At 54.8% G+C, this 139,079-nt stretch overlaps 5 protein-coding genes across 7 annotated transcripts in view; 2 read left to right on the top strand and 3 right to left on the bottom strand.

The window, feature by feature from the left end:
• The window catches only part of LOC142004367 (uncharacterized), a 29,181-nt gene extending 19,278 nt beyond the window's left edge, over positions 1-9,903 (top strand). Inside the window, exon 4 of one of the 2 annotated variants that reach the window (XM_074981980.1) lies at positions 1,358-9,903. The gene's annotated coding sequence lies outside the window, so the exon portion shown is untranslated. Of the gene's footprint in view, positions 1,009-1,357 lie in introns of those variants that run through there. The other variant, XM_074981981.1, reaches the window with a different exon arrangement.
• Positions 9,904-16,044: 6,141 nt separating this feature from the next.
• Positions 16,045-52,631, bottom strand: STARD7 (StAR related lipid transfer domain containing 7). The gene is made up of 8 exons (XM_074981991.1): positions 52,276-52,631; positions 34,240-34,442; positions 33,822-33,871; positions 25,766-25,876; positions 25,593-25,675; positions 22,663-22,762; positions 19,713-19,797; positions 16,045-17,108 (listed from the first exon to the last, which is right to left on the bottom strand). The coding sequence occupies exons 1-8, from the start codon at positions 52,596-52,598 to the stop codon at positions 16,909-16,911; spliced, it is 1,155 nt and encodes a 384-aa protein (XP_074838092.1). The 5' UTR covers positions 52,599-52,631; the 3' UTR covers positions 16,045-16,908.
• Positions 52,632-56,143: 3,512 nt separating this feature from the next.
• Positions 56,144-76,287, bottom strand: TMEM127 (transmembrane protein 127). 2 transcript variants are annotated; one of them, XM_074982004.1, is made up of 4 exons: positions 75,653-76,287; positions 59,980-60,144; positions 58,997-59,312; positions 56,144-57,309 (listed from the first exon to the last, which is right to left on the bottom strand). In XM_074982004.1, exons 1-3 carry the CDS (start codon positions 75,894-75,896, stop codon positions 59,005-59,007), a joined length of 717 nt encoding a protein of 238 aa, XP_074838105.1. In that variant the 5' UTR covers positions 75,897-76,287; the 3' UTR covers positions 56,144-57,309; positions 58,997-59,004. The 2 variants fall into 2 exon arrangements, with proteins under 2 accessions (XP_074838105.1, XP_074838104.1); XM_074982003.1 differs by having other exon boundaries at positions 56,144-59,312.
• An 833-nt stretch (positions 76,288-77,120) lies between these two features.
• CIAO1 (cytosolic iron-sulfur assembly component 1) lies at positions 77,121-91,489 on the top strand. The gene is made up of 8 exons (XM_074981998.1): positions 77,121-77,157; positions 77,714-77,881; positions 78,022-78,170; positions 79,853-79,964; positions 88,444-88,532; positions 88,762-88,963; positions 89,576-89,663; positions 90,997-91,489. Exons 2-8 carry the CDS (start codon positions 77,743-77,745, stop codon positions 91,235-91,237), a joined length of 1,020 nt encoding a protein of 339 aa, XP_074838099.1. The 5' UTR covers positions 77,121-77,157; positions 77,714-77,742; the 3' UTR covers positions 91,238-91,489.
• An 11,200-nt stretch (positions 91,490-102,689) lies between these two features.
• SNRNP200 (small nuclear ribonucleoprotein U5 subunit 200) lies at positions 102,690-138,522 on the bottom strand. Its single transcript, XM_074981946.1, has 45 exons — positions 138,385-138,522; positions 137,279-137,442; positions 135,807-135,978; positions 135,120-135,312; positions 133,693-133,748; positions 131,367-131,465; positions 128,567-128,719; positions 127,254-127,353; positions 126,762-126,898; positions 126,350-126,433; positions 125,910-126,083; positions 124,832-124,969; positions 121,495-121,650; positions 120,957-121,127; positions 120,384-120,577; positions 119,418-119,541; positions 118,865-119,014; positions 118,472-118,582; positions 116,796-116,927; positions 116,343-116,531; positions 115,118-115,315; positions 114,665-114,817; positions 114,496-114,576; positions 114,249-114,332; positions 113,754-113,860; positions 113,184-113,302; positions 112,541-112,695; positions 112,165-112,354; positions 111,575-111,748; positions 110,565-110,725; positions 110,235-110,462; positions 109,758-109,949; positions 109,497-109,675; positions 108,776-108,927; positions 108,423-108,531; positions 108,224-108,332; positions 107,709-107,898; positions 107,464-107,628; positions 104,892-105,013; positions 104,550-104,693; positions 104,283-104,459; positions 103,910-104,070; positions 103,751-103,832; positions 103,518-103,610; positions 102,690-103,181 (listed from the first exon to the last, which is right to left on the bottom strand). Exons 1-45 carry the CDS (start codon positions 138,427-138,429, stop codon positions 103,038-103,040), a joined length of 6,411 nt encoding a protein of 2,136 aa, XP_074838047.1. The 5' UTR covers positions 138,430-138,522; the 3' UTR covers positions 102,690-103,037.
• Between the last annotated feature and the right edge of the window lie 557 nt (positions 138,523-139,079).

Genomic DNA, 139,079 nt, shown 5'->3' with positions numbered 1-139,079 from the left:
ACCTTAGATAGGGCAGTTCTGGGTGGGCAAAGGGGTCTTGGGGAAGGTTCCAGCTTGATGCCTGGCAGACTGAGGGATGTGAGCTAGAGGCCCAGAATGTGTAAGGGACCACAGGGGACATGGTCCCGGGAGTAAAGCAATGAAGAGGAAGGCAGGAAAAGGCTGGTGCTAGAGGGTTCCTGGGCCAAGACTTGGAGTAGTGGGCAGGCTTGAGTCCCTCCCCTCCCCTCTTGCACCACACTGTGACCAATACAGGCTGCAGTCGCCTCTGAGGTAAAGAGCTAGATAGAGGCTGCAGCTGGCCACTTGTGATGAGTACCCTGAAGAAGGGTTGCTGGGGCTGCTGGAAGGAAGTAAGGGATGGCAGTGAGCACTGCTGGAGGGGAGTGTCCAGAAGAAGACCTGGTGATCGTAGCAGTGACATGGGTCCTGAGCAGGGCACAGACTAGAGTGGGGAGCTGCAGTGGATGAGCCACTGGCCACAGTGATGCACCTTGCTGAAGACCAAACTAATTCCTTTAGCAACTGGCAAGAGGGGCCATGTTGGTGAGATCACCCCAGGACAAGTCCATGTCCCCATGGGGAGAATTCCACAGTGTTTATCATCAACTTCTGCGTTCCACGTTCTGGAAGTGTGTGTTCTTGAAATCAGAATCTAAGCTCAAGGTGGGGGAAGCTGGTGTGACCTCAGGAGGTATGTGAAAGTTAAATGTAGTTGAGCTTCGATTCCATTAGGATTTAGCTGTAACAACTGGTTTTTAATTTTAAAAACTAGCCCATGTTTTGAAGACTTGACATAAGCTCCATCTCTTTTCCTAGTGTAAACAAATTTGGAGAAGCTCATTTATTCTTTTCCTCTCACTACAACTCAAGTGTGGGTCACCAGGCTCCTTTAGTTTGGAGCAATTGTCTAATTCCGTGGTTCTTTCAACACTGCACTGGGTTCTGTTGAACATTTTTGTACCATTTTCTCAATTTAAATTTCAATTAAAAACAAAAGGTGCAGGATTAGAGATATGAAAAGTTTGACTTCTGTGCTACCTGAAGAAGTGGTGAGTCAGAGGAATTCCCACCTTCTGTATTATTCAAACAGTGTTTCTATCTTCGTGCCACGTAGAATTTACGTTCCCCACTTTCTACACGTCCATCTATTAATTTGTTGTTACTCAATGATCTCAGCTGTCTGCTTGGCAATTATACTCTATTTTAATTGATCCTAAAACATAGTAACTTAGTGCTTGAGAAGAAATTGTTACAGGGCTGGGCGTTTGGTTCTTAAATAAAGCATACTCTGGAGTTCAGATCTCATTTTCCAGCGATTGGCAATAATAGCTCTTCTGTGATTTTTCCGATTAAGGTGGTTTCTTTGAAGATGGAAAAGCTGGGGTAGTGAGGGCGTTCCAACTACAATGATGCTTGAAGTTTTCATGATAATACAACTCAATAGTAAGGAGTGGAGCGATTTGAATGAATCAGAAAAGACTGTCATGGGTAAATTTCTTGTCATAGTTGCGAATTATGCATATGCTGTACAACTTCTAGCTCTATGAAACTGGATGTAGCTTATCCATTTTTGCAGTTGGGGCTTTTCCTTTTTTTCCCGACTTTAAAGGGGTATTAATTTGACTTACCTGACTATGGGTATGTGTAAACTAGTGTTGAATTTGTAATACTGGATTTTAAAGTTGAAGTTGAGAATCTCTGCCTGCCCATAAAGTCAATTGAGTGTTGACAAATTGCCAGAGTTCAACTGTTGCAGCAGTGAATTGTGGGAACCTATCCTCCTGAGCCTCATTCTGGTTTCTTTTTCTGCTGCATTATGGGGAAAAAAATTCCTCGCAAGTCGTTGTGTGGGGGGGGGTGATGTCATCTTCCCACTCTCAGGGAGCTGCCAGCGCCATCTATTCGGGTGTCTGTTCTCCAGGTGTCTGTGGCATGGTAACGGGAACCCCAGTGGTCCCCTCTGGTGAAAGAACACTTTCACAGGGCAGGGCAGCAGGCCGGGGAGCTCTCTCCCCATCTTCCGGTGAAAATGCACAAACAGGACTCTGCAGAGTGTGGGGGAAGAACTGCTCTAAGGGTTAAATGTCTGTGGGGGAAAAAACTGCTCTAAGGGTTAAGAGTTTTTTTTGCCCCACACTAACCAGACTTTACTCTGTAATGGAAATTAGGGGGTCATCTGCACTTCTTTGAAGTCCCTACCTTGTAACCTACAGATAATTTATCCTGCAGGCTCCTCTCTCTGGGTTATCACGTACCTTTGTAGTGTAAACTGGCCTCAAGCACAGCTGGTGTTTGCAGACACATCTCAGGACAATTCTACTGAGACTTTCATGGGTTAAAGAGGACAATTAACGACAAAACTGTCTAAACAAACTGGATAAAGAGTCCTGAGAACTGATTCTCAGGGCTCCCACTTCTTTGGAAGCTGGCAGCCTGTATGCATGCGAATGAAGTTTCCTTTTAGATCTCACTCTTGCCTCAAGGCTTTGACCTCCAGCCTCGGACCTTTGGGGGACACTGTACCCCAGGGGAAAGTGGCTTCCCCGACAACTGGCGCAGCGAGCAGGATGGCTTGGAACTCTAGCTGGAGAAGCTGATGATGGGGAACGGGCTCGGGCCACAGCGCGCATCTGAAGGGTAAGAGATCCATTTGACATCCCCTGCTCCGCCTCCCTGTTCTCGTCACCGGCTGAACCGGCTGGCGGTAAGAGTCATCTTTTCTTCCTAAATTTTCTCCAGGAGCCTTGGAAGAGATTTAAAACGCTGGGTGTAGCCGAATAGGTATTGGGTTGTTGCTGACTGGCTGGTGGCGAGTCCAAGCACATGGTTTGAGTGAGCGATGTCCGGAACAGAACTGCAGCCGCACCGGCGCTGTCAGTGCTACTGAACAGCTGCCGAAAGCAAGGGCGGTTTCTCCCCAGCGCATAACAAGTGCGAGTGAAGCTGACAGTGTCTCTGGGCTCCCACACTATCCTTGGAGAGGGTAATGTTGCTGGCCGCCTGTGCTGTCCTTAGGAAGGGTAGTGCTAACCTGGGTGGGAAAGCTCCCCTCGAGTTTGTCACCAACTGAGGGGAACGGCATTTCACAGCCTGGGACTCCCTTGTCTCAGATGTTAAGACTTTAAAGACAGCTAGGGAGATTGCCAGCAGGTTTGAAACTTAGGAGACTTAAGAAATTGATGGACATTTGGAATGGCTATACTTATGGGGATCCCTGGAAACCGTGGCCACTAGAGGGCAGTTTGGATTTGGAAAAGCTTGCCCACCTTAGAGGTTTCCTGGAGGAAACACATCCTACCCAGATGGAATATTGGTACCTCTGGGAGGATGTGGCAGAAAAGAAAAAGAACCGAAGCATAATGGCTCGCCAGAAGGACTCTGTTGAAAAGCTGCAGCAACAATTGGCTGCTCTAAAGAAACAGCCCGATTCCCCAGAATCGCTGTCTGCACCCCCACTCTACCCAGCAATGACACAATTATATCCTCAATTGGCTGAGAATAGGGCTAACCCAGCCCCAGTCTCTGACCCTCCAGAGGACCTTCTGGACCTGTGGACAGGCTGGCTGCCGCCACCCCTGCCTCTCACACACCCACCACCTCCGCCAAATCAGGCTTCTTCTGCACAAATAAACCAGACACTGTCTAATCAATCAGAACAGGCCCCATCTCTGCGCCAGGTAGAAGCACCCTTCACCCCACTTGAATCGGATCGCCCTGATCTGATTTGTGTACCCAGTAAGCCTCTTAAGGAACATACTCTTCAGGAGTTGATTGATAACTTTAACCCTGAGTTGCTTAAAGCTGGTTGGAAGCCAACCGGGATTTGCACTGACACAAACATTGTTACAGTTGTGAAGGGTGCTCACCCATCTAAAGTTTCCTTTGAGTGACGCTGTTTCCCGACTTTATTTAAGAACTTGCAACAGTTGTCACCAGCCATCAATATTTCTAATCAGGGAAACTCATCACAAGTCATAGCAGCTCCCCTTAGAATGTTTCCAGGGGCTTCAGGAGAAGCTGCACAGCAGATCCACGTACCATGGACTGCTGCTGACATTTTAAACTTGAAGAGCATTTTGCCTCCTTTCCGAGAGGGCCCCCAAGGATTCCGTGAGGAAATACAAAGGCTGATTAACATTTATAACCCCACTCATTGGGACGTGGACTGGCTCTCGAGGTAATCTGCCTCCACATGATTATGCAGCTTTAATTTGGCAAGCTCGGTTAGCAGCCCCACACCGTGAGGGTGGTCATTGGCCAAATGATCCTCTCTGGCCCCCCCACTAATGATAATAAACAAAATAATTTAAACAATAACTTAAAGGGTCTCCTTAATGCAATCACTGAGGTTGTCCCAGTGCGGCAGAACTGGTCAAAAATACAAGCTGTTGGGCAAAAGCCAAATAAACCTCCTCTCTCATACATGGAACGCCTCCTGTCTGCCTTTCGAAAATTTTCCCAAATTAACCCAAAAGTCCCATTATTATCGCAGTTATAGTGGACAATCTCCTCCCTGAAATCAGAGACAGGATTAAAAATAACATTGTAGGCTTAAAAAAAAAAAACACAATCTGTCAAATTCAGGGGGCAGCTACGCAGTTTTAAAAACACTTGCAAGCTAACAAAGCAAAAAAAAAAATTAAAAACAACTCTCATGGCCATGCAAATAGCAAGTCTGCAAAAAAAGCAGAACCCAACTAGTGCACCACCACCACCTAAAAGTCAAAACTTTATTCCATTTTCTGGCCAGCCTAACTTTCCCCAACAACAACAGCAACGCTCACTATCTCAGCCCCGGGGACCCCTAAGAACTGGGCAGTGTCATTACTGCAGCAAAAATGGCCACTTGAAAAATGAATGCTGCAAGCGCCAGCAGGACATTTGTTAACCTTCCTCGTTATCAGACTCCAAATTTGATGGCATGACTACTCTCAGCGGAATGTGATGAGGCCTCAGGACATACACCCCTCCTGGACCTCTCAGATATCCCAGAGACATTGTGGGCAGCCCATGCAAATGAAGCTGGGTTGCTAGCCTCTGCACCACCAGTGCAAATAACATACAAACACAACAAGCCTTTCCCCAGGGTACCCCAGTATCCGTTGTCTAGGGAGGCAGAAGAGGGCATTAAGCCTGTCATCTCTTCCCTTCTTGGACAAGGGATACTTGTTTACACAACCTCACCATGCAACACACCTGTACTACCTGTGAAAAAGGAAGGAAAATTTGATAACCAGGGTAAACAAATCTATAGGTTTGTGCAAAACCTAAAAGCCATCAACAAGTTTGTAATCCCCCGGTTTCCAGTAGTACCTAACCCTGCTACTATTCTTTCCTCTATTCCACCCACAGCTAAATGGTTCTCTGTAATAGATTTGTGTTCTGCCTTCTTCTCTATTCCAGTGCATGAGGATTCCCAATTCCTCTTTGCCTTTTCTTTTCAGGGTCGTCAGTTAACCTGGACACGTCTTCCCCAAGGTTATTGTAAAAGCCCTACCCTGTTTGCTCAGTTTCTGAAAGCTGACCTTGATTCCATATCTCTCTCCTGTGGATCTGTACTTGTTCAATATGCTAATAATGTGTTAATTGCCAGTAAAAATAAAAAAAAATGTAAAACTAATACTCTGCATGTGTTTAAAATGCCGAGCTAAAAAAGGTCACAAGGCCTCCAAAGCCAAATTGCAATTTGTAAAACAACAGGTTCAGTACTGGGGACATTTACTTTCAGGAGATGGCTGCCAGTTAACACCTAAGCAAATCACACAAGTGCTTTCCATTCCTCGCCCATTAGTCAGGTGCGCAAATTTCTGGGTGCTGCAAAATATTGCAAACAATGGATTCCTAATTTCTCTGGACTCACCAGACCCCTTACTGTGCTAATCTTAAACTCAGCACCTAATCCTGTAAACTGGTCTCCAAATTGTAAATCTGCTTTCCTTTCCCTTAAAACCCTTCTCTCGCAGCCCCCAGCTCTTGGTTTACCCGACTATAGTAAACCCTTTACCTTATTTTGTCATAAGCAGAATAAAATTGCATCAAAGGTTCTCTGTCAACCCTTTGGGCCCACACCCCACCCAGTAGCTTATTTTTCAGCAACCCTGAACTCAGTAGCCTGTGGGTTTCCACCCTGCCTACAAGCCGTTGCAGCTGCTGCTGAATTACTTAAAAAAGCTTAACCTATCCCATTAGGTCACAGTGTTATCCAATAGGTCCCCCATGGTGTCTCCGCTCTCTTGCAGCGACATCACACCCAGCATCTGTCTGTTCAGAGACAGAGCCGGTATGAGAACGTTATCCTTTCTTCCCCGAATGTTGTCGTTCAAACATGTAATGTACTTAACCCAGCAACTCTTTTTCTTTTACTGTCTAACGGTGAACCTCATACCCATAACTGTAAAAAATTGCTTCAACACTGTGTCAAGCCTTGCCAAAATTTGTCTAATCAGCCCCCTAAAAATGCAAATCTGGTATTGTACACTGATGGGTCATGTAAAAAAAATTGATTTGGTAAACTGAAGGCTAAATATGCCGTGGTTTCAGATAAGGATGTTTTAGAAGCCTTTTTTCTTCCAGGTATCAGATCAGCTCAAGCAGCTGAACTTATCGCTTTAACGCGGGCGTGTCTCTTGGCTTCCGGACAGTCTGCTGCTATTTACACTGACTCAAAATATGCTTTCTGTGTCTGTCATGCTACAGGACAAATTTTAAAAACAATGAGGTTTCCTTACCTCCTCTGGCTCTGCTATCTCCCACGGTCCCCTTATCTCCCAACTCCTTGATGCCATTCAGCTCCCCACATCCCTCTCTATTACCCATTGCCCGGCTCACACAGGTGCCACAGATCCTGTTTCTATGGTAATGCAAGTGCTGATCCTGAGGCCAGACATGCAGCTGCACAGGGACCTCCAGCTCCCTTTCAGATTCTGGTCTCTCTCTCCCTGTTTCTTTGCAGAACCTAATAAAGCTACAAAAGGCCGCTCAACCTGCAATAAAAAAAAAGCAGGCTGCTCCTTATCCCCAGCAAAAATCATGGTTGCACCGAATGGCCTCCCTGTCACCCCAAAATCTCTTACAGGACAGCTTGCTTGGGTGTCTCTTCAGATGACACACATGAGCAAAAGGGGGGTGGCCTCACAGATCCTAAAACAATGGTATGCTCCAGGCATGCACAGAGAAGCTGCGAGGATATCTGATTCATGTATGACTTGTAAGTAGTTTAATGTTGCAGGAGAAACTACAGCTCCAAGCGCCACCCCGTGACCAGAAGGACTAGTTCAGTATTTGCAAGTAGACTTTATTGAACTTCCGAAATGTAGGACCTATTAGTATTGTCTTGTTATAGTGCGTTTGTTTAGTGGCTGGATTGAATGTTTCCCTTTCAGAAAAGCAGATGCCGTGACTGTAGCTAAGAAGTTATTGACTGAGCTCATTCCTAGATTTGCTGTGCCCTTATGAACTGATTCTGACCGAGGGAGTCACTTCACTGCGTCCCTTATGACTGCCATCTGCAAGGCTTTGATTGTCTCTCAGCAGTTCCATACCCCATACCACCCACAGGCCAGCAGCCACACAGAAAGAAGGAACCTTGACATAAAACAACGGTTGGAAAAAAATCTTTGCTGACACCGGACTGAAGTGGCCAGAAGCCCTACCCTTAGCGCTAATGCATCTTAGAAGTACACCTCATAGAAAACACAACTTCACGCCCCATGAAATAGTCTTTGGCCGACCCATGGCAGTGGGACTATCACCCCTGAGAGTTGTAAAAAGTTTAAGTGAGGAGATTGACTCTCTGACTAAATTTGTTATCCAGCTAACTAAGCTTGCTTCCAGCTTACGTTTGCAGGTGAGAGAAGCCCTCCCAGTACCTACTGATGTACCGTGCCACAACATCCAACCAGGTGACTTCGTGCTTGGGAAGGAACATCGCAGAAAGAACTGCCTGGCAGCCCGGTGGGAAGGACCGTTCCAAGTGCTGCTCGTCACCCACACAGCAGTGAAGGTGAAGGAGCGCCCCTCGTGGATCCATGCAAGTCACTTACGCCAAACTGTAGACCCAGAAGAGCTGATTGACCCCGTCACCCAGGACCCCTGCCTGGAGGAATCGCCTGAGGATGAGGTTCAGCGGACCGAGGAGGCAGACTCCCAAGCCAGACTGCTACCAGACAGGCCTCCACCGGGAGCTTCACGATATAACCTGAGAAGTAGGACTGTGCCACCAAAGACCTACAGGTGAGCCGAGCGCCCTGTAACTCTCACAAAAAGGAAACTCCCTGCAGTATTGAGTGAATTAAGAGACTACGAAATCTCAGGGTGCCTGCAGAGGCAAGCCAAACAATACTGAATGACTGAGCTTAACTCAGGAGACTGTTGCGCTATTCGCTTATGGGTTACTGGGCTATTACTATCCTTTCTATTTGAGAGATTTAAGATACTATAATAAGATGGGGATTGTTGTACTTCTCCTAACAGTAAGACAAGCCTTAGCATACAACTTTCCCCACCCTTATCGGGAGGCCCCGCAGGAAATTGTGTCCCTCACCAATGCAAGTGACTGTTGGATGTGTGAACAGCTTATTAGAGGCTCAGAAGGCCTCCTACCATTACAGTTTGTCCCAACTCCTGCCTCCCTTTGGGCAAAACCCCTAAATTTCAGAATTACTGGTAATCAGTATTCCAGAGGGGAAATGCCCAACATAAAACTACACAGCAAGGAGTACGTAGGCCCTGGGGAACCAGGCAGATCTGGCATAAAAATCTAATTGCGTCAGGGACACCCCTAACTCAAGCACTACGTCCGTCCGGGACGGTGTATCCATTGCATTTTAAAAATAAAATTGGCACTGGTAAGGATCTGGGGTGGGTCCCAGAAAATATAGGTGGTCATAGAGTATGGCTGGAGTCAGATGATGGACAGTGGGTCACCAACCCAGCTGCTAAAGGAAATTTCTCTTGGATGCAAATCACCCATCACTTTCCACATTACTCCAAGATATACTTATTCTCTGAGCGGCATTACTATCAAACCCATGAGGTTTAACTCCCCCTTATGGGTCAATGAGCCCGAGATTGGTATAACCATTCCCTGTTTCTAATCATGGATAATGGAATCTTATTTAATAGCTCCTGGAAAGCACCCGATTGCCCAAATAAGTCCCTAGTCTCTGGCACAGCCCTGGAAAAAAACCACCATGTCACCTGTTGTGCATATAACCTCATACAGGGCCATAATGGCTCTGGATGGCCCCAGTTCCATAGGCAATGTGAGCCTTTCTTCGTAAAACAGGGCAAAAGAATTAAAGGCACATGGTATTAGGATAACCTCTTTAGTCCTCAGCAAGCCTGGTGTGTTTTTCATATGTGGAAACTTTGCTTATAAGGCCTTACCACCTGGGTGGAAGGGCAGGTGCACCATAGCCTACGTGACCCCAGTAGCAGGATTAGTTAAGCATCTCCAGGCAGGTACTATTACAAACTTGGGCAGTTTCGTACACAGAACACGGCGTGATGCACCTAATGATATTAACCCATTAGTAAAACGGCCCACTGGTTTTCATTCCCTTGTGCGTGCGATATTACCAGGCTTGGGGGTTAATAAATTAGAATGAGCAGTTTGCAACATCCCTAGCGTATTAGAACAGAGCTCGAATGCCACCGCTGAGGATGTACAGTCCTTAGAAAAGGAAATAGATTCTGTAGTGTGAGTAGCCCTTCAAAATCGATGAGCACAGGACTTGCTCCGAGCTCAGCAAGGAGGAGTTTTTGCTGCTGTTAACACTTCTTGCTGTTGCTATGTAAATAAATCAGGTATTATAGAACAAGAGCTCTGAAAAATAAAATCAGCAATCTATGGCTGTGTCTACACGTGCCCCAAACTTCGAAATGGCCATGCAAATGGCCATTTCGAAGTTTACTAATGAAGCGCTGACATGCATATTCAGCGCTTCATTAGCATGCGGGCGGCAGCGGCGCTTCGAAATTGACGAGCCTTGCCGCCGCGCGGCGCGTCCAGACGGGGCTCCTTTTCGAAAGCACGCCACCTACTTCGAAGTCCCCTTATTCCCATGAGCTCATGGGAATAAGGGGACTTCGAAGAAGGTGGCATCCTTTCGAAAAGGAGCCCCGTCTGGACGCGCCGTGCGGCGGCAAGGCTCGTCAATTTCGAAGCGCCGCTGCCGCCCGCATGCTAATGAAGCGCTGAATATGCATGTCAGCGCTTCATTAGTAAACTTCGAAATGGCCATTTGCATGGCCATTTCGAAGTTTGGGGCACGTGTAGACGTAGCCAAGGTGTTTAAAAGGGCCAGTAAGGTCCAAACATGGAACCCATAAAATGGGCTCCCAAACATTAAAAAATGGTTTAAAAAAATCTTAAAAACCTTCCTCACATACCTAATAATCATTGTTGCTATAGGGTATGTGCTCATTAACTGCTGCCTTACCTGTACTAAGTGCACTATAAAACAATGCAATAAAAAAACCCAAAAATTTGCTCAAAACAAAAGCAAAAAGTATTAATAGTAAATTTAAAAAACAAAAATGGGTTAAACATCTTAGCAAAAAAAAACAAAACCTAAAAATGTCCAAAATAAAATTAAAGTAATGCTCAAAATGAGTATAAAAAAAGTGTAAAAAAATGCTCTAAAAAGTAAAGGTCTGTTTAAAAAAAAACTGCTATAAGGGTTAAAATTTTTCTTTTCCACAATAACCAAACCCCACTCTGTATTAAAAAAAAAAAAAAAATACTAGGGAGCCATTGGGACTTCTTTGAAGTCCCTACCTTGTCTCCTAAAAACAATTTATCCTGCAGGCTCCTCTGTCTGGGTTATCCTGTACCTTTGTCCTGCAAACTGGCCTCAAGCACAGCTGGTGTTTGCAGACACGTCTCAGGACAATTCTGCTGAGACTTTTGTATGTTAAATAGGACAATTAGCGACTAAATTGTCCAAACAAACTGGATGAAGAGTCCTGAGAACTGATTCTCAGGGCTCCCACTTCTTTGGAAGCTGGCAGCCTGTATGCATGCAAATAAAGTTTCCTTTTAGATCTCACTCTTGCCTCACTGCTTTGACCTCCAGCTTCAAACCTTTGGAAAACACTGTACCCCCCCCAAAAAGTGGCTTCCCCCACAATTACTGCCCAGCATTCTCCAGCTGTATGTTTGTACTCCTTCTTAGTCACCTGTCCACATTTCCACTTCTTATATGCATCCTTTTTTGAGTTTAAGCTGACCAAGTTTTTCCCAGATGCATTCAAGGTGTCATGAGATGATCCCAACTACAGGCCTTGCTGGAGCCCTCGACATAGCTAGGATTGTGAGCCAAGGGCTGGGACCAGAGCAGGCCAGGCCTTGGCAGAACAGCAACAGAAGTGGCTAACCAAGGAGGCTCTGCCCTAATGGGAGAAGATGGCCCAAGAACACCCAGAGCTTTAACATAACAGCAGAAATAAATTCTGCACAGGCTTATGCAAGCGCCCGCTCCTGTTAAGGCAGGACTGTGGCCTTGTGACGCTCGGTGGGATGTGGGTGGCAGCTCACAATACTGAGGCACACGTTACTGAATTGCCATCAGTCTGACAGGAGGTGCCATCTAAGGCAGCAGTGAGGCCAGTCTGACTGGCCGGGTGCACTAACTGGAGTTATGTCTTTGTATCATCATTGTGCGGTGAGTTACGGACACCGGTGTATGCTGGGACCTCGGAGCTGCGCTGTGCATTTGAGTGACACCTCAGAGAGTGGCATCAACAGTAGCTGGCCTGCGTAATGGCCCGCCCAGGGCAAACAGCTGTACAATTAGCCCTTTGTGGAAGCCCAGTGCCCTGCCTAGGAGTCAGCCGGCTGTGTGGGGACATGCCTGGGGCCAGGGGGATTCTCAGAGCTTTTCCGTGCCCATGTGCCGCGAGCTCGTCTTTGGGCTGAAGGATGAACAAGCTACATGGCAAAGGCTATAACAGGCAGCTGCATCTCCAGTTCGTCTTCGATCTGCTTCCCATGGCTGGAGCAATGGCTCTGCAACCCCCAGGCTCTGGCCAAGCCCCCCCCACCCCCCACCACCACCAACACACACCCACCCACCTGGCTGAGCTTTGGGTGGCTCCCAGTGGGACTGTGCAAGCTGGCAAAATGACACATGCTGCCCACCTGCGGTGGGCACTGGGTGGTCGTGTGTGACACCCTGAGTGTGTCAGCTCACAACCATGGTCTGTGAGGGGGGTGTACCAACCCTGCACAGAGTGGGGGGGGTGGGGGGGTAATGGGGCATACCAACCCCAGACTGAGCGGGGGGGGGGGGGGGGGGGAAGGAGGTGATGGGGTGTCCCAACCCTGCTATGGGCCGGGGGGTGGGGTGATTGGGTGTACCAACCCCACATTGATTGGGGGGGGGTGTGCCAACCCTGCACTGAGCAGGGGGGGTTAATGGGATGTACCAACCCCACAATGGCGGGGGGAGGCGGGTAACAGAGTGTACCAACCCCACATTGAGCAGGGGGTGTGATGTGGTGTACCCCCCCCGCCCCACAGAGCAGGGGGTTGATGGTTGTACCAACCCTGCACAGAGCCGGGGGGGGGGGAATGGGGTGTACCAACCCCCCACTGAGCAGGGGGGTCGAGAGCTTGGACCTGTTGGCCAGAAAAGGCCCTGCCGGGCATGCTCCAGCTGCAGGCCAGGTATAAAGGCCGGGGCAGCCTGGCCGCTGGGGCTGGCCAGCAAGGGAAGGAGCTGCCAGGGAAGCCCGGTGGCCATGGCTGGGAGTCACGGTCGCCTGAGGAACAGCCCGAGCAAGTGACTAGGCGGCGACGGCAGCAGCAACAACAGCCACGGCGGCTCGAGGTGCAGGGCGCCCGTAGGGGCAGCCCCTGCTGGAGCAGCTGGAGGGAGTGAGACGCGAGCGGCAGCGACGGACCACACCGGAAGGGGAAGGAAGTAGCCGGGGGTGGGGAACTGGGATGGTTTCCAGGGAGCTGAGCATGTTGTGGTGGGATCCCAGCTGGCTGGGGTCTCCCCCACCACCCCCAGGGCCCTGGGCTGGAGCTTGGTGGAACAGGTGGGCCCAATTTCCCCTACCCCACTGCCCTGTGAGCCGAAGGCAGGGAGCACCCAGGCCACAGAGACCTGATGGGGCCATGGAGCCCTAGGGGTGATTCTGGCACCCTTGGCGCAAGACAGGGCAGGAGACCCCACCACATGGTCCCTATAATGTCCCTGTGGCTGCGGCGGCCGAAGAAATGGCTGCAGTGGGCTCGTCTGGGTATGAGCCAAATGAGCTCTGGTGGTGGGGTGCGGCTCATGGGAGAGCTGTGCTGGCTGGTACAGGGGGCTCCTTTATTTGTTAGCTTCCTGGTAACCAGCGTGGGGGCAGCAGCACCGCTCGTGGCTGCCTGAGGCATGTGCCTCCCACGTTGCTCACCAGACTTTGGCAGTGTCTCTGTGGCCACCTGCTGCTCACAAGGGTAATGGAGCAAACGCCTTTTCTTCCCCGGCAGGCACAAGGCGGCAGCGCTGGGAGTGTCACACAGAGCTCCAGAGCTGAAGGGGGGCTGCCCGTGACCGCTCGTCACCCATGAGCGATTGCCTGGGTGTGAAAGGTGCTCCGGTGCTGCCGGCTGGTTTTGTGACCATACAGACGAACTCGGCCTCCACTCCGGGATGCAGTGACAAGGTGTAGCAGGGGCTGTCTTAAGAGGGGCAGCTTTGGTCACCAAGGGACCAGCATCCTGGGCTGCTGAGCTGGTACCCATGTTACTGTCCCTTTAAGCAGAGCCAGGTACTAGGCCCAGCCTGAGTCAATAGCCCCGTCCTAGTGCCTCCACGGCTCCCTGAGCCACAGGGAAATTGCTGACCTACCTGCTGCATCTCTGCTGGTGCAGCTGACGCCAGGTCTGCGGACACAGCAGCACTAGCCCCTCCCTCCCCAACAGCCTACGGCACACACGCAATGTCCTGTCTGGCCCCAGGGCTGTGCGAAGGACCCAGGCCCACCGCGTGCAGAGAAGAGCACAGCAGAGGGCTTGGGTTGTAACCTCGGACTCGGGCAGGGTAGTGGCGAGGGTGGGGGTTGTGTGGGTGCAGAGGGTTTGGGCTCTGACCTGGGACCAGGGTGTGGGAATGGGTGTGGACACTGGAGCAGCAGGTGCCAAACTTCTCAGCATCACCCAGCACCCCCCTTTCAACCAAAACTTCAATTCACAACTTAAAATAAAGGCAAACGATGTAAAATGTTTCCTAAAAGTCAGCACGAAGTTTTCCTTGCCCAAAAATTTAATAAAAATGGAATTTAACGTCAGAAATAAAATGAACGTACCGTGAAGGATGATGCTGCATTTCCTTCCCACGCTGGGAAATCCTCGGTTCGAAGGATGAAAGGGCACAAGTCATTTTGACAACCAGTCCTTTTTGTTTAATTTTTCGGGCGAGTAACTTAAAGCTTTATTCGCAGGGGTGTAGTTACCCAAATGGAAGAATAACGCGTAGCACTTCTCCCCCAGCTTTCGAGTATGCTGGGAAATATTTTATCCAAAATTCCTCCAAGCTTGAGTTTTCAAAATCCTTTTGCACTCGATTCATGTTTTATTTGAGTGCTTGTTCTTGCAGTACATCTGGCAATGTATTGACATCAACACTCAATGGGTGGCCTATGAATTTATGAAAGGGGGGGGGGGGGCGCGCGCATGCCAAAAAAGGTGTCTGGAAAATTGCAGACAGCAGTAACACGGAAGCTGTGAGCTGACTGCCAAAGCCTTAGTGTCCCCCCTCCTTGCCCCCAGGGCTCCTTTGCCCCCTGCAGGGCTGACACCAGCCCAGCCAGTCTGCAACAGCTGGTTCCAGCTCCGCGCCGGACCTGGTCTGGGCCCCATGGGCACCAGCTCCACGTGGAACAGGCTGCTGGCAGCCCCAGAGCTGCAGGTGTGGCCTGGACCCCTGCAGAGAGCAGCTGCAGCCCTGGCTGGGGTGCTGGACCCTATACCAGCCCTGTCCCAGCCCAGAGGCCAACAGCAAGCTCCACCTTGCGGCTGCCTGAGCCCTGTGCCAGCTGCCAGAGCCGCCCACCTGCCTGATCCCTGCGCTGCCAGAGCCACCTGCCCACCCAACAGCTGCCAGGGCCAGCTGCCCGAGCCCCACAAGCCACCCACCTGAGCCCCTCCCCCAGAGCCAGGCACCACCAGCCCCCTGCGCTTACCCCATCTCCCTCCCCCTGAGCCAGGCTTCCCCAGCCCCCCCATTGAACCCCATCCTCCTCCTCACCCCTCCCCCCAAACCCACACTCCTTTGCAGGAAGCAGCTAGCTCCATGTGGGCCTGCAGCAGCTGGGCTGGGTCACCTACATAAAAGAGCAGGGGCTGAGAGCTGGAAGCAAAGACCAGCTCTTTCTTGGGGTGGGGGTAATGAAGTGGGGGAGGATGGGTCACCCCCATGACCCCCTGGAATTTCTTCACACCTCCCGGGGGGCACAACCCCCCATTTGGGAAACCAGGCTGCAGAGGCTTTGGGCTGTGACCTGGGACTAGGCGGCAGGGTGGGGGGCGAGTGGGTGCAGGAGATGGGGCAGAGGGGAGTTCCAGGTGCAGGCTCTGCCCGAGCGCTGTTTGCCTTGTGTGGCTTCTGGGCCACAGCCCAGCAGGTGCCTCCCTGCTGTGCCCCCCACATGCCATTCACAGCCACTCGCTGGAGGGCCCCTCTGTGCGCTGCCCGAGCCACAAGCACTGGCGTCAATCAGCGCCGGGGGGAATTATGCGATGCATGGGGGCTGCCCAACCCCCACTGCACAGCACGGGGAGGAGACAGCGCCTGCGGGGGTGGGAGGGGCAGGGTAGAGGCCTCTGCACATCAGCAAGAGGGAACAGACGTGCTGTTGTCCTGAATGGATGGCACCCACCCAGCTCCCTGCCCCAGAGGGCCTATTCCCTCCCTGCAGCCAGCCCTGTGCTGCTTGCAGAAGCAGCTGGCAAGAGCCTGAGGCCAGGGAGGCCTTGCCAGGACCTGCGGAGGCCCCGGGAGAGCACTGCCTCCCCCACCCCCCGCTAAGGACGCTGGGACTCTCTTCAGCTTTGTACCAGTCCAAGTTTATTCACACATCTGTACAAATGTGGAGTGGCTGTTCCCGGGCCCCCAAATCAGCCCTGAGGGGCAGAGCACCCCCCCACCCCCCCGCAGCAGCCCTCCACCACACTCAGCCCAGGGGGGAGTCCCGCGCACTGTCACGGTGCTGTGCAGTAGCCAGGCCTCGGGGGGGAGGGGAGGGGAAGAGGTGCCTGCTGGTAGCACACCTGGCCCGTGCCGTCTGTCCTGGTGGGACTTCACCCCGCACGGTGGAACAGGAAGGCTGAGGCAGCGCGCGGTCTGTTCTCTGGGTAGCGCCAGGTATGCCCTCACTGGGAGGGGTCAAAGCGTGGCCAGGACCCCCGCTCCCTGCACCAGGCTCGTGCCATGAGCAGCAGCAGCCCACGGCACAACCGGATTCGTGGCTGGTGCAGGTAGCCAGAGCATCGGGCCCGTCTGCTGCCCTTTCTCCCGAACTCTGCCCCTCAGGAGGAGAATCCATCCGAGACCTCCTCACTAGTGCACGCACGGGGGAGCGCGGGAAATAGCCAGCACAGGGCGGCAGCTCAAGGGGGCAGACGCGGTGTGCTCGCCCCGTCGCAGAGGCCAGGCGTTGCTCTAGGACATGCACTCCCCAGGGACAAAACACCGGCACAGAAAGGCTATTCCAGGACATTGTGTTTCAATGGCCAGACTGTGCAAGAACCAGGCTCAGGCAGGGGAGCCGCTGCAGAGGACAGGTGAGGAGGGGCTTGGAGACAAACGCAGAACAGTTGAGTACAGCTGCAGCGGCTACACTGATGTTAATCCCTTGTCCGCCCTGCTGTGGGGAGCCAGGTGCTGGCTGGAGAGGCTGGGCCAGCCCCTAGGCATACTCGAGCTGAGCGGGGCTCTGGTTCTCTTTGCTCTTGCGCTCTGCTCTGGGCATGCTGGCCTTCTCCTCGCTGCCGCCACCGCCGCCACCGCCCTCTATGGGCTTTGCAGAGATGTAGTCCTGCACTTCAAGCTTCATCCCCTTGGCTTTCAGGGCTGCTGCGTGCAGCTTCTCCAGGAAGGCCGGCATACCTGGCAGGACAGGCAGGGACACAGTGAGTATCCCGCAAGTGCAGGGAGGGGACATCTGGACTTCTCCACACACAGGTTCATAGCTCAACCCAGGGTCTTGTACACCAAGTGAGCACCTGCAAGTCCTCGGCCACTCCCTGCCCCACCCCTCGAGAGACTGAGCCACTGAAACAAAGGCAGGACTGAGCATCGGAGCCCAGAACTCCCAAGTCAGTGGCTGACTCACTCTGACCTCAGGGAGGTGACCTGCTCACTCTCCTTGTCTACAGCAGGGCCAATGGAGCCGCGGGGGACAGAACTCCTAGGAGAAGTAAATGCGGGTGGCAACCTGGGCAGCAGTGACCACGAGTGGCCAAGTTCCGGATGCTGACTGAAACGAAGAAAGGAGAGCAGCAGAATATGGACCCTGGACTGACTCCCTCAGAGAACTGAAAGGCAGAGCCCTCCGAGACACTAATGTGAGTGAGGAAGGGGTCCAGGAGAGCTGGCTGTGCTTTAAAGAAACCCTACAGAAGGTGCAGGAACAAACCATCCCAACATGCAGCAAGCAGAGCAAACGTGGTAGGCGACCAGCTTAGCTTGATAGAGAGATTTTTGGTGAGCTTAAACACAAAGCGGAAGCTAACCAGACACGGAAACTCAGACAGACGACCAGAGGAGTATAAAAATATTGCTTGAGCATGCAGGGATATAATCAGGAAGGCCGGAGTGCCTGGAGTTGCAGCGAGTAAAGGATGCAAAAGGTAACAAGAAAAGGCACATAAGCAATAAAAAGGTAGTCATGGAAGGGAGCCCAGTGACAGATGACGGGCAAAAGGATGAAGTACTCAATGCTTTTTCGCCTTTATCTTCACAATCAGCTCCCAGACTGCTGAACTGGGCAGCACAGCATGTGGAGGAGGTAGGCAGCCCTCAGGAGAAAGAGTAGGTTGAGAACTGTTTAGAAGAGCTGGACATACACAAATCCCTGGGGTCGGACCCTACGCATCCGAGCATGATGTGATTGCAGAGCCATTGGCCACTATCTCTGAAAACGCCTGGTGAATGGGGGAGGTTCCACATGAGAGACACTAAATTAAAAGACGACTGGCGCTCCCACTGCATAAAATAATCCCAGCTATGGAAACACTGATGCCAGTTCAAGATTCCAGTCCAGTGTTAAAAAAGGGCCCTTATCTCAAGGGACTGACGTGCTATAATGAAAGCCGGAAGGGAGCTACAATGCTGACCACCCATTCATCAACCAGGAAACCCCTGACCATTGGAACACGGAGCATCAGAACAATGCATGAAACAGGAAGGACAGTGGAAGTGGCTGCAGAAACGCAATGCCGTAAGCTTGCGGTGCTTGGCCATGTGAGACCGGATGTTACGCTTAGGACAACAAAGACTGCCAACAGAAGAGATCATCCTGTACTCAGGGTGTGAAGAGGACAACATTCCAGCACACAGAACACATGGCGCTTTGTTATATAAAGAAGTGCAGAAAACATTGATTGGATGGGGAGCTCTCAGACCAAGAATGATAACAGCCTCATTCAGAACTAAAGACCACCAAGACAAACATCATCCAGTGCTATGTACCACACGATCACAATGAAGAAGCCAAAGGACAACTTCTCCGGTAGACTGCAAGATGTATTTGACAAGCTATATGACAGGGAAGTGAACATTGTGATGGGAGACTTCAATGCTAAAACTGGAGTGGACAACGCCGGCTACGAAGCGGTGATGGACCCCCATGATTAGGAGAGAGGAACGAAAATGGAGCAATGTTTGCAGACATCTGTGCCCTTAACAACCACATCATTGGAGGCAGTGTGTCCCTCACACAGGAATTCACAAAGCAAAATGGGTCTTTCCAGATCAATTTATGGAGAACCAGCTTGACCACCTTTGTACATCAACAACTTCAGAAGACCACTGAACGTAAACAGCTTCTAGGATTGCTCACTGGCCTGGGCCTTTTGCAAGTCTCACCAGCTTGAAGCCCAATGAAGGGGGTGTGCTTAACCTGGGGCAGAGTCCCAGGCGGGAGATGAACCGCCTGTTACTTGGTGGTGCTACTTATAATGGGGAAACTGTGTGAAAAGGGAAAGTTCTGAAAGAACGATAGCCTTAGCTGCAGCAAGAAGTGTTCCAGCAGCGTCACTGGCAGCAGAAGAGCACACTGCACCATGGAGAGTCCACTCCAGGGGCTGCCAGAGGCGCTCCCCGAGGAGTACTGCTGTGGGAAAACGCCTGGCGCTGGGGCATGTGGGAGGACGCACACTTTGGAATGGACATGAGGCAGCACTTGGGGAGAATTAACAGCCAAGGCCAGAGCTCCCTCACCAAGCATTCCCCAGATCACCCCACGTGTACTGACATCTCTGCGCTCCCCAAAGTGGAGGCCCCCCAACCAACACAGGCCAGGCTCTCCACAAATACCCCAAGCCTGCACCCGCTGCTTGCACTCCTGAGCCAGCGAGGCCGAAGGGCTCTTCCTGCTCAAAGCAGACGGGCCCCAGCACCACGTCTAGCGTGAACTCACACACGCGCACACACACGCCGCCCATCAGAGAGCTTTCATCTGTCCCCGAGGGGTCAGCCCCTGCAGCTTACCGTCAGAGACCATCCAGCTGACACAGTGACGGGGGAACACGGTCTGTGGGTTGTCGCTGTACGTCAGCATGTAGTCAAAGCCGTTCTGCAAGAAAAGTAAGTTGAGTGATGCCTGACCTGTCAAAGCACTCTCTTACAAAGAGCCAGGGACGACCATCCAGTCTCCAATGCCAGATATACTTTAGTTGCACAATGCTATAGCAGACAGGGAACTTTCTTCCTGGAAGCCACTAATAACCAGGCAACAGGAGGGATGAAAGCAAATGTACCAGAATCCTGACTAGCTTCTCTGTAGATCTACTGCATTACATGCTTTAAGTCTGATCTATCTTCCTCCTACAGTATCTTGTCTCCTGAGGCAGGCAAAGGCCGACACCCAAGGCCGTAACGGACATCCACAAAAACTCTAAGACAGAACCAATGTGGAGGAAGAACGGAGAGCACTAAACGGAGAGCAAGGAGATCTTCAGCTTCACCACAGCTTCAAATGCACTGAGGACATTTCTTCACTGTCTGCTCCATTCTTCCCATACGAGGACTCTGTTTACCCTGCTCCTCCTCGGCAGAGCTAAGGTTAGTTTGTGAAGAGCTAAAAGGGTCATTACCCTGCCCATGCTCCAAAACCCTGCCGGGAAGATCCATGTGAAGCAGCAAATCGAGGCTTTTGGAACAAGGCACTGAAGCAATAAAATTAGAGTCACTGGGTGCAGAAGTAAGAGCATAAATGCAAACAGGAGGGAATTGCTCTGAAATCTTCGTTCCAACCAGTTGGCTGCTGGGCAGGCAAGCAGAGTATCAAGTGGCAGATCTTGGCTGCTGTGCATTAGGCTTAAACTGCATAAAAGCTCCTCCCAAATGGATGAAACACAAGGGCCATGATTTCTGAGCGACTTGTGACTGAGCGCCTGGGACTCCTGAAAAGGGCCTGATCTTCAGAGGGCAGGTACTGAGCACTTGGGAGAAGACTCCAGCTGGACACCCAAACTGAGTCACTTGCAAGAGTAAGAGAACACTGAAAAGTGCCTGTGCTGTGCAGGTCAGCAGACCCCGAATATCCACGGAAATCCACGGACCGTTTCTGCAGACAGGGGAATGGACCCTCTCCTCCCTGCCCCCCTCCCGCACAATTCTACAGCTCCTTGCATCAGTCCAGTCCCTGCCTGCACGCGGACGCGGCCAACGTTGATGTGCGAGAGCTGCAGCCCTGGTCTGGCTTGGGGGAAGAGGCTGCCCACCCCATGTGCTGTACTGTGCTGCCAGCTAGCGAAGCTGGGAGCATGCACGGGGAGGCAAAAAGCTCTCAGCTCCACAGGGTAGGGCCCAGCTCGGGAGAAGGTGCTGGATGGAGCTGATGCTGCAGGGGGAGCACCCTGGGCACAAGGATCCACCCCTTGCAGCGGGTTTTGGGCGCAGGTGGGGCCCCCCAGCGCTGCACTCTCTACCCTGCTGTGATTTGACAGAAGCTGCTTATGCTGGGTCCATCACTCACAAGTCTCCGGTGGCAGCAGCAAACGGTACAAACTATTCACTTCCCTCCGCCTCCCACCCCCTCCCTGCCCCCGTGCTGCCTCTAACCCCATCCCTGCTCTCACGCTGCCAGCCTCTTCCTTTACCCCACAGCCTCTTCTCATTCATCTGTTCTCCCTCACACCTCCCCTCAGGATGGTTTGCTGCACAGATGTGGATAAAAGTAAAATCCAGATCATGGGTTGCAGATCAGATGAGGCGTTGAGCCTGGTGGATGTGGGTCTGCAGCTCTGGGTCAACACAGGGCTCTGGAGGTCACAGTGGTCTCTTCTGGCCTTGGAATCCAAGACAATCTGGGCTAAGCCACCAGCTTCGTTTTTCAGTACTTAGCCTACATAGCAAAACCAAGGTGACACCAATGTCACAGTCACAGCTTGGGACCCAGGAATTTCTTAAGTGCCCACTGAAAAGGGGCACAGAGCTTACAGAAATCTCGAGTTTGCTGATAGCACATGTCACGTCATCACTCTGGTCCTCAACACAATTGGAAAAACGTAGGTAGAGATGCTATGCAAGGAGTCACAGATACGTACGCCAGACATGTGTTCTCTGAGCCCTGCAAGTCCATGGATAGCCACAGCTCACTTTTGCAGATGCAGATATCGGCGCAGGGCCCTGCTTAAAGTCCGTCTACGCACCAGTCACCAGCAAACGTGAGCAAGTTCTCCGTCAGAGATGTTTAACTCTGTGGCTGCTTATGTACAAAATTAAGAACAACAGTGAGTGAGAGCGAGAATGCATCCTTGAGAGGCGCACACACAGGTTTGTTCTCCTACATTTGGGGGACAAAAGATGACGGAACCTCTCGCCTAGGAAGCGAACCTGCTCCACGGAAGTGTGATCTTGGCTAAGCTTGGATGAAAAAGTTGGACACATCTGAATGAAAAATTTCTTTACACAAGAGAGCGACTTGCTCAGTCTTCAGAAAGCACTGCAATCTTTCACACTTGGCTCTGTTCTTTAGTCTTGTTTTCCCATTATAAATAGCTCAGTGCTGTGGTGTCTAGCTAAGAACTGGCCGTACTTAAGTTAAACCTGACAAGCTGCTGTTTCCTGTTCCTTTGGTAACTACAGGCCTGGTAATTCTGTACTGCCAGACTGGTGGGTTGAGGAAGCTGATCCTCAGCAGATAGACACAAGACTTCCCCACACTTAAAGGCAGGGGATTGTGTGGGACCTCTCGATTTTGGGCCTCATCGGAATTGTTTCTTGTCCTTGGGGGAAGCCGCACAGATGTCCCTTTCGTACTTAGAGCTACAAGGCATCTCTAATGCGCAAAAGCAGCTGCAGACCCCTGGGCTTTAGTCAGCACGTTCAGTTACGGCCTTTCTGAAGAGCTACAACCCTGACTCGCTCTCCACCTGAGGTGGCCTTAACAACAGGTAACTGTTCCACTGGTTTTCCAGCCTGGCCACAGACTCACCTCATCAAACGTCTTGTGTGGTCGGATAACCATCTGGGATTCGTAGGTTCGGACCCGCACAAACTTAGGATCTTCTGGGACGCTTGGATGCTCCACTGCTCTGAAATACATGCGAGAAGGTAAAGGGCATTTACAGCCCTGGCTAATCCCTCCTGAGGATGGCGTAAAACTCGAGTCTACATCTGGAGTGGGGAGTCTCCAGCCCCCCTTTAATTTCATCTGGCCCACAGCTGAACCTTGGTTCCTCCCACTGATCTGGAGCTACAAGTGCAGTCAGGGAATCAGTGTGTGCTGTCCCCACACAGCTCCCACTGGAGGGGACCTGACCAGTAAGAGCTGTGGGGGTAGCACCTGCAGGTAAGGACAACATGCAGAGCCTCCTACCCCCTGCAGGGACATGACAGCCCTGTCCAGGAACGGTGCAGGGCTGGGGCAGGAACAGATCTGCCACACAGCCCACTCCTGCATAGACCCTCACCCCTACCCCAGGGTACTCCTAGCACCATCCCTCCCCTCCAGATCCCCACCCCCAATCCACTCCTGCACCCTACCTCCCACAGGTGCCACAACCCCATCTGCTGCCTGCTTCTCATTTGCATGTGACCCTGACCCAAAAAACATTCCCCACCCCTGCCCTAGGGAAAGCCTCAGTCCCCAGCCCCAGCTCCATGGGGCTGCGTGTGGCCCATAACTGATTTTTCCCAGTGCTCCGTGGCCTCCGATAGGAAAAAGGTTCCCCATGCCGGTTCGAAACAGTGATCACATATGGCTCCATCCACAATGGGGAGAACTAAAGGTACCCCCAGAGTCTTTTAAAGAAGCTCCAACAGCCCATACGGTAATAGTAACTCTCAGCGTTTTACAAGAGGACAATGTCATCCACTACCAAGGGGGCAAGTGCAGCAAATGCAGGAAGCGACTTGCCCAAGCTCTCTCAGGTGGGCGGTAAAACAGGAAAACGACCTGCTCCATCATCCACCCGGCCGCGGACAAGGCACCTTTAGCAGCGTGCGCCTCGCTCCACGTGCGATCAGACACACAAGGCGGTCCTCTCCAGTGCACTCTCCTTGCTTGCTGCTGAGCAGACACTGGGCTCCTCCTCACCCAGCTAGACATGGCAGAATGGCTTCTGCGGCCCTTCCAGTTTTGGAGCCATGAGCCTTTCAAAGCTCTCCCCCATCCCCCCACTAAGAGCACAGCTCATCCTTCAGCCAGCTGAGCAGAGGCACTCACAGCCCCAGCAGAGTCCGAGTGCCACCGCTTATGCCCCCAGCCCAATCGGCTCCAGCTTCCTTCGTGCCCTCCCCACAGAGGCATCTCTCCTTTCTCTCTCCTGGGACTGGAAGGATCTTCACACCCTTCAATTGTCCCCTCCAAGCCCCCTGCCTCTAACCCTCCCACACAACCCTACACAGCAAAGTCTACCACCATGTACACATAGCACAGCGATCAACCGCTGGGCCTTTTACCGCCCAAACGTCCCCCTCGCTGCCATGCCCTTCTCGGCCATCAAACCTAGGCTGGAAGCGCCTCAAGGCAGGACCACGTTTGCCTGTCTGCTCAGCAGAACACCAACCACTGCACACAAGGATCGGTGGGAAAAATTCCACGTACCCACGTAGTTAGACACTGTAGGACAGGCAAAGGCCCAGGAGACCGAATTCAGGTTGCACTGAGGTGCTGGTGGAACCACTCTTCTGCCCATTCCCTGCCATGCGCCCAAGTCTGAACTGCTCTGCCTCATCTCCACCCCAGTCCTGTCCTCAGCCCTGGCTCCTTGTCCCAGTCTATTCTCTTTACCTAGTCAGTCCCATTCCGGCTCCTGGCCCAGCTCTTCCCAATTCTCCAGCATGACAGGCAGTGAAAGCACAGGATAGGCACCCTGCTCTCAGCTCAGGTGCCCAGCCCAACCTCAGCACAAAGCTGCCAATACCGGGGGTGGGGGAATCCATCTTCCCTCTCTCAAGTCCAGCACTATGGGGTATTACCTCGCCATATGGTGGGGATGGAACATGCAGACCCCGGTCGGCACTATGAGACAGAGATGCTGAAGCATGCTCAGGGCACATGAATGCTCTGTGACTTTAGCTTACCAAAAATCCAAGGCTCTCTACTGAGCATGTGTGAACTGATACTTTTCAAAGGGTTATAATTTGGCCAAGTTAGGGCACATTTTCCCAGGGTAAGTAAAAGGCACAACCCTGATGGAACCCTTCTTGTCAGATTTCAAGTCCCTCCTCCAAGTTGCAGGAGGACTAGAGCTTTTCCAAAGGACAGGCCATCAGAATTTCATACTACAAAATGCTTTCTGTAACCTCAGTCTCAAACAGCTACACTATGGGTTGTACCAGCTGGGTCTGGCACCCCCAGGACCTACACAGTCCCAAACGAGGGAGTATGCTGGACCAGAGGAGGTCGGGCCTCCAGGCTCACTGGAGGAAGGGCACTCTCCTGAATGCCCCCAGCTTCCTCCCCCCAGGGCTCCCTGCAGCTGCGAGGCTTCTGGGCAGGGATTCCCAGCCCCAGGTCAGCTCCCCCTCAGAAGGGCCACCAGCAGAGGCACCTGCCAGCCAGACTGGCTCTGGGCAAATGGGGCTCTAGTTCAGGTACTCACTGGTCCAGCAACATCCATGGTCATGCCAGAGCATAGATGGTGCCTGGCCAGACCATTTCAACCTACAGCATGGTTTCTGAGGCAAATATCCAGAATGATGCATTTGAAAATATGGTCTTATAATGGGAAATGTTAGATAATCATTTATAGTCACGGCTAGTAGCACCTATAACAACCACTGACCCAGGTAAAGCTCGACAAAGCAGCAAGGCCTAGACATGAAACAATACCAGGGCTATCTTTACCAGAGTGACAGTGGATCTAAGGACAATCCCACTTCACGCTATGGCACTAAGGCTGCCTCAGCGACACCTACCGTGACACCAGCACCATCAGGTTGTTTTCCTGGTCTACGTTGTACCGCCGAACATACACGTAGTCCCGCGAATACATTGGGTACTAATGAAACAAAGACACGCAAATCATTTCCCTCCCAATACCAGACAGGCCATAAGACACAAGGCAGAGGGAAGGAGAAGGGACACTCACCGGGAAGTGAGTTACCCAGTGAACTACCTCCGAGCCTGTGGTCACATCTCTTTCAATCACATCCAGTTTGATAACCAGCGAATCCCACTTCTTCCTGTATTCAGTGTCCAACTGGGGGAGCAAGTGAAGAACTTGTAATTGTGTCAGAGGCTGAAGGTGCAGCAGATTTCTTGTGCAGTCAAGGCTATGCCTGGAGGACACACCCTTCTTCCCAGGGACAGACACATGAGCAGTTCCTTATACTGTGGAAAAGCCAAGCTCGACTTGCCAAAAATAAACACTGCTGAGCAGTATTACAGGCCATTGATGAGCCCAGGATAACTCTCTCTGGGAAGAAGCACCTAGTAGCAGGGGTAGCCACAGCACCAGAGGTCTCGACAGCCTCTCTCTTCTATAAGGCTGCTCTAGGAAGCTGATGTTATACTGAGGAGGAGCTGGAGTCAGACTCTACAGCCCTATAACAGATCACACAGAGAGAGCTGTCAGCACTAGAATCTTCTTGGTGAGCTACGTTCCCTCTGTATTGTTCCCTCTATTAACTGTTGTGTACTTCATGTGCCTCCCTCCCCACCCCCGTGCTGCTCCTGCCCTCGGCCTGGGAGCTGCTCCCTGGAGCCTGCTGCTTGCTATGCAGAGCTGGGATGGGATGGTGGGGGCACTGATGTCAGGATACCCTCCTCCCCTGTTCCCCAGCTCTGCAGAGCTGGGGGACGGGAGGCCACAGATCTTAGAAGTGGGACAAAAGGAGCTTGTTTGTAGCTTCTGTTGTGTCTGCTGTGAGTGCAGATCTACTTAAAAGGTACAGCAGCAGACCACAGGGCTGAAAGAAACAATAGTGATGCTCAGGATTTCAGTGAGGTGCCATCATTAGTGCTGCATTTTGCAATCAACTGAAATTTTGCACCTGAATTAAAGCAATTCCTGAGTTTCCTAGTCCACTGTGAATACAGTCAGAATACTGTCAACTGATGTGTAAACACCAGAACAAAAGTAACCTCCACAGAGCTGGGCCTCTCATGGCAGCAGAGGGCTACGTCCTCCATCAAACGAAGGAAAAAGGGCGCCGGGCAATGTGAGGAATGCAGCCTGGAAGGTGTGTTCACCCTCCATAAATCCATGCTGCCTAGGACTGAGGCAGCTGCCTAAGAGCGGGGTCAGCCAGGATACCATGCTTTGGGCATACAGAAAGTGAGTTTTGTCTTCTCCTGACTGATTGAAAATGGAAGAAAACCACTCCACTGCTCCCAGAACTCAGGGGATGCTGAAAATACAAAGGGTGTAAATTATTCACAGATTTAGTCACAGTTAAACAGAATACCAACTGAAATGTATCAACAATTTTGGAGGGGGGGGTTTCTTCATTTTCATAAGTACTGCACTGTATGTTGTCACTGAAATCAAAGTATATATTTTTCATTATATAAATTCTGTAGTGTAAGCTTTGCTCTGAAAGTACAATTTACAAATATAGATTTTTTGTTACATAGCTGCATTCAAAAAACTCCAGCACCTACAAGTCTACTCAGTTCTACTTCTCATTCACCAAATCACCAAAACAAAAGTTTGTTCATGTTTCCAAGAGAAACACTGCCTTTTTCTTTATGTCACCAGAAACTGGGAAGAGGCATTCCACGGCATTTTTGTAGCTGACATTCTAAAGGTATTTATGTGCCAGATATGCTAAACGCTCATACGCTCCTACAAAAGAAGAAATCAGAAAAGCCATTGCCCAACTGAAAAGCAGAAAAGCTCCTGGTCCAGACATCCTCCCCGACAGAAGCAATTAAGGCAGGTAGCGAGACATCAGTCAACATGATGTATAATCTACTTGGGAATATCTGGGACATGGAAGAGATCCTACAAGACTGGAAATACGGTTAACTTATCAAGCTTCCAAAGAAAGGCAACCTGAAGGCATGCAAGAACTGCAGGGGCATCGCATTACTGTCTATTCCAGGAAAGGTGTTCAATAGAATTCTCTTGGAGAGAATGAAGATAGAGCGGTAGCGTCTATACTATGAGATAATCGAATTTAAAGGAGCTTGATATTAAAACGTCACCGTCTTCACCATAAATACCATTAGCTCAATTTATTGAGCCCTAATACTGATAACAAAATGTTATCACAGGATGTGTATTGTGCAAATTTCAAATTTCGAATACAGGCTACTGTGGAAGTGCCATGTCCTTAACTTGAATTTCCTGGCCTCCAGAAGAGTCCCACATGTATCCCACAAAAGCTACACAGTGACCCTCCATGTGTGGCCGCTTCCCTCTCCGCTGCTCTCCATCTAGCTGTGCTGGAAGGTCACAGGAAACCCAGGAAGTTTCGATTGAATCAGAATTTGAATTCAGCAGCACCCAGGCCTGCAAATATAAAGGGCGCCCATAATGAAAAAAAAATTCCTTTGCCCACCACACTGCACCACATCGCTAATTGGTTCGTTAACTATCTACTGCAATCAAGAGCATTCAGGGTAGTGATCTGCCTAGTACTTCTCAGGCTCGCAAGAGAGCCCCAGCGTGGATCCACCATGAGATTCTGGATCTTCTTGCAATTTAGGGAGACCAGTCAGTGGCAAAGTGACTTCAGGTGGCCAAGAGAAATGCGGCACCCTATGATCAGATGTCCAACGAGATGACTGCCAGAGGTTACTGCCGGGACTCCATGCAATGCTGGGTGAAAATGAAAGAACTCCGGTAGGCCTATCAGAAAGTCTGGGAAGCCAACCAGAGGTCAGGGCAGTTCCACAAACGTGTCATTATTATGAATAGCTGCACATGTTTATGGTAAGTGACCCCCGCCTACGGAACCCAGTCTGAATTATGACTTCTGGAGGCCCTGGTCTGGAGTTCGGGGTGAGCCCAGAGGAGCTGGGTACCTTGGAGGAAGGGGCCAACGGAAAGGAGAAAGGGGGCAACAAGCAGAGGACTCAGGAAATTCTTCCCGACAGCCCAGCGCTCTTCACCACAGACCTGGAACTGGTCCCCTCCATGCTGGTGCCCGAGCCCCCTGGACCAAGCTTTCAGTTGAGTATTTATTTTTCATACTAGAAGCGGGTTGGGGGTGGGTATAGGTATTGGGTGGCGGGGGGTGTGCAGGTTTGCTGGGGTACTGTGCCCCTCAGAGTAGCGTGTTAATGTTTCTTGGGATGCAGCGCTTCTCCTTCGAGGACCTCTCCTCAAAGGCCTCATCCAGGCACTTTTGTATTTTTTTCCCCACAAGGTTCTTGGGCAGGCCTGACTTGTTGCAGTTTCCACGGTAGCACACCTTGCCATGCCAGGCAACCAGATAGCGATCTGGTGTTATGGCGCAACACAGCATTTTAGCAAATTTTCCAGGCTTGTGGTCACACAGCTTGAGCTGGTGTTCTTTGTCCATACCCGTTAGTTTTAGGAGAGCGATGTCTTCTTTGGCAACCTATAGAAACACATGAATTTGCACTTTTTTTTTTTTAAACCACGCTTCCTGCCCCTTTCTATCTGCCTGCAGCAGCTGGCAGGCGCTCCGTAATCTAACCCCTCCCCACCATCCCCTCCCACCACGCAGCTTGCTCACTGGGGAAGACTGCTCCAGGAAGAGCTGAAAAAATTTCTCCCCTGCCCCAGGACACTTGACAGCTTCCCCTGCTTTGCAGCCCTCCCCTACCCCTGAAAAGGGGACAACTGCTTATAGGTTACCATGTCCATAAAGAAACCTGCTGGATAAGTGATGGTAAATGATGTATGGTGCAATTCACGCTTAGAATCCCATCCTTAATAAGCCTTCAGTGGCCTTCAATAAAGAAGCTCTCCCTGACAGTAGACACAGAGACCCAGTCATGCCCTTTGAAAGCACATTATGTGAATTGTACCTTAATTTTGATCTTCACTTTCCAGCTGCCATGCCCAGGGGAGGAGAGAGGTCCAGAAGGAGAAAGAGGTGCAAGCTGGATGTCATCCTGCAGCACATGGAGTGGAATGAAGCAGAACACACCAAGCTGAAAAAGGACTCTGCTCAGGGGCATCAGCGAAAGCTTGACGTCCACCGAGAGCAAGTGGCAAAGCAGAGTGAGGCCGCAGCAAGGCTTGCAGAAGCAGCGACCGAGCAAACGGAGGTCCTGTACTCCCCTGCTGCAGCTGCAGAGGGACCACCAACACAGCACTGCAGGAGCCAATACCTGCTGCCCGGAGTCCCCTGAAGAGAGGTCGCCCAACCCCCTTGTTGCGGTTCCTGAAAGCGGGGAGGGAGGGCAGGGGCAGCCTGCTGCTCCAGCCCTCAGGGCCGCTGCAAAAGGCTGTTCAAGCATCCTTGACAACGCTTCTTTTCTCCTCCCCCAAAATCACACCATCCTTCCAGCTTGCTGCGATTTTGTGGCGTCCAGGTGCGTTAGGGAACCCAGCGCATTGTGGGGGGTTGGGGCACGGCTGAAGGCACCGCTGTCCACCAATACGCCTAGGTGTGCAGCAGACGCGGGGCGGGCGGAACCCAGGTGGGCTGGGAGAGGGCTGAAGGCATCTCCAAAGTTGCCAACTGTGATTTTCTAGTCTGCAAAAAAAGTCCCATCCAGGAGCTCTCTGTACAGCCCAGAACTTCAGACAAGGCATGTGCTGTGAACCCCCCTGACCATCCAACACTGACGTGGGTGAAACAACCTTTGTGACCTACCCAGCCCTGCAACACCATGGAGAAGTACCCCTTTCGGTTCACACACTCAGGGGCCATGAGGGGGATGTACATGTCATCTATTGCCCCACTGCTGTTAGGAAACACCAGGTCAGGAAAACCATCAACTATGGCCTGTACATATCCCAGGATCACCATCTTCCTGAGGAGATGCTGACAGATTGCATGGGCCACCTGCGTCACCACGGACCCCACTGTACATCTGCCCATCATGAACTGATTTGCCACTGAGAGGTCACCATCGGGCGCTGCATACTCCACAGAGCGATTACCACTCGCTTGTGAACTGTTCAAGCTGGCCTCATTCTTGTGTTGCTGCATTTCAGGGCAGCGGCCAGCACATCACAAAGTTCCATGAAAGCAGAATTACGCCTGCAAAAGTTCTGCACCCGCTGCTGGTCGCCCCAGGACTCCAAAATGATGCGGTCCCACTGGCGTGTGTTGGTCTCACGAGTCCAAAACCGCTGCTCCCCTGTCACCAATGCATGCAGGGCAGCCACCAGCTGTGAGTTCTTGGTCCGTTGTTGAAAGATTTGCTCTTCAAAAACCATTGTCGTCGTCATCATGATACTGAACCACCACCAAGCTTTGTAACTGAAGGCAAAATTGCACAACTGCCTGTGTGGTTGCTGAAACGTGTGCTACGAGTTGAAGCATTTGGGGATCCATGCTTGAGCTGGCAGAGAAAATGCTGCAGGAAATGGCATGAGCGCCAGTTCCTTTTCACGTGGTTACTGTGTGCTCTGAATTCTGGGACAGTGTGTTGCACTCTGGGATTCAAACATGAAACACCCACAAACAACTGGGGCTAAGGCACTGTGGGATAGGTACCCACAAAGCACTGCTCATACTGTCGAACCTGCACAGGGCAATGGGGACATGGAAATAACACGGCAAAAGGGTGGATTGCATTTTAAGAAGTTTTGTGGACGCAATTCAAATGCATAAGAACGAGGTTAAAACACTGAATTTATTAATAATTGAATTTATCTTGTAGTGCAGATGCAGACAAATTTATAGACAGCTCAAGGAAGAACAGGCCGGGTTCCGAAGTGAGAGGTCTCGTACTGACCAAACAGAAAATCTCAGAGCGATCACGAAACAGTTGCTTGAGCGGAATACTCCCCTATATATAACCTTCATAGACTTTGAAAAAACTTAGAGAGTCGATAGAGACACTTTGTGGAAACTGCTGCAACACTCTGACATCCCATCCAAAATTATTAACCTGATCCAGTCAACATACAAATCCTCAACATGCCAAGTTGTTCACAAAGGTGTCTTGACAGAATCCTTCAGCATACTGTCGGGAGTGCGACAAGCGTGCCTACCATCGCCTTTCCTGTTCTTGATCACCATGGACTAGATTATGAGAGGACAACAGATGTCCATCAACGAGGCATTCAGTGGACACTTTTCAAACAGCTAAAGGACACCGATTTTGCTGATGTCGCTCTCCTTTCACACTGACATGGAAGCGTGAAAGAAAAGGTCACAACGCTAGACAAAACTGCCTCAATGACTGGACTAAGTATTAACAAGGGAATAAGCAAGACAATGAGCATCAATCAGTCCAACAAAAACACGGTCACACTGGGAGGGAATGACCTGGAAGATGTGGAGCAGTTCTCCTACTTGGGGAGTATTATGGGCAGAGGAGATGGAGCAGACAAGGATATCAACGCCAAGAGAGGGAAAGCAACAGCTGCAGTCAAGACACTCCATCTCATATGGAGTTCACAAATAATATCTGAAAAGACTAAACTGCAGATTTTCAACACAAGTGTGAAGAGTTTGATCTTGCACAGATGCAAGATCTAGTGTATTAAAATCTTCAAATCACAAGCGACAGACACTCAAACAGATGCATGATCCTTCACATCAAATGGCAAGACTGTCACAAATGAGGAGCTTTGGAACAGAGCAGGACAAGAACCACTTGACATTCAAATCAAGAGAAGAAAGTGGGGATCTCTGGGCCACACTCTCAGAAAACCACCATCCAGCATTGTCTGTCAAGCTCTCCAATGGAACCCGCAGGGAAAATGCACAAGAGGAAGACCTTAGACAACATAGAGAAGATCTGAGATTGAAGGACAACTGTGATTCTCCTGGAGTCAGTAAGAAGTTATGTCCCAAGACAGAGCCAAGTGGAGGGGACGTGCAGATGACCTATGCTCCACATGGAATACAAGGTTTTTAGTAGTAGCACTTTTATCAATATCGAACTTCACCTGCCATTTTGTTGCCCAGTCACCTAGTTTTGTGTGAGATCCTTTTGAAGCTCTTCACGATCTGCTTTGGACTTAACTATCTTGGGTAGTTTTGTATCTGCAATTTTTGCCACCTCACAGTTTACATCCTCATTCCCAGAGGACACCAGGAGTTACCTCTCTCCATTCTGAAAACTGACCATTTATTCCTAGCCTTTGTTTCAGTCTTAATCAGTCATCGCTCCATTAGAGAACCTTCTCTCTTACCCCTCGACAGCTTACTTTGTTTAAGAGCCTTTATGATGGACCTTGTCAAAGGCTTTCTGGAAATCTAAGTCCACTGGATCCCCTTGTTCACAAGCTTGACTGCCTCAGACAATTCTAGTAGATTGGTGAGGCATGGTTTCCCTTCACAAAAACCATGCTGATTCTTCCCCAACAAATTATGTTTGTCTACATGTCTGACAGTTCTGTTCTTCACTATAATTTCAACCAGTGGCAAAGTCAGACTTAGCCTATAAATTGCCAGAATCACCTCTAGAGCCTTTTTTTAAAATTTGGTGTCACACTAGCTATCCTCCAGTCATTTGGCACAGAAGCGGATTTAAAGAATTTGTTAAAACCAGCTAGTAGTTCAGAAAATTCACATTTGGAGTTCTTTCAGAACTCTCCTGGGGGAATGGCATGTGGTGCTGATGACTTACTACTGTGTATTTCAGGGGTCAGCAACCTCTCCAAGGTGGAGTGCTGAAATTTGAACTTTTGACCTCTACGTACTGTCTGAGAGCCAGTGATACTTTATAAAGTCACTAGAAGTCCTACTTACAACAGCTTCAATCAAGCAATCAAGATGCACAGCTTTATCGTTTAGGCAGTAGTTGGTCGTATTAACTGGTCTTTTGTTAATCCACAGGCAGCAGGGCTTTCAGCAAGCTCCCAGATGCATGGGGAGGATGGGCAGGGCTTATCGACTGCCTCGCATACCAGTGAAAATTGGCTCACGCGCCACTCTTGGCACCCGTGCCAGGGGTAGCTGAACCCTGGTTTAGTTTATCAATTTGCTCCAAAACCTCCTCTAATGATGCTTCAATCTCAAATGGTGTGGGTGGAGAGTTGTATTTTATTTCCAACACATCACGTATTCTGGACTTAGAGATATGGATCCAGAAACACTCACCTGCACATTGAAGAACTGCCTGGGAGTCACATCTGTGTATGTCCCAAAGACTGCAGTAAAGGGAAACAAAGAGTCTTGAGACCACAGGTACAAACCAGCTTGTATCTCAGGACAGTGGGATCACCTAGGAAAGGTGTTTTCCAGAAGCAGCTATCAGGGCTGGAATCATACCGCAGAGGGGAGGAGAGAAGGTGAGCAGACAGAAGGGCAATGGGGGAGGAGTCAGAAGTCCAGTGAGGAGTTAGAAGAGGGAGAAGTGTGACACTGGGAGAGGAGGAAGAACATGGGTTTTAGGACAGAACATGCTGAACTTTTGCTCAGAATCTGAGAACCAGGCACACCACACGCAGCATTTCAGCAGCCATCATACTGTGATTGACAACACAGATGGTCAGACAACTGGGAGTGGGGGAATTACCTCGGTACTGATACAGGTGGGTCCCCTCTATTGGGCGTCTCCACAGTTTGAAATGTTTTTTGTCCATCACTATCTCCCAGGGCTGCTCCTCATGAGCAGTTGTTATATCCACCTGGGGTTTGGGAGCCAGCTTCTGTTGCTCTCCCCCACTGCCATGGAACAGCCTAGAGACTTCCTCCATGTGCTTCATCTCCTCGGCAGACCTGGGAAGGGTAGAGAGCAAAGGGCCTGGTCAGTGCCGAGGCCAGGACCACTGAGCATTCTGCTACTGACAGCCTATGAGGCCAGACAAGCTCTTGCAGACTTAAATTTACCCCTGTGGCGAGCAGGCGGCAACAGGATTCCCCAAAGGTGCCAGCAACGAGCCCCACGCTCCTCGTACAAAACTCAAGAGAAGCCAGGCCTGAAATGGGACAGTAGAGTCAGGGCACCTCCCCACCCAGTCACAACTCTTCCTGCCGCCTACCAGACCTGGCAGGATTCCAAGTGTAAACCTCCTCCAGCACTAATGGAGACTACACACATCTTTTCTCACAGAGAAGAGAAGGCAACACAGGGCACAGCGGGGCAATGATAAATGCCAGCACGGCTCCTTAGGAAGTCAAATGGCCTGTGGAAGGGAGAGGCACCTGCTCCTCATAGACAGGCAGACTGAAGCTTTGCAAGGTCAGGAGTATTTCCGTTTGAGAAGGACAGACTCAGCAGTGTCTCCTGAAATTCCAGGCATTTTCAGCCCCTCAAGCAAGGTCGGAACCGCCTACCACTTAGAGACAAGACAACTGGCAATCCTATCACACAAACCCAAATAGCCTTGTCCCTCGCCCCACATTCCTTGCAGCCACCTCCCTGCTCACTCCACCCCTTTCTCATTTGTTTGCTCGCCTCACCCTCATTCCCTTTCACAGGGATGGAGCAAAGGGCTGAAGTGCAAGCTCTGGGGTGGGATCAAGGGGTTTGAAGTGTGAGATGGTGCTCTGGGACTAAGCCTGAGACAGCAGGTTGGGAGTGCAGGCTCGGGAGGGAGTCAGTGCAGGAGGGGCTGTGGCAGAAGTTGGGGTGCAGGATGCTGGCTGCAATAGGGGCTTAGGACAGGGGGTACAGATGCAGGAGAGATGCTGGTTCTGGCTGAGAAGCACCAGTCAGCAGTGCAGTGAGGCTGAGGCGGGCTCTCTGTCTGCCCTGGTCCCACACCACATCCAGAAGTGGCCAACATATCTGTGTCCCCAGGCTTGCACGGCTCTGCACATCTCCCACTGGCGGGGAACTGCTGCTAGTGGGAGATGCAGGGCCAGAGACCATCTCCATGGGATGAGTCGCTATTTCTGGGGGTGGCACAGGGCCAGAGCAGACAGGCAGCCTGCCTTAACCCCACTGCACTGCTGGATTTTTAGCAGTACAAAGTCTCCTGGATTGGCATCAGTAGTCTATGGGAGGGTAACCCTGCATCCAGAAAACTGGCAAAACTAAGGAGGTTCAGAAGGTTACTGGTGGAACTCAGACTTCACTAGGGGCTCAAATGGCTCACTAAACTCTTACAAATGAAGCTTCCAGTAAAATGGTGCAGAAGCTAACAACTATCCCTTGTAAAATGTATGGAAAGAGATAGCTCATGTGCAAGGGATGAACTGCCATGAAGAGAATTCACCCAGGGCAAGAACCTCTTTGGAACACATTGCTAGAAGTGATACATGAAGTATTAAATGGAGGTGTCGTGAATGAGTGCAGGGAAGGGGTTAATCTTTCTGACGTAACCTGAATCTGAGGTCAGCCAATGGGAGTGAAGCAATTCTGTTTAAACTGAGAACAACTGCAGTTCCCTAGGCTTATGTCTCTGAAACAGGGAGAAAGACCCAGAGGGGAGATGGCTCCCAGGGAACTGGAATAAAATCAAACATCCTGACCATCCCAAAGTCAACCACAGAGAGTACGTACACAGAAAATGCACAGTTAGACGCATTCAGGTTCCTGGTTATTTTAAATTAGGATGGACAGTTGGCTTGTTACCTTGTTTTGTTTTTTCTTCTGTTGTGTTGTTGTTTGACTTGAGATTTTCCCCCTGAAACTTTTAAGATGAATCCCAGGGAAGTATTTTTCTCTGCATACAACCCATGATTTACTTTTCTCTTTGTTAGTGAATAAATCACTGTTGTAAGTAACTCATCTACTTTCTATGTCCTAAGAAGAATCTGTGCCTCAGGCCAAATGGTCAACTACCGAATCACAGGTTTCTGTGTCTAAGCTCTCCCCAGAAGAGGGACTAGAGCCTGGGGTACCCCCACAGGAAGACATCTGTGTGTGTCTTTGTAGGGTGAAAATCTAAAATTCTTAATGCATATTATGGTTTCTGTTAAGACCCCCTATCCTTATGTCCAAATTTCAGAGTCTGGTATGAGACCTAACTATCTCATAACATGTATCACGGTTCACAAATACAGCTAGTGTGAGAAGGAACTTGCAAGCAAGGCCAGAGCTCTTTATCGTCTGGAGAAAGGCACAATCACCACAGCAACTGTGCTCCAAGGCCAAGTCTAGAGGCTTTGAGACAAGCCTGAGCTACCAGGGATGAGCCACCCTCCTCCCTTTCAGAACTCTATACCAGACATTTCCCTAGTTCACTAACCCAGGCCCCACATACAAGAACAATGTGTTACAAATAAGTGACGGTTGTTATGCCCTCAGTTTCATTTCAACTCCTTCAGATGTGAACCTGTGGATCATACCCAATTGAGCAAAGGCAGCATTGCTCTCATGGATATGTTGTTGAAACAGATGACTAAAGAAAAACCACCTCTGTATTGTATAAAATGTTGCATGGAAACTATGGGCAGAGTCATTGGGCGAGCTTTTAGATTACCAGCTAGTTGTGCTCTTCATGTCTTGCTGCCAGCACCTACGTAGGGGCTTGGGACCTCTCACCCCATCACTTCTCACTGCCCATTAATATTCCATATAATCATTTGTAACCTATTGCTTGAGAGTGCTTCACTGAGCCTTGCCTGATATCAAATTGCATGGCTAAATGCGTTGTTGTGTCGGTGGTGTCATAGAGAAGGATCTGGTTTCTCTGACCATGGGATTCTCTTTTGTAAACAAGGATTGCGGAGACGAGATGGGATCCACCTAACGAAGAGAGGAAAGAACATCTTTGTGAGCTGGCTTGCAAACCTAGCAAGGAGGGCTTTAAACTAGGTTCGTTGGGGGGAAGGCGACAAGCCCAGAGGTAAGTGCGGAAGGAGGAAGGAGCAATCAAGTAGGTTTCCTGAGTGAAGAGGAGAAAGTGGGCCAATCAGCCACCTCTCTAAAGTGCTTGTACAAGAATGCAAGCAGCCTGGGGAACAAACAGGAAGAATTAGAGGCCCTGGTACAGTCAAAGTGGTACGAGGTGGTTGGAATAACGGAGACTTGGTGGGATGATTCATATAACTGGAGCACGGTCATGGAAGGGTATAAACTGTTCAGGAAGAACAGGCAGGGGAGAAGAGGAGGAGGAGTTGCACTTCTGTGAGGGAGCAGTATGATTGCTCAGAGCTCCAGTACAAGGAGGGAGAAAAGCCAGTTGAGTGTCTTTGGGTTAAGCTTACAGGTGGAAATAACAGAGTTGACGATGTAGTTGGTGTCTGCTATAGACCGCCAGACCAGGGAGATGAGGACTTCTTCAGACAACTAAGAGAAACTTCCATATCACAGGCCCTGGTTCTCATGGGAGACTTTAATCACCCAGACATTTGTTGGGAGACCAATACAGCAGCACACAGACAATCCAGGAAGTTTTTCAAGTATGTTGGAGATAACTTCTTGGAACAAGTGCTGAAGGAACTGACCAGGGGCCATGCACAACTTGACCTGCTGCTCACAAACAGGGAAGAACTAGTAGGAGAAACAGAATTGGGTGGAAACCGGGGCTGCAGCAAACATGAGATGGTAGATTTCAGGATCCTGACAAAAGGAAGAAAGGTGAGCAGTAATATACAGCCTTTTGACTTCAAAAGAGCAGACTTCGACTCCCTGAGAGAACTAATGCGCAGGATCCCTTGGGAAACAAAGATGAAGGGGGAAGGAAAAAAAAGTTCAAGAGGACTGGCAGTATTTTAAAGACGTCGTACTGAAGGCACAGGAAAAAACCATCTCGCTGCATAGTAAGAAATGCAAACATGGTAGGCAACCAGCTTGGCTAAAACAGGGAAATCCTTAGCCAGCTTAAACTAAAAAAGGATGCATGTAAGTGTGTGGTGTTGTAGCCAAGAAGGCTAATGGCATATTAGGGTGCATTAGAAAGAGCACTGTGAGCAGATCTAGAGAAGTAGTTGTTCCATTCTACTCGGCACTGGTGAGGCCACACCTCAAATATTGTGTCCAGTTTTGGGCCCCCAGTATGAAAAAAGATGTGGCTGTGTTGGAGCAGGCTCAGCCGAGGGCAAGAAAAATGATTAAGGGTCTAGAGCGCATGACCTAAGAGGAGTGGCTGAGGGATTTCGGCTTATTTAGTTTACAGAAGAGAAGACTGATGGGAGATTTGATAGCAGCCTTCAACTTCCTGAAGGGGAGCTCTAAAGAGGATGGAGAGAAATTATTCTCAGTGGTGTCAGATGGCACAACAAGGAGCAATGGTCTGAAGTTACAGAAGGAAAGGAGTAGGCTGGATGTTAGGAAAAACTACTTGACCAGGAGGGTGGTGAAGCATTGGAGTGCACTGCCTGGAGAAGTGGTGGATTCTCCATCCCTGGAGGTTTTTAAGTCACAGCTTGACAGGATCCTCGCTGGGATGATTTAGTTGGGGTTCATCCTGCTTTAGGCAGGGGGCTGGACTAGATGACCTCCTGAGGTCCCTTCCAGCCCTATGAGTCTAAGAGCAATCAGTGCATTTTCAATGTTTTATTACAGCACTCATTACAAGGTTCACCGCAGGGTGAGAAAACACAATGCCAGGCACAACACGCTATTCATATGTCACTGAGTCACTAATACAATTGTCTTTAACAGCCTTCCTGGGCACATAGTTGCCTTTTGAGCGCTGGTGACCTGCTCCTCAAAAATCAGCTGACAGCCATTACACTGCCCCACTCTACCCCAGAGGAAATGTTTCCTCTCTTGCTTCACAGATTATGGGGCACACAGTCAGCTATTACCACTGTCTCCTCCCCCCGGATGTCAAATCTCGTAAGTAGATGTTGCCAGTGACCTTTAAAATGATTCAACTGCCATTCCACACCTAGGCCAATGATCTTCTCATTTACCACTCCACAGAAAGTACTCCTCTCCAGCATTTAACGTTTCCTACGGTATGTTCCATGTGACCTGATGGGCAGCTAATTGGGGGCTTGCAGTGTTCAAGACTGGATGCTTCAAGCATCTGAAGGCTCAGCCAAGAAAGTTCCCAAGTATGCAACAGATAAGCTGTCACTTACAATCTCTCTCTGACTACAGGTCAGATCACCTGAACACCATGTTCATCTCTCTTCTTGACATCTCAGCTGTGGCTAAGGTCTCTCAGTCTTCCTGAACAATTCATTTAGGAAAAATATGAGATAAACAGATGTTACTATAGAAACACAACTGGTGGGAAGGAAGGGAAGAGAAACCATTTCCAATGAACATTCAGTAAAGAGCTACTTAAGATTTCGTATAAACCTCAATACAGGCTGTATCTAGCTAAACATTTTATTCTTTCTAAAAGGTCTCACACTCGGTGCTATGCTAGCATTGAAGGTCTGAGTTCTACAACAAAGGAAATTCAGGATGAAGCCTGTCACTCTAGCCTTCTGGTTTCCAAGTCGCAGTCCACGGAGCACCTGCTAGAGACCTACAAAGCTGGATGATCCCATGACGCTGGCTGCTTCTCAGCTCCTGCTGCGACTCTCCACAAAGTAGTATCTCAAAATACAACACTGCCCTAAGACTACGGTCTCAGGTAGACATGCTGTCCTGCAGCACCTATTGCAAATGTGATAAGAAAGGGGAGTCACCTACCCAGTTAGGTGTGGCAGAAAGGCCTCCATAGTATACGCCCCACACGATGAGTTTGAAAATGCAGACTCCAAGCCTAACTCATGCTGTTCTTCAATCTAATCTTTTAGAGAGGGGCAGCAGAAGAGAGTCTTGTAAGATCGGACACGGGAGTTACGTGCAGCAAACATACATGTGCAGAGGCTTGCTGGGACACGCTACGCTCCAGGGACAGATCAGTACAGTAAAGCATCAGTTTAGTATGGAAAGACACACCAAAGTAAATGGTGCAGATGAGACTGTGTAGCATAAGAACAAGCACTGTCTTCTTATAATCAAGCACATAACACACGTACCAAAAAGAGAGAAAATTAATAAGCACTACAGAAATAAGCAGCCAGTCCTAAATAGACCAACATTTGGGAAGCTAAAGAAATTGTCACTAGTGTTTAGTTCATCACAGATAGGTGAGTAGAAAGAAGTGAGATGAAAGCAAAAGACAGAGGTGACAGGTGGGCCAGAGTGAAGCTATTTAAATCCACTGTGCATTTACTTATACCCAGCTGCTCAGTAGATGTCAGACTGGCAGTCTAGGAGGCAGGGGAGAGAGAGTGACAAACGTTTCTCATCTTTATCATCTATAGAACATACAGTAAGGTCTCAAAGTACGTGAGGGTGAATTTGCATAAACTGGAGTCCTCCTCTAGAAAACTATTGTATACTAAGGTAAAACTTCGAAAACTCCTATAAATCAGATGTGTGCGCATATAAACTTTTGTGTAAATTAAACGCACATAAATCTTAAAGTACAAATGTGATAAAATACTGTATCTGAACACTAATTTTTATAAAAACAAACCAAATGGGGCTTATCTGAATGCAAGATCCTCCATTTCTCTTTGTATGATGATGATGTAGCTTGCTGTACAGTGCGACGATGGATGAAGATGACGATGAAGTGCACTGTACAGCATGATGGGGGCTTTTTATTCCTGGTCCTCTTCCTCTGACCCCTGAACAGATGGAGGGTCGTCAGGATCCACTTCAGAGGAAAGTAGAGGTTGTGAAGTTCTCTTGCAAACAGGTGATGCAGACATCAAGGTGGCAGGAAAATAAAAGAAGCTTCAGGTCACACTGGCATCGAGGTAGGAGAATGCAAGGCTCAAGTTGCGACAGGTGTTTTGGTCAGCAGTTTCACACCTTTTTCTGCACAGGCAACGAAACAGGAGTGTGCAAGGAGGCTCCTTGCAGCGATGCGGTGGGAGACAGCATGATGGTAGAGGTTGATGAGGGAGATCGCATTCTTTGTGGCTCTCCCCTGAAGAACATAGTGATGGGGAGTTGCTTCTTCTTGTGCTGGAGTTCCGTGACTATCTGCCTTAACGGGAAGAAACATCTGTTCACTTTCCGAGTGATCCTTAAACTCCTTTCCATCGAAGGATCGTACTCCTGCACTTTGTCAGTTAGCTGTTTAAGGAGTTGAAAGACTTCACTGAATTTACAGAGGTCTCAGGATGCCTGTTTAATCTCTTCTTCTTCTTCTAATTCATCCTCTTCCACACTCTTAACAAGTTCTTCTAGGGCTTCTTCTGCTAGCTCGTCCCCATCACCATTCAGTAATTCTTCTATATCGTCCTCTGCCATGTCACTGAATCCTTCATCATCTACCTGACGAGCAACGTTAACAATCCTCTTGACTTTGTCATCCGCCCTGGGGAAGCCCGTGAAGTTATTCACAGCTTCCTCCCAAATATTCTCCCAGCACCCATTCACGTTTTTGGGCATAACTCCATAGCCTCCTTGACATGTGTAATGCAGTCCCAGATGCTGTAGTCCTTCCAACAACAGCTTACATCAAGCTCAGGATTGAGATCCATAGCAGTTCGGATGCGGGAGAAGGCAAGGCGAGTGTAGATGACCAAGATGTGACATGCACATTCCAAGCTAAGTGGCTGGATGAGGGAGGACGTATTGGGAGGAAGAAAAATGACTTCTGCATTGGGGTGTGCGAATTGTAGAGACTCGGGATGCCCAGGAGCATTATCTGTGATGAGCAGCACCTTGAACTCCCTTCCCTTCGCAGCCAGACATCTTTCCCGCTTCTGGGACAAAGCACTTGTAGAACCAATCCAAAAATATCTGTGCCGCTACCCATGTCATCTTAGTGGTCTGCCAAAACAGAGGGAGGTTTATATTCTTTCCTTTCAATGCTTTGGGGTTCGCAAAGCAATACAGCATCCCAAGCTTGATCATATGCCCAGCAGCACTGCCACAAAATAGGAGCATAACTCTGTCCTTTACTGTCTTAAACCCAGGGGCCTACTCCTCGGCCTTGGAAATGCAGGTCCTACTGGGCATTTTCTTCCAGAGAAGGCCGGTCTTGTCTGCATTAAACACTTGTTCTGGCCTATATCCCTCCCTTCTTCTGGATCAACTTCTTTAGTTCTGCTGGGTATTTTTTGGCTGCAGCATGGTCGGCAGATGCTGATTCTCCTGATATTCACCACCTAAACACAGTTATCAGGTTTTGAATCTTGCCAGCCACCCTTTATTTGCTGAAAATATTTTCGTAGATGCAGTAGATCCTTCACCCTCACCACCCATGGATTTCTTGAAGTGTTCATACAAAGACATTTTTCCTGTAACACCTTTCCATCACATGGCACACGCTTTTTGGTCATGTCCTCTAGCCATAAATTTAAGGCCTTCTCAGTCTTAATTAGAATTGGATCTTGTGTATGTTGGATCAATTTGGTTGTTGCTGGGTGTTCTTTCTTCCACTGCTTTGCGTATTTCCGTTTCACGAATTTTAACAGAATGCATGGAAGAATTGTTCATGTTGAACCACTGCGTGACCTCAGAGTTTGAGGCACCACTTCTGAAGAAAGAGTCAAGATTTTGGACTTCTTAAGTTCTCACAGTATAAGTTTTCATCTTCTTCTCACTTTTGACACCATTAGCTCCACCACTAATTTGCCTCTTAGAGCCCATGACTGTGGTAAAATTCACTGCTAAAGAAAACTTTACATGAGCATAAGAGGGAGATGTTCACTGAATAAGAGCACAAGAGAGAAAGAAAACACTGAGTCCAAGAGTCCATAAGCTCCCACACTAGCATGTGAGAGTCTCATGTAATTTGTTTACACAGCCCTTTCAGCAATAATCCCAACAGGATGAACCATCTAAATAGATAATTGAAGTGTTTAGATGATAGAAAATATTTATTGTTTGAAGTATGCTATGAATACTTACAAAACATGCTAGTTGGGTTGACTTGTTTTTTATGCGGGGTGAAAGATGCTGGGTCATGGGAGTCTTGCTTTTCTCATGTGAGAAGATGTGTGGACGCTTCCAAAGTGATGCTAGTGAGAGATGTTGGGGGTGTGTACTGTACACTCGCTTCTCACCCCACGTGTAGCACGTAAGTACGAGTCACAAGTGTCGGTTTGAATCGGGGGGTCGTAACATAAGAGCAGGGTCACGTACTCTGGAGTCACGTACTTTGAGACCTTTCTGTGACAGAAAGAGCTTTAGATGCCAGCAAGGAAGGACACTTTTTCTTAGCCACTTGAGGTAAGCTTTGTAACAGATTCTGATTGATTTATTTTCTAAGCAACACTGCTGAGATATTCTTCGCAGGTGAGCTTTGCCATTGGGGTTCTACAGCAGAGCTCCACAAACTGCAGGCTAGGGCAGGGAAGAACTCCAGCCTACCTGTCTCCCCATTTAATTAGTTAACTATTTAAACATCAGTTAAACAGGATCTTACATCCTAATAGCCACTGGTAAAACATCAGTGCTGTTCTCCGAGTGCAATCACAGTCCAGGGATTGGCCTTTTAGCACACTGGCTTCCTGAAAAGATCACTGTCTAGATCACAGAACTGTGCAGCTTTAGACCCCTAGTCAGGAGGTTAAGAGGGTCTCTGCCCATGAGAGATGATGGTTGGAAGCTTGAAACCTTAAGTGGATGTCCTTGAGGACTCACGGAGCAGTGATACCCTGAAACTGTAACTTTTAAATATAAGGAAACCAAGGTGTTGAAGCCACGTTTTCCAGTGACCAGTGGTTTGGAGAACTGTATTTTTTTGTGTCAAACTTGAGACACGATCAAGAGGACTGATGTTTTAGAAGAGTGGGTACTGTACAGTTCCTGAAAATCTAGCTCCTCTAAAGACTACTCCAGCTGGACACGTAAAAGTCAGTCACCTTTGAAAATTTTGACCTAGATGACCTGCCCACAATAACAGAGGAAGTATACTGATGGAAACAAGAATCAGATAAAGGTCATCACCACTCATAGTATTTGTGGTAATTTTGGACTGCTTACACATACTTTAAAAACAGTTATATATAGCTTAGTATTATACTGTACACAAAAACCCTCTGTTCTTTACATTTCTTCCTAATTATAACAATCATTCTGTGAAGAAACACAAAGTGCCCACTCTAAGAGGCTGCCACAGGGTAATGCTGTCTTAAAAATGCAAATACAAATTCCTGTCCAAGATCTATATTTAGATTTGACACCATTCATTTCACTGTTTTAGATCACTTATTAAGAAATAGGTCTTAGTTTTATTTAAGTTGCCCTAAAACTTTAAGAAAACTATGAGAGTAGAACAGGATTATGCAGAGGAATACATTCATATAAAGCAGGGGTGTGCAAACCGGGGGACAAAACACGTCATGAGGGGCCCAGCGCAATAGCACCCCCCCGCCAGCTTCTGCTGGGTTGCCAGCCCTCAGCTGCTGCGTCTGCGGGGGGAGGGGCAGGAGCTGATCGTGCTGAGCCAATCAGAGAGGATGGGTGCACCGGCCGTGCCTGCCCTGCTACAGGGCTGAGGCGGCTGGCTCCCAGCAGCAGGGACTGGACTAGCTAAGGGGTGTTCCAACACAGCTCTCGGGCTCCCCCTGTGGCACCACAGCCGGCCCGGCCCAGCCCCACAGCGCTTCCCGCCTCCCTGGGAAGAGCCACTGCTCACCCAGCACCTGAGCCCCAGGCCAGTGCGCACCCCCACCCACATCCCTCCCTGTGGTCCTCTCACAGGTTGGAAGGAGGCATGGGGGGTGGCTAATTGTAGGGCTGAAAAGGGGGCGTGGCCTAAAGAAGTTTGCTCACCTAATATAAAGAGGATTCAGTAGAGACTTGCAAGTTAAAGTTGTAGCATTTGTGAGGATACATGCATGACCAGCTAGTAATAGTGCAATCTCAGCACCGAACTAGAAGGCAACTGCTGGGGGGTGGAAAAAAAAATGTAACCAGTTTTATTTAAATCCAATTCATTTTTATTTTTATAACAAACCAATCTGAAATTAAACCTGAAGATATGAAAACCTATATTAGGGCCTTAAGTTATTATGATAATTGAAATAAAAAAATATTCATATAGTATGTGTTTGCTGCTGAAGTTTTAAAGAAAGTCAAATTACTGCACTTGTGCAAGTCGCTAGCTATGCACCTGAAAGCTGAGTTTTAAGTGCTAACTCAGTTTTGGACAGCAATAGCCCCTGCTGCACATGCAGAGAAAAAAATTCTTAATTTCTCTCAGCTAAATTACCAACTCAGATCAGTTTCTCAACTTTGAACAGAGTTAGGAAAGTCTGTTTTCCCTTTCCCAGTGCATGAATAAAAGTGAAATGTGAGGATGAACTCTACTAGTTTTAAGGGGGATTATAAAAAAATCAGGATTAAATTCAGATATTTTAACAGGTTTGTTTACAAAATGAAAAATAAAATTTGATTTAAACAAAACCAGATATTTTTTAAAAAAAATACTTGATCTTTAACCCTCTGGCAGGAAATTCCAATATTAGAAAAGGTTAATCAAGTCAATTCTAGAGAGAAACAAAACCAAGATAATTACTTAGAAACCTGGTGAACTTTTTGGAGTTTACTGGAACGGTTTCCCTCTAGCTGTCAAACCTGATAGAAAACTTGTTTTTAAATCAAGGAAGGAAAAAAGCCTCTTCAACTATTGTCAAAATTGAATTAAACATTAAGGTATTGTATATGATGTGAAAGGAGAAAAATTGAATATCACAGAATTTTATTGGGCCAACTAACAGATTATGCACCTAAACATAAGAAAAGTAGAACATAATAACCAAAGTCAACTGACAAGACAAGAGGAAGACACTAGAAAAGCATCAACCACAATATGTAATTAATACTACAAAGCTGAACAAAGTCACTGGCAGCTTGTCTCAACAATACAGCTTTAGGGTCTTCAGTAAGTCAATTTATAGTGGTGTATTTATATTTATACTAATTGTCTCTCAATTACATAAGAAAAGTTTTATGAAAGTTTTATAATTAGAGTAGGAAATGGAGGCAGAAGCCCAGCAGCAGAGTGGGGGCTATCCTGTTTATTGTGTCGAGTGCAGTATGTATGACTACCTACCCTGTGGGTGGGTGGCGTATGTGTGCGCTCGATGCAAGGAGCTCCTGGCCCTCAGAGACCGAGTGCGTGCTTTGGAGGCCAGGGTGGCTGAACTGGAGGAGCTAAGGAAGGCAGAGGTGTTTGTTGATGAGACTTTCCGGGACATAGTAGGGCTGTCCCACCTCCAATCTGACAGTCCTGATGCTGTTACGGAGGATGAAAGGCTCAGGGAAGGAGAGCAGTCAATGGGAGCAGAGGGAAACCATCCCATAGTTGGGACCCTCCTTCCAGAGGGTGATGTTGTATCCTCTCGTGCCGAGGATACTTCTCCAGGGGAGGGAGCGCCAGCTGTTAGGAAGAAGCAGGTTTTAGTAGTGGGGGATTCGATCATTAGAAATATAGATAGTTGGGTTTGTGATGACCGGGAGAACCGTATGGTGACTTGCCTGCCTGGTGCGAAGGTTGCGGATCTCTCGAGGCATCTAGACAGACTTATGGGCAGTGCTGGGGAGGAGCCGGTCGTCGTGGTACATGTTGGTACCAATGACATAGGGAAGGGTAGAAGAGATGTTCTGGAGGCCAAATTTAGGTTACTAGGAAAGAGACTGAAATCCAGAACATCTTTGGTGGCATTCTCTGAAATGCTTCCAGTTCCACGCGCAGGGCCAGATAGACAGGCAGAACTTCAGAGTCTCAATGCGTGGATGAGACGATGGTGTAGGGAAGAGGGGTTTAGATTTATTAGGAACTGGGGACACTTTTGGGGTAGGGGGAGCCTATACAGGAATGATGGGCTCCACCTAAATCAAGGTGGATCCAGACTGCTGGCATTAAACATTAAAAAGGTCGTAGAGCAGTTTTTAAACTAAGAGATGGGGGAAAGCCGATTGGTGCGGGGGAGCACCTGGATCGGACGGAGACTTCTCTTACACGAGGCTCCATAGATAGGGATTCCCTAGAAGTTAGTCAGATAGGGAACATGGGAAATAATATATGGGCAAGATCAGATGTGAAACAATCGCATATAAAAAAATCCAACGCGTCTGTGAAAGGCGGACATATAAATAGTGGTAGTTTTCTAACATGCTTTTACACTAATGCTAGGAGTCTGTCTAATAAGATGGGTGAACTGGAGTACCTCATATCAAAGGAGGAAGTTGACATAATAGGCATCTCAGAAACATGGTGGAATGAGGACAATCAGTGGGACACTATCATACCGGGATATAAATTATATCGGAAAGACAGAACAGGTCGTGCGGGTGGCGGAGTGGTACTATATGTGAAGGATAATATAGAATCAAATGAAGTAAAAATCCTAAAGGAATCAAAATGTTCCATAGAATCATTATGGATAACAATTCATTCCTCTAATATGAATATGGCATTAGGAATATATTACCGACCACCTAACCAGGACAGTGATAGTGATGCTGAAATGATAAGGGAGATTAGAGAGGCTATCAAAATAAAAAACACAGTAATAATAGGAGATTTCAATTATCCCCATATTGATTGGGTGCATGTCACCTCAGGACGGGATTCAGAGATTAAATTTCTTGATGCCTTAAATGACTGCTTCTTGGAGCAGCTAGTACAGGAACCCACAAGGGGAGAGTCGCTTCTCGATCTAGGCTTGACTGGAACGCAGGATCTGGTCCAAGAGGTAACTGTTACTGGACCGCTTGGAAATAGTGACCACAATATAATAACTTTTAATATTCCTGTGTTGGGAAGAACACCGCAGCGGTCAAACACTCTGGCATTTAATTTCAAAAAGGGGAATTACACTAAAATGAGGAAGCTAGTTAAACAGAAACTAAAAGGTAGAGTAATTAAACTAAAATCCCTGGAAGCTGCATGGAAACTGTTTAAAGACACCATACTAGAGGCCCAACTTAAATGTATACCCCAAATAAAAAAACACAGTAAGAGACCTAACAAAGAACCACCATGGCTAAACAGCCATGTTAAAAAGGCAGTGAGAGAGAAAAGGGCAGCTTTTAAAAAGTGGAAGTCAAATCCTAGTGAGGAAAATAGAAAGGAACATAAACACTCCCAAATTAAGTGTCATAATGTAGTAAGAAAAGCCAAAAAAGAGTTTGAGGAACAGCTAGCCAAAAATTCAAAAAACGATAGTAAAATGTTTTTTAAATACATTAGAAGCAGAAAGTCCGCTAAAAAAGCAGTGGGGCCCTTGGATGATAAAGATATAAAAGGAGCGATCAAGGAAGACAGTGCCATTGGGGAGCGATTAAATGATTTCTTTGCTTCAGTCTTCACGGCTGAGGATGTTACAGAGGTTCCTAAATCTGAGCCAGCCTTTTTAGGTGACAAATCTGAGGAACTCACTCAGATTGAAGTGACATTAGAGGAGGTTTTGGAATTAATTGATAAGCTGAATAGTAACAAGTCTCCAGGACCAGACGGCATTCACCCAAGGGTTCTGAAAGAACTCAAATGTGAAATTGCGGAGTTATTAACAGTGGTTTGTAACCTATCCTTTAAATCCACTTTGGTACCAAATGACTGGAAGACGGCCAATATAACACCAATATTTAAAAAAGGCTCTAGAGGAGATCCTGGCAATTATAGACCGATAAGTTTAACATCAGTACCAGGCAAATTAGTAGAAACACTAGTAAAGAGTAAAATTGCAAGGCACATAGAAGAGCACGAATTGTTGGGCAAAAGTCAGCATGGTTTCTGCAGAGGGAAGTCGTGTCTAACTAATCTGTTAGAATTCTCTGAAGGGGTTAATAAACATGCGGACAAGGGGCACCCAGTGGACATAATATACCTAGATTTCCAGAAAGCCTTTGACACGGTCCCACACCAAAGGCTTTTATGTAAATTAGGTGGTCATGGGATAGGAGGAAAGGTCCTTTCATGGATCGGGAATTGGTTAAAAGGCAGAAAACAAAGGGTGGGAATAAATGGTAAATTTTCACAATGGAGGAGGGTAACTAGTGGTGTTCCCCAGGGGTCAGTCCTGGGACCGATCCTGTTCAACTTGTTCATCAATGATCTAGAAAATGAGGTAAGCAGTGAGGTGGCAAAGTTTGCAGATGACACCAAGTTGTTCAGGACAGTCAAAAGCAAAAGGGATTGTGAAGAACTACAAAAAGATCTCAGCAAACTGAGTGATTGGGCAGCAAAATGGCAAATGAAATTTAATGTGGGTAAGTGTAAGGTAATGCATGTTGGAAAAAATAACCCAAATTACACGTACTACATGATGGGGTCAAATTTAGCTACGACAGATCAGGAAAGGGATCTTGGAGTTATAGTGGATAGTTCTCTGAAGACATCCACGCAGTGTGCAGCGGCAGTTAGTAAGGCAAATAGGATGTTAGGAATTATTAAAAAAGGGATCGATAATAAGACAAAAGATATCATACTTCCCCTATATAAAACTATGGTACGCCCACATCTTGAGTACTGCGTGCACATGTGGTCTCCTCACCTCAAAAAAGATATATTGGCATTAGAAAAGGTTCAGAAAAGGGCGACTAAGATGATTAGGGGCTTGGAAAGGGTCCCATATGGGGAGAGGCTAGAGAGACTGGGACTTTTCAGTTTGGAAAAGAGGCGATTGAGGGGCGATATGATAGAGGTATATAAAATCATGAATGGTGTAGAGAAAGTGAATATAGAAAAAGTATTTACCTTTTCCCATAATACAAGAACTAGGGGACACCAAATGAAATTGATGGGTAGTAGGTTCAAAACTAATAAAAGGAAATTTTTCTTCACACAGTGCACAGTCAACCTGTGGAACTCCTTGCCCGAGGAGGCTGTGAAGGCCAGGACTCTATTAGGGTTTAAAAAAGAGCTTGATAAATTTTTGCAGGTTAGGTCCATAAATGGCTATTAGCCAGGGATAAAGTATGGTGCCCTAGCCTTCATAATAAGGGCAGGAGATGGATGGCAGGAGATAAATCACTTGATCATTGTCTTCTGTTCTCCTTCTCTGGGGCACCTGGCATTGGCCACCGTCGGCAGATGGGATGCTGGGCTCGATGGACCTTTGGTCTGACCCAGTATGGCCGTTCTTATGTTCTTATGTTCTTATGAACTTCCTGATATAAAAGAATGGGTTTGTAAATAAGTATAAAAAGGTAAATGTTATATGATTCACCACCTCAGCCCTTCAAGTTTTAAAAAGCCCAAGCCCATAACATTTAGACATGTCAATAGCTATGGTGCTGTTCCATGAATAGCCTTATTAATTAAAACAGTCCTACTTTTATGAGTATGTAAGTCTTGATGGTAAGTAGGATCCAACACTCATGCAAAGCAACAGAAAAATTCGATTTGTTACTTCAATGAACATTGGGTCAGGCTGCCTACCTATTTACAACATTGGGTTCTGAGAAAACATGAGACCCACCTGAGCCCCTCAAAATAAACAGAAAAAAGTCCAAGCCCTAACTTTCACTGTGTGTGAAATACATAAAAAGCCATGGTGAGTTTTAGTCAGCCCTTTAACAAAGTTACAAGGATGGGTACAAATGTAAAAATTACTTTTTATTTCTGTACTAGTGATTTCATACTTAGTGTTTAACCTCTAAGAACAGATGCAAACAAGTTTAATCATTTAGCTAAGCTGACCCTAACGTTGCCATGGCCTAAAACAGGAGTCTGCAACCAAAAAGGGCAATTTTTTTCAAATTCAGTTACAAAACCAATACTTCAAGAGCCATAACACGTGACTACAAAACTACTTAATAAATAAATCAAACCATTATTTTTGTAACACCCATTTTAAGAACAGCACACGCAATGATTTGTCCCAGATAGCAAGTTTAACTTATTTTCACCACTGCAGTGGACAGCAAATGAGAACAAGGAAAACGCTGCACCCGGGGATAGGCTCTTGAGTAAAGGAGCAATGTTTGCATCACCCCTCCACGTTCCCCCTGCATTCCCAGGCTCTACCCCCTCGGTCCCCAGTCTCCAGTCTCAACCCCTCTCAGCCTCAAACCTGCCCCCCCCCGCACCCCCAACCGGCCCCGGAGGCCAACCCATCTGTGGTGCTTGCTGCAGAGCCCACGCTGGGCAGATGCAGGCACCCCGCAGGGGGAAGGCGGGCACGGAGATGTTGCATGGGCGGGGATGAGCCGAGCCGAGCCGAGCCACGCTCACCGAAGGGGTGTGGCCGCGCCAGGAGCGGAGTGAGGGGCCCCCCAGCCCTGCTGTCCCCGAAATAATGGGACTAAATTCAGTTGGCTCAACGGCTGGATCCCTCCCAATTAAATTTAGTTCTTCTGCTTCAGCAGTGGCGAGGCAGCCACCGAGGGGTCACCGGGGGGCGGGGGGGGCAGCCACCGAGGGGTCACGGGGGGGGGGCGGGCACCACCTGCAGCTGCAAGTGACTCGTTAAACAGCCACAGACCGAGCACCCCCGACCAGTGACTCGCCCCGCCCCGAGGGCGGCTCTGCGCCCGACACTCACGGCGACCCAGCGACAGCCGCGCAGCCGGAACCAGCACATCCCCCATCGACCGACCCGACTGTCCCCCCGGGGCCCGGGCCGGGACCGGGCCTGCCGCGCTCTGCTCCCCCGGGGGGGCCCTTCCCTGCAGGCGCCAAGCGGCGCACGGGGGGGGCGGGGCGGAGGGAGGCCGATGGGGGAGTCGCTCCCCCCGCCCCCCGCGCGCTGCACCCCGGCGGGGGACGGGCGGGAGCGGCCGCGCGCGCGCGCGCACCTGAGCAGCTCCTCCGCCCGGATCCGCTCCTCCTCCCACAGGAAGGCCCCGCCGAGGGCCAGCAGCAGCTTCCCGGCGCCGGCGGAGCGGGCGGGCGGGCGGCGCCACAGGCTCCGGAGAAGGCCCCAGCTCGGGCGCTCCGGGCAGAAGCCGCCGTAGAGCCGCAGCCGCTGCCCCGTCACGTAGCCGCACTGGCCGCCCAGCAGGGCCAGCAGGCTGCGGGGCGGCGGCCGGGCGGGCTCGGGGGGCGGCGGCGGGGCCGGCTCCGGCGGGGCGCGGCCATAGGAGCGGCAGAGGCCGGCGGGCGGCCGGCGCCGGAGCATCCTGCAGGGCCGCCTCAGGCCGCGGCGCGCGCCGCTGACCACGAGAACACCCTCCTCCGCGCCCCTCGCCCATTGGCTTCCTGCCGGGCGGCCGCGGCCTCCCATTGGTGCGCGGCGCTGTCTGTCTAGGGGACGGCCTATTGGTGCGCGACTCTGTGTGCTGAGGGGACAGCCAATTGGTGCGCGGCTCTGTGTGCCGAGGGGACAGCCCATTGGTGCGCGGTGCTGTCTGTCTAGGGGACAGCCCATTGGTGCGCGGCTCTGTGTGCCGAGGGGACAGCCAATTGGTGCGCGGCTCTGGGTGCCGAGGGGACAGCCCATTGGTGCGCGGCTCTGGGTGCCGAGGGGACAGCCCATTGGTGCGCGGCGCTGTCAGTCTGTCAAGGACGAGCCAGGTTCTGCAGAGCCGCCCGCCTGAGCCCCATGCCAGGCTCCAAAGCACCGCACCAGCCACCCGCTCCCCCGCCAGCCGATGGGCCCCGCCATCTACCTGCCTGAGCCCCGCGCTGCGGGGACCAGCTGCCCAGTCACCCACCCCAGCCACAGACCAGCTACCCAAGCCCCCCGCCCCAGCCCCACGCCGCCGGGGCCAGCTGCCCGAGTCCCACGGTACTGGGGCCAGCCACCCAGCAGCCCAAGCCCCATGCCGCTGGCACCAGGTGCCTGAGCCCCACAGGTCCGAGCTCGCCAGCCACCTGAGCCCTGCAAGACCTATGAGCTACCCACCCAAGCCCCTCCCCTGCCCTCCTACAAAGCCAGGCAACCCCAGCCCCCCATCCAACCCTAGCCTCCTTCCCCCCCCAACCCACACTCGCTCTCATTTCCAGAAGGCAGCTAGTTCTACCTGGGTCTTTGTCGTCTGCCTGCTTTTTATAGCAGCTGTGCCAGGTTGCCCACATGAAATGGCAGGGGCTGAGAGCAGGAAGCAAAGGACAGATCTTTCTTCAGGTGGAGGGGAATTATGGGGGGGCTTGGTCACCTCACCCCCCCCAGAATTTCTTCAGCCCCGCCCCCAGTTTGGGAAACCATGCTTTAAAGAGAAGTGTTTAAACAAGTGCAGTTACGGAGCTGGCCCAGGACAACAGCCCCTTGTGCCCTTATGTTAATGCACCCTGGGCCCCCACCCGCTCCGACCCTCTCCACCTCTGCATAGGTCCAGCCCTCCAGCGAGGCTAACCTGTGAGAATTGTATTTGTGGCCACTCTCCCTTACCAACTGCACCCCCAAGGGCGTCCGAAGGATGGTACAACACAGCCTGCACCCAGCTGAAGAGGAACTCCTCTTCTCAGCCTAGGATAGCTGCAGCAGGGGCAGCTTTTGCCCCCTGGAGCCCACTGACACACAACTTGCCCTGCTCCGCCAGAAGGTGGAGTTGGTGTTAGGAGGGATTGAGGTTGTGGAAAGCCTGAGCTCAAGCAGACATGTCCTTCCTGCAATTTGATGGCCCATTCACCTTCACACCCACATTCACCAGTGCAAACAGTAATAGTGACTGATCCAGTTACAGCCCTTCTGTACCACTGGTGCTAACTGCAGCAGTTTATTGCCTTTCCCTTAACACCAAGCATTTAAATAGCAGTTGAGTATATTATTAATTGCCAAGAATCAGTCTTCCCTGATTGACAGATCTGCCTTCCACAACTTTTCACGAATAACTGGATGCTGAAACTGACACCGTATTGTTAAATTTACTCAAATTTGAGTTATTGATTTTGTACGGTGTCTCTTGTGACTTCTAAAAGGAACTTTGTTGGTCATCTAAGCCCTAGACCCAGATATAGACACTTTAACCTTTGCATTATGTAAATATTTTTTAACATTAATGTTAATAAGTTTCCTAGCTCTAATAGGACCCACATCTGTGACTGCATTCTATTACACTAAAGGGATAGATTCAGTCCAAGATCCTAGAATCACAGGCGTGGAAGGGACCTCAAGAGGTCATTGAGTCCAGCTCCCTGCCCCAAACAGGACCAACCCCAACTCAGTCAGCCCAGCCAGAACTATGTCAAGTCACGACTTAAAAACCTCCAGGAATGGAGATTCCACCACTGCCCTAGGCAATGCACTCCAGTGCTTCCCCACCCTCCCAGGCTATCTACACTTGCATTCCTCTTTCCAAAAAGGTATGCAAATGAGGCACAGATTTGCATATGTGGCACCTCACTTGCCTATTCTAATTTCAAAAGCTTCTTTCAAAAGAAGAAAACGGGGGTAGATGCTGCTCTTTTGAAAGTAAACCCCATCTTCAAAAGAATCCTTCTTCCCTTTATTTCTGGGAAGGATTCTTTCGAAGATGGGGTTTACTTTAGGAAGAGCAGCATCTACACTGGTTTTCTTCTTTCGAAAGAAGCTCTTTTCAAAGTAGACTATGCAAATGAGGCAGCAGATATACAAATCTGCACCTCATTTGCATTTTCAATTTTCCTCATTTGCATTACTCTTTGGGAAGAGGAATGCAACTGTCGACTCAGCCCTGGTGAAGTAGTTTTTCCTAATATCCAACCTACTCCTCTCCTGTAACTTCAGACCATTGCTCCTTGTTCTGCTGTCTGTCACCAACTGAGAACAGTTTCTCTCCATCCTTTTTAGAGCTCCCCCTCAGGAAGCTGAAGGCTGCTATTAAATTTGGGAAATTGACAGCTGATAAACCCAGAGTTAAGAGTTCAATCTTTGTAGAGACCATTTAGGGATCTGGGGCAATTAGATTTAAAAAAAAAAAAAAAGAGGGGAGGTCACCGAGTTCAGTCCCCTGCCAGGGTCCCTTCCAGCTCTATGAGATGTGTGTGTAAATCACCCCTCAGTCTTCTCTTTTGCAAACTAAATAAGCCCAGCTGTAGAATGGCTCCAAGCAAACATAAGGCTTTGCATTCTTTAAGCACCTGAGTCTTCTCACACCCAAACACACATCCTTAGGGCAGGATCCAACCTAACAGGAGTAATCAGTGCACAGGTAGCCAGGATGAACATTCATTTCAGCGCCTCATTAGTATTCTCCAATTTGGCCATTAGCATGGCCCTTTCAAAATTTTGGCCAAGTGCAGACACAGCCTCCTAGAGCCACGTTCATCCACAATGCCAAGGCAAAAACCTCACTGACCTGTGGCATGCGCACTCAAGGTTCCAGCAGTTGGTCTTGAGGCTTCGTTCTAACACAGCTCAGCCCCTGGAAGGCACCCTTCAGTCGTGCAATGAGGCACATGGAAGGAGAACCCCTTCTGACCTCTGGCGGGCTTGCAGCCTGAAGCGTGTGAGTCAATGGAACATAAAGCAACAACCACTTTCAAATCTAGTACAGGGCTAGCAGCAAGGAAGGCCCAATTTCTAGCTTGAACTGTGCACCTGTTTGGGTTAATCACCTAACTTCTCTTTCATCATTTCGCCTTCTGTAAAGTGGAGAATCTCCTAACATCTCAGACAAGTTAGGCAGCTTATTAAACACGTCTTACAAACGAGAAGTGCCAACTATTACCAGAGCGACCCCTTGCTCCTCAGAACTGTGGTATTTAATCTTGTCTGAAATAACGAGTGCAGAGACTAGTTACAACCTTTTTATTTTCTCTAGAAAAAAAATCAGAACATAGAGCTGAATTTACATAAGCCACCAGTGCCTCGTGAATGATATTAATGGTGTGCAAAGGCTCATACTAAGACTGAATACATGAATCACCTGTAAACCACTTGTGAAATCCCAGGGAGAGAAAAGATGAGACGAGGTTCCTGAAATGGTTCCAAGTCCCTTCCGCACATTGTTGCCTGTTCTGCTTTCCCTCCTCAGGAAAGAGGAAGAGAAAGTTGTGCGGAGTAGCTGGGAATGACTTCAACCCGCCCACCCCCCACCCCGATTTCTTGTAGCGTTCTCAAGCTCCAGGATCAGTTATTGGGGATAATTAAAGTATTTTACAACAATTTTTACGCAAAGGTTATTTTTCCTCACACAAGCCACACCCTCTTTCTCTCAGCGGTAGGGGGAGGGATAGTTCCGTGGTTTGAGCATTGGCCTGCTAAACCCAGGGCTGTGAGCTCAGCCCTTGACGGGGCCATTGAAGCATCTGGGGCAAACAGATTAACAAAAGAAAAATAACCTGTCAGCGATGGCGATAGGTCCTGCTGCGAGGGCAGGGAACTGGACTTGACCTCTGAAGGTCCCTTCCAGCTCTACAAGACTGGTGTATCTCCAGATAAAAACCCCAGAACATCTTCCACTCAGGCTAGGCACAGAGCTTACTGTGGAGTTTGTTCCATATCTGGACTGTAGCTCAGTAGGAGAGCGGGACCGGGGCAGCCAGGAGACAGCCCGAGGACCTCACCAGTGGCGCTCTGGCTGCAGGCAGAACAGCTAGCATGAAGCTGAGCACCCCAAAGAAGCGCAAAAGAGGAGCAAAGCTAAGGCATTTAATTGCTTCCTGGAGAAAACCCCTTTACTGTTACCACAGGCTGCCTCTTTGCCAGCTGAGTCCCCTCGAAGCTCTACATCGCCTTTATCGGACACCTTGTCTACTCAGTACTCTTTGTCCTCCAAGGCTTTTTGTGGAGAAAGTCCCTGGTAACTCTCCAGAATCAATTTTCAATCTATTCCTGCTTTCCCTAAGCAGGTAAAGATGATGCAGGGGGTGAGGAGAGACAATGTCTTACATTCTTTACTACAGCCTAGCAGCTGAAGCCTGGATGTTGGCTTACGCTGAAGATCTTTCCTGTGTTGCCAACACTGCTGCAAATACAGGAGGCAAAGGATTAAGCTGAACACAAGTCCTGGCAACACATCAGGATCAGACATTCAAAGAGCGAGGGGCTCCCCTGGGAACGGCCTGAGCGTTACAAGCTGCAGAGGGCCTGTACTAAAGTGACTCAGGCCAGGCCCTGCATCATCAGGGTCAAGCCAGCACTTCCCAAGAGCAATCCCCCATCCCCACTCAGCACTCAGTGACATGCAGGCCACTTTCAAAGCAATGCCCTCCATGGAGCAGTGGTCACCTCACAGCTTCCCCTTCCATGGTACTCGGTGCTCTATGCTGGTCCTACAATCACTGTGATCGAGACTGGCACAGTGCAGGTACATAACCGGGCGTTACCGGCTCCTTCCCAGCTGACCTGGCACTATGACGTCGCACTACTGATGTGTGGGGCGAAGGGAGCCCAGGCCAGTGCCGCTTGCACTGTTCTGTAGTGGTTCCTGTGAGCGTTTGGCTGATGGGTCGCAGCCTGGGAGACTGGGCTGTGTAAAGAGAAGGGTGCAAAGGACAAAAGAGGAGAGATGGAAGGAAAAGGGCCACGCACACCTCAACACCAGACCAGGTCTGCACGGAGACAGTTTGCAAACACGCTCCATGTGTGCTACTGTGAATATTGTTCTCTCGAACACCAAACAGACTAAGCGCTGGCCTAGCTCCACCTGCTGGCACCAGGCTGGGGGATCCCTGGGAGCTGGACTTGAACAGGTATTGACAGCTCCCTCTATACCACAGTTGAACTTAGAACAGTTTTCACCCAGCTGTGACCTAATACTTGCAAACTGATCCGAGGGCTGCTTAACTGGTGCAGTATATAGCAGCCGGTCCTACCAAGTTCCACAGTGGCCCCCTGAAGTCGGGGGGTGGGAGGGGTGGCTGTGACCTCAGAGAATAAAGTGCAAAATGCTTGTGTGAATGGCAGGACCCCACGTGCGAAGTGGAGGAAGCAGGGGGAGCCGATCTGCTAATCATTTCTCATAGCACGCGATGGAGCACACAGGAATTTCTCTACACACTAGTTCATAGCGGTGAGTTTCTGCTGTAGCAAGGTGCCTGGTGCTCCAGCAGGTGCGCTTACCACTGCCTCACAGCTCTCCAGAGGCTGAGCCGAGGCTGCCCAGATAATCGCAGAAGCATGCAGAATCCGCCTCTATCAGAGGCATCCGTATGACTTTCACCTCCACGGCGGGGTACGAGCCAATGTGAATGAGGGCTTTACTATCACTGTTGAGACTGTGGAACCCACTGCCTCCGAACCCTCCTGTCCCCCTCCGCGTGCGCATGCGCGTCTCACACAGCCGTGGTTCCACTCCTGCACAGCTGAGCAGGCTCACACCTTGCTGGTGAGTGGGAGCACTGGAGGAACACAGATCGAGTGCGGGAGCTGCTGCAATCATGCTGGTTAAGTCTTATTTCAGCAATGCAAGACACGGACAGTGCCTGGGAGTGGGAGATACAAATAAGACAACCAAGGCCGTAAAACAAGGGGGCTTTGTAGGGGCTCTATAGAAACAAACTGCTGGTCTAAAGCTGGTCCTCGCCCTGGGGGGAGAGCGTGAGAGTGAGCAAGGCGCCAGCGAGTGAAGCACAGCTGAGCAGTGCCCGCAAGAGCAGGGCAGTTAGTTTCAGAGGCCGGAAGGGAGCCTCGCGCCACCCGCTCGGGCTCACCGGCAGCGTTATGGTGTGTAAGCAGGAGGCGGCTGGAACTGGTTGATCACTTCGTACTCCGCTGGGTAAGGTTCATTCTCCTCCATCTCGGACAGGAGCTCCAACGCCTGCTCCTCCTCCTCCGTTGGGTAGTGGCGAAGTAGGTTGGCAGCTGTAGCGAGGATAGAGGCTCCGCCAGCTCCGGCCACCAGGTAAAAGCTGACAGCAAAGGTGACGTAGACCTGAGATCCATGGTACTTTTTGTGCTGCTGCTGTTGTGCGAGAATCAGCTCCGAGGCCCAGTAACAGAATCCGATCACTGTGGCACACTGCAAAACTGTGACCAGCAGCCACCAAGGGTAAGCGAGAGAGGAGGGAGTCAGTCACCAAGGAAGAAGCAAACTCGTCTACTAGCTAGTCAGAAAAGAGCAGCGAGGCTCCTGGGAACCCACCCCGAACTAAACCAAAGTGCCAGATGCTCAGGCCCAGCCCCACAGCTGGGCACAGCACTGCATCCAGCAACGCATCCCGAACACGCACAGCGTGGCAGCGTCTGTCAAGTGAAGGTGCAGTGGGCACAGGCGATAAAAGCCAGAACAGGCTGGAAGAAATCATGGGCAAAGTGGGCTTTCAGGAGGAGCTGGACGTGCCTGGGAGTCAGGACTAGAGCGTTCAGCCCCTAAAGGCATCTCTCAGAAGTAGGGCAGGGGGCACATGGGGTCTAGTAGATGGCTCTCGACTCTAACAACGCTCAGCGCTGACAGAGGGGAAGAGCCCTGCAGCGGAGAATGGGGACCTGCCAGAGGTCAGCCGTCCTTGGGTAGGAGGGCAGGGAAAACCCCTTTGCTATCCCTGTTTGCCACGCTCGGAGGTGCAGCTGGCGGATAGCAAACAAGGGCCCGAAGTCAGATACCAACTCCGCTCTCTCACGCTGCAGCTGATGGCGCCGAGCTGCTTTGCTCACCTAACCAGCCTCAGCAAGGTGCGAACGCCCTGGGAGTTACCTGTGAGAATGTGAGCAAAGGCATAGCGTCGGGTGATCTTCAGGGCCGGGTGCTTGGGTCCAAACACATCCAGGAGGAAAGCTGAAAGGCTGCAGATGATTCCAAGGAAGCAGAAAGCAGCAATGACTCGGAGCAACAAGACAGTCTGTGGATTCATGCAGTAGTCTGAGAGAGAGAAAACACCGAGTGAGAAACCTTCCAAAGCTACCTGCTTCGGCACACATGCATCTTTGCCCACGAAAGCTCGTGCCCCAAAATAGCTGTTTGCCTACAAGGTGCCACAAGGCTTCTTGTTGTTCTCAAAGCTACCGACTAACACAGCCACCTCGCTGATATTACTTCAGGGTGGGACTTTGAGCTGCTTAGCTCATTCCAAGCTGGCTTGGGCTTTTCTGAACACAGCCATTTAACAGTCACATGCCCATGCAATCTTCTGCATGGATTCTGATGCATCAGCCGTCATCTGTGAGGACCTCACTCCCCTGGGGCTCCGCAGAGCACATGCCTACGGAAACAGGCGCACTCTTTAACCAGGCACAACGGTGCTGCAGTGGCTGATCGGTCATCAAACCTGGGAAGAGAGCCTGCCTGTCCCACCAGCCCCAAAAGCTCAGCTGACGTGGGCTGAGGCAGAAGCCAGTCACCCAGCTCAAAGTTAGTCACAGAAGAGCACACTGGTGACAGCGAGCCCCCTGCACGTTTAGGGGCTCGTCCCAAGGTGCTGTGACCCCTTCAGCTCCTGTTCACTTCAGTGCGAGGCGGGCTGCTCAGTGCACTCACGAGGCAGTGGCCATCATGTAGCCTGTACCTTGTTTCTCCAAGGCTTGTGGAAGGCACTAAGACCACCCAAGAGACATGGGCCCAAAGGATTTCTCTCAGAATTCCAAAGTACATCACCTTTATGCTGCTGCTGTTAGCCGGGTCCATCAAAGGTTTCACTGGCCATTATTATGCTGATCCCAGCGACTCAGAAAACACAGACAAGACTCCAAGGCAGCTGATGCAATGGGAAATAACTGATGGGGCTGAAAATTCAACTGAGCGCACCTCCTGGTAACACAACTACCATGCAGGGCCGTAGACACGGCAGTCACCTTGCAGCCCAAAGAGTTAACTCTGGCTTGCTCTGCACTGTTCCACGCCCTAGAATCCCAGACTCCTAAGGCTGGGGAAGGGACCTCAGGAGGTCATCGACTCCAGTCCCCTGCCCAAAGCAGGAGCAACCCCAACTAAGTCATCCCAGCCAGCACTTTGTCAAGCCGGGACTTAAAAACCCCGAGGGATGGAGATTCCACCACCTCTCTGGGCAACGCATTCCAGTGCTTCCCCACCCACCTGGGGAATGAGCTTTTCCTAACAGTCAACCTACAATCTTCCCTCTGTAACTTCAGACCATTGCTCCTTATTCTGCCACCCGTCACCACTGAGAACAGCCTCTCTCCACCTCCTTTAGAGCTCCCCTTCAGGAAGTTGAAAGCTGCTATCAAATTGCCCCTGTCTTCTCTTCTGTAAACTAAAGAACCCCAAGTCCCTCAGCCTCTCCTGGTTGGCCATGTGCTCCAGCCCCCTAATCATTCTGGCTGCCCTCCACCGGACCTGCTCCTTGTGTTGACAAGCTGTCCTGTGTGTGAGAACTGGGGTGCTGAGAAGCGCCGGGCTAGCAGAATGAATGAACTCCCACAGCCTGGAGAGCTCTGGGCACTGCCAGCCCACTCACTCCATACTCCACCTGGGGTGGGAGTGGCAGAAGGCAGGTCTCTCTCCAGGCTGGTGCCAATTCCCAGCCGCTGAGGCTGCCACGGAGAAGACCAGTAAAGCTCTGCTAGGACTACGGGTTTGTGGGTGAAAACCTGTCCGCTGGCCCCCGAGCAGACCCTTTAGTTGCAGCAGAGAACCAGCACCGTGGCTTATTTTGTATTCTGGCTAAAAGCTGCATCACACACGCAAAGCTCACGTACGATGCAACGACTCCTGTTATCGGCAACAACAAGCTGTTACCAACAGACGGAAAGGGATCTTGCTCTAGTGCCCGGCACAGGTTTCAATCATTTAAACCCAAGTAAGCATCCCGGGTTTACCACACATTAGTGGTCTCAAAATGGGCGTTCGATTTTATTTACTGCCTGCAGCACTCGGCCTCTCCATGCTGCTGCTGGAGCAGGGGGACACCTCCCGAGTCTCACAGGCAGTGGGAATGTGGGAGTCAGCTGGCACGGCTGGTTCCAACGCTCCAGGCGGGGAAATGGCTGGGGTGCAGCTGGCTCTGCTTTCAATTCACTGCTCACAGAAACCCGACCCAGCTTTGCGACTGCACATTTTGAAGCCCGGAGAGACATGTTCAGTCTAACTCCTGAATATTCTCTCTCTGCGCTTCCACCCAGCATCAGCTTCTTCTCCAGCTGCAGCCCCGTCTTCCCGCTTTCTGAGAGCTGCAGGTCTGTGCGGGGGTCCCAATTTGCCTTCCTGTTACTGCCCCCGCCCCGCACTTCTCCTCCTCATTTCCAAGTGCACCTGCTGGTCTTCACTCTGCTCCCTTGTCCTTCTCCCCTCGGACGCCACTGGCCTCCCACAGCAGGCTGGCGGGCACAGGAGGGGCCTGTGGATGTAGTGCAGGTGAAAGGGACTATGCAGAGTAAAGCCCAGAGCACGGAAACGGATCCCCACCTCCACCCAGCTGGGAGGGGAGTCACACGCAGAGGGGATGTAAAACAGCCCCCCGAAGGCGCCAGCGACTCACATTAACAAGGGCACAATTGCAGCAGCGGTCCAGGAGCTGAGACCAGCAGGGGCTGGCGAAACACGGCCCACAGGCAACGTTGCCCCCCCTCAAGCTTGTCCATCCCGGGGTGGACTTTTCCCTTTCCTGTGTGGAAAAACAAGTCTCGTGGCACCAAACCACGCGCCGGGGGGCGGGCGCCCCCAAAACCCAGCGGCACCGAACCATGCGCGGGGGGCGGGAGCCCCCAGAACCCAGCGGCACCAAACCACGCGCCGGGGGGCGGGCGCCCCCAAAACCCAGCGGCACCGAACCACGCGCCGGGGGGCGGGCGCCCCCAGAACCTAGCAGGGGGAGCTCTTCTGATCAGCTGGGTGGTGTTGGCAGCTCTCCTGAGGGGCTGTACAAGTGCCCAGCTGACAGGGAACACTGCCCAGGGGCCAGGTGTGGCCTGCCACAATCCCCTGGGCCACCAATGTCCTGCCTGCTTCCCCAAGCCAGGGCCAGGGGTCTCCAAGCAGAGCACCCGGGGGAAGGAGGGGCTCCAGGTTTCCAGCCAATGGCAGCTGCGTGGAGCGTGCTGAGGGCAAAGGCAGCGCCCAGAGACATCCCTCCTCCCCAGGGGCACGCTGCACGGAGCGGCCAGCTGCTTTGAGCAGCATGGGGAGACGCGGCCGACAGCGAGCCAGTCTCAGGGCCCCACCGGGCTGCTGGCCAGAGCATGCACCTGGCACCCCAACTCTCTGCCCCAGGTCACAGCCCAGACCCTCCTGCACCCCTGCCTTAGGCCACAGCTGCCTCGCAGACCTGCGAGTAGATTGTCCCTTCCCGTACTGAGTCCAGGCTCTCGCTCTCCTGGCAGGGTTTGCATTGCTTTGCCCAAGAAGGAGCAGTGCACCGACCGCAGCTGGTTTTCACCAGCCACGTACAGAGCCCTCCTTACCCACCCGCGGCTGAGCAGGGCGCCAGGAGACATGAGGCACCGCCGGGTCCTAATGTCCATGCACCCGCCTCTTCTTCTCCCTGTTCTCTGGCTCTGCTTCGCCTGGACAGGGCCCAGTTAACTGAACAGCGACGAAGCCGGCCAGAGCCCTTAGCACGAGCCTGTCCAGCACCGGGGCAGCAGGAGCAGGACGGGGACTTACCCGCTTCGGCCCCGCTCACCACCGCCATCAGCTTCCAGGCTTGTGCCACGGCCTGCTGCTGCTCCAGGCTCCCTTCCAGCACCTGCGCTCCCCGGCCCTCCTCCTCCTGCCCAACGTCAGCCTCCACCGTCACTGGGCCTGGGGCTCGGCCGGCTGCCTCGGGGGTGGCTTCAGCAACGGCCTCCTCGGTAAGCAGGGAACCCCTCTGCTGCCTCCTCTCCTCCCCCCACCCCCCATCAGAGCAGATTAGGGGGTCACAGGGCCCTGGGCCGGAGCACATCCCCCGCTTCTTACTCCTGCCAGGGAGATGGGGTCAGGGCATGGGGGCCAGGAGCGCCAGGCAGGCAGGGCAGGTTGGCTCCGGGGCTTATCCATCACTGCCCCCATCCTCACCCACCCAAGCACAAACTCACTCCATTTCCCACCAGTCCTCCTCCCCTCCTCTTTCCCCAGCCCCATCCTCCTACAGCCCTGCTGCCTACTCATCTCTTCCTTCCCTTCACTTCCCCTGTGCCCACGCCTTGTCCTCCGCCTTCCGCCACCGCCTTGCCCCACTCCAGCCCCTGGCTCGGCAACATTGTCTTATCTTCCCCCACCCTCTCCAGCCCCTCCATCTGAACAACCGGGTCGCCAGCCCATCCGCTTATTTGCCCCATATCCCTACTGACCCTATTCCACCAATATAGTCCGCCAGTTTCATTCGCTGATTGATATTTTTTCCCCACCACTTCTTCCTTCCCTTCTTCCTCCTGCACCTTAAATTTATATTCCAATTAAAAGTGACATATTAGCAAGCGATTTTACACATCCAATTTTACGAAATTATCAAACAATAAAATTCACACTGTGTATTAAATGCTCAAGTACAATTATTGTATTATATTCAAACTAAACCCGAAAAAACATTACAAAATATACCTAAAACAATCTATAATACTGACTTTCTGACAGAGGCACGTGGTCTTTGGTAGCCTGAAAGCGATCGGTTTCTATTTGTGCAGCTCTCAGCTAGATTCGAGTTTGACACGCCTGTTGTGGCGGAACACTGAGCTCGCGAAAGAGCCATTTGTCTAGCAACGAAGCAACGTAATGTGCATTCGCCAGCTCCAGGTCTTTACCGGCAGTGTCTGAATTTACCGTGTTAGCCGACAGGAGCTTAGATTAAACCATGGGGCTTGTTTAGTTTGGAAAAGAGAAGATTCGGGGGGGACATGATAGCGGTTTTCAGGTATCTAAAAGGGTGTCATAAGGAGGAAGGAGAAAACTTGTTCTTCTTGGCCTCTGAGGATAGAACAAGAGGCAATGGGCTTAAACTGCAGCAAGGGAGGTTTAAGTTGGACATTAGGAAAAAGTTCCTAACTGTCGGGGTGGTCAAACAGTGGGATAAATTGCCTGGGGAGGTTGTGGAATCTCCATCGCTGGAGATATTTAAGATCAGGTTAGGTAGATGTCTATCAGGGATGGTTCAGACAGTTCTTGGTCCTGCCACTGGGGCAGGGGGCTGGACTCGATGGCCTCTCGAGGTCCCTTCCAGTCCTACTGTTCTATGATTCTATGACTTCATCAGTGCGGTCATAAAGCCACAGCTCTAAAAAGGCCCCATTCCCTCCACCCCCAGCTGCCCTCAGGCACAGGAACGCCGGTTTCGCAGTGCTGTGGAGGGAGGGCCCCATCACGCCTCAGGACAGCCCTGGTCTTGTGGGGCAGCCAGCGCTCTAGTTACTGAGCAGAGGGAAGCTCAAGGATAGTCACAGGCCCACCGCTCATTCGCAGCCTTGGTGTCTGAGTCACAAGCTGCTTTGGATGCCTCTCGGTGAGACGCCGGGCGAGGTTACTCATGTGTTCACAGCCCAGGCAGCTCAGAGCCCCGCAGTTCTGACCTAGCTGGGGGTTTCCAGGCAGCTCAGTCTCGATCACTTCAAAACCACTGTCCAGAACTTTCCCGGCTGATCAGCCCCTTCCAGGCGAGTCGCTCCTGTTTTACAGGACGTTCACCGGGGCAACGTAGAACACATCCGGCCCACAAACGCTCACACTGAGCGCAGGCATCGAGTGGCGGCATCGCGTGAACCTGGGTAAATTTCCCAGTGGCTGCTCTAAAGTTTGGGCCTCCACATTCACCCCAACCCTAAGCTCGACTCAGAGATGAGACAAGCCCCCTCCTTCTTCCTGCAGCTTACCGACAGCCTCTTATGCAGCCAAAACGGCACGTTTTGCCATTTGCTGTAACCCAGCACCCGCGGAGCGGCTAAAACCAATGCCGTGCCCCACCCAAAGAGGGTGTGAGCTCGCCAGGCCCTGGTGCACCTGATAAGGCCACGTGCTGGGCCTGCGGCTTCTCAACTGGGAGGTTAGAAGGGAAAGTCAAAAACAGAGAGAAACGCCGCATTTGCCGTTTTCACTGTTCTTTTTCCTTCCCTTCGGTGGGTTTGTCTTGTTTCGCCTTCTTAGGAAACGGGCTCAGATGTTAGCAACGGTAGCAGCGCCGCCAGCCCACCTCAACAAACTTCTTACCTCCGTCCCCGCCAAAGGGCTGTTACTGCCACCACTGTTACCATCTGACAGACTGTCAAACCCAGGGGTTTCTTCTAACAACTCTCCAGCTCAAGAAAACGGAACGAGGGATGTTTTTTAAAACAACCTCTGTTAATACTTTATATTTCAAATGCTTTACGGTTGATCCTCCTTCTGTACCTTTAGTAAAAGGCTTTACAGGATTTCTAACAGTGCGTTTACCGTGGTATGGGCTGAGGGCTCCGTTTACCAAACCTTGTTTAAAATGGTTCACAGTGTTGGACAGCGAACGTGTCGTATTAATACCTTGACTGCCTCAGCCCTGACAAACCACCACAATTCATACAACAAGCCTCAGGCACGAAAGCTACAAACTAACACGTCATAGAAAGAGTCAATGGCCAATCTTCCTCACCGGAGCTCAGCTTCCCAAACACCCATAAGCAGATGGCTGGACAGGTTCAACTTCTGAAACGTGGGACTCTTTGGTCCAGCAATATCCATTGTCTGGCTGATGCTGGACAAGAAAGGCCCAGTGGCTGGTGGGGAGGGGGGCGCAGCGACAGGGGGCCCCAGCCCAGGCCAGGCAGCCACAGCTGGGCTGGTGGCAGAAGAACCAGCAGTACCCAGGAAGCCAGCAGCCTGGTGGCCAGGCCAGGAAGCCAGCCACAGCCAGGCTGACAAGAGGGGGACCAGGACCAGCAGTGGCTCAGGAGCCATGGCCAGGAAGGTGGCAGCCCAGCGGCTGGGGTTGGGAGCAGGCCATGAGCCGGGAGGGGAACCAGGGAGCAGGGCTGAGGCAGGCAGGAAAGCTTGGTGCTAGGATGCTGGACCAGGGAGGTCCGACCTACATTCTAATCCCCAAAGAAATTAGCCAGTGGAACTACACCATCGTGCTTGCAGCGAGAAAGCCCTTTTTGACACGAACGTTTGTGCCATCCTCACGCGACCGTGTCTCTACAGGTTAGAGAAAGGAGCTGCAGTCCGAAGATGGGCTCGGTTCCGAGTGCCGACACGTCGCTGGGTCTCACCATGCTCTAGTTTCCAGGCCCACCCACTGGGAATCCCAACACTCATTCCAACCTGACGGAGGCCTTGGAGGGAGCTTGACCGTGCAGCAGGAGCTGAGCATTACAGCACCTCGGGAGCGGCGGCTGTTTGTAACCGAACAGGACGTTAGCGTTGTTCTCTCGGAGGTTTACAAATGAATAGGGACACAAACGAAAGCAGCACAGAAGCCGCTCCCTTAGCTTGTCTCCAGCGTCCCTCTCATTTGGCGCGTCTAAGCACGGCACGACTTGTGTTGTGCACCCGTAAGGAGGGGCCGTACCACAGAACACGAGCCGTTCAGCACACGCTGTGCGGGGACAGCCACGGGTGGGGTGCAGGAGAGGCCTCGGCTGGGTCAGGGACAGGGACGAGGGGAGCAGGGTGCAGGCTGCCCGAGGGAGAAAGGACGACCCACAGATCTTTGTCGCCGCAGCTGCTTGGGGCAGGTGAGAGGTGCCTCTCCGTTGCTGGGAGAGGGGCACAGGCCCCTAAGCCAGTGCCGAGGCAGGCAAGCTTGGGTAGGGACAAGGGAAGGGGTGCCAGGGTGGGAGAGGGGCACATTTCCCCAGCCCCAGCATGAAGCTACCACAGCCTGGGAGAGGTAGAGGGCTGCAGGGTGCCTCTCTCCCAGCCCCAACATGGAGCCACACGGCCAAGGGGTGGGGGGAAGATGCTCTTCGCTGATGGCCCCAGCATGGAGCTGCTGGGCTTCTGGGCCATTCCCAGGGGCTCCACGCTGGGGCTGGGGGCAGAGGCAGTGCTCTTCGCGGCTCTCGTGAGCCAGGCAGCCTTGGACAAATGAGGTCACTGCACTTTTCCATTCCCTGCAGCGAGTCACGGAGCAAAAAGGTGCAGCTCAGCTGCTCCCCCCTCCCCACCCCAGGGGCACGAGTCACAGGACTGCTAGCGGAGCCCAGAGAACGAGCTTCCGCATGAGCTACTCAGGAAGTCAGGCCTTAAAGGTGAGCCTCAAACTTTCAACGTAACCCTCTGTGATTGCCATTCCAAAGGGGGCAGGAAGGGGAAGCCATCACTACGCCAGGCTGTAATCAGGCAGCCTGGCTGGATGCTCAGAGAGCTGAGCCGCACACATTAGGGTCCTCTACCCTCACAGGGCATCTACCAGCAGCTGCAGCTCAGAGCTCTCGGCTACGAATGTCAATCCTTGCACCAACCACCCGGTTTCACAAGACACAAAAGCTCCCCTCGCTTTAGGCGTCTCCAAAAGCACGTTTTTAATTACTGGCGAGGCATCTGCAGGCCTGGCTGGCAACACTGCTCACTGCACGGAGAGGAGGCAAACAACTCATATTTGGAAGCCCTCGCTTTGTACCACGCTGTGTCCTGTCACCTGATAAACGCGCTGCTCTCCTGCTGAGGGAGAGTCACTCCCGTCTGCAGACAGGGTGCAGAGCCTGGGGACCCTGAACCCCATCACACTGGTGCCAGGAGTGGGATGTGCTGCACCCCGAGGACGAAGCATCCAGCAGTAAGTGACGGGGGGGGGGGGGGGAGGAAGAAGGGGGGACCCAGGTGTGCTGACGGGCAGTGAGGTGCAGTTCCCCAAGGCAGAGGGGCCTGTGGCTGAACCTAAGAGCGTGTGCTCATGGTCCTCGGTAGAAGGCGTCACAGTCGAGGAGGGCTTACGCCTAGGAGTCCGTTGGAGTCGGTCCCAGAAGGCGGAGGGGCTGAGGGCCTAACCCCCAGGAACGAGTGACCCGCAAGGAGGCTGACACGCTGAAGGAGTTCTTCCCAAGATGTGGTCCTTGAGAGCGGGTGTCAACCCCAGGAAAGGGTTCTTCTGGGAGTCTGTTGGAGTCGGTCCCAGAGGGCAGAGGGGCCTATGGCCTAACCCCGGGGAACGTGTGACCCACAAGGAGTCTAAACACACTGAGGGGATTCTCCCAGGAATCATGGGGTGTGCAGGCACTGGCCTGTGAGCCTGCGACCACGCTCAGCAACTCCACTGTGAGGCAGCAGCACACCGAAATGGAACTGAGATTAAAGGAGCTGGACAAGGCAGCATGAATGTGCAATGGCAGAGCTGAGGGCTAAGGAAACTCCTGCAGGGGTGAGCCCAGATCGGGGCAGGAAACCCTGGACTGCACGAAGCTCTGAACCAAGTGGCCTGCCACAGCTCAAGGAGGGAAGAAGCGAATCCAACCCATCGTCTACCAGTGGTCAGGACAGACATGTGAAGAGTTTTCCAGGCTGGGCCGAGGAAGGTGCCTGTGTGTCTGTGCAGGAAAGCAGCTTGTCCACTGGGAACAGCCAGTTGTCTGTGAGAGAAGCTGTCTCACCTTCTGGACGTGTGCCCAAGACCAGCCGGAGGGGATGGGACAAAGGAGAGTGTCTCCCATTGTCTGTCTATGTTGAACAGCAGCCGTAAGCCTGGGCACAGAGCAGAGCCTGCATTTGAAAAAGGTGCCAATGAGGAAACTAGTCCATTGTCTGAGGAGGATTCCCCAGCCTGGGGTGGCTGGAGGGGGAACCCGGAAAGAGCATTCCAGGTGTGACTCTGAATCCAGCCATGGGGGCTGGAACAGAGGGAATTAATGGCTTTGGGATGGGCAGTGGTATCCCTGATAAGGACGCTGGTCCTTGGTGCAAGGAAGGTGCTTCTGCTTCTGGGGAAGGTGGTTCTTTGCCTGAGCCTAGGGTGGTAAGATCCCAGAATTGGATCTGGGTGCTGCTGAAGCCCAGATGGGAAGTGGGCCCACCTCTTTGTCTCCTAGGGAGGATGATGCTTTAACTCGGTCTGATCCAGTTAGTATCATCAGGGAATCCCAGAGACCAGACGATTCTGGGGCTTGGTCTTTGCCTGATGCTGAGGTGTTGCTGGGAGGGGTGAGAGGACTCTCAAACCAGAGTCATCCTCTAGCCAGGCCACAGGTCGAGCAGACGGGCAATGCAGTTATGGTGCCTGATGAAGATAAAGAAGCTGGTAGCAGAAGGGAGGAAACTGATCTTAACCTTTGTCCAGTGGTACTAGCTGTCTGCCAAGGGGATTACGTGGGAATCGGCCAGAAATGATTCTGGGTGTAGGTGAAACCCAGGAGTTGGTTGTGGCTCAAGAGAACAGTGCCCCTGTGCAGCCAGACAAGGGTGAGCTGTTTGAGGGAGCTCTTGAGGAAGAGAATTTCCCTGAAACGTCCCCTGAGCAGTCTGTGGGGACTGCAGTGAATGGGAGTGATCAGGAAAGTTGCTTGTCTGTGGAAGGCAGCAGTTTGTTTCAGTTCCTGATGGCCAGGACCTGCCTGAGTGTGAAACCATTGGCTGCGCTCTGCACGGGTCCAAAGCAGACAGTGTAAAGGTTTCTTGGGAATTGGAAGTTGGTCCAGGTAAAGTGAAAGCTGGAAGGAAATGTGAGCAACCCTGTGATAACCAACTGACGGTGTGACCAGCATACTGGGAGTGTGGTTCTAAGCCAGGTCACTTGCAGGAGACTTAATACTGTAGCAAAGGGTTTACTCTAACTCGTTGTCTTTCAATTTAACCTCTGATAAGTGCACATTAAATATGAACAAGACCTCAGCCACATCTCACAGCAGATTGATTAAAACAGGGAATTAATGGGAAAAACAACTCCGCCAAGGGCTCTGTTAGTCTTGTCTTCTCAACAATATCCCCTTCTCCTCTTCCACCAGCGCCAAGAATGAAGCTGATCCTGCGAAGTGGTGTTGTTCAGACTGATTTTTACTGATTCTCGGCCCTGGTTCTCATAGGGGATTTCAAATCACCCCGATACCTGTTAAGACACCAATACAGCAACCCAGAAAGTTTTTGGAGAACGTTGGGGGAACAACCTCCTGGTGCAAGTGTGGAAGGAACCGGCCAGGGGCTGTGCTCAGCTTGACCTGCTGCTCACGAACAGGGGGGAACTGGTTGGGCAGGTGGATGTGAGCGGTAATCAGCGTAGCTGCGATCATGAGATGGTTGAGTGCAGGGTGCTGACCAAAGGGAGAAAGACTCCAGAAAAGCAGACTGACTCCCTTGGGGAACTGATGGGCAGGATCCCCTGGGACACTAACCTGAGGGGAAAAGTAGTTCAGGAGACGTGACTGTATTTTAAAGAAGCCTTATTGAAGATGCAGGAACAAACCATCCCAATGTGCAGCAAGAAAAGCAAATAGGATAAGCAACCAGCTTCACAGTGAAATCTTTGCTGAGCTTAAACGCTAAGCGTAAGGGTTTGGAACGGGTCCCACGTGAGGGGAGGCTAGAGAGACTGGGACTTTTCAGTCTAGAAAAGAGGCGATTGAGGGGCGATATGATAGAGGTATATAAAATCATGAACAGTGTGGGGAAAGTGAGTACTGAAAAGTTATTTACTTGTTCCCATAATATAAGAACTAGAGGACACCAAATGAAATTAATGGGTAGCAGGTTCAAAACTAATAAAAGAAAGTTTTTCTTCACACAGCGCACAGTCAACCTGTGGAACTCCTTACCAGAGGACACTGCGGAGGCCAGAGTATAAAAAAGAGCTCGACAAATATTTGGAGGTTAGGTCCATAGATGGCTATTAGCAAGGGGTAAGGTATGGTGACTAGCCTTTTGTCGAAGGCGGGAGATGGATGGCAGGAGACAAATCACTTGATCATTGTCTTCGGTTCACCTCCTCTGGGGCACCTGGCATTGGGTACTGTCGGCAGACAGGATACTGGGCTAGATGGACCTCTGGTCTGACCCAGTATGGCCGTTCTTATGTAAGTTTACAAGAAGTAGAAACCTGGACAGATGACGAGGGAAGAGTATAAATATACTGTTTGAACATGCAGGGATGCAATCAGGAAGGCCAAAATGCAGTTGGAATTGCATCTAGCAAGGGATGTGAAAGGGAACAAGAAAGGTTTCTACGGGAATATTTGCAATAAGGTGGTGGTCAGGGAAGGCATGGGACCCTAACGGAGTGAGGCACTAACCTACTAACAGATGATGTGGGAAAAGCTGAAGTACTCAATGCTGTTTTTGCCTCAGTCTTCACAGAAAAAGTCAGCTCCCAGACTGCTACACTGGGCAGCACCGAACAGGAAGGAGGTGGGCAGCCTTTGGTGGGGAAAGAAGAGGTTAAGAACTAATTAGAAAAGCTGGACACACAAATTCATGGAGCCCGATCTAATGCATCCGAGGGTGCGGAAGGATTTGACTGATGTGACTGCACAGCCCATTGGCTGTTATCTTTACAAACTTATGGCGGTTGGAGGAGGTCCTTGGCAATTGGGAAAAAAAGGCAAATGTAGTGCCTATCTTTAGAAAGGGAAGAATGAGAACACAGGGCACTACAGAACCGTCAGCCTCACCTGAGTCCATGGAAAAATCGTAAAGGGGATCCTCAAAGAAGCACTTGGAAGAGAGAAAAGCGATGAGCAGTAGTCAACGGGAATTCACCAAGGGCAAGTCATGCCTGAGCAACCTGATGGACTTCTGCGATTAGGTAGCTGGCTCTGTGGATATGGGAAAGGCGGTGGACATAATACGTCTTGACTTAAACAAAGCCTTTGATACGGTCCCCTGTAGTATCCTTGCCAGCAAGTTAAGAACATATGGATGGGATAAATGGACTGTAAGGTGGACAGAAAGCTGGTTAGCTCCTCGGGCTCAACGGGTAGTGATCCACGGCTCAATGTCTGGTTGGCGGCCGCTATCAAGCAGAGAACCCCAAGGGTCAGTTCTGGGGCCAGTTTTAGTCAACATCTTTATTAATGACCTGGCTGAGAGGATGGAATGCACCTTCAGCAAGCTCCTGGATGACACTAAGCCTAGGGGAGAAGTTCCACCTCCTGATGTCGGGTTTACGTCCATTCATCCTTTGGCACAGAGGCTGTCCAGTGTACATGGCAGAGGGGCATTGCTGGCACACAATGGCACAGATCCCACTAGTGGATGTGCAGGTGTATGAGCCCCTCATGGTACGGCTGATGTGGTTAAGTTCGGTGATGGTATTGCTTGTATAGATCTCTGGCTATTTTGTGTCGTGGACCGTGGGGGTCACCATGCCCTGCACCCCGGCCGCAGGCAGGAGTGACTCTCACTCAGCAGGCAGAACAGAAGGTTTATTAGTCAACTTGAACACAGCGTAGTACAGACTTGTCGGTACAGCAACCAGAAACAGTCAGTTGAATTCATTTTGGGGAGAGAAGGCCCAGAGGGGGCCCCCCAAGCCAGGGCCTTGCCCCCCTTTGTCTCTCTCCCCCAGCCCAGGCTAACTGCCTTCCAACTCCCAGTTCCCATTCAAACTGCCAAGCCTCATCTACCCCCTTTGTCTGCTTCCCAGGGAACAGAGGTGTCACCTGTGAGCTCCTATTACCACCAGGCACTGATGCTGCCAAGTGCACCTGAGGGAAACTGCAGGGCATCGGGGAAACGCATGAACCCAACCCAGGAAATCAAATCCCCACACACCCCACTTTGTCACATCAGTTGGCAACACGGTTTGCTGCAGGGATAGGTTCCTGGGTTAGTGTTTCTGTTGTATGCTGTGTAGCAGCTGACGAGCGCTCACAAGTCACCCACTTCATGATAAACCCAGCACGGAAAACTACAGAGCATCACTTGTCACAGCCTACAGTCCCCAGATTAAACACATCCAGTGCATCATCGACAACCTACAACCTAACCTAGAACGCAATCTCGTAGATTCAAGGGCCTTGGGCAACAGGCCAGGCTTCTCCTACAACCACCCACCCAACCACAAAAAAAAAATATTCACCACCCTGGGCCAGCAATGCCCCTCTGCCTTGTACACTGGACCAACTGGACAGCGTCTGCACCAAAGGATGAACTGACATAAATCTGACACCAGGAAAGGGAACACACACGAACCTCCAGGGGAACACTTTAACCTCCTGGACGTTCAACAATAGATTCAGAAGTAGCCTTTTCCTACAAAATAATTTTACTGCAGGATTACAGAGGAAGACATCTGAAATGGAATCCATTTGCAAATTTGACGCGTTTAACCTCGGCCTTGACAGAAATCTCAACTATTTAATTCATTACAAGAGCAATTTCCCCACTTTCAATGTATGCAGGAATGGGACACATTCGACTTAATCTGCTTCATCAACTGGTCCTTCAGATAACCCGTCCCTTCCCATCCCGCTTCTAAAACCTGGATTCCACTCTTTTTTCCTACTCCAATCATCCGAGGAAACTCATGACCTAAGAAGTGTATTAGTCTCTGAGGTCCACATGACTGCTTATTATTTAGGGAGATGATTGCAACAGAAGAACATGAGGACAGCCAAACTACCGAGCCCAATAGCCTGCAGACAGAACCAGATGCTTCTGAGGAAGCGAAAAACAAGGCAGTTTTGGAAGGCCCATTTCCTGTCAGCCCGTTCGAGCTCCTGGTAATTATAGGTTTAGGGAACTGGAGCACAGGTTGTGTTCCTGATGTTCTTGGCTAACAGCCTTTGATGGATCTGCCAGGAACTTACTTGATGCTTTTTTGAATCTAGTCACACTTTTAACCTTCACAACACCCTCCGGAAGAGAGGTCATGATCGACTGGGCGTAGTGTGAAGCAGCACATCCTTTTGTTTGCTTTAAGCATGCTGCCTGTTGATTTCATTGGTTGACCCCAAGTTCTCCTGGTATAAGAAAGAGTAAATAACACTTCCCTAATCACTTTATTACACCAACCATGATTTTATAGACCTCTAGCATGTCCTCATTTAGTCATCTCTTCTCTAAATAGCTTAAATGACTTAATAGGATCAGGATTTTATATTTAAGACCAAGGCAAAATTCTCACTGTCACTGAAAGTGTGGGGCAAAGCAGCCCAGGTCTTATTAAAATAAGAACGTGAATTTCCCAGTCACAGTGCACGCAAACATCTTACTGCTCGCCTGACAACGGGCTACAGAGCAAACTTCTGCCCAGCACAGAGTTAAGAACGCCCCTCCTACTCTGCATACACGCAGCCGCCACTGATGGCGCAAAAGCAACACTAGGGAAAGCAGATTATCAGAGATGAGAGACTTGCCATATAGCTCAAATCACAGTTGTTTGCCTGAGGAACGAAGTCTGAAAAGAAGGCGCAAGCTGCCAGGAAAGAAAGCCAGTCATCATACGGATGTTGAGCTCCCGTGTCAGCTGTCACCACAGAAGTGGACAGTGTGGGGGGCTTAGCAGCCCTTTAATAGCTCTAATGCTTGCTCCTGCTTACTGGACCTGGGCCATTCCCAGCCACGCACTCCCCCACCCCCAGTCCCAAGAGGAACGAGAATAACCCACTCTCACCTCTAAGCAATTCTGGGTCAACGTAGCCAAGCACGTCAGCAACACCCAACTCTTGACGAGAACAGGTACCCCCATGAATCCGTAGCCAGGCAGGCTCAGCCAGCGCCGTACACAGGGCTGTGATAGACAGGGCGCCGGGCAGTGCAGAGGCGAGGCTCCTCTCTGGCTGCTTTGGCAGTGCGCCTCCACTCTGGCCTCTCCGCCTGCGCCCTCCAGGCAAGCCAGAGCCACCCGGGGCGTACATGGCAGACTCCTCTCCCCGCACTGGGACCAGGACAGAGCAGCACGGACCAGCTGCCGCCTGCCGGGACGGTGCTGCTCTAGGTGCTCAGCAGGCTGCCAACGCCAGGCCAGGGGAACCCGGAGGGACCGCAGCGCCCGAGGGTGCCAGAGGGGCAGGGCTCCCGGCACTTCGGAGAGACCGAGCGGCACCAGCGCCCGCTGGGAGCACAGGGCAAACCCAGTAGACACCCGAGCCGAGGAGCTGGCAGGGAATACGGGGGGGGCAGGGGCCCTGCTGGGGAGGGAGAGGAGCCACAGGACCTGAGCAGGTCCCTGCGGGAGATGGATCCCGGCGACCACTGGGGAGGGAGGGGCGCAGGGGGTCCGAGCCGGGCCGGGAGCCGGGGGGGGGAGGGGCGCAGGGGGTCCGAGCCGGGCCGGGAGCCGGGGGGGGGAGGGGCGCAGGGGGTCCGAGCCGGGCCGGGAGCCGGGGGGGGGGAGGGGCGCAGGGGGTCCGAGCCGGGCCGGGAGCCGGGGGGGGGGAGGGGCGCAGGGGGTCCGAGCCGGGCCGGGAGCCGGGGGGGGGGAGGGGCGCAGGGGGTCCGAGCCGGGCCGGGAGCCGGGGGGGGGGAGGGGCGCAGGGGGTCCGAGCCGGGCCGGGAGCCGGGGGGGGGGAGGGGCGCAGGGGGTCCGAGCCGGGCCGGGAGCCGGGGGGGGAGGGGCGCAGGGGGTCCGAGCCGGGCCGGGAGCCGGGGGGGGGGAGGGGAGCAGGGGGTCCGAGCCGGGCCGGGAGCCGGGGGGGGGGAGGGGCGCAGGGGGGCCGGGCCGGGCCGGGCCGGGAGCCGGGGGGGGGAGGGGCGCAGGGGGTCCGAGCCGGGCCGGGAGCCGGGGGGGGAGGGGCGCAGGGGGTCCGAACCGGGCCGGGAGCCGGGGGGGGGAGGGGCGCAGGGGGTCCGAACCGGGCCGGAACCCGGGGGGGGCGGGGCTCAGAGTCCGAGCCGGGGGGGGAGGGGAGGAACGCGGCGGGTCGGGGCGACCCCGGGGGGAGGGGCGCAGGGTCCGGGCCGGGGGCCGGGGGCCGGGTGGGTCTCACCCCGCAGGTCGGGGCGCGCGGGCCGGGCAGGCTCCCCTCACAGTCCCCCCCACGGTCCGCACCCGTGGGCCCAAGAAGTGCCGGAGCCGGAGCCGCCGCCGAATGTCTCTTCCGCTTCCGCTTCCGCCTTACGTCACGGGCCGCGGGGCAGCCTGGGAGCGGGAGCGCGCGGGGGCGGTGCTGCGAGCGGGTAGCGTCGCTGGGGGGGCGGCCTGGAGCTGGAGGGGGGACGGTCCGGGGGCGCGATGGGGGGCGGCCTGGAGCGGCAGGGGGGGCGATGGGGGGCGGGGTGGGGGCTGGGGCAGGGGGAGTGGTCCGGGGGCGGGGGCGGGGGCAGGGGCGGGGGGGTGATGGGGGGGCGGCCTGGAGCGGCAGGGGGGGCGATGGGGGGCGGCCTGGAGCGGCAGGGGGGGCGATGGGGGGCGGTCCGGGAGCTGGGGGGGCGGGGGCAGGGGGGGCGATGGGGGGCGGCCTGGAGCGGGAGGGGGGGTGATGGGGGAGCGGTCCGGCGGCGGGGGGGGCGATGGGGACAGTGCGGGGGCGGGGGGGCGATGGGGGGGCGGCCTGGAGCGGCAGGGGGGGCGATGGGGGGTGGTCCGGGAGCTGGGGGGGCGGGGGCAGGGGCAGGGGCAGGGGGGGCGATGGAGGGTGGTCCGGGAGCTGGGGGGGCGGGGGCAGGGGCAGGGGGGTCCCAGCCAGCAGACGCCGGGTGCTGGGGCTGATCCCTGCCCCGCCTCGCTCTGCAGGAGGCTGCTCCGGACGCTGCTGGCCCGGCATGAAGGACTCCCTGTCGCTGCTGGCCCGGATCCCAGCCCACCCCGACTCCCGCTGCTGGTACCTGGCCTGGAACCCCGCCGGGACTCTGCTGGCCTCCTGCGGGGGCGACCGCAGCATCCGCATCTGGGGCAAGGAGGGTAGGGAACCGCAGGGCCTGGCCCTGCTGCGGGAGGGCGAAAGCCCGGCTGCCGGCCCGGCCTTGGCCGCGGCAGAGCTGGTTGAGGGGCCGAGAGGGGACCCCTGCTCAGCGCTCGCTGCTCTCTTCTCCCCGCCCCAGGGGATGGCTGGGTGTGCAAGGCCGTGCTGGGCGACGGGCACCAGAGGACCGTCCGGAAGGTGGCCTGGTCCCCGTGTGGGAATTACCTGGCTTCCGCCAGCTTCGATGCCACCACCTGCATTTGGAAGAAGAGCCAGGACGAGTTTGAGGTATGGCTTTTCCCCCAGGGCTGAGCGCAGGGGCTGCCTGTGGGAGCCAGCAATACCCTGAGTGCTCTGGTTTCTCTGGAGCCCAGCACGATGCCCCTGCCCCCCAGCTTTGCTCCTGCTGGTGCCGTGCCTGGTCCCAGATTGCTGTCTGTGTGTATCTCAGCGGTCACGCCCCCGTGGGGTGGCAGGCAGTGCTAGGCACAGCATTACTGCACTGAGAACCAGTGTCACTTAACCCGGAACCTTGCAAATTCAGCCAGTTCCATGCCAAGAGCTCTCTGAGGCATCAGTGCCATGCAGCAAACCCGAGGAGATGCTGCCTCCCTTACGCGCTTTCGACGGTAGCGAGGGCCATTGCAGTGAGCTCTCCCCACCGGTCAGTGTGACTGCCCTAGCCACTGGGTGGTGGGCCTTGCTCTGTCCTGCCTGTCAGAGCTCTTCCACTGTGGAGAACTAGTTATTGGAGCGGAGGCCCGAAGGTGGGTCTCCTGCCACCCAGATGGGTGCCCTGACCACCGGACCAGGTCCTGAGTATCTCGTACAAAGTGCTGTGGTACCTCTCCCTGGCACACCCCACCCCCACCCACCGCATGGGTGGGTCTCAGCCTTCCTCGCCTTTGCAGGCTCTGGAGGAGGGACGAGAGAGCTCGCACTGAGGCCTGTGGAACGCTTTTGGGTCGAACAAAATGTTTCGTCAGTTTCTGTTGACTTTGTGGTCAGTTGCTGAAACCTTGGTGGCTTCCTTGTCTGAGCTTCCAGTGTGTTGGAGCAGCAGCAGACTGTCCGTTGCCAGCATCACGCCCCTCTCCGGGACGGGTGCTGTCTGACAGACACTGCTCTGAGCTGTCCTCAGGCCAGTTTGACTTTGTCAGTGCCCTGGACAACCTGGAGTCTGTAGTTAGATATGGCCAACAGCCCGTCCCAGGGCTATCCCCAGCACCCCTCTGGGGTAGAGGCGCCAGACCAGGCAAACCCCAGCTCTGTCTAGCGCTGGATTCCATCGCTGACAGTAACGAGCTCCAGCTGTCCCTGCAGAAAGTGCAAAACCCGACAGGAGCAGCGGGGAGATGGTCTGACTCTCAGGGACTGTCTCACTCTGACCTCTCCTGACAACTGGACAAGCCCTGAAGCAGGACCGCTAAGCTCGTTCTTTGTGTAAATGCCCACGTTGTGCTAGAACTAGGCAATGCAGGTGGCCTCAGGGGTGTCTTGTCGCAGGCAGTTCCATGGCTGATCACTGGCAGGGTGAAACCACAGAGCCTTTCACCGCTGTCAACTCGTCCCCTTTTGGTTTCCTTGAGTGCTTGTTGGTTTAGTGAGCGAGAGCCTGTCAGGAGATCGATGGCTGGATAGAAATGGGAACATACATTCCTAAGGGTGCAGAATTTCCACTTCTGTGCTGGAGTCTTCCTCAGCCAACAGGTCGAATAGGTTTGTGGGGAGCTGGCCTGTGGGTGCAGTGGCTTACAGCAGGGGAATGCATCTTGCATGTAGAGCTGCATTAAGAGTTCCTGCTGAGCCCGTTGTGGGGCCATGGGGAGGAACACAGTGGGGCGATGCGCCTTCCCCTCTGGTGCTGACTTCCCTGGCCCAATGGGGCTGCTGGGAGGAGCACAGCGGGGTGAGACTTCTCCCCCTCTGACACTGGCTTACGCATTGAGAACCTTCTCTCCCTTGGACAGTGCGTGACCACCCTGGAGGGACATGAGAACGAGGTGAAATCTGTGTCCTGGGCCCCATCCGGCAGTCTCCTGGCCACCTGCAGCCGAGACAAGAGTGTCTGGGTCTGGGAAGGTGAGGAGAGCTGAGGGGCTGGAGGAGCTGGGTGGGATGGGTCTCAGGGCACTCAGGACCTCTGGCTTGGGGCGGAGTGCCCTCTCTTATCTGCCCCAATGTGCAGGGCCATGGGACACAGCACCTTCCTAATGATGCACCTAACAAAATCCGGGGGGGAGAGGGAGGGATGCTGAGCAGGGGAAGAGCAGGGAGGTGGTGCAGAGGGTTGGGATGAAGGAGTGTCAAGGCTCTGGCTGGTGATGTGCGCTGAGAATGACAAGTTTGGGGTTGTGGGTCTGCAGGTGTGGTACCGGTTATGGGCTGAGGGCTAGGACGCAGGAGGGGGTATAGAATCATAGAACACTAGAACTGGAAGGGACGTCAAGAGGTCATCGAGTCCAGTCTCCTGCCCTCTTGGCAGGACCAAACACCATCCAGATCATCCCCGATAGGTGTCTGTCTAACTTGCTCTTAAACATCTCCAGCAATGGAGATTCCACAACCTCCCTGGGCAATTTATTCCAGTGTTTAACCACCCTGACAGGAAGTTTTTCCTCATGTCCAACCTAAACCTCCCTTGCTGCTGTTGAAGCCCCTTGCTCCTTGTCCTGTCCTCAGAGGCCAAGGAGGACAATTTTTCTCCCTCCTCCTTGTAACCCTCTTTGAGGTACTTGAAAACCACTATCATGTCCCCTCTAAATCTTTTCTTACCTAAACTAAACAAGTCTTCCCTCATAGCTCATGTTCTCCAGAGAGCATGTTCTCATGTTCTCTCAATCATCCCTGGTGCTCTTCTCTGGATCATCTCCAATTTCTCTACCTCTTTCTTGAAATGCGGTGCCCAGAACTGGACACAATACTCCTGCTGAGGCCTAATGAGTTTCTGAGTAGAGCGGAAGAATGACTTCTCGTGTCTTGATCACAACACACCTGTTATGCATCCCAGAATCATGTTTGCTTTTTTGGCAACATGTTGACTCATATTTAGCTTGTGGTTTCTATCCCTTTCCACAAATCCCTCTCTGCAGTACTCCTTCCTAGACAGTCGCTTCCCATTCTATATGTATGAAGCTCATTGTTTCTTCATAAGTGCAGCACTTTGCGTTTGTCCTTATTCAGCTTCATCCTGTTTACCTCAGACCATTTCTGCAGTTTGTCCAGATCATTGTGAATTATGACCCTGTCCTTCAAAGCAGTTGCAACCCCTCCCAGCTTGGTATCATCTGCAAACTTAATAAGCAAACGCTGTATGCCAATATCTAAATAGTTGATGAAGATATTGAAAAGAACTGGTTCCAAAACAGATCCCTGCAGAACCCCCCTTGTTATGCCCTTCCAGTGTGACATTAATAACTACTCTCTGAGTACGGTTATCCAGCTAGTTATGCATCCACCTTAGAGTGGCCCCATCTATGTTGTATTTGCTTAGTTTATTGATAAGAAGATCATGCAAAACCATGTCAAATGTATTACTAAAGTCCAGGTACACCACATCCACCGCCTCTCCCTTATCCACAAGACTTGGTATCCTGTCAAAAAAAAAAAAAAAGAAAGCTGTCAGATTGGTCTGGCATGAGTTGCTCTTCACACATCCACGCCGGCTGTTAGCTATTACTTTATTTTCATCCAAATGTTTTCAGATTAATTCCTTAATTATTTACTCCATTATCTTTCCTGGCGCAGAAGTTAAACTGACTGGTCTGCAGTTTCCTGGGTTGTTCTTTTTTCCCCTTTTATAGATGGGCACTGTGTTTGCCCTTTTCCAGTCTTTTGGATTCTCTCCTGACTTCCATGACTTTTCAAAGATGAGCTAAAACCTCAGAAACCTCCTCTGTCAGCTCCTTAAGTATTCTAGGATGCATTCCATCAGGCCTGGTGACTTGAAGACGTCTAATTTTTCTAAGTAATTTTTAACTTGTTCTTTATGTATTTTATTCTCTAAAGCTACACCCTTCCCCCTAACATGTATTATGTTAGGCTTTTCTTCATCAGCCTTCTTGGTGAAGACCGAAACAAAGAAGTCATTAAGCACCTTCACCATTTCCAAGTTTCCTGATATTGTTTCTCCCTCCTCACTGAGCAGTGGGCCTACCCTGTCCTTGGTCTTCCTCTTGCTTCTAATATATTTATAGAACATTGTCTTGTTTTCGTTTATGTCTCTAGCTAATATGAGCGCGTTCTGTGCCTTGGCCTTTCTAATCTTGCCCCTGCATACGAGCATTGTTTGCTTATATACATTTTTTGTAATGTCTCCTAATTTCCACTTTTTATGTGACTCCTTTCTGATTTTGAGATCATACAAGATCTCCTGGCTAAGCCCAGGCGGTCTTACCAGACTTTCTAGCTTTCCTGTGCAGTGGTCTATCTTGCTTTTGGGCCCTTAATAATGTCCCTTTGAAAAACTGCCAACTCTCTTCAGTTGTTTTTTCTCTTAATCCTGCTTCCCATGGGACCTTACCTACCCGCTCTCTGAGTTTACCAAAATTTGCTTTCCTGAAATCCATTGTCTCTATTTTGCTGCTTTCCCTTTCACTGTTGCTTGGAACCATGAACTCTATGATGTCATGTTCACTTTCTCCCAAGCTACCTACCACTTTTAAGTGGGGGCTGGGTGCCAACTCTGGGCTGGCGTGAAGGAGGGGGTACCGGCTCTGGTGGGGCTTGGGGTGCAGGAGGTGGTACTGGTTCTGGATTGGGGGTTGGGGCGCAGGAGGGGGTTCGAGTTCTGGGTTGGGGGCTGGGCACAGGAGGAGGTATGGGCTCTGGGTGGGGCTCAGGAGTGGGTACCACCTCTGGGTTGGGAGCAGGAGGGGGTTCGAGCTCTGGGTTGGGGTGCAGGGGGGTACAGTTGGAGGTTGGGTGTGGGAGAGGATACAGGCTCTGGCTTGGGGGTTAGGGTGTAGGAGAGGATACAGGCTCTTGGTTGGGGGGCTGGCCATGGGAAGAGGGTACAGGTTCTGGATTGGGGTTGGGGTACATGTGGGGATAAGGAGTCTGGGCTGGGGGTTGGGGTGCAGTCTCTGGGGTGGGTGTGGGGGGGAACGGGCTCTGGGCTGGGGGTTGGGGCATGGGAGGGGGTATGGTCCCTGGGGTGGGTGCGGGCGGGGGAACAGGCTCTGGGCTGGACAGGGAGCGGGGGCTCATGTTAGGTCGGGGGATGGTACTTACTTTAGCAGCTCACTGCTGGGGCTTGCAAGGAGGGGCTCTTCCACTCGGCCGGCCGTGGCAGCTCCATGCTGGGATCAGCAATGAGGTCTCCCCACTGCCGGCCGTGGCAGCTCCGTGTCGGGAATGGCGGGGATATCTTCCCCCTCTGCTGACCATGGCATCTCCATGCTGGGAGTGGTGGTGAGGGCTGAAATACGACGGGGTTTCTGGGCCCAGCTAGAGAAATCTATTGAGGGTAACTTTGCTTAAAACCAGGCCACTTACAGCCCCAGGCTGGGATTTCCTTCTTGCTAAGGGACATCCCACCAACCACAACAGCACCTCTGCTTGCTGGAAGCCACACAAGCAAACCCACAGACTTCTCGGCTGCTGCACCAGCCCAGCCCAACAACCTCCAACTTCAGGTGTGGGGCTCTTAAATCCGTTTCACCAAAAACCTCACAGATTGTTCCAAGCCCCAGTCCCTGGTCAATATATACCTGGATCATACCCAGACAACACACTCCCCGACCTTTAGATCAAAATATCTAAAGAGTTCTTTAAAAAAAAGAAGGAACAGGTGTGGAGAGAAGTGTTGAAGGAATATTTGCATGCAGCAAGAATAACCCCTGAAGCAGGCCAGCGATGGTGCTTGCTGGTTCTAGAGAATTCATTTCAGGTTTCAGCGGTTCAGTCACTGGGGCCACAGGCTGGGACATGGACCCTGGGAGACCAAAAGACAAAGGATCCAAGATGGACTCTGCGAAGTCCACGCCATCCTTTATGTTCTTGCGCTCAGGGACAAAGCCCTTTGCTCTTCCCATGGGCCCTGGAGGGTCTGCTCCCACCTGACCCAGGTGGGCAAACTGCCGTTGGATGAGTCCCAGGGGCCGGTCACCAATTTCTGAACTGGACCTGGTCCTTTGGTTCAGTCCCGGGCACCTGACCACTGGGCTGCGTCCCACGGACACGCCCCAAGCACTGGGGAGGTGGATTTGAGAGCCTGAGCCTTTGTTTACAGGCCACTTGTCCTGGCTGGGGCTGAGCTCGCACCTCCCATTGTGATGCTCAGCACCGGCACGTTTTCGGACACAGCCACAGAGCTAAAATCTGTAACTACCCACGCCCATGGCACAGCCGTGAGCAGCACACACAGCTTCAGGGCATCCTCAGCTTTCATTGGACACCTCCACAGCCCCCTGAGACAATGCTGGGGCCCACTAGATACACTGGACACACACAGTGACATCCATAAACAGTATAATAGTCCAGTCATGTCACAAGGGCTCCCGCCTGCCAGCCATGGCAGCTGGGTGCTCCGAGCGGTGGGGAGGGCTCCCCTGTCGCCGTGGCAGCTGTGTGCCGGGAGTGGTGGGGAGGTCTCCCCCTGTCGCCGTGGCAGCTGTGTGCCGGGAGTGGTGGGGAGGGCTCCCCCTGTTGCCATGGCAGCTGTGTGCCGGGAGTGGTGGGGAGGGCTCCCCTGTCACCGTGGCAGCTGGGTGCTCCGAGCGGTGGGGAGGGCTCCCCCTGTCGCTGTGGCAGCTGGGTGCCGGGAGTGGTGGGGAGGGCTCCCCTGTCGCCGTGGCAGCTGTGTGCCGGGAGTGGTGGGGAGGGCTCCCCCTGTCGCTGTGGCAGCTGGGTGCCGGGAGTGGTGGGGAGGGCTCCCCTGTCACCGTGGCAGCTGGGTGCTCCGAGCGGTGGGGAGGGCTCCCCTGTCACCGTGGCAGCTGTGTGCCGGGAGTGGTGGGGAGGGCTCCCCTGTCACCGTGGCAGCTGTGTGCCAGGAGTGGTGGGGAGGGCTCCCCTGTCACCGTGGCAGCTGGGTGCTCCGAGCGGTGGGGAGGGCTCCCCTGTCGCCGTGGCAGCTGTGTGCCGGGAGTGGTGGGGAGGGCTCCCCTGTCGCCGTGGCAGCTGTGTGCCGGGAGTGGTGGGGAGGGCTCCCCTGTCATCGTGGCAGCTGGGTGCTCCGAGCGGTGGGGAGGGCTCCCCTGTCGCCGTGGCAGCTGTGTGCCGGGAGTGGTGGGGAGGGCTCCCCCTGTCGCTGTGGCAGCTGGGTGCTCCGAGCGGTGGGGAGGGCTCCCCTGTCGCCGTGGCAGCTGTGTGCCGGGAGTGGTGGGGAGGGCTCCCCTGTCGCCGTGGCAGCTGTGTGCCGGGAGTGGTGGGGAGGGCTCCCCCTGTCGCTGTGGCAGCTGTGTGCCGGGAGTGGTGGGGAGGGCTCCCCCTGTCGCCGTGGCAGCTGGGTGCTCCGAGCGGTGGGGAGGGCTCCCCTGTCGCCGTGGCAGCTGTGTGCCGGGAGTGGTGGGGAGGGCTCCCCTGTCATCGTGGCAGCTGGGTGCTCCGAGCGGTGGGGAGGGCTCCCCTGTCGCCGTGGCAGCTGTGTGCCGGGAGTGGTGGGGAGGGCTCCCCCTGTCGCTGTGGCAGCTGGGTGCTCCGAGCGGTGGGGAGGGCTCCCCTGTCGCCGTGGCAGCTGTGTGCCGGGAGTGGTGGGGAGGGCTCCCCTGTCGCCGTGGCAGCTGTGTGCCGGGAGTGGTGGGGAGGGCTCCCCCTGTCGCTGTGGCAGCTGTGTGCCGGGAGTGGTGGGGAGGGCTCCCCCTGTCGCCGTGGCAGCTGGGTGCTCCGAGCGGTGGGGAGGGCTCCCCTGTCGCCGTGGCAGCTGTGTGCCGGGAGTGGTGGGGAGGGCTCCCCCTGTCGCTGTGGCAGCTGTGTGCCGGGAGTGGTGGGGAGGGCTCCCCTGTCACCGTGGCAGCTGGGTGCTCCGAGCGGTGGGGAGGGCTCCCCTGTCACCGTGGCAGCTGTGTGCCGGGAGTGGTGGGGAGGGCTCCCCCTGTCGCTGTGGCAGCTGTGTGCCGGGAGTGGTGGGGAGGGCTCCCCTGTCGCCGTGGCAGCTGTGTGCCGGGAGTGGTGGGGAGGGCTCCCCCTGTCGCCGTGGCAGCTGTGTGCCGGGAGTGGTGGGCAGGGCTCCCCTGTCGCCGTGGCAGCTGTGTGCCGGGAGTGGTGGGCAGGGCTCCCCTGTCGCCGTGGCAGCTGGGTGCTCCGAGCGGTGGGGAGGGCTCCCCTGTCGCCGTGGCAGCTGTGTGCCGGGAGTGGTGGGGAGGGCTCCCCCTGTCGCTGTGGCAGCTGGGTGCTCCGAGCGGTGGGGAGGGCTCCCCTGTCGCCGTGGCAGCTGTGTGCCGGGAGTGGTGGGGAGGGCTCCCCTGTCGCCGTGGCAGCTGTGTGCCGGGAGTGGTGGGGAGGGCTCCCCCTGTCGCTGTGGCAGCTGTGTGCCGGGAGTGGTGGGGAGGGCTCCCCCTGTCGCCGTGGCAGCTGGGTGCTCCGAGCGGTGGGGAGGGCTCCCCTGTCGCCGTGGCAGCTGTGTGCCGGGAGTGGTGGGGAGGGCTCCCCCTGTCGCTGTGGCAGCTGTGTGCCGGGAGTGGTGGGGAGGGCTCCCCTGTCACCGTGGCAGCTGGGTGCTCCGAGCGGTGGGGAGGGCTCCCCTGTCACCGTGGCAGCTGTGTGCCGGGAGTGGTGGGGAGGGCTCCCCCTGTCGCTGTGGCAGCTGTGTGCCGGGAGTGGTGGGGAGGGCTCCCCTGTCGCCGTGGCAGCTGTGTGCCGGGAGTGGTGGGGAGGGCTCCCCCTGTCGCCGTGGCAGCTGTGTGCCGGGAGTGGTGGGCAGGGCTCCCCTGTCGCCGTGGCAGCTGTGTGCCGGGAGTGGTGGGCAGGGCTCCCCTGTCGCCGTGGCAGCTGTGTGCCGGGAGTGGTGGGCAGGGCTCCCCTGTCGCCGTGGCAGCTGTGTGCCGGGAGTGGTGGGCAGGGCTCCCCCTGTCGCTGTGGCAGCTGTGTGCCGGGAGTGGTGGGCAGGGCTCCCCTGTCGCTGTGGCAGCTGTGTGCCGGGAGTGGTGGGGAGGGGTCCCCCTGTCGCTGTGGCAGCTGTGTGCCGGGAGTGGTGGGGAGGGCTCCCCCTGTCGCTGTGGCAGCTGTGTGCCGGGAGTGGTGGGGAGGGCTCCCCCTGTCGCCGTGGCAGCTGTGTGCCGGGAGTGGTGGGGAGGGCTCCCCCTGTCGCCGTGGCAGCTGTGTGCCGGGAGTGGTGGGGAGGGCTCCCCCTGTCGCCGTGGCAGCTGTGTGCCGGGAGTGGTGGGGAGGGCTCCCCTGTCGCCGTGGCAGCTGTGTGCCGGGAGTGGTGGGGAGGGCTCCCCCTGTCGCCGTGGCAGCTGTGTGCCGGGAGTGGTGGGGAGGGCTCCCCTGTCGCCGTGGCAGCTGTGTGCCGGGAGTGGTGGGGAGGGCTCCCCCTGTCGCCGTGGCAGCTGTGTGCCGGGAGTGGTGGGGAGGGCTCCCCCTGTCGCCGTGGCAGCTGTGTGCCGGGAGTGGTGGGGAGGGCTCCCCTGTCGCCGTGGCAGCTGTGTGCCGGGAGTGGTGGGGAGGGCTCCCCCTGTCGCCGTGGCAGCTGTGTGCCGGGAGTGGTGGGGAGGGCTCCCCTGTCGCCGTGGCAGCTGGGTGCTCCGAGCGGTGGGGAGGGCTCCCCTCCGTCACCATGGCAGCTTGTGGGCTTGGGGCAGGTGATCTCTGCTGCAGCCCTGAGCCCCTGCTGGGGCCTGGCCATGCAGCTTCTGGGGACCCTGCTGCGGACAGAGGCTCCCCTTGTTAGTGCCTCCCCCTGCCGACGGGAGCCTTGCTCCTGGTGGGTGGGCGTCGGCTCTGTCACACCCCAGCCTTTCAGCCATTCCAGCCCCTTCCTCTGGGCTTCGCCGCGCAGGCTGGCAGGTCCCCCCGTCCTGTGGCACAGTTCCAGCTTGGCCCCGGCTGCTGACAGATGAGGGAGGGTCCCCCACAGCTGGCTGCCTCCCCAGGGCCAGGAGCCCAGCGGTCCCAACCCCCCTGCCCCAAGTGGCTGTGCCAGGCTGGGTGCTCCCCTGCCTGTCTGACAGGCACCAGGGGCTCGGTGGTTTCCCGTGCGTGCTCAGGAAGGGGTGTGCAGAGACCCGACCCTGGCCTTACATGGCAGGCCCCCTCCCTGCTGCTGGCTGTTCCTGCTTGGATCTCGGTCCGTTACTCCGCAAGGCTGGCTGTATGTAGGTCAGGCAGCGGGCGCCGCAAGCTGTCCGGAGCAGCCTGCCGTGGGCGGGCAGGCGGGGTAGCGAGTGTCAGGTCTCAGACACAAGGTTCTCTCTCTCCTCCCAGTGGGCGCTGGGACTCAGGCTGAGCCGGTGGGAGAGGGTCAGGCAAGAGGCGTGGGTCGCCCAGGGGGTCTGGCGGCGGGGGGAGACGGCTGCCCTTGGGCAGGCTGCAGCAGGTCCATTGCAGGAGTCTGGGGGGGCAGAGGCCCTGGCCGCGTGTCCGTGTTCACTCACAGCCCTTCTCTCTCTCTCTCTCTCAGTGGACGAAGAGGACGAATACGAGTGTGTGAGTGTCCTGAATGCCCACACACAGGACGTCAAGCATGTGGTCTGGCACCCCAGCCAGGAGGTGAGGGCCGGGGACGCCTGCTCTTCAGGGCACAGGCTGGACGTTTGTGGGGCAGCCCATGGTGGGGGAGGAGCCTGGTTCCCTTCGGCCCCAGCAACGGAGGGCAGCGGCGGGAGGCTCTGCCATTGGGGGAAGCCAGGGGACGTGTGGCTGTATGTGACAGAGCCACAGCCCTGTCCCAGCCCTGGTTCTGGCTTTGCTGCGCACTGGCCGCTCCCTTGCCCCACAGCTGCTGGCATCCGCCAGCTACGATGACACGGTGAAGCTGTACCGCGAGGAGGAGGACGACTGGGTGTGCTGTGCCACGCTGGAGGGCCACGAGTCCACCGTGTGGAGCCTGGCCTTTGACCAGAGCGGGGAGCGCCTGGCCTCCTGCAGCGACGACAGGACCGTGCGCATCTGGCGCCAGTACAAACCAGGCAATGAGCAAGGTGAGCGGGGCAGAGGCCTGTCAGAATCCCAGGGCTGGAAGGGACCTCAGGTCATCCAGTCCAGCCCCCTGCTTCAAGCAGGATCAACCCCACTAAGTCATCCCAGCCAGGAGGTGCAGGGGTGTGCCCCGGGTTCCACGAGGGGCAGGGGAGAGCAGGACGCTCGCCACCTTGGGCCTTGCTCTGACCACTAGGCGCGTGCCCCTTCCGAGGGAGCCTGGGGCGGGCTGAGAGCAGCCGGGGAAATAGCCCTAACTAGCCTGCCACGCAGCTCGGGAAGGGGCTGCACCAGCTTCCCCGGCAAAGGGAACCCCCAGCCTCTGCAGCACAGAGACAGGCCCTGCTGGCGCCAGGCCTCCCCTGCGGAGCAGCTGCCTGGGCACTGGCATGGAGCTTGCTGCCTGCCTTGTGCCTTGCAGTCACAGGTGCCTCCTGGCTGCTGCAGCCCGCCCCTGGCGTTCACTCTGAGCCCAGGCGCGCTCTCCCTGGGGGCCAGGCCTCCACACAGCGCTAGGGGCACTCAGCATCCCCCCCGGCCTGGGAGCCAGTGCTGCTCGTACCCTGGGCCTGTGCTCTGCGGAGCTCTTCTGACCCTGCTCTGCTGTGTCACAGGGGTGGTCTGCAGCGATGCTGAGCCCAGCTGGAAATGCATCTGCACCCTCTCTGGCTTCCACAGCAGGCCCATTTACGACGTGGCGTGGTGAGCCGCTCGCGCTCGGTGGGGCCCCGGGCCAGGGCTGGGGCTGGGCCTCCCCCGCGCTGGAGTGTGATGGGAACCGCGGGGACGACAGCGCGCAGCTCTGGGAAGTTCCCCTCTGCCAGCTGAAGGGCCCAGCTGGGGCCGTGGCACCAAGCCGTGCTGAGTGCTGGAGGCCAGGGGCAGGGCAGGAAGGTCAGCTGGGTCTCGCGGCTCTGACTTGGTGCAAGGCAGAGACCCCTGTTTGCGCTTGGGGAATTCTGCACCACTGCAGACTGGGAGCTGCAGGGCTGGTGCAGGCAGCCGGCCGAGGTTCCTGGCTTCGTCAGCCCTGCTCGCTCCCAGGTTGCGGCTGGGCCCTGCAGGGAAAGGTGGGAGCAACAGCCCCTTTTGGGAAGGAGGGGAGCAGAGGCCCTGCCCCCAGCTGTTCTGGGCAAGGCAGGACCTTTAAACCCTGTCCCTCTGCTGTCAGCAGGTAGGCAGGGGTTGTGCGCACCTGGTGGGACAGTAACCAAGCTGCACTGAGCAGAGCCTGTGGCTGAGCTCTGGGGGAAGCGGGGACACCCCTTGGCTGGGTTTTTGGGGGCGAGGGAGTCTAGGACATTGGCACCACGGGAGGTTTAGGTCAGACGTTAGAAAGACCTTCCTGGCAGGGCGGTGAGGCGCTGGCGTAAATTGCTGGAGGAGGTTGTGGAATCTCCATCCTCAGAGACATTTGAGAGCAGGTCAGACACACCTGTCAGGGACGGGCTGCAGCTGGTGCCTGGTCCCACGATCAGGGCAGGGGACAGGACTTGGTGACCTCTCCAGGTCCCTTCTTGGTCTAAGTCCTTGTGGCTGAGATCGAGTGCAGTGGCTGTGCTGGGGTCGCACCAGGACCCAGCATTCACCCCCCACAGCCCCGTTCTGGAAACTTGCCCTGTGGAGCTTAGAGGAGACCCAGGAGCCAAGGGGCAGGTGGTGCCAGCTGGCAGGGGGCCTGGCCAGACGAAAGCAGCTCAGTTCACCTAGGCTAGGCTGGGCTGGGGGTCTCAGTCAGTCCGTGCTAGGGGTTGCCGGCAGCAGCTGAATTGGCCCCGGGCGTTGTGGCAGGCCCGTGGCGAGAGTGCCCCCAAGCCGGGTCCGAGAGGTGGAACCCTGGGGTGCCCCGTCTCTGCAAGGGGCTCGGGGAAGCACACGCCCTCAGCAGGAGAAGGGCTGAGGCCAGACCACTGCAGGCTCCGCTGCCCGGCAGCCCTGCTCCCCAGGGTGGGTGGGCTGGCGCCAGCTGGCAAGGCCGGGCAGGGGGCCTGCTGCAGCAGCCGCCCCAGCTCCGGGCCTGCTCCGTTTGCTGCAGGTGCCGCCTGACGGGAGCGCTGGCTACGGCCTGCGGCGATGACGCCATCCGCGTGTTTGAGGAGGAGCCGCTCTCGGATCCCCAGCAGCCCACCTTTGCGCTCACCGCCCACGTGCCCCGGGCTCACGCCCAGGACGTGAACTGCGTGGCCTGGAACCCCAAGGAGCTGGGGCTGCTGGCCTCCTGCAGCGACGATGGAGAAGTGGCCTTCTGGGCGTACCAGCGGGCAGAGGGCTGCTGAGCCCCCGCACGGCTCCGGGGGCAGCAGCTCAGGACGGATGCCAGCAGTCCCTGGCCTGCAGCAGGGCAGAGCAGCCCCCTGCCCCGCGCCTCCCGGCAGGGGAGGAGCAGGATGAGGGCTGGGAGAGCAGCTCGCTGGGGGCTGCTCCACCCCAGAGGCTGGGGAGGGGAGGGGAGGCGGCCTGAGGCCCTGTGACGCTGTGGGACTCCGGCGCTAATAAATAACCCTGGGCCACTTCCCCCCTCCCGAGCTGTGGTGCTGCTTTGTTCCCCGGCCTCAGCCCCTCCCCCCGGCCGCAAGAGGGCTCAGGAGCAGGGGGAGGGGAACCCCAGCACTAACTTCTCTGCAGGGCGGCTGCACGTGGCTGTGGGGGGACCCCGCAGCACTAACCTCTCCGCAGCATTCATGGGAGAGGGGAGGAGGCCCTGGAAATGGCCCAAGCCTCAGCCTGGTTCCTAGAGGGACAGGAGCCAGCGCGGCCTTGCTGCTGGAGAAGGGGCAGCTCGGTGCTGCGCTGCTGCAGGCTGTCCCGGGCCCTGGGAGTGATGGGCCGCACCCATTGCCCTGGCCAGGACAGTGCCATGGTGGAACTCCCTGGGGACAGAGCAGCCAGCACGGCCCCCTCCTGGGGGCTCTTGGCTATGCTGGGGGCTGGGCTGTGTACACCACCTCCAGGGCACCGTCCCTGTTACGCTGCAGGGGAGGGAGCTGGCTGGAGCTCAGAGCCAGCTGCAGGCAGCAGTTAACTCTTCCCCTGGTTAACAGCACCACTAATGCCGCTGTAAGCAGGCAGAGGTTCCCCTCCCCCTGCAGGGTAGGGCCAGGCCCTGGGCACCCACAGGCAGGCTGCAGCAGCTGGCGGGGAGCAGGGCTGTAGTGGTGGTAACCACACAAATTTCTTTATCCCATCCACACTCAGGGACACACACACCTTCACCCAGGTCCTAGCGCTCAGGGCGTAATTCCCTGCAGGGCTGCAGGGTCTGTGCCACTGACAAAGCCTTACACAGCAACAGTCTTATTCTCGATTTAGTCACAAGTACCGAGAAAGCAGAGCAGATGCTGAGCACACACTGTCGTGCTCACCAGTCCTGAGACGGCAGCAGCCATCCCACTGGGACAGACGACGTCACACTGGTTGCTGGTTCCTGCACCTCCGTGGCTACGTCTACACGTGCACCCAACTTCGAAATAGCTTATTTCGATGTTGCGACATCGAAATAGGCTATTTCGATGAATAACGTCTCCACGTCCTCCAGGGCTGGCAACGTCGATGTTCAACTTCGACGTTGCTCAGCCCAACATCGAAATAGGCACAACGAGGGAACGTCTACACGGCAAAGTAGCACACATCGAAATAAGGGAGCCAGGCACAGCTGCAGACAGGGTCACGGGGCGGACTCAACAGCAAGCCGCTCCCTTAAAGGGCCCCTCCCAGACACACTTTCATTAAACAGTGCAAGATACACAGAGCCAACAACTAGTTGCAGACCCTGTATATGCAGCACGGACCCCCAGCTGCAGCAGCAGCAGCCAGAAGCCCTGGGCTAAGGGCTGCTGCCCACGGTGACCACAGAGCCCCGCAAGGGCTGGAGAGAGAGTATCTCTCAACCCCCCAGCTGATGGCCGCCATGGAGGACCCCGCTATTTCGATGTTGCGGGACACGGATCGTCTACACGTCCCTACTTCGATGTTGAACGTCGAAGTAGGGCGCTATTCCCATCCGCTCATGGGGATAGCGACTTCGACGTCTCGCCGCCTAACGTCGATTTCAACTTCGAAATAGCGCCCAACACGTGTAGACGTGACGGGCGCTATTTCGAAGTTACTGCCGCTACTTCGAAGTAGCGTGCACGTGTAGACGCAGCCCGTGTCAGGCAATGCTGGTCTTGGGCATCCTCCCAGGCTGTTCCCTTAAGGCTTTTCCCTCTTCCACCCAGCTTCCCCCCCCTGCCTTCCTCCTTCTCTTCCTGCTTTTTCCTTCCTGGACCCCAGGTTAAGTCCTGAAACTTGCATCCTGCTCAGCTCTCCCCTGACCAATTATTTCAGTACATTTTACTAACCCATCATAGCCCACCACCTTCGCTGACTGACACCTAGCAAAATGAATTAGACAGCAGGGGGGAGCAATTACAAACCAGCCAGAAAACAATAGAGCTGTGAAGCCAATCACAGAATGGGCCCCCCCCCCCCCCCAGGCTCAGCGATGGACAAGTCGTTCCTTGCCAGACGAAATGCTGTTGACTAAGTTTTCTTTCCCCAGCTGGAGCTCTGGTTCTTTAGCTGGAGACACTGGGTGGCATTCGGATGTGGGCTCCCTCTGAGCAGCCTGGTGTGACGCGACTGTACCGAGATGTAGCTGGCCTGTGAGTATGACGTGTAGTAGTAGCATCCTTCAGTCTACGTGGACGATGGATCGCGCCTTTCGTAGTTCCATTTGGGATCATCATTTGCAGCGTCGACTGACTGTGAAGGCCCACACAAGGGTGACAGTCCTTGCTGCAGCTGTTGCATGTGTAGTGGGCGTCTGGCAGGTCCTTATTGGTTTGTCTGGTGCTCAAATTTCAGTCACCTGTCAGGTTTGGGAACCTTAAGCCTCACGCCTCCAGTGAGGCAGGTGAACTGTGGCGGGACAATACCCTACTGGCTGGGAGCTGCCCAGCTGGAGGCGAGCGGTGACCGTCCAGTGAGATGTGAGGATCTCTCCCATGGTCGGAAGCAACCCCGGCACTCATTCTCTACGCCAATCGAGCAAGAGCTTATAACCGGTATCTGTAACCGCCCGTGTTGGTTCAACGCTGTTAGCGATGCTGGAGTACCTCTCCAGGCGCGAGCCTGGGCCATTTTTTGGGACCCTGGGCTGCCCAGACGCCAGTGTCCCCCTCTCGGCTTTACTGATGGAGAGGATAACCTCCATGTCTGATACCAGCTCAGCTGCAGGAGTTGCCGGGTCAATGCCAGAAATTGGCACAGAACCGCCCTAGGACTCCCCTCCGGATTTTCTGTCAGGGTTTACTCCCTGAGCCTTGCTCCTTCCCAGGATAACCCACAAGGCAGTGGGGCAGTGTGACGTGTAGCTGGTGTGACAAAGTCCCTTGTCAGCGCCTGTGGGTCCCTGCGCTGCCTGGTGGTTCTCTGTTGTGCCTCAGAGACTCAACGGAGACCCCTTATCTGCCCAGGCCTTTCCAGAGGCAGGGGTCTCCGCTTAGCGAGCCATCCTCATCACAGGCACATCCAGAGGGGGGAGGCCACAGCCAGTCCCCTTGCAGGCCCGCGCCTGCTCCAGTGGAGTAAACCCTCTGGGGAAGGGTGGCAGGGGGAGTCCAGACCCGGCCTCTACCCTGGACTCCAGCCCAGGGTCCCTACGAGGACAAGAGGGAACTGGCAGGGCCTTCACCCCTGCCCCAAAGTAGCAACCTCACCCTGGGCCCCTTCACCCACCGCTTGCCCATGGTACCTTCTCGCTCGCTCTGCTCCGCTCCGCTCCTCCAGTGCGCCTTCCAACCCCTTCCCCCCGCTAACACCTGGGGAGCCTCTTATAGGGGCCGCAGGGCCCAGCTGACCCATGAGTGCTTGGGCCTAGTCAGGGAACAAAAAGGCATTGGCCCACCCCCCAGTAAACCCTCCTTCCAGAAGGCTCCTGCAGCTTCCAGGTGGGGGGGGGTCTGCCACGGGGGGCCAGTCAGTGGCTGCTGCGCCGCACTGGGGCCTTTCAGCACGGCTGTAGGAAAACCGTCGTGGCGACAGCGTTACCGTGTCCCAGCCGCACGAGTCCCGACACTCACTGCGCCTCACCTACTCCAACCAGGCCCCCCGGCCTTTGCTTCACGCCCGCTCGGGACAGTGCTTGGCCTTGCGTGCGGAGCCGGAAGGAAACATGCAACTTGCGGCTACCGAAGGACTCAGACACCGCTGTGAGCGAGCCGGGCCGGCCCTGCGGGGGGTGGGTGGGCGGCACGCCCTGGTAGCAGCACCCACTTCTTCCAAAACTCAGCCAGCTCTGCCTGGGTGAGACAAAACCCTCTCCAGAAGTTAGTTTTCTGTCAGAGGAAATGCAGGCAGAGCCTCAGCAGTGAGTGGTTGTGGGGGGGGGCAGGGGTGATCCTGCGTATGGCACCCAATGCTACACATGGGATTACCTGTCCCACACCTGGGTGGCATGGATACGCCCTTGCTGCAAGGAGCTCCTGGCCCTCAGCGACCGCACGCTGACTTTGGAGGCCAGGATGACCGAATTGGAGGAGCCAAGAGGAGCAGAGGTGTGGCCAGGCGGGGTCCCAGGACGCTGTAGAACTGTCCCACTCCATTCAGACAGCCTCTGTATTGCGGAGGAGGGTGAAAGACTCAGGATAGGCTGACATCATCTGGAAGGAGGGTCCCACCTATGGGATCATTTCCCTCTGCTCCAGGAGAATGTTCTTCCTTCCTTCCTTGCACTGAGGATACCGCTTCAGTGGAGGGAACACGCCATTAAGAAATGGGGGATTTGATCATTAGAAACCGACAGCTGGGTTTGTAATGACCAGGAGAACCACGTGGTGACTTACCTGCCTGGTGCAAAGGGTGCAAATTTGCAAAAACCTCTAGCTGAATGTGTGTGTGGTGCTGGGAAGGAGCCGGTGGTCATGGTACCTGTAGGTACCAGTAACATAGGGAAGAGTAGGAGAGAGGTTAGACTGCAAGGAAAGATTGAAATCCAGAACCTCCATGGTAGTGTTCTGGGGCCCCCAGTACAGAAAGGATGTGGATGCATTGGAGTGGGAAAAGGGCAACAAAAATGATGAAGGGGCTGGAGCGTGACTTATGAGAAGAGGCTGAGGGATTTGGGCTTGTTTACTTTGCAGAAGAGTGAGGGACGATTGCATATCAGCCTTCAGTTGCCTGAATGGGGCTCAAAAGAGGATGGCGAGAGGCTGTTCTCAGTGGTGACAGATGGCAGAACAAGGAGCAATGGGCTGAAGTTACAGAAGGAGAGGAGCAGGTTGGCTATTAGAAAAAACTACTTCCCCAGGCGGGTGGTGAAGCACTGGGATGTGTTACCTAGCGTGGTGGTTTCTCCATCCCTGGAGGGTTTTAAGTCCTGGCTTGACAAAATCCTGGCTGGGATGACTTAGTTGGGGTTGATCCTGCTTTAGGCAGGGGACTGAAGTAGATGACCTCCTAAGGTCCCTTCCAGCCCTGGGCTTCTGTGAAATGCTTTCGTTTCCATGTGCAGGTCCAGCGAGGCAGGCAGAACTTCAGCATCTCAGTGTGTGGGGGATGATGGTGTTGGGAGAAATTGTTGGAGAAGAGGGAGCCTATACAGGAAAAGGACGTGTTCCACCTGAACCAAAATGGAACCATTGCTGCTGGCTCTTAACAGTTAAAAGGTCAAAGAGCAGTTTTTAAACTAAGGACTGGGGGAAAGCAGACGGGTGCAGAAGAGCACAAGTACCAGAGCCATCTCTTAGGGGAAAGTCTACTCCTAGGGATTCTCTGTGTTCTAATAAGAGGATAAAACGCAGATAAGATCAGAGGAGCAAAATCACATGAAAAAGGATCATCAGGAAATATGGCTGGGGGGGCGTGTTTTAGTTTCTCTCAACAAACCAAGGCAAGCAGGCCTAGAGCACCTTAAAGACTAAAAATATTATTGATTAGGTGATGAGCTTTCATGGGAAAGAACCACGTCTTTGGATGCTGGAGCAGAACGGAGAGAAAAATATATTTTTATATTTAGCTGATTCCTCAGTTTTCTCTCCGTTCTGCTCCAGAATCTGAAGTGGGTCTTTGCCATGAAAGCTCATAAATAATATTATCAAAACAACAATAGCAGTCCAGTGGCACTTTAAAGACTAATAAAATAATTTATTATTAGGTGATGAGCTTTCGTGGGACAGCCCCAGTTCTTCAGACCGTAGCCAGACCAGAACAGACTCAATATTTAAGGCACAGAGAACCAAAAACAGTAATGAAGGGGGACAAATCAGAAAAAAATGATAAAGGTGAACAAATCAGAGAGTAGGGGGAGTGGGGGGGGGGCAGTCAAGAATTAGATTAAGCCAAGTATGTAAAAGAGCCCCTGTAATGACCTGGAAAATTCCCATTCCGGTTTCAAACCACGTGTTAATGTGTCGAATTTGAATGTAAAAGTGAGTTCAGCAGCCTCACTTTCCAAACTGTTGTGAAAATTCCTCTTCAGTACAACACAAACTCTGAACTCATTAACAGAAAGGCCCATGCCATTAAAATGCTGGCTGACCAGTTTGTGGATCAGGAGTGTTTTGATGTCTGTTTTGTGCCCATTAACTCTTTGTCTAAGGGAGTTTGAAGTCTGTCCAATATACAAAGCATCTGGGCATTGTTGGCACATGATGGCAGATATGATGTTAGTTGAGGAACATGAGAACGTGTCCATGATTCTGTGACAAACCTGGTTAGGTCCAGTGATGGTATCTCCAGAGAAGATACATGGACAAAGCTGGCAGCGGGCTTTGCTGCAGGGAAAGGTTCAAGGACTGGTATTCCTGGGGGTATAGACTGTGGCTGTTGGCGAGGATCCTCATAAGGTTGGGAGGTTCTCTGTAGGAGAGAACAGGCCTGTCACCCAGGGCCTTCTGGAGTGTGGCATCCTGATTAAGGATAGGTTGTAGGTCTTTTATAATTTGTTGCAGTGGTTTGTGTTGGAGGCTGTAGGTGAGGACCAGTGGTGTTCTGTTCTTGGCTTTTTTGGGCCTATCTTGGAGTAGCTCTGCCAAATGTAGCATAAGGGGTCTACCACTGCTGAACTCTCTTTTATATTCAAATTTGACACATTAACACATGGTTTGAACCAGGATGGGAGTTTTCTAGGTCATTACAGGGGCTTTTTTTTTGCATACTTGGCTTAATCTAATACCTTCTCCCCCCTACTCTCTGATTTGCTCACCTTGACAATTTTTTTCTGATTTGCTCACCTTGACAATTTTTTTCTGATTTGTCCACCTTGATCAATGTTTTTGGTTCTCTGTGCCTTAAATATTGAGTCTGTTCTGGTCTGGCTACGGTCTGAAGAACTGGGGCTGTCCCACGAAAGCTCATCACCTAATAAAATTATTTTGTTAGTCTTTAAAGTGCTACTTGACTGCTTTTTGGTTTGATAGTATATAGACTAGCACAGCTCTCTCTCTGTTTCTATAAATATTATTGTTAGTCTTTCAGGTGCCACAGGACTGCTTGTTTTGTTTTACATCAGGAAATGGCAAACAGTCACAATTTTTTAAAGTGCTTACACACAAATGGGGGAAGTCTAAATAAGAAGACAGGTAAATTAGAGCAGTTTCTTTAGCTATGTTCTGCAGAATACTGGTGGTCTATGAACAATTTGCAGGTGTGCCATGTGGGATTGGAAAAATAATTCAAAACGTTTTACAATAAACCATTTTACAATACGCCAACTTGGCGCCCGGGTTGTCAAGTGCCTGATGTCGGCTAACATGCACGTGTGACAAGTTAATAGGTATTTTGCATAAAAAATTGTTTGGCGTTCTGTGGTCTCAAAAGTTTCAGAAACACTGAACCAGAGTGCCTCCTAGGAAAGGAGGATATTGAGAGAACAAACCTCACAGAACCTTGGTGGAATGAGCACCATCACCGCGACAGTCATACCATGGTACAAAACGTATCAGAACAACAAACCAGGTCATGCTGCTGGGCAAGTGGTACCGTACATGAAAGAAAAGGTAGAATCAAATGAAGTATTAAAAATGAACCAAATTGTAGCACAGAATCTCTGTGGATAGTAATGCCACACTCTAATACCACCAGTATCACACTAGGGATAACACCAGCCACCTGATCAGGATAGCAACAGGGACTAGGAAATGCTAAGGGAGAGTAGAGAAGCTATCAAAATAAAAAAATCTCAATGGGGGATTTCAGCTCTTCCTACATTGACTGGTGTGTTGGAGTGGGAGGAGTGCATGTGTGAGAGACAAGCAGAGCAGCGCTCAGCAGCTAAGGACAACCCTGGGGCTATAACCTAGGCTGGCAGGTAACACCAAAGAGGAGGGAGGAGCTGACCTGGGTTTGATTCTGGTGTGGCAGTTAGAAGCTGGAGGGAAGAGGGAGCTGGAAGGAGCCAGCTGGGCAAGCGGGGAAGCTACACCCCAGAGGGGCACCCCTCAGGCTCCTCTCCCCAGGATGGGTTGGAATGACTGTCCCTGATTGCTGCACTGACTCTGAGAAGCTGGGCCTCTGTCGCCTCATAAACTTCCTGTTCTACCGGCCGAGTGAGAGTCACTCCTGCCTGCAGAGGGGGTGCAGTGCTTGGGGACCCCTGAACCCCATCACAACTGAGCACACGTCACCTCAGGCCGGGATACAGAGATAAAATTTCTTGATACCTTAAATGACTGCTTTGTGGAGCAGCTAGTTCTGGCAACTCTTGATTTAGTCCTAAGAGCAGTGCAGAATCTGGTCCCAGTGGTTAAGTGTAACCGGATGCCTTGGAACAAGTGACCACAATGTCATAAAATGTAACATCCGTGTGGCGGGGAAAGCACCTCACCAGCCCAGCCCGGGCATTTGAGTTCAGAAAGGGGAGGGACTGCACAAAAGTGACATTAGTTAAAACAGAAATTAAAAGGCACAGTGCCAAAGTAAAACCCCTGCAAGCTGCATGGAAGCTTTTCAAAGACACCATAACAGAGGCCTGATTTAAATGTCTACCCACCTCCCCCCACCCAAAAAAAAAAAAAAACATAGTAAGATTACCTAAAAAGTGCCCCTGTGGCTTAACAACCAGGTAAAAGAAGCAGTGAGGTTACAAGGCATAGTTAAAAAAGGGGCGGCCCACCTGTGACTCTCAAGCTGCCTGCAGCTCTTTGAGCCATTAAATGCAGCTCCTCAGAGCTGTACCAGAAGTGATGTCTGCTGCTCCACACATGCCCCCCAGCACTTCATAGAAAAAGCACATAGGGGCAGCAGTGGCTCTGCCAGGATTAAATTCGAGGGGGCAGGGGATGCCTGGCTCTGGGGAAGGGGTTAGAGCCGTGAGCTGGGGGTACTTGGCTCTAGAAAAGGGGAGGGGAATTGGGTTAGAGCAGGGAGTTGAAGGTGGGCATTGAACCGTATATTATATATTTTTACCTATCTATCCGATTAGACAGACAGACAACAAATATGTGGTCCTGTGCACCCTGCCCATGTGGCTCATTGTCGGCCACCTCTGGCTTAAAAAGTGGAATTTAAATCCCAATGAGGAAAGTAGAAAGGAGCATAAACTCTGTCAAGTTAAGTGCAATTACATAATAAGAAAGGCCAAAAAGGAGTTTGAAAAACTGCTAGACAAAACTCAAAAGGTAATAATGTTTAAGTACATGGGAAGTAGGAAGCCTCCCAAACAGCGAGTGGATGATTCAAATGCTATGGGAGCACTCAAAACATAAGGCCATTGAGGAGAAACTAAATGAAATCTTTGCTTCAGTCTTCATGGCTCAGGATGTAAGGGAGATTCCCAAACCTGAGACGTTATTTTTAGGTGACAAATCTGAGGAACTGTCATGAGAAAAAGTTTTTGAACAAGTTGATAAACTTAATAGGAACAAGTCACTGGGACCAAATGTCATTCACCCAGTAGTTCTGAAAGAACTCAGATGTGAAATTGCAGAACTAGTAACTGCAGCATTAATTTATCCTTTAAATCAACTACTGTACCGAATGACTGGAATATAGCTAACGTAATACAAATATTTAAAAAGGGCTCTAAAGGTGATTCTGGCAATCACAGATTGGTAAGTCTAAAGTCAGTACTAGGCAAATTAGTAATAAGATTGTCAGACCCAGATGAACATAATTTGTAGGGGAAAGTCAACATGATTTCTCTAAAGTGAAATCATGCCTCACTAATCTACTAGAGTTCTTTGAGGCAGTCACTAAGCGTGTGGATAGCAGTAGGAGTGATCCAGTGAATATAGTGTACTTAGATTTCAGAAATCCTTTGATAAGAACCTTCGGTGAGGGAGCTTAAGTAAAATAAAAGGGAAGGTCCTCTCATGGACTGGTAACTGGTTAAAAGACAGGAAACAAACAGTAGGAATAAATGGTCACTTTTCCAAATGGAGAGAGGTGTCTCACAGGGGTCTGTACTGGGACCAATCCTATTCATAAATGATCTAAAGAAGAGTAACCAGTGAGGTGGCAAAGTTTGCTGATGACACTAAATTACTCAAGATAGCAAAGAACAAAGCAGACTTCGAAGAGCTTCAAAAAGATCTCACAAAACTAGGCGAGTGGGTAAGAAAATGGCAAATCAAATTTAATGTGGATAAATGCAAAAAAATTCACATTGGAAAAAGTCACCCCAACTATACGTACAAAATGATGGGGACTAAATTTAGCTATAACCACTCGAGAGATCTGGGAGTCATTGTGGAGAGTTGTCTGAAAACATCCACTCAACGTGCCGCAGCTGGCACACGAGCCATCTGTTCGGAATCATTAGAAGAGGACTAAAGAACGACAGAGAATCTCTCGTTGCTTCAAACACAAAAATCCATGGGACACCCTCATGCTGAACAGGGTGGACAGACGGTGTGGCCTCATCTCAGGAAAGGGCAACAAAACCAGATGAGGGGGCTGGAACAGTGCCATGAGGGCAAGATTAAAAAGACTGGGACTTTTCATCTTCAAAAAGGAAAGGACGGGAGGCTGTGACGGAAGTCAATAAACTTGTGAGTGCGGTGGAAAAAGTGAATAAGGAAAAGTTAGATACTAGTTCCTATAAGAACTAGGGGTCACCAAATGAATTTAACGGGTCGCAGATTTAAAAGTAACAAGGACGTTTTTCTTCACATGGTGCTCAGCAGACCTATGGATCGCCTGGCCAGAGGCTGTGAGCACCAGGAGTTCAGAGGAGAGCTAAATAAATCCATGGAGGTTTGGCCCATCGATGGCTGTTAGCCGGGCTGGGTAGGAACGGGGTCCCTGGCCTCTGCTCGTCAGAAGCTGGCTGATTCCCTGCTCTGTTCACCCCCTCTGGGGCAGCTGGCACTGGCCACTGTCGGCAGATGGACCTTTGGTCTGACTCATTCTGGCCGTTCTTACGTACTTACCACTAGAGAGCATGAGGCAGCTAGGAATGGAGCCCAGCCCCACAGGCTGGTCCCCCCACATTGCCCCGCAGGGAGTAGGGATGGAGCCCAGCCCCACAGGCTGGACCTATCCCCGTTTGCCCCAGCAGTGAGCAGGGATGGAGCTGCTGCGCCCGTCTCAGCAACGCGGAGGTGAGGGACAGGACGGCTCTGGGCCCAGCTGCCAGGGCGCACTCGGAGTGGGAGAGGGAGAAAGGCTTGAGACGGAGCGAGCCCTCCCCAGGGTGCTGTGAGGGGCCTGCCGCTCCCACGCTGTTCGCCAGCCAAGGCCTCCAGCCAACAGGCACAGCCCAGGCCGAGACCCCCTGCAAGCTGAGTTGGCCGGACGCCAGGAACGGGCAGTTGTTTCTAAAGAACTTTATTGAGGCCCAAGACCCCAGCCCAGCCTCTCTCTAAAACCACTGACAGAGCCTGGCTGCTTCGCCAGGGCACCCGCACGCGCAGAGGCTCAGCGCGAGGGGTCTTCTGCACAGGCCGTGCCGCCCTCGCTGGTGCCCTGAAGCCAGCGGCAGGTCCCAGCCAGCTCTGACCTGCCGGGCGGGCGGGGGGGGGCCCGATTTCAGCAGCCAGCCAGCACTGGGGCTGCTCGCGCTCATGCGGACGTTAAAACCAATGCCGGAGCTGCCACACTGCTGCCTGGGGCTGGCGCTGCCGGGCTCAGTCTGTGCCCCAGCCAGGGAGCCCTGGCTCAGTCCGAGTCACTGTCGCTCTCAGCCTCCTTCACGTCCACGCTGAACTTGTACTCCTGGTCGCAGCCCATGTAGGCGTCGCTCATGAAGTACAGGGTGTAGTTGTGGGCGCCCGGGGCAGGGGCCACGAAATCCAGCTTCACCTAAAGGAAGGGGCATTCAGGCGCTGGAGCCAGGGCCGGGGCCGCCCGGCCCCCAACTCAGACTCAGCCGCCTTGGGTGCTGCCCCAGATGGGGAGCTGCCACTTTCCCACAGTCACATGGGGCCGAGGCAGAGCCCAGATACCTTTGTTCTCGGCTGTGGCTCCCAGCCCAAGTCCCCGGGCCCGCTGAGAACCGGCAGCGTAGGAGCGCCAAAGGCCTGGCCGAGCCAGGCCCCCGCAGCCAGGCTCATGGCTCTGTGCACTCCTGCAGGCCTGGCCTGGGTGCAGGCCCCCCAGAGGGCACAGCCAGGGTAACCCCCACCCGGCCGGGCTCACCTTAGCCTTCTGCTGCAGAGTCAGCCTCTTGATGGAGATGAGGCTGTTGGACTTGGAGTCTCCGATCACCACCCACCAGCCCTCCTCTCGTTTCTGCAGACGCAAGCAAAGGGCCAGCGGTTAGTGGCAGCCAGCCAGCGAGGAACCCAGGGCTGGCCACCCTGCCGGGTAGGGACCCCGCCTAACTGCAGGGTGACTCGGCCCGGCCCAGCCCGGCGAGCGCAACGACGTACCTGGGGGAAAAGGGGAGCAATGACTGGGCCAGTGACCTCCTCCTCACGCTCCAGCTGCACCAGCACCACCACTGGGCCGCCGCTGCCGACAGAGAAGACGTTAGTACCGTCCCACTGCCTCTGCCTGCCCCGGCGCCCTGCCCCGGGCCTGCCACGCACCTGCGGATGCCCTCCTTCTCCACCACCTCGTAGGAGAGCTCGATGTTGGGATAGCGGTTGCAGAACCGGGCCACGTCGGCGATCTGGGAGTCCGAGAGCTGCAGCAGGCCATTGCGGTCCTCGTCCTCCATCTCCATGATGTCGAATATGCTCTCCACTCCCTGCAAGGCACCACCCCACCATGGGCGCCCCCGGCTGGCTGCCACGGGAAGCGCCCAGCCTCCCCTGCAGGCTCTGGCGCCAGCACCAAGAGCCTGGTGCTCCCCCCTCCGCGCTGCCAGAGCGCCCTCCACCCGCCTCAGCCAAGACGCGCATGGCGCAGGCAGAGCACAGCGCGGCTGGCCGGGACTCCCGCTGGCCCTGGCCCTCTCACCTTGTCCGTGCAGCGCTTGATGTGCTCCAAGGTGAAGTGGGGCAGCTGCTTCAGGTAGGAGTCCTTTGACCACATGGCCTGGGTCACCATCTGGGCCAGCTCCATGGCTGCCAGGGCCGGGCTGAGCCAGCCATTGCTGGACAGGACATCCACGCAGGCCTGGATCAGGCGGATTGCCTGGAGACGGGGAGGGAGATCTCAGCCGCAGTCCTGCGGAACAGGCCAGCCCCCCGCCAGCCAGGAGGAAGGCAGGCAGCTCTGACCAACCTTGCTGAGTATCTCCTCCGTGTCGGATTGCAGCTCCGCGCTCAGCTGCATGCGGGACAGGTGAGCCTGCAGCAGCAGGTTGGTCTTGACGTGGGGGTCGTTGAACTTGGGGTTATTCAGCTTATGAGGGACTTTCTGGGCCAGCTGGGAAGAAAGCGGGGAAGTCAGAGCCCGTTGTCAGCTCCCCTGCTGCCTACGCCAACCCCACGCCATTGCAGCATGGGCAGGGGGATGCGAACCCCCGGGACGCACGGTACAGGCAGGACTTCCCTCCTCACCCCACCAGCGCCCCTCCGGGTAACGGGCGCAGTGACGGCACAGCCAGCCACCGGCCTTGCGCACCTGCCGCAGGAGGGTGTCCTCGTGGTGCCTGATGGGGATGTTCTCGTACTCGGCGGCGTTGGAGATGATCTCGATCAGCCCACGCACCTTGGTCTTGGCGTTCAGAGACATGCTGAAGAGCTCTAGGGAGCCGAGGGAGGGAGGTCAGGGGAGCCAGGCAGAAGCAGGTGCCCGGAACACACCGAGAAGCCCTGTGCCACACTATGGGGTTTTCTATTGGCTCTGGAAGCCACCGTGTGCCCAGCATCTCGACTAGCCCCAAACAGCGAGCTGGGGCTGTGGGAGGTGTAACGGCAGCTGAGGCTGCCCTGAATCTGTGCACGCTACTTGTACGGCTGGGCCTTGGGGGGCGGCAGTTACAGATTTCAGCTCTGTGGCTGCGTCGGAAAACGTTTCAGTGCTGAGCGTCACAATGGGAGGCGTGAGCTCAGCCCCAGCCTGGACATTGGGCTAAACAATGGGATGGAAGCCAGAGACTCGGACAATGGAATCCACGTCCCAGATGCTTGGGACTTGTCAAGGGAAGGCAGCCCACTGGTCAAACAACCTGGGCCGAGCGAAGGAATTGAAATCAGATGCCAAGGCACCGTCCCACCGGCCTCGTGAACAAGGGGGGTGGGCTGGCAAAGCCAGCGAGTCGGCCACAACAGCCCACCCGGGTCAGACCCCAGGGACTCTGGGAAGAAGAGAGAGCTTTGTCCCTGGACGCAAGACAGAACCAAGAGGTGGGCCTGGCCGCGTCCATCTTGGGGAGAGAAGCTCTTGCCCCATTCCAAGGGTCCGTGCTGACGCCAGCAGGCCCGGTCCACATTGCTCCAGTCACTGAAACTACGTCACCCAAGACGGGCTTTCAGAAACGTTCAAGAGTCAGCAGGTAACATCGCCGGCTGCGTCAGTCGCTGTAACCGACGTATGCTAAGTGCCGCGTGAACAATTCTTCTCGCTAACCCTCTTTTCCCTTTCCATGAACAAACCTTTACAGATTTAGGGCCGTGTCTACACGAGCACAAAACTTTGCAATGGCCATTTCGAAGATTACTAACCATGTGCTCAAATACATATTCAGCACCTCATTTGCATGCTGCCAGCCGCGGCTCTTTCGCTCCTGCACGGCTCATCCAGATGGGGTTCCTTTTCGAAAGGACCCCGCCGACTTCGAAATCCCCTTCCTCCTACATCCTCCTTATGCCTTTCGAAAAGGACCCCTGTCCAGACGAGCCACGCAGGAGCGAAACGTGGCAATTTCGAAGAGTCGCGGCCGGCAGCATGCTAATGAGGTGCTGAATATGCATTTCAGCGCCTTGTTAGTAATCTTTGAAATGGCCGTTTGCATGGCTATTTCAAAGATTTCTCTTAGTGTAGACGTAGCCTAGATGTGGAAGGTTGACGAGCATGGTAATTTGGGTACGATCCACGTACATATTGACCAGAGTCTGGGGCTTGGCCCTTCGGGGTTCAGAAGAAGCTGTGTGGCGTTTGGTGACACAGGCTTAAGAGCCTCTCACCTGAACTTGGGGGTTGTTGGGCTGGGCTGGTACAGCAGCTGGGAAGTCTGGGGGTTTGCTTGTGTGGCTTCTGGCTGGCCAGGGTGCTAGAAAAGGTGCTGTGGTGGCTGGTTGGATTTGCCTTAGTGAGAAGGAAATCCGAGCCTGGGGCTGTGAGTGGCTCGGATTTTAAGCAAAGGTACCTGGATTGATTTCTCTACCTGCGCCCAGAAACCCCGTCCTATTATCGCCTGTGATATGCACCAGATTGATCCAGCAGACAAGCTAAGGCATCTCACCCCCTTACTTGGTCCTAAACCCACAGGGGCTTTCAACCAGATGGAGGGAGCGCAAGCAAGAGGTCTAGAAACTGCTCATCAAGGCCCTGCTACATTAATTTGGGGTGACCTCCAAACTGTATCGGAAAGGCTTCCGGAGATCAGGGTAAGCTCCCGGGGAGACCTTTGAGAAACTGCTCCTGCAGGATTATGACATGGAGGTGGTACATGTCAGGGGAGCGCCTGAGGTTACAGACGACTCTCTATCACACAGGGAGGGCCCCAAACTTCCCATCTCTGGTTAAGTGACCTCACTCAGCTTAGACTCAAAGGGAGGAGAGATGGGATGCAGTGGCAGGGGGGTTTGTCCCCTGGGTTAGCTGGCAGCGTCTTCTGCTGCCCAGTAGCTCCCATCTGTGCCTAGTGGTAATAGGAGCTCACAGGTGACACCTCTGTTCCCTGGGAAGCAGACAAAGAGGGTAGATGAGGCTTGGCAGCTCGAATGGGAACTGGGAGTTGGAAGGCAGTTAGCCTGGGCTGGGGGAGAGAGACAAAGGGGGGCAAGGCCCTGGCTTGGGGGCCCCCCCCTCCCCAAACCGGATTCAACTGACTGTGTCTGATTGCTGTACCGACACTTCCGGGCCACACTGGGTCCCTGTCGACTATTAAACCTTCTACTCCACCAGCTGAGTGAGCAGCACGCCCGGCTGCGGCGCAGGGCCAGCCTCAAGCGCCCCAGGAGCAGCTCGTTCCATGCAGCCCGACAGAGCGGCCAGGCCAGCACACCGGCCCCCCCGGACGGGCCCTCACCAATGGTGGTGTAGTTGATGTAGTAATAGGCCGCGATCATCCCCAGGTTGAGGGGGGCCACGTCCATCTCGTCCTCGATGCTGATGCACTTGGACTGCTCCAGGTCACTGAGGGTCTGCTCCACCAGCTCGGACAGGTGGTCGGACAGGTGCCGGTGAGACACCCCTGCAGGCAGGAGAGGTGCGTCAGACGGCGCAGGGGAGCCCGCCGCGCAGGGTGGGGCTGGGGCGAGCGCCCCGGCTCACCTTGCAGGTTGTAGTAGTTGGGGTTCTGGGCCATGCGGCGGTACAGGAAGGTCCAGGTGAGGTAGTCCACGGCGTCCTGCTTGTTCTCGATGGTCTTGGTGACGATCTCGGCGTCGAAGTGGTCGTGCATGCAGTGATCCAGGTGCGACTCCACCGGCAGCGGCTCGTACAGGAACTTCTTGAAGAAGTCCTGCGGCGGGCGAAGGGGAGAGGCCAGGCCCGTGTGACGTCGGGGGAGCTGCGGCTCGTGCACAGCCCAGGAGCTACCCAAAGAGGCAGGGCGGGGGCTCCCCTCCCTCGGGGAGCTCACACACCACTCAGAAGCTGGGCCCTAGCGTGGCCACCACCCCGTCGGGGCTGCAGTGACGTCTGCGCAGCCGTACGGCGATGACCTGGGGCAGAGACGCGCCGCAGCCATCGGGGCCAGGCCAGTCCGCTGCCAAGGCCCAGGCACGGGAACCTCGGAGCAGCGTCGGGACGGGAAACACCCCCACCAGCCTTCACTCCTGGCTCACCTTCTTGGAGCCCTGGCACATGATGACGCAGCGCCCCTCGTCGTCCTGCAGGGGGCGGTTGGCGTGGCCCACCATCTGCAGCACGTCGTAGATGGGGTAGTCCACGTACCTGCCGCAGGCAGAGGAGAGAGAGTGCCGGTAACGGGAGCCCCCCTGCCCGCCCGCCCGCCCGCCCACCCAGCCGGGCACAGGGACTCACGCGTGAATCTTGCCGTTGTAGTACTGCGTGTCCATGATGATCACCAGGTGAGCCGCCACGTTCATGCCCCAGCACAGACTCCGGGAGGCCACCACCACCTGGATAGCACCTGAGAGCGAGCAAGGAGCCCTCAGCCCAAGCCGCGGCAGTGCCGGCCCCACCCCCTGCCCGGGCCAGGTGCTCCGGGGGGCACCAGTGCGGCTTCCGCAGCCCTCCTGGCCAGCTGCACTTGGTGCGGGGTGCAGCCCCCCGGCCAAGGGGCTCCCCAGAGCTGGGCGTGTGGACACCCGTGGCTTCAGCCCAGCACAGCCCCCAGGAGCGAGGTGCTCGCAGCGCGCCCAGCCGCCCGTTACCGGAGCCGAAGAGCTGCTCCACGATGCGCCGCTCCATGGCCGTCAGCCCCTCATGCAGGTAGCCTACGCCGTTCAGCAGGGTCTCCTTGAGGGTGCCGTCATTCAGTTTGTCCAGGTACGGCCCCAGGTCCTTCTCTGTGCAGTGCAGGAACCTGGGGGGGGAGCAGAGTAGAGCAGAGGTGGCCACCACCCGGGCGCGGCAGGACAGAGCACCACCCACGGGACAGAGCAGCTCCCACCTGCCAGAGCCACTCCATGCCACCGGCCCAGGCTGAGCAGCTCTCCCAGCTCCTGGCCTGGAGCAGCAGCCCTCAGAGCAAGGGAGCAGGCCGCTCAGCCAGTGACCGGCCGTCCCCCTGCTGCTGCAGTGGGTGGAACGCACACCCCCTTGGTCGGCACAGGGTCCCAGTGCCCAGCCCCACCACCCCGGGGAGCCATCTGGCTCGGGCCGCCCCGCTCAAGAGGCAGCCAGCTCTGGGCTGGAATGCGGCAGCTCCGCAGCAGCTCACACGAACGCGGCAGGAGGGAAGGGGAATCTCCTCTGGGGCTGACCCTGCAGGTGGAGGCCAGGGAGACGGGCGAGACGAAGGGACCCTTATGGCTGGAGCCCCGTGTGGTCAGGGACCACAAGAGCTGCAGCTTAGCTTGGCCTCCCCCTGCCCCTGGAGCCTGCCAGCCTCTCGGCTGCGGAGGGGCGAGAGAGGACACCCCAGCCCAGCACCTCTGGCGCTGCACGTCCGAGGCACAGGTGGTGAGGATGTCGATGGCCGTCAGGCGCGTCTGCTTGCGGGACGGGACGAAGACGACGACTGGCTTCTTGGGCGAGTGCTTCATGATGGCGTGATAGACGGGCTTTGCCATGGACAGCAGGCGGGTCTGCGTGTGGCTGATGTTGCAGCCCTGAGGGAAGAGGAGCCGGCCCCGTGAACGGCAAAGCCCCCGCCCGGAGCCCGGGGCCGAGGGGCTCCTGCCAGCTCCTTACCTGGATGTGCAGCTCCAGGGGCACAGGGCGCACATTGGGGTGGAAGTTGAAGGTGGAGGTGGCGCTGCAGCCCAGCCAGTGGGCGACGTCCTTGGCATTGGAGAGCGAGGAGCTCAGGGCCACGATGCGGATGGGCCGCTCGATCTGGGACGAGATGTAACGCATCCGGGAGCAGATCACCTCCAGCACCGGCTGCGGAGGGACACGGACGGGCCGGCGTCAGCGGAGCCCCTCCCCAGCCCCTGCTCAGCTCGGCACGGAGCCCCGCGGGACGGCCGACAGGGAAAGCCCTTGCTCCGCCCTGCCCCGCCCGGGGCGCCTCGCAGAGCGCTCTGCCCAGGTCGACGGTGGCAGGCGAGACGTGCTGCTCCTGCAGTACCAGCCCCCTCATGCGCCCGCCGGGCCCTGCCCGGGGGCGGTGCGGAGTGGGGGATCCGCAGCCCCATGCCTGGCGTGCCCCGGGGCCCCGGCCCGTACCCCGTTCTCGCCCCCGATGAGGTGCACTTCGTCCACCAGGAAGAGGCTGACGTTCTGGACGTTCTTGCGTTGCTTCCAGCGCCGGGACAGGATGTCCCACTTCTCGGGCGTGCTGAGGATGATGTTGCCCTTCCCCAGCAGCTTGAGGTCGGTGCTGGTCTCCCCCGTCAGCAGCACCACCTTCTTCCCCAGGCGCTCCTGGAACTTCTCGTACCAGTCCAGGAAGACCTGCCGGGCACAGCCGTCAGCTGGGAGCTCCCGACGGCGCCTGGCCAGGGAGGGGCGGCAGCGGAGTACCAGAGGGGCACCCCCTAGAGAAACGGGTCTCACCTGCTCTGCCAGGGCCTCCATGGGGGTGATGTAGACACAGCGCCCCTCCGCGTTCTGCAGCAGCATCCGCAGGATGGCGAACTCGGCGCAGATGGTCTTGCCGCTGCCCGTGGGGGCGCCCACGAACACGTTGTCATCGCTGTTGTAGACGGTGTTGAACACTGCCAAGAGAGCGGCCGTGGTTACGCCGCCGGCCCGGCCAGGCTCCCACAGTCAGTGGGGGCACTCAGCTGTCCTGCAGGAAGCCACACCCCCGGCCAAGGGCAGAACTGGGAGCCCCTCTGAGGAGCCTGGCCGGCCCTCAGACCCCAAGCCACACAGCCCAACCCTGGGGGGGGGGGCACCAGCTGGTGCCATGGAAGGAGCAGCCCTATGTCCTTGGGCCTAACTCATGGGCAAATGGGGGCTGCTTGGCGGGGGGCCCCTGTTGGAAAGGGGGCTGGGGCGCCCCAGCCACCAGGCTCCTCAGCTGCAGCCCTGCCCCTGCCTCGCCCCCACACGGCAAGCGCCCGCCGGCTCAGGCCCTGCACGGGCGACCCCGGCTTGTCCGCCCCTAGGACCAGCTCTCCAAGGACCTCTGCCACCAGGCAGATGCAGGCGAAACCAGCGGGCTCCCCCGGGGTCTCTCTGCCAGGCAGTCAAAACTGACCTGGAAAAGGGACAAAGCAGGGAGGTGGGAAAGATCGGCAGCCGCTAGAAAACGGCTCGGGAGAGGGAAGAACAAAGCCGACTGGGCAATAAAGGGCAGCTACACGCCGAGCCCTGCACAGCGGCTCAGAGAGCTGGCCCCACTCGCGGTCGCTGGCGGAGTTCTCTGAGAATAGCCCCCCGCCCGTGTGCGGTGGCAGCAGAGCGCTGGGGAGCCGGAAACGTGCGCCCAAGGTGGCTGCACCATCAGCAGGGCCTCCTCGGCTCCCCCGGCACGGCCCCCAGGCACCAGGGCAGCAAGAGAAGGAAAGGTGACAGACACGCCCCCCGCAGTCAGGGCGGGGAGCTGGGCTGGTGCCCACCTTGGGTTTGGATGGGGTTGAAGAAGGGGAACTTGTCCTGGTAGAGGCTCTCGAAGGCGCTGTTGCGCAGCGCGGACACGGGCAGCGGCTGCAGGTCCAGGAGCTCTGTGGGCGGAGGGTATTTCTCGGGCAGAATCAGATGCCGGAAGGACACAGGCAGCTGCGTCTCACAGGCTGGAGAGCAGAGGAGAACGGTTGGTACGGTGACCCAGCCAAGTCCGAGGCCCCCCCCAGGCTCGTCCCCAGCACTGAGTTGCTCCCACTGAGCACATGGAGAGGGGAACCACTGCCCTCTCCTCCCGCACCCCCGGGACCACCACACCACTCCCACCGCCCCGTGCCCAACGCAGGTCTCCAGCCAGCGCTGGCCTCGCCGCTTTCTCCCGGCTGCAGGTGCCGGGGCGGGGGGCCTGTCTCTCCCCAAGGAGGGGCGACGCAGTCCCTGGCGAAAAGGTCCCTCCAGAGGTCACTTCCCCCACTCCCGGCTGGGCTGGCCCAGCGGAGCCCACCCCCGACAGGGCTCTGCCCCTGCAGCGCCGCCACGCCCTGACGTGCCCGCCTCGGTGGGGGGGAGGACGCGAACGACTCACACAGCCAGCGGTCGGAGACCACCCGGATGAAGTACTGCGGGGGCAGGGGCTCGAAGACGGGCACGAAGAATGTGATGAGGTGCTCGTCCTGCGCGTACTTGGCTTTCAGCAGGAAGTACTCGTGGTGCAGGATCACCTCGCTGTCCACATCCTCCACCAGGATCCAGAAGGCTTCCGAGGAGCCGTGCACCTGGGCGAGAGCAGCACGCTGGGCGCACAGCCCTCCAGCTCTGCCCCACGGCTGCTCCCGCCGACGGCTGGACTCCCCATTCCAGGCCAGAAGAGACGGCCAGGGCCCAGCCCTCTGCAGTCGCCTCCCCTGGAGCTACCGCCCAGCCCAGCCCGCCCCGCCTGCACGTCTCTGGGGTGCTCTCACCTTCTCGTCCCACTGGAAGTCAGGGGTGATGGCGAGCTCCACTTTCAGCGTGGACCTGGTGATGGGCTGCAGATGGACGGAGAGCTCCAGCTTGGGGAAGAGATGAACGTACTTGTGCATTGTCTTGCCCATCTTGGGCATCCGAATGAGCTCTCCTGTAAGCCAGGGACACGGGTTACGGCCGGGCGGGCAGAGACAGGCAGGCCGAACGCCCTCGCTCAGTCCAGCAGCGGCACTGGGCAGGAGAAGCAGCCGGCTCTGCCTGAAGCACAGTGATCCCGACCGCTGCCCTCAGACTGCGCGTTCCCTGCGGGCTGGCTGTGTCCTGGTGGCACCAGCTGGCCCCCGGTCAGGCGCTGTACAAGCAAAAGGGGGTCGGTGCCCAGCCCAGAGCTGGGCTCCAGTACCAGCTGCGCCCACGGGGTCCCAAGAGAAGGCCATGGACGCAAGCCTGGCAGGGACCCAGAAGGGGCAGAGCCGAGGCACTGGGGTTCTCCTGGGCTCCCCAGCTCTGCAGGGTACACTGCTGGTAGCAAGCCTACAACGCCCCCTGCCCCCCACCCCAGCCCCAGCGCTGCTGGGCTGCGAGGTGCCCCAGGGCACAGCCCACAGGCAGCCCAGGTGCTGACACCCCTTCCTGTACCTATCTCGTTGTGGTTCAGGTCATAGAGACGCTCAAAGGGGAAATTCTTCTTCTCGATTTTCTTCACCACCTCCTCGGGCAGTTTCCTGAACTGGCGCAGGGGGCACATGGACTGCCACCTGCAGGGACGAGCGGGTCTCAGGAGTGAGCCAGGGACCCCCAGGGGCCCGACTGCCCGAGAGCCACAGGCCAACCTCTCCCTGGTGCCACCCCAGCACCACATCCCAGTCACAGCTGGGCTGCAGCCCGCCCAGTCAGAGTCCCTACCACACACAGGCCCAGAGGCTGCGCTCACGACGCTGCCATCAGAGACCTGTGCCACGGGACCCTGCCTCCAAGAGCCCCGGGCCGGGACACGCTCGGCAGCGCCTCCTCTGGCCAAGGCACCGGCCCTGCACGTCCAGCCACGCCAACCGCACAGCCACACCCAGGAGTGAAACTCCTCTCCCATCCCTCGCCGGCCTGGGGACCGCCTCACGGTGCCCACGCCATCGCCACCAGCCTCTCTCCGGAGAGCGCCCCGCAGGACGTGGCGCGGTCCAACGCGAGCACGGCAGAGCTGGCACTTACATCCGCTTGTCGATCATCTTGCAGAGGTTCAAGGTCTTGTCGGTGAGCTGTGCCCAGCCCCGGTTCAGGACGATCTCGAAGATGGCCCGCATCAGCCGCCCGGCAGACTGGCGGGACACGAGAGAGCTGTCTGAGCCGGCTGGGGTTTGCCAACTCCCAGCAGCCCTGCTCCTGCCCCTCGGCGCTCCAGCGGCCAGCTGGGGACAGCGACTGCCAGCGACCACGTCACCTCAGGACTCCCGACCGGAAACCTGCTGCCGTCTCTCCCCAAAGGAAACAAGCTTGTGGCACCGCAGGAGTTTCCCTGTGCTGACGAACCCAGCTCAGCCTGTTCTGGGGGGCCCCCCGCCCCACAGCCAGGAACTAGCCTCCCTTCCAAATTCACCACTCTGGTAGCCACAGCAATTACGAGGCCTGACCCCTGCCAGCCCCCAGGAGCGGCCTTAGCCCCACCCCGCCCGTCCGGCCCCCGCAGGCCTGGGAAGCCCAGCTCACCTGGGTGACGTACACCATGTCCGCCATCAGAGCAAAGCCCTCCAGCTTCAGCTGGGAGATAAACGCCTGCAGGAGCACGTTGATCTGCGGAGCGCAAACAGCGGTTAGGGCGAGCCCACCAGCAGAGAGCTCCGGGCTGCAGCGAAGGGCGGCCTTGCAGGACAGCACACAGGCAGTGCTGGCAGGGCGGCCGGCCCCACGCCGTGCCCAGAAGCGGGGCAGGGAACGCCGCGGCCCTCTCCCCCACCTTGGCACTAGGCTCCTCGATGCTCTCCTTCACGGGGATGGGGACCCGCTCCAGCAGCTTCTGCAGCTCTAGCTTCTCCTCCTGCAGGGAGACCAGGGAGAGGTGAAGCAGCCGGGGCCAACATCCAGCCCCTCGGAGCCGGGCGCAGCTGCCGGCCCCAGAGCCCTACCTCCCGCACGGTGATGTTCTTGAACTCCGATGAGAGCGAGAAGACGCGGAAGAGCTCGATCTCGCTCAGGGTGGGCTTCAGCAGCTGGTTGTAGGTCTGCATGGTCTCATTGGTGATGTAGTAGTGGCTGGCAATGCGGCCCAGCTCCGTCACCTGGGGCGGGCGCAGAGGGAGGCAGCGGCTGCAGCGAGCTGAGCCAGGCAGGCGGCAGCTGCCCGCAGCCCCCTGGGAGAGGCTGAAGGAAGCCAGCCAGCCCAAAGGAAATGCTGACGCGGCGCAGAGCCAGGCGGGGCCGGGGATCGGCTCCTGCAGCCCAGGCCACAGGAACACGCTCAGCCTGCTGGCAGCAGCTATACGTGGAGCTCCTCCAACCCGGCCGCTGGCTCCTCCCTGGCGCTCTCCACACAGCTCCCCTCCCTCTGGCTGCAGCGACCTGCCCCTCCCCGGCCTCACCTGGAAGTTCCCCGTCTTCTTGTCGTACTTGACGAGGTTGTTCTTGTCCAGCATGAGCGCTGCAGTGTGGACCAAGTCCAGGCGGCGCTGGTCCAGCAGCGGGTCTCCCTTCAGGTCGTCGTGCGAGAGCCCGTAGAGGGATGGGGAGCGCAGCATGCGGATGTACAGGTAGGAGTAGCCCAGCCAGTTCACCGCGTCCTAGGCACAGAGCCGCAGGACCAGCATTGCCAGCTGTGCTTCAGCGGAGCAGGCAGGGAGGTCCAGGGCCTGGAGCTGGTGTCCCAGAACTCCCTGGGCCGGGACGCTGGCTAGCTCAAGGGACAGGGTGGACTGGAAGTGCGACACCACCCGACGTCCCTCAAAGCTGCAGAGGGGCAGTTCCTCCCTCGGGCAGACTGTCGCACCCGCTGCCCTGAGCCTGCAACTCCCTCTTCCCAAGCCCCGATGAGCAGGGGAAACACGACCTCCCGCCAGCTTGGCCATCCTGCAGGCTCACTGTGCTCACTGCCCGCAACCTGGCCAGCAAAGCAACACGACTCCCGCCAAGAAAACCAGCAGCTCCAGAAACCGACGGACCACAGCGTCACCTCAGTGCCGGACCACAGAGTAAAGCTCATTACGGTCTCTGCCCAAGGGCCCTGTTCTCTTCCTAACTCAGGCAACGACCGGGAGGAACAGGCTGGAGAGAGGCTGCTCTCAGTGGTGGCAGACGGCAGAACAAGGAGCAATGGGCTGAAGTTACAGCGGGGAGCTGCAGGTTGGATATTAGGACAGACTATTTCCCCAGAAGGGTGGGGAAGCCCTGGAATGCGTTGCCCAGAGAGGTGGTGGAATCTCCATCCCTCGAGGTTTTTAAGTCCCGGCTGGACAAGGTCCTGGCTGGGATGACTTAGTGGGGGTTGGTCCTGCTTTAGACTGGGGCTGGACAAGGTGACCTCCTGAGGTCCCTTCCAGCCTTAGGAGTCCATGATTCAATGTCACAGACCCCAAAACGCTTTAGAGCCAAGCCCCAACCCCGCCTGGGCGTAAACCTGTGCTCTGCCTTTACCACCCGCACATCACTAGCAAACACACGGCCCTCCCCCCATGCAGGACAGGGCTGGCTCCTGCTCCCCAGGGCAGGCCGCTGTGTTCTGTGCCTCCACAAGCCAGGCGGGCCACTGAGCGCAGGATTCAGGACCCGAAGGTGCGGCCGTGGTGCCGGGGCTGACGCGCCCGCTCTCACCTTTGCATTCTGGACGTTCCCCAGCACGACCTCTGCATTCAGCATGTCTGGCAGTTTGGACACCATCTGACTCTCTATGGGGAGCTGCTGGTTGAGCAGGGAGAGGTAATACTGCAGCTCTCCGTGGGATGTGATGAGGATCCCCTCGCCCTTGGTGTCATACTGGGGTCTCCCAGCACGGCCAAGCATCTGAAACGGACACACGGCTTTATCAGAGGAAGACCAGAGCTTTCGGCTCAGCAGCAGTCAACGGTGCGCCCAGCGTACACGGACATGGCCGCAGGCCCCTCCTCTGGCCCCGCTCCTGCCAGCTTGCTCCTCCCCGGGACCAGGCACCGAACAGCCCAGTGGCTCCAGCTGGTGGGTGGCAGGGGTGTGGGGACACGCTGCACAAAGCTGATCACAGGAGGGGCGTGAGGCCGCTGCAGTGGATGAGGAGAGCAGCTTTGTTACCTGCAGGATGTCCAAAGCCCCCAGCTCGGTCCAGCGGCCTTTCTCCGGGCTGTACACCTGCGTCCCTTTGATGATGACAGTGTGAGCAGGAAGGTTAACGCCCCAGGCCAGCGTCGCTGTGGAGACCAGGACCTGGAGCAGAGAAAGCGAGGGGGGGTTAGCTCCCTCCCGCAGCCGAGCACAGCAGAGACACGGGCCTTGGCTCCAAGCAGGCAGGGCCGCCAGCACGTTGAGCTCCGGAGAGGGCCCTCGCCCTGCTAACTTGGGACCTCGTTCCACATCTGCCACTGGCCGCTGACCATGGGCCCGCTCTGGCTCCCGGTTCCCCTGCGCTGCCTTGGCTAGGCAGAGACCAGGGCAGGTCCCTGCCTCACTGGATTACCTGCAGTAGAGACGCTCTCCAAGGCTCCGGCTGGTTCTCTGCCCACCTGAGGGCAGGCGCCAGTGCATCCTTAGGAGGTGCTACCCGCCTCGCTCTGGGCATAAAACCATGGCAGAAAAAGCCACCTAAGAACCTCCTCACACCACCAAGCTCATGAGGTTCATCTCCACTCTCCAGGGACTCTGGCGGAAGCAACCCCCTCCCCTCACACCCCAGGGACTTGTGGGGTCCCAGCTCAGAACAAGCAGGCCCAGAGAGGGCACGTCACCCCCTACCCAGTCAGGCTCGGAGCTGGAGTTTCCCTGACAGAGGAGGGCAAAGCCGGGTGTAGCCAGCAGGAGCTGGAGGGCAGAATCTGTCTCCTGGCCCATTAGCCTTCAGGGAGCTGGAGTCAGGCTGGCGGGAGGAGACGCCCCTCGGACACAGGTGGCTCAGCAGCAACAAGCCCTCAGTGACGTTCTCCCAGAACCTGAGGGCCATTGTCTGCACGCTGCTCCTGCCCCATTATCCTGCAGGGGACCGGGAGCCCTCCTCGTGCACGATCCCAGCGCACGCGCCCCACCCAGACACCCCTCAGGCGTTGGACCCTCCGCGGCAGCCTCACTGCCCGCTCTGCGACACGCTTCAAGGGCTGAGGGCGCTGCCAGCCCAGCTCAGCATGGCCCCGCTCTTCCTACAACCCAGCGTCTCTTCTCGACCAGCCCCTGCCGCCGAGCAGGCCAGGCCAAGGCCCTTGGCCGCCTCACCCCTACAACACACGCCACGGGGCTCCGGTTCCCAGACGGGCGGCAAGCAGCACTCCCCGAAGGCCGTGACGCTGGGCTGCAGCCTGCCTGCCCGTGGTCCCCACGCTTGGCAACGTCAGGAACTAACCCAGGACAACCAAGGTGGCAGCTCACAGCGGCTGGCAAGAGAAGCCGCTAAGGGCTGGCTGAGAGCATCCATCCCATCTCTGCTTAAGGGGGGCTCCCTCCCCTCTCCGAGAGGCACCCCAGCCACTGCCCCTGCTGGAGCCCCACGGCTGTGAGCTGAGAACCCCGGCTGGGGCCTCAAGTGTCACCTGAGCACAGGACAATCAGACAGGCACCTTTAGCCTCTCCCGGGGCTGGGCCAAAACCCCCCCACCCCCAAAGGGGTCACTCCCCAGGTCAATCCTACACTCCCCTGAAGGGGCCTCTCCGAGGGCCAAGCCGTCCCCCCACCGCCGCCTCTCCCCAGGCTGACCCCCCCCCACCACTCCCCCGAAAGCGCCGCTCCCACTGAAGGACGCACTCCACCTGGAGCAGGGACCCACCTGAATGTGCTTGTCAGCGAAGAGATCCTCCACCAGCGTTCGATCGACCCTCGTCATCCCAGCGTGGTGAATGGCAAAGCCGTACGGCAGCAGGTCTTTCAGCTCCAGATTCTGCAGCAAAAAGAGATGAGGAGCTGGAGTTCGACGCCTCAGAACACCCCCCCAGGCGCACCACAGGCCGGGGACGCTGGGGGACAAGCCAGGGCGGGGTTGCCCAAGCTCCAGCGCTTACCAAGCGGTGTCAGCGTCTGGCGCCGCGCCGCCAACCCCCAAGGGAGCGCAGCGACAAATGGGAGCGAGAGCGCCGACTCTGGGGCAGCCCAGCCAGCTTGTGCCATGGCACTCCCCCCAGCCCAGCCCGCTGCAGTCCCCTAGTCCTCTGCCTGCCAGTACCTTGCACTGCTCAGCCTCCGTCCGCAGGACCTCGGTGGAGGCAGAGCCCTCCCGCAGGAAGAGCCCCAGCGTATCCTTCTCCAGACACATGTCCCGGATGGCTCGGGCAGTTTTCCCCGTCTCCTTCCTGGAGTGGACGAACACCAGCACCTGTCGGCGAGAGGCCCTGGCTGTTGCAGCTGGCTTGGAGCTCTTTCCCAGCCCGCCCCCTGTGCGCTGGGGAGCGCAGGGGCAAAACTGCAAGGGGCACCCCACAGCAGCAGCCAGGTCTGGGCCAGCCGCTGGCCTGGCAATGGGAGCGCCACAGAGGGAATGGCTGGGAAAGGAGGGAGGCACATCCACGAGGGACGCAGGGAAGTGCTTGGGCTGATCAGCAGGCGGAGAACCGGCCTTGGTAGGGGACACGTCCCTGGTCTCAGCTGCTAGCAGGCAGCACAGATCTGCCCTTCTACCCCAGAGACAGGGCGCAGCGCCCAGAGGAAAAGCCCATCAGCAGCGCGCCGTAGGCTTCAGAGCTCCAGCAACTAAAATACAGGCGGGGTGCCAGGCCTACCTGGTTCTTCCCAGCGTGCTCCATAATCTTCTCGTAGACAATCTCATTCATAATCTGGAAGCGCTTGATGGCTTTCTTCTCGGTGATCCCCACGTAGGTCTGCTCCAGGGGGACCGGGCGAAAGCTGCAAGCAGAAGCAGGCAGCATGAATGGGCAGCAGCCCCACTGCCATGCCACGGGCCGGGCAATCCCTGCCCCAAGGTTCTGCTGCAGATCCCTCAACCCCTCCTCAGAGATTCCTGCTCCGGGCCCTCCCGTCCAAGCCCAACACGTTACAGTCCACAATCCCTGCTCGGGCCAGGCACCGTCTCCTCCTTTCAGTCCTACGGCAGCAGCATTCGACTACCCCGGAGGCCACTGCACGCCCTCAGATACGCATGGCACTTTGCAGCACCTCGCAGCCCCTGGAAGCTTCTTCCCAGACACTGCTGGAGCAGAGAATTCTTTTCCTCTCCTCCCAGGCTGAGGTGAGGCCATGGAATCAGACTTCCCGAGACCTCCCAACCTTTTCCGCGCCAGCCCTGGGGTGGCAGGGCTGGAACAGTCAGCAGGCAGACAGCTGCTGGAGCACCCAGCGCTAGGGATGCCAGAGCCTCTCTCAGTGTCGGACCCCGACCCCCTCTTCTGTCACAATTGTTTCTGGAGACTTCAGGGACAGGTCCCGGCAACGAAGTCAGAGAAGCCCCATGAGCTGTCCCAGCCTTTCCAAAACATACCCACAACAAAACCTGAACCTTTAGTACAAGCACAGGTTACCCAGCCTCCGGCAGACAGCCTGGGGCACAACCCTCCCCACCTTGTTTTAACAGAGCTGCCCAAGAGCCACAAGCACCTATGATGCAGTTAGACCCGTGTGTGCCTGGTGAAAGCCGGACCCCAGCAGCTTGCTGGCCCACCTTCTAACCCACCTTCCTGGGGTTCAGGCTTCCACCGCAGCACTGCAAAACGCCCTTCCCACCCTCACACCTGTTGTCGAAGTAGAATAGGCCTTTGACAGGGTCCACTCTCAGGAACGTGGCCACGTCCTCATAGTTCGGGAGAGTGGCGCTCAGGCCAACGAGCCTCACATCCTCCTGGGTCATCTCAATGTTGCGGATGGCCCTGGCCACCAGGGACTCCAGGACAGGACCCCGGTCGTCATGCAGCAGGTGGATCTCGTCCTAGAGGAGAACGGGTGGGAAAGCTTTGCTGCCAGTCTTTTCCATTCCTGCTCCCTAGGGGCAGGTCAGGGCACCGCCTGGCCACCACCCCCAGGAGGGAGAGCTCAGTGGTTTGAGCGCTGGCCTTGCAAACCCAGGGTTGTGAGCTCAGCCCTTCAGGGATCTGGAGCAAAGCGACGGTGCTTGGTCCTGTCAGGAGTGCAGGGGACTGGACTCAATGACCCCCGAGCTCCCTTCCAGCTCCGAGATGTGTATCTCCCAATGTTTAACCACCTCAGACGCTGCCCAGCCCTGACCTAACCCTGCTGCTGAGGCGCCATGAGGCGCGTCTCCAAGTGCAGGCCCAGGCCGCAGCGGCGTCTCCCCCCGGGGCACTCACCAGGATAATGAGGCGCACCAGCTGCGTGTAGGTCCGCTCCCCTCCCTTGCGGGTGATGATGTCCCATTTCTCAGGCGTGCAGACGATGATCTGGGTAGCGTTGATCTCTTCCTTGCACAGCTGGTGGTCTCCGGTCAGCTCTGCCACATTGATGCCGTAGGTTACCAGGCGCTAGGAAAGACCAAGTACAATCAGGCTGGGCACAGCACAGTGCACACCAGGAGACCTGGAAAACACAAGGTCCTGAGCAGCAGCACCGTTGGGAAAATCCCAGGCCCACCACACACCTCCCACGACTGCAGGCCGGGCTCTCCGCTCCCCGGCACGGGGCAGAAAACAGATTCTGCCTCGGTGGTGCTGAATCACAGCGCCTCTAAGGACATATCACCGTGCACCACCAGGCGCTCAGAAACAGATCAGCCTCCCCTCCCGGGGTGTCAGACAAGGGAACCCCAAGGTTAGCGCTGTCAAGTGTCCAGAGCTCACAGGACAAAGTGCCGATGCCTGGCTCCCCTCCCATTGACCGTCTCGCCATTACCTTCCCAAAGCTGCCCACCATCTCCTGCACCAGGGACCTCATGGGGGCAATGTAGATGATTTTGAAGTTGTCCACATTGATGGTTCCGTCGATGTTGATGTGCTTCCCGATCTCGCGCAGCATACACATCAGCGCCACGTTGGTCTTCCCTGCGCCCTGGGACACAGAAGACGGCTGCGCTCACTCCCTACCCATTACGGTAGTAACTTGCCTACAAAGTGTGCCTTATAAGGCCTCATTCAAAACCTCAATGTATGGATCAGTATAGTTGTGTCAAACCCCACAGCCAGGCCCGGAAAGAAGCTGGCAAACAGGTCTGTCCTAAACAATGGAAAGGGTGCGCCGCTTGATGTGCATTTAAGCATGACACAGAAGCTGCGTCTATACTACGAGACAAATTCCAGTTCTTAACCTCGTCCCTGTGAATTTGAATTTTGGTGTCCACAAACCTTCTGGAGAATGGAGCCACCATTTCCCCACATCGCGCGTCCGAGGCCCCATTGCCTTATGCAAGTCCGACAGCGTGAGCAGTGCATTGGGGGTACCTCTCCCCCAGGGGCTTAGCCTCGGTCGCTCGTGGGTGTTTCACGTCAGAATCCCAGAATGCAGAGCCCCCAGTAACCACCTGGGAACGAACAGGAGAGCGCACCACGTCCTGTAGCATTTTCTCCGGCACGGCACCAGCGCAAGCATGGATCCCCAACTGTTTCACATCACTGCGCACACGGATGCGGCAGCTTCCCGGACTGTCACACCATTTTGCTTTCTATTACAAAGCTCGGTGGTGGTTCAGTATCACGATAATGATGACAACAGTGGTTTTTGAAGAGCAAATCTTTCAACAACGGACCAAGAACTCACAGACGGTGGCCGCCCTGCATGCACTGGTGACAGCGGAGCAGCGGTTTTGGACTCGTGAGACCAACACACACTGGTGGGACCACATTGTTTTGGAGTCCTGGGGTGACCAGCAGTGGGTGCAGAACTTTTGCAGGCGTAATTCCGCTTTTATGGAACTTTGCGATGTGCTGGCCACTGCCCTGAAATGCAGCAACACAAGAATGAGGCCAGCTTGAACAGTTCACAAGCGAGTGGTAATCGCTCTGTGGAGTTTGCAGCGCCCGACGGTGACCACTCAGTGGCAAATCAGTTCACGATGGGCAGATGTACAGTGGGGTCCGTGGTGATGCAGGTGGCCCATGCAATCTGTCAGCATCTCCTCAGGAAGCTTGTGACCCTGGGAGATGCACAGGCCATAGCAGATGGCTTTGCTGCCATGGAATTTCCCAACTGCGGTGGGGTAATAGGTGGCATGCACATCCCCCTCACGGCCCCAGACCCTATAAACCGAAAGGGGTATTTCTCCACGGCTTTGTAGGCATTCGTAGATCACAAATGTCGTTTCACTGACATCAATGTGGGACGGTCAGGGAGGATTCACAACACAAAACACCTGCAGAAATTCTGCGTTTTACAGAAAGCTCCTGGATGGAACTTTTTTCCCCAGACCAGAAAAATCACAATTGGCGACACGGTTGTGCTGACTGTAATTCTGGGCATAACATAAGAACGGCCAGACTGGGTCAAACCAAAGGTCCATCCAGCCCAGTATCCTGTCTGCCGACAGTAGCCAATGCCTGGTGCCCCAGAGGAGGTGAACCGAAGACAATGATCAAGCGATCTGCCTCCTGCCATCCATCTCCCGCCTTCGACAAAAGGCTGGGGGCACCATACCTTACCCCTTGCTAATAGCCATCTATGGACCTAACCTCCAAATGTTTATCGAGCTCTTTTTTAAACTCTGTTAGAGTCCTGCCCTTCACAGCGTCCTCTGGTAAGGACTTCCGCAGGTTGACTGTGTGCTGTGTGAAGAAAAACTTATTAGTTTTGAACCTGCTACCCACTGGTCACCCGAAGGCTCTTCGCCACCAATTCGTCCCCCCAAACTGCAAGAAGATCCAGAATCTCCTGATGGGTCCCTGCTGGAGCTCCCTCGTGACCCTGAGAAGTACTAGGCAGATCGCCGCCCTGAGTGCTCATCATTGCAGGAGATGGCTAAGGATGCAATTGCTACCAATGAGCTGCGATGGGATGGATACAAGAATGTCCTTCACTGTGGGCGCCCTTTGCATTCACACGCCTGGGTGCTGATGAATTCAAATTTAATCAAAGCTTGCAGGCTTCCCGTGACCTTCTTCCTGCACACCTGGATGGAAAGCAGCGGAGAAGGGAGTGGCCACGCTTGGTGGGTTAGCGCGTAGCTTTGTGGGATACATACAGGACACCTCTGGAGCCTAATAAATTCAAATTAGAGACATGGCGCTTCCACACTGGCCTTTGAGATTTTAAATTTGAACTTCACGCGATACCCACCTGGCTCCGACAACAGTACGTTCTCGATATGATAGCACTACGAGCGCTCCCTAAATCAAGCTAATGGTATTTACAGCAAAGACAAGCACACAGTAACATCGAGTTAACTGCCTTAAATTCGAATTTATCTCGTAGCGTAGATGCAGCCAGAGTCAGTCACCAAGCAGGAAGGGAAGACAAACAAGTTTAAAAGGTGAAAAAAGCAGCAGGGAACATCCTTCCACAGTGATTCTTTGCTCCAAGCTCACAGCTGGAAACTCTTTCCGAAAGAGCTACCAAAGTGGGATAAAAGAGGGCCAGACACCCCAAGCCCTGCCCTCCCCCATCACAGCCACTGTGCCAGAAGTCAGCCTTGAACGCTGCAGAGGGGTTCTCACCCGAGGGGTCTGCTCAGCAATGTGCCGGAGCAAGTGGAGAGAAACTCTGCTTGAATGTAACACAGCTTAGTTTAGGTAAGCAACAGCTTATGTCTTGGAGCCACTCTGGCTTGGCTGCCTCATTACTCGCGCTCACGTAACATTTACTTTTGTGGAACGCGGACTTGTTCTATCAGTTCACCGAATCCAAGTTCTCTGTTTTAAAAGGGTCCATAACGTCAACAATAAACTGCTGTACTGGGCCTTATGAGACTTGGGGGCTGACTGGAGTTGTACGGCCCAGGAGCGGGCTGGGCAGCACAGGACCCACCTGGGGTCAGCATGGCCCAGGCTGCTGTTTCACGCAGCGCACGCGAGCAGCTGGGCAAGCATTTTGTGAGCGGCACAGGGTGGAGCTTTGTGAGGCACCCAAGGGCGCAGGGTAGGGGTTACCCAGCTCTGCGCTGTTCTGGGCTGCTCCCTGGACCCTGAATCAGCCCCACCACATCCCAAGCCTCCTCGCAGCAGCCACATACCCCTCCAAGTACAACCAGCCCCCTTCCAAGAGAGCTGGGCTGGAGGCACTGCGTGCTTGCCCAGGTCCTTACCGTGGGAGCGCAGAGTAACAGGTTCTCATCTGTCTCAAGTGCAGCTCGGTAGAGCTTGCTCTGAATCCGGTTCAGCGTTTTGAAGCCCTCAAAGCCAGCCTGGGCATATTTGGGCAGTTTGTCCACCGACACCAGTTGCTGAAAAGGGAAAGGCCATTAGCTTCAAAACCCAGGCGCTGGGCTGTGCCCCAGCAGGGCAATGTGTTGTGTGAGATCTCTCTCCAGCGTCCATCTCTCTGAGTGGGGCAGCCCCACAGCGGGGAGCAGGAAAGCAGAGCAAGGCTTTGGGCCTGGGGGCTCTGCAAGTATCACCCATGGCTCTGGTCAGTTAGCGCACAGCACTCTAGCTCCTTGGGCCGACGCGACCAACTCCCCGGCCTTGTCAGATCCCACGTGGGCCGGAGCTCGCAGGGGAGCTACAACTGCCTGTCTCGGGCAGCCCAGCCGCCAAGTAGCAATCAAACCGCGTGCAACAATCCACCCCGCTGCACAATCAGCGCATGGCCCAGGCTGAAACCGACAGAGGTCAAGTGACTTGTCCAGAGCCACACGGCGACTTCGCGCAGTCGGAACCAGAACCCAGCCTTATCCGTGGCCAGGCTCGCCTGCTCAGCCCACAGGCCAGCCTGCACGAGTGACTGGCAGGGGCAGCAGCAGGGCCATGGGGCCAGCGGAGCAGGCCGAAGGGGAGCCAGAAGCACACCCCAGGCACTGGAGGAGGAGCTGGTTTGGGTCACGTGAAATCTTGTCTCGGCAGCTTGACGCACGGCTCCTTCAGGGTCCCGTGCTGGGCAGGCGCGGAAGGAGACCCAGGTCATCCAACCGGCCCTAGGCTGACCGAGAGCGAACGAGAGAGACTAACTGTGTGACTGTGGTGCGAGGTGCGGGAAGGAAACAGCCGGCAGGGTACAGAGATGGGAGTGCCATCGCGGCGGGGGAGGGGGGCCCCTCTTCCAGCAGCTGTGAGAAAGCGAGCGCCCCCGAAGGGGAAGTTACTGGGCACCACCAGACTCCTTGGGTCTGACTGAAGCGGCCGACAAGGGCTGCCGTGCAGAAAAGAAAGAAGAGCGCCACATACCTCCTCCGAGCCGAAGGGCTTTGGCTTCAGGGCTGGCACGTGCACCTCCTCGTAGCCTTTGCGCTGCCTGCGGAAGGAGCCGTCGGGCAGCTGGCACCGCTTGTTTGCCATGAAGTGGCTGCCCTGGGCAAACACCAGATCCTCCAAGTCCAACACCTGGCGTGGGGCCAGAGCCTGGGAACGGCAGAGGGGAGTCAGAGAGAAGGGGAAGGGCTCTCCTCTCCCTCTCCCGCCCCCAGGTCTACAGGGGCACCGCAGCAGCTGCTCCCTCCAGCCTGCCCTTCCTACACGTCCTCAGGCAGATCGGGGGGCTCATCCCTCATACCCCACGTGCAGGCAGCTAGACTGGAGCACCTGGTACACCCCCGGCACTCAGCCCGCCCCACCCCGCCCCGCCCCCTCCAGCAGCTCCCAGAGCAGCCGCCTTCCACAGGACTCACCTCTCCTCCCTGATCCAGATCCAGGGTTTCCAGGTCGGTGTCCATGCGGGACTGGCGCACACGCTCCCTGCGGGAGCGCTCCTCCTGCATGCCAAAGGAGACGGCGAGTTAACGCTGGGCAGACACCTCTTGCAGGAAGCAGGCGCCGCTCGGCCCCTCCGCACACGAGCGGCCAAGTGGGGCCAACCTGCTCCGAAGGACTTGAGAAGACTCAGCAGCTCTGCTGCTCATGACAAAACACCCCAGGAAAGCCCAACGCTCTCCAGCCAACGCCAGCAAGACACCTGGCTAGTAGGAGAAGACGACACGTGGCCGGCCGACAACCATCATCCTCAGATCAAGCCTCTGCTGTGACCCACGCAGCAGCCCCCGCCAGCCCTCCGGTCCCTGGCGGCTCAGACCCAGCCCTCACCCGAATCAGATCCTCCTTCTCCGTCTCGTGCAGCTGGTACAGGAACTTTGACAGCTCGGGATCAGATTCCATCTTCCCCATGATCCTCTCCTTCTCGGCTTCGCTCTGCGCGCTGGCCAGCAAGGTGCAGTACAGGACTGGGGAGAGAGAGGGCGAGAGGACCGGGACATGTCTCGAAGGAAGGGGCAGAGGAAAGACAGTGCTGAAGACAGGCCCCTGGAGAGGGGAGAAAGCTGCAGCTGCGGAAGCGGACTGAGGCCCGGCCTCCACTTCACAGCTAGGACACCCGTCAACCAAGGGAGTGAGACGTCCAGGCCCCGAGTGTAGCTGTGGGGGCCTCAACCCAGCAGAGCTGTCGCTAGGCCACTGCCAGCGGCGTCCCTGCACCGCCCATGGTCACCAGCTCCAGCTCGCCTGGGAAGACCCCTGGCATGGGAAGACGCACGACCGGCGCCAGGAACCAGGCCAGCGAGGTGCCTGCCTGCCACTCACTCATCATTCGGTGCTGCCGCAGCACTTTAATGAAGTCGAAGGTGTTGAAGCCCAGAAGCAGGACAAGCTGGTTTTCGCACTCCCTGTCGTCGCTGGCCGTCTGAGAGAAGGAGGCACAGAGAGAGAGCTCGCCTGCGGCCCTGCTCCCGCCACGCAGCAACCAGAGCCCCAGGGCACAGCACGGCCCAGTCACCCATGGAACTGCTATGTCCAGCCAAACCCAGCCTGCCCATCTCCTCTGCTCCCCTGAGGCACCCGATCACCCACGTGGGTGCAGTTCAGCCAAACCCAGCCTGCCCATCTCCTCTGCTCCCCTGAGGCACCCGATCACCCACGTGAGTGCAGTTCAGCCAAACCCAGCCTGCCCATCTCCTCTGCTCCCCTGAGGCACCCGATCACCCACGTGAGTGCAGTTCAGCCAAACCCAGCCTGCCCATCTCCTCTGCTCTCCTGAGGCACCCGATCACCCACGTGGGTGCAGTTCAGCCAAACCCAGCCTGCCCATCTCCTCTGCTCCCCTGAGGCACCCGATCACCCACGTGGGTGCAGTCCAGCCAAACCCAGCCTGCCCATCTCCTCTGCTCTCCTGAGGCACCCGATCACCCACGTGGGTGCAGTCCAGCCAAACCCAGCCTGCCCATCTCCTCTGCTCTCCTGAGGCACCCGATCACCCACGTGGGTGCAGTTCAGCCAAACCCAGCCTGCCCATCTCCTCTGCTCCCCTGAGGCACCCGATCACCCACGTGGGTGCAGTCCAGCCAAACCCAGCCTGCCCATCTCCTCTGCTCCCCTGAGGCACCCGATCACCCACGTGAGTGCAGTCCAGCCAAACCCAGCCTGCCCATCTCCTCTGCTCCCCTGAGGCACCCGATCACCCACGTGAGTGCAGTTCAGCCAAACCCAGCCTGCCCATCTCCTCTGCTCTCCTGAGGCACCCGATCACCCACGTGGGTGCAGTTCACAGACTGCTGAGCAGCAGAAGTGCTGGGCAACCCACTTCCAGCTGGGGTCAAAGGGAGCCGGGGTCAGGGCCACGGTTAGCACAGGGACCCCCGCGCCAGAGCCGGCCGCTCAGGAGGGGTTTCTGAAAAGCAGCACCTGCCCCCAGGCGCGAAACCTGGTTCTCACAGCGGGGGCGGGGGGAGGCAGGGGCCACACCTCAGGAGATAAGTGGTACAACAGCAGCTCGCTGTGATGGAGACCAACAGCCCAAGCTGTAAGCAACAACCCATGTGGCTCCCTGTCCTTCAGCCAGGCCGGCCCTGACCCTGGAGCCTTCTCCTCACGCCGGGGCAGGACAGCCGGCCACGTACCTTTAAGATCTCCAGCACCTCATCTGCTTTCTTCTGGGACACAATGGCATCGTCATAGAAGCGACTCAGCTGCCGCTGAAGCCAGAAGGCATCAATGTCTCGGGGATGCAGGTCTCTCTTCTTGGAGCTCATCAGCTCACCCGACGCCACAAGCTGAAAGAGTCAGGAGCTCCACCAGCCTTCCTCCACCCCCTAGGGCCGAGCCCCCAGGGGCGGCCCACGCCTAGCCCGGGCACGCTGCCAGGTACGGGAGCAAAGGGCCCTGTCGCAGTGACCGGTCCTGCTACTGGCGCCCCCCAGGGCGCTCGTCTGCACTGTCAGAAAAGCGTCCGAGGAGCTGAGAGGCTCTGGGGGACCCATGGCAACGAAACGATGAGGATGTTGCTATGCGACGCATTACATCACAGAGCGCCCCTCTGTAGCTGGGCATCTCAAGCCAAGGCCAAAACCCAAGCCCCACAGCCCGAACTGAAGCCTGTGGACTTCGACCCCGGGCAGCAGGACAAGGGTTTTGGTTTCAGCTCTGGGTGATGGGGCTCAGCTACCACTCACCCCCACCTCCCCAGTGCAGAGGCCAGGGTGGCAGGGCTCTGGCTTCAGCCCCACCTCCCGGGACCACACGGTAATTTCTGTTCGCAGAAGATGTCCCGGTGGTGGGAAGTTTGAGAACCTGCGTGTGCACTAGCCAAACAAGATGTAGCACAGACCAGCTGGGCCAGGGCCAGCAGAGCATTTACTTGCAATGCCAGTGCTTCGACAGGCCACAGCGATGCTAAGGAAGCCAGCTGGACCCTCCTGCTTGCCTGCAGGGTGGGGAGAAGGGAAGCAAAAGGAGCTTGCAGGTGACAGAGACAAATGGGGAGGGAATACTTCAGGGCGACCCACGGGGGAGACTGGGGAGCCACACAAGGAGTTTGGGGCCAGAGAGGAGAAGGCTGTCGGGAAACCCAGGGGCGAGGCCCCAGCCTCCCAGAACACGAACGCACAGCTGGAGTTGAGTCTGGGTCACCTGGAGTCAGTGAGGTTAATGCAGAAAGTAGGGTGGGAAAGTGCCTAGGAGGCTGCAGGTTTTAGTGCCTGTATGCGCCCAGTGGCGCTGCTCGGCACGCGAGCGCCCCTCCCACCCCCGAGTGACAGCCGTACGCCCCCTCAGCGCTGGCACGGACGGCTCCCGCCCCTCGCAGCATGGCTTTATCCAGCCGACGAGCTCAGCTTTGCCAGACCCACTACCGCGGCCCCGCTGCCCTGTGCGGCCATAGTGATTCTAGCCCCTGTGCCCCGTGTCATAAACCCGCAGCAAGTGTCTGCACTGACCCCGAAGTGCCACGCAAACGCTGGGCTCAGAGAGGAGCAGAGCTCCTGCCCAGCGTGAAGGATCTGAATGCCAACGAGCCCTTAACAAAACCTCTGTTCTCTAATCCCACGCCGCTCTGGGGAGAAGAGACAGGCGCACGAACTCGGGGCCCTGACACAGAGAAATGTGGCTCCCTTTGCTGCTTGGATGCTAAAAGAGGCAAGAACTAAAAGAGCCCCAGCTGGCTCGCCAGCGTTAACCCAAAGGAATTGACCAGGTGTGCTTGTTGTGGGAGGTCCTATTATCTTTTGCAACCTAGAGCTGTCGCTCGTTTGGATATGGACAGGACCTCCTGCCGCTCTGAGAACGCTCGCTTTCTGCAGCCACTCGGGAACCCTTCAGCTAGTCTGACACAGGACTGGCTGCAAGAGCCAGCCTGGGTTAGAGTTCTGGGTGTAACTGGCCCAGGGAAGTGACTATTCCTTGAGCACTGGGAGTCAGCAGAACGTGGCTATCTATCCCGGCAGGGCAAGAGACCAGAGTGCCCCAGGGGACTGCCCGACTCCTTGGTAAGGTTGTTAGAGGGCTGGAATTTACTCATTACTTGGTTGGTAAAATCGAACTAGAGAACACCCAATCTCTCTGAAGTCTGTGCCTATTACCTGACAGCCTGACAAGGGACGAGACAGGGCCCTGACTTCTGCAGGGCAGCCAACTTCCCAGAAGGCAGGATAGAAGCAGGCGGCTTAGGGGTCAGAATACAAACCACCCACTTTCACAGGACCTAGGCAGGAAAAATGCTCCGAAATGGCGAGGAAACGGAGGCAGGGCACTGCAGGCCAGGCTTTTGTACCAATGTGCACAATTCTCATGCTCGTGCTTTAGAACCAGGCACAAAATGTGCGTGTGTCATGGGGTACACCTCCCACGTGCCACTGGAAGGGAAGCACGACCCCAGATCACCACCCAGCTGGTGTTCTTGGACAGGGTGTGGTTAACCTGCAGGTTTAGCATTCTCAGAGGGGAACCCGTGTTAGCCTGTAGCTCCACTCACAACAAGCAGTCTTGCAATACCATAGAGACTAACAAATGCATTCGGCCATGAGCTTTTGTGGGTAAGACCCATCCCTCAGGGGAAAGAATAGAGAGGAGCAACAGGAAGAACAGACAGTTTATAGGGGGGCAGGGGCGGAAAAACAGGTTACCTGCCACCAGTGGGAGCAGCACGAGGGTCAGCACTGGTGCGAGGGGCTGGGCAAAGCTCTCACAAGGGGGCATTAGAAAAGTTCTACACTCCAAGAGTGCGCCCCAAGGATCCCAGACAGCAGCAGCATCTCTGGGGGCGTAAGAAACCAAGCACGCAGTGGCAGGCTTCCCATCTGGCAGCAGAGCAAGGGCTCTCCGCTGGCTGTGGGATAAAATCCCAACAGCTTCACCACAGCCATCAACTTCCAGCAATAGGCAAACGGCCTTTTGCTCCCCCCCGCCACGCCTCCAGTAACTCACATTGGCCGAGAGGGTGCAGCGGACAACAGCCTCATCTCCCTCCATGTCATCATCAGATGCCTCGTCCCGCACTTCACCATACACGTCCTCATCGCCTTCCTGGTGGGGACACAGCTCCCGTTAGCGGCTCCTGCCCACGGAACGGTTCTCTAGCCCCCCGCACGCACCTCTTGGACAGCGGGATTAGAAGTGCTGTTCCTACCAGACGTTGCCCCAGGCAGCCCTTCCTCCAACAGCAAAAGGATCAGACTGTGGTTAAGGCAGATGATCACATGCCTCAGACTCCCCATTTCCAAGCAGTGCCAATATCAGGGATGTTGTAAGGCTTCAGTCATTAGCACTGCTTGTGTGGGAAGACGGTTGCGGCCCATACGAGCTGCATCTGAAGCCTGATGAAAAATAACGCACTGCACCAGCTGGGCACCCCTGTGCATGAGGGAAGATCATTCTGACCCCAGGCAACAACCAGCTACAACCCGGAGCAGGTAGAGGGACAGTTCCTTAATTTGTCCCTTAATGAGCATTGCTTCAGGGGCCACCTCAGCCATGTGTCAGGTGCCTTGTTCAGCCTCACTGTCTCTCTCTTCTCAATACCGTCCCGCGTAGCTTGTCCCTTGGGTCCGTTCTGTTTTATGCAGAGCCCTGAGCTTGCTGCAGACTAGCCTCACCTGAGCTAGGGGTGTTAGCATTTAACCAGTAAGCCTCACTCTAAATGGACGAGACTTCCAGGTAACTGGTCAGCCCCTAACCTGCCATGGCCTGTTGCTACTGAGGGGCGCTCCAGCCCAGCTGGGCCACCCTTCCCCACCCCACCATTTAATCTGCTCACCAATTAAACATTTAACCAGTTAACTAATTAAACAGAGTTTTACATCCCTATTCGGAACCCATTAAGGCTTTCCAGTAATGTCTGTACTTTCACACCTCAAGACCTCCAAAATTAAGCGGTGCCTATAATGCAGTATTCCAGGTACTTTAGGAAAACGTGTTTATGACATAAATGTCATAACTGAAATACACTGTATCAAGATAGCTCACGTAATAGCCCATTGGCGAGGGTATGAATATGATTATCCCATTTGCAAGTGCGCTTTTATCCAGGGCATCAGAAATCCTGACCAGGATTTCTGTAATTTCATTTTGCTGACACTTCAGGCACAGCAATGAGAGAGACCACAGTGCTGAGAGCCAATGGTGCATGGAAGAGCTTAGTCCTCCTGTGAAGAACAGCTACAGAGCTCTACAGAGACTTGTGGCCATGTCACCTGACACAGGAACCCACCTTGAATTCTGTGATTTTCCAGAAGCTGGGAGGGGGGGTCAAATGATAAAACAAAGGACTCCAGCCTTATGCAAACCCTATGTAAGGGTGGGGAGTGAGGTCATAGAGGTGGTCAGGTCCCCCAGCTGACATAGATGGCTGCGAGAAACATCGAAGACCTAACTGGGCTTAGGCTGGAAGGGAGCCTGGCCAGCGAAGAGGGTTAGAACCACATTATGAGTGCACTCCTACACGGAAGCAGCTTCTTCAGCGTGCTCAGTTGGGCTGCGTTTGTTTAGATAACTGAGCATAATAATATTTTCTTCTGTTTACCACTTATGACTATGGCCCAGGCAAATTCATAGCCCATTTCGTTCAAATTCCTGGCCATAGGACTCATGAGCTCAGCTTGTTGGAACTGCCGGGGTCCAGACCCAAAAAGGAGCTGGGGGATAAGTTATTGTGGTGGGAGGGACTGCAGTGTCCATTGTTTCCAAAGTCCACTGTATCAGGGTCCATTAAATCGAGGGTTTGCAGCAGACGGAAATTTTACTTTCATTTTCCAAATAGGGAAAATAAATACAACTAAATATAGCGAACAAGGGATAACTTTCCAGTGTACAAGACTCCTGTGATAAATACACTACTCTGCCTACCATTTTTCTTCGTTTCTAACTATCCAATCTTCTTTTTCTTTCGCATTATGCGCCGCGAGGTACACCTCTCTCTGAGCCAGAACATTTGAATATCTGGCCACGGGACGTGAAAGCGTTGATTGTGTTACGTATTCCAGGGGCTCACCTTTAGAACAGGCTTTGCATGAAATGGGAAGTCAGAGAAAATCCAGTTTCATGTGGAGGAAAGCCATGTTTCTGTTGCAACTCAATACAGCGTTTTATAGACCTTTCCAGTGCCATGCAGGGGCTTATCATCTAGCCTCACCGGCCAATATAGATGAGATTGAGGCAAACTCTTGCTCCCCACATCGCTCAGCCCTCTCCACAACCAGCAGCACAGCGTGACAGTTCAGCTCAGCCACGGCCTTAAACGCATCTGAGCACCTACCTCTTCATCCGACTCAAACTGCACGTTCACACCATATGTTTCATCGATGTTATCATCTGCAAGAGAGGGCAGCGTTAGAGCGGTGCAGGCCCATTTCCCTGTTCTGCACTGCTACGACGCCGGACACCAGCGCTACATCCAAAACTGGGCTGGGGAACCTTCTGTGCGTCAGGCCCACTGACCTGCAGACAAACCAGTTGGGGCCACAGAAGTGAGAAGCAACAAAAACAAAAGCTCACTGACGTGGTCCCTGCCTAAAAGGAAAAAAAAAAAAAAAAAAAAGGAGGCTCTCCCCTCATTCCACTCACAGACCAGCCCCGGAGCCCAGGGCACCAGGGCCAGTACCCTTTGTGGGCCCCTCTACACTCTGGGGTAGGGCCAGAAATGAGGGGTCCCACATGGGAGGGGATTGCCTGGAAGGGGGCTTGAGGTGTGGGGTTTGGACAGGTGGGAAGGTGCAGGAGCAGCCTAGGGCTTGGGAGGTGAGAATGGGAGAGGCTGCAGCATGGGTGGGCAACCTGGGCAGGTGGAGGGGACAGGAGAGACTGGGGGGCACAGGAATGTTTGGGATGCAGGGCCTGGAAGGGCGGGGGTGTCAGGAGGAGGGGAGGCTGCAGAAGCAGGGTGCGGGAGCAGCCAAAGGACATGGGTCTGGGTGACAGGGGTGCAGCTCCACAGCTCTGCCCTTCACCCAACACTCCCACCCCCCACCTTCCGCAGCTCTGAGAGCCCCAAATTCGGACCAGAGTGGCAGGATAAAACTGCTGGGAAGTGCTGTAGCTGCTGCCCCTCCCCCGGCTGGAGGAACCTCAGCGAGCAGCAGCAGCACCGCCATGCACAGCCACTTCCCGTCCGCCACCCCCTCCCGCCCACCCCCGCAGTGCAGCCAGTGGGCCAGATCCAGCCCCAGCTTGCCCGACTCTGGCCGACAGCGCTCAGGGCTCCACATCTCGCCACGGGCCAGATGCCGCGTAGGGGCGCACCGAGCCTTGAGGATCTGGGTCCAAGCAAGCTGCTGTCTGGATCCCTATCTAGACTGCAGGCCAGGGGTTCCCCACCCCAATGCGGCATGCCCAGCGAGGGGCCAGAATACAGACACAGTCCACGACAGGCTCAGGGGAGGAAGCACCACTCATTTCACTTTTGAATCGGGATTTGATTCAAAAGGCAAAACGTCTCCCAGGGCTGGTTGTCGCAGATGCCTCTGGGAGCTGTGGGTGTGGCTCAGGCTCACACGTAGCTCCTCAGTCACCAAGCGCAGAGGCTAACACAACACAAATGTCTTCCAGGCCCCACCAAGTTTACCACCCATTCTAGCCCTGCCATGTACAGGCATGGGGCCCGCCTGTGCAGTACAACATGCTCACAGCCTGCATACTGTGCTCTGCAAGGCAGCAGCCTGGACGCAAGCTCAGAGCGACACCTACCCATGTTCTGGATCTCCTTGTCACCACCGTAGTCTGTGATCTTTTTGCCCAAGTTCACCAGCACATGATAGCGGGTGTCATCCGTCTGCCCTAACAGCAAATCAATTTCCTTCCGCCTCTCTTTGTCTCGCAGTTTCTCGTTCTTCAACACCGCCAAGACCTCATCAGCAGCTCCACAGAGAATGTCACGTGGCTGCAGAAGACATGAGAACATCTGTCACTCATCTAATACGGGGGGCATCTCCGTGTATCTGACTGTGCGTTTCTCTGCCAAGAGGAGTGCTCAGCTGTGGGGCTGTAACACTGGCTCACGTTTAGCAAGCCGCGCCCATGCAATCCATATCTATAACTGTCTCCGTGAAAAAAAATGGTCCACCTGGGCGCAGTCCCCTCGAAAACATTACTGCGCTGTGCTACAGTCAAAGAAACAGCAACACCCGCAACCCTTCTCAGCGCTTAGTCTTACAGTATCATCTCACTCCAGGCAGCTCAGCTGAGACCGGACCTCAGGCGAAGAGGGGCCGCCCCCACAAGCTGTTATGCACATCACTAACTGTCAAGAGGATTAGCTGTGAAGAATCTAAACACTCATTGGAGCTAAGCTCTGCTGACTATTTGCACGCCCCACATGGAATTCCGACCGTTCCGCTCAGCCGACGCCCTCGCAGGTCTGTGGCCCATGCTTACCTGGTCTCCAAGAGCTGCCTGAATGAAACTTAACAGCACCTCATAGGTCTCTCGGGTCTCCTTGGTTTTTGGTTTGTATATGATTCCCACCATCTCGTCAATGCCCTCAGAGAGCAGCGTATAACCCTTCATTTTGTTGATATCATGTCTGTCTTCATCACGCTTTCTCCTCCTACAGGGAAATGAAAACACGACGCAAGTCAACCAGCAGGTGAAACAGCTTCCTCAAAATCATGCTAGTCCTGACAGGGAGATGACAAAGGACAACTTTCCCTGTCCCCATATTCGCCTTTACACGGGTCAAGAGGCAGGAAAGGTCACACACCACCCATCATCTACCCAACGGAGGAACCATCACTCTAAGGGTCATCTATCCTTCATAGAAGACAACACATGGCTTAGGTGCAATGGTTAAGGTTGTCCTGGAGATTTTTAAACTAAAAATAGGCATGTTTACTAGATTTGATTATGTTACAATTTAAAAAAAGTTACTTGGATTTAACCATCAGATGCAACATCTGTAACTCCCAGCACGAGGCGAGTGCAAAAGACACCAAATGCTCAGTTTCCCTATTTACTTCTACCTTCTAAGCAGAGTACAATTAGAAGGCAAGCACGCGACAGAAATAGTGCCACAGAGAGTTTTAGGATAAAAATAGAAGCTATCAAACTTTTGAAAACGTGTTTTGTTTCTTTTTGGGGGGTGGGGTCAAGAAAAAAGTTTGAATGCCTCTTTTAATGTATCCATGGCACAAGAAGATACTTTCATTGGTTTCAAGTTCAGAAAAAGTGATTGTTGCCTGGCCAGTTCAAGCAAAACTCGCTTTCTGCCGAGCAGCACACAGCTTGCAGTACCTATGCATTAAGCCTGGTACCATATAGATCAGAAAAACAGAATTTTGAGTAGAGGTTCCTCAAGACAACCTTAAGTCTGTTCCTTCTCACATCTGTGTGACATAATCACTCTGTAATCATATCATGCACACTGTGATCATGCACATTTTGAAGGTTTACAGAATAAGTTACAAACAAACCAAATCAAATGCACATCTAAGCTGACATAACTAGTAACACTGAGGGGGCTGTGAGTATATGCTTTATGAGTTTCCCTAGAAAGCTGCGTGATAATTAAGGTGAAGATTTTTGTCCAGGTTATTTTCAACAAAAGCTAGAGAAAAATCACAGGCAATTAAAAACACACTCAAGAGCTTCAGCCCTCACCACCAGGGCTGAAGCCAAAGAGGTCATGGAGGTTCGCTGAAGTCACATAATCCATGACCTCCATGACTAAACTGTATCCTTAATACTCATCTCTGAAACCCAGGCAGTGCGGAAATACTTAAGTCCCCAGGGCTAGATCCCACACAAGCTTTTCAGCATCGAACACCATGCTGAAGTCAGAACGACAGAATCCACTTAGCTTCTTAGAACCCCAAGTTCTGAAAAACAAATTTCATGGGTAACCCGCTCACTTTGCTCGTCTCTCTTCCTGCATCTGCGGTTTGGTTCTTTGAGCCTTGTCACCCATGCGAGTGCCCTCCAGCTTCCCAACCAAGGAGAGGACCTCCCCTGTAGGCTCATCTCGCCGGGTCCTATCGATCAAGGAGCGATCAGCTTGAAGTACAAGATTAGAGTTCTGAAAGGAGCACATCACAAGAGAACACATAAGTACTGAGAAAAAAAACCATGTAACAATCTCCGTAACCCCAGCCACGTAAGTAGCACATTTCATTATTGCCACTGGCCCATTCCAACCAAATCCCCACACCTTACCGCTGCCACTAGAGTGCCTAGAAGCACTAATCATGAGCCTGTGATGCTCGGAGCTGTACAAACAGAGCAAAGAATCTCTGTTCCCAAAAGCTTACAATCGAAGTATGAAACCCGGGACAGCAGGTGGCACAGCTTAAGGAAATGAGTTACTCACTAGCGGTCTTGGTGCAAACTTCTCGTAGGCCCAACAGCCCAGGGCAGTTTTGAGAGGGGATGGGAAGAAAACCAGCGAGTAGCTTTGCAGATATTTAGGGGCAGTGTCAGTGCAGGGAAAGGAGAACAACGCTTGTCTGGAAACGTAACAGGCGCAGAGCTGCAGCAGCCAACCAAAACCAGGAGTCAACAACTCCAAGCAAACGAGAGGTCGGGAGGGAAGTGGCCCGAGAAGCCCGTGAAGTGGAGCTAAGGCGCTTGCCCGAGACACCAGGGCCGCGGCCCCCAGCGCCCGCAGGAGAGAGGCTGCGCGGGGGGCGCAGCAGAAGACAAGCGATGCCCCAGCCGGGACGGGCGCTCGTCTCCCGGAGCCGGAAGGGACCGCGGGAGCTCAGCTGGGCCAGTCCCCTGCGCTCTCGGCAGCGCCGAGCTCCAGCTCCAGCCATCAGCCCCCGCCCCCCAGCGGCCTCCGCAGGGATCGCGCTCGCAGCCCGGCGCTCACACCGCCCGGGGAACGGGCGCGCACGAGCGGGGCAGCTGCGCCGCAGGGGCACCAGGCGGGAGCGAGGCAGAGCCCGGGCACGCGCACGCCCCTCGCCGCGGCCGGGCCGGGCCGGGGAAAGGTACCGGCACCGGCCCCGCTGCCACTCACCGCTTTGTACTCGTACTGCAGGCTCCGCGCGGTCACATCCGCCATGGCGCCGCCTCAGCCGCCCGCGCCCCGCCGCACAACCCGCGGCAACAGAAGCACCGGAAGTGCAGCGCGCGGCGTACGTCCGGCCGGGCCGCCGAGTCCTTCCGGAGCGCCCCGGAAGTGCTTGGCCGCGCGGTGGGGGAAGCGAACGTTGGCTGGCCCTTCTGCTCGCGGCCCGACGTCACCTCCCCCGCCCCGCCCCCCCCGCCATGCACACGCAGCCAGGGGCGGCGCGTGAGCCGCGCAACAGTTGGGCTTGCGCCGCGCGGGCGCGTTGCCAAGCAACTGTCCGGCGTCCTGTGACCGGGGCACGTGCCCGTGCTCGGTGGGCCCGACGGGGGGGGCGGGGGTCCCACAGAAGGGGAGGAGCCTGAAAGCCCACGTGACCCTGGGGGGTTGGGGCGGCCACCCCCTTTGGCCGGGGCCGGGGGGGTCCTAGCTCAGCTCATTGTGGGGACCCCAACTGAACAGCCTTGGGGTGCGCGCCAGCCCCCCCCCCCCGTTCCCGGAGTCCCCGAATCCTGCCCCGCCCCCAAAGCACCGCCACTGACCAGAGCCAGAGGGGTCCTCCCGCCCCGCCGCCGCGGGGTGCCGCAGCCGAGCCCTCCCCGCTGGCCTGGAGCGCCGCCCCCGCGCACGTCGCCACTCGCATT

Source organism: Carettochelys insculpta, chromosome 31, assembly GCF_033958435.1.
Source record: "Carettochelys insculpta isolate YL-2023 chromosome 31, ASM3395843v1, whole genome shotgun sequence".
Lineage (NCBI taxonomy): Eukaryota > Metazoa > Chordata > Testudines > Carettochelyidae > Carettochelys > Carettochelys insculpta.
The sequence above is the reverse complement of the archived record's forward strand: the minus strand, read 5'-3'. Positions and strand labels throughout refer to the sequence as shown.

Excerpts from the sequence above, each read along its gene's own strand:
- STARD7 (XM_074981991.1), bottom strand. The coding sequence starts at position 52,598 with ATGCTCCGGCGCCGGCCGCCCGCCGGCCTCTGCCGCTCCTATGGCCGC. Across the intron at positions 34,443-52,275 it reads CGGGCGGAGGAGCTGCTCAG|GTCTGCCGAGGAGATGAAGC; the intron begins GTGCGCGCGCGC and ends TACCCTTCCCAG. Across the intron at positions 22,763-25,592 it reads CTGATGGTGCTGGTGTCACG|AGCAGTGGAGCATCCAAGCG; the intron begins GTAGGTGTCGCT and ends CATGTATTTCAG.
- TMEM127 (XM_074982003.1), bottom strand. The coding sequence starts at position 75,896 with ATGTACGCCCCGGGTGGCTCTGGCTTGCCTGGAGGGCGCAGGCGGAGA. Across the intron at positions 60,145-75,652 it reads TGACCCAGAATTGCTTAGAG|ACTACTGCATGAATCCACAG; the intron begins GTGAGAGTGGGT and ends TCTCTCTCTCAG. Across the intron at positions 59,313-59,979 it reads CTTTGCTCACATTCTCACAG|TTTTGCAGTGTGCCACAGTG; the intron begins GTAACTCCCAGG and ends TGCTGGTCACAG.
- CIAO1 (XM_074981998.1), top strand. The coding sequence starts at position 77,743 with ATGAAGGACTCCCTGTCGCTGCTGGCCCGGATCCCAGCCCACCCCGAC. Across the intron at positions 77,882-78,021 it reads CCGCATCTGGGGCAAGGAGG|GGGATGGCTGGGTGTGCAAG; the intron begins GTAGGGAACCGC and ends TCCCCGCCCCAG. Across the intron at positions 89,664-90,996 it reads CCCATTTACGACGTGGCGTG|GTGCCGCCTGACGGGAGCGC; the intron begins GTGAGCCGCTCG and ends CGTTTGCTGCAG.
- SNRNP200 (XM_074981946.1), bottom strand. The coding sequence starts at position 138,429 with ATGGCGGATGTGACCGCGCGGAGCCTGCAGTACGAGTACAAAGCG. Across the intron at positions 131,466-133,692 it reads AGTTTGAGTCGGATGAAGAG|GAAGGCGATGAGGACGTGTA; the intron begins GTAGGTGCTCAG and ends TGTCCCCACCAG. Across the intron at positions 104,071-104,282 it reads TCAAGCGCTGCACGGACAAG|GGAGTGGAGAGCATATTCGA; the intron begins GTGAGAGGGCCA and ends GGTGCCTTGCAG.